The 137,554-nt window shown below is 43.8% G+C and overlaps 3 protein-coding genes and 1 long non-coding RNA gene across 10 annotated transcripts; 2 read left to right on the top strand and 2 right to left on the bottom strand.

Moving 5' to 3' along the window:
* Nucleotides 1–16,026: 16,026 nt before the first annotated feature.
* Nucleotides 16,027–51,501, bottom strand: LOC140470562 (Fc receptor-like protein 2). 5 transcript variants are annotated; one of them, XM_072566639.1, is made up of 16 exons: nucleotides 51,391–51,501; nucleotides 45,765–45,890; nucleotides 41,621–41,738; nucleotides 39,998–40,027; nucleotides 36,194–36,439; nucleotides 34,432–34,689; nucleotides 30,569–30,850; nucleotides 29,548–29,820; nucleotides 26,699–26,983; nucleotides 25,484–25,786; nucleotides 24,561–24,659; nucleotides 23,663–23,693; nucleotides 22,815–22,888; nucleotides 20,700–20,759; nucleotides 18,700–18,734; nucleotides 16,027–16,679 (listed from the first exon to the last, which is right to left on the bottom strand). In XM_072566639.1, the coding sequence occupies exons 3-16, from the start codon at nucleotides 41,649–41,651 to the stop codon at nucleotides 16,560–16,562; spliced, it is 2,127 nt and encodes a 708-aa protein (XP_072422740.1). In that variant the 5' UTR covers nucleotides 41,652–41,738; nucleotides 45,765–45,890; nucleotides 51,391–51,501; the 3' UTR covers nucleotides 16,027–16,559. The 5 variants fall into 5 exon arrangements, 1 of the variants encoding a protein (XP_072422740.1); XR_011956521.1 differs by lacking the exon at nucleotides 16,027–16,679 and having other exon boundaries at nucleotides 18,707–18,734; nucleotides 20,700–21,274; XR_011956522.1 differs by lacking the exon at nucleotides 16,027–16,679 and having other exon boundaries at nucleotides 18,707–18,734; nucleotides 20,700–21,274; nucleotides 45,802–45,890.
* Nucleotides 51,502–63,869: 12,368 nt separating this feature from the next.
* Nucleotides 63,870–90,343, bottom strand: LOC140470647 (uncharacterized). Of its 3 annotated transcripts, none has more exons than XR_011956591.1 (4): nucleotides 90,232–90,343; nucleotides 83,952–84,006; nucleotides 78,225–78,306; nucleotides 63,870–70,780 (listed from the first exon to the last, which is right to left on the bottom strand). It is a non-coding gene; the product is annotated as an uncharacterized lncRNA (long non-coding RNA). The 3 variants fall into 3 exon arrangements; XR_011956590.1 differs by lacking the exon at nucleotides 90,232–90,343 and adding an exon at nucleotides 84,802–84,883; XR_011956589.1 differs by lacking the exon at nucleotides 90,232–90,343 and adding an exon at nucleotides 84,657–84,795.
* A 98-nt stretch (nucleotides 90,344–90,441) lies between these two features.
* On the top strand, nucleotides 90,442–91,785 carry LOC140470935 (histone H1-like). Its single transcript, XM_072566865.1, has one exon. The coding sequence runs from the start codon at nucleotides 90,469–90,471 to the stop codon at nucleotides 91,126–91,128; it is 660 nt and encodes a 219-aa protein (XP_072422966.1). The 5' UTR covers nucleotides 90,442–90,468; the 3' UTR covers nucleotides 91,129–91,785.
* Nucleotides 91,786–92,133: 348 nt separating this feature from the next.
* Nucleotides 92,134–92,544, top strand: LOC140470617 (histone H3). The gene has a single exon (XM_072566664.1). It carries the CDS (start codon nucleotides 92,134–92,136, stop codon nucleotides 92,542–92,544), a length of 411 nt encoding a protein of 136 aa, XP_072422765.1.
* Nucleotides 92,545–137,554: the final 45,010 nt, after the last annotated feature.

Here is a 137,554-nt window from a genome sequence, read left to right as displayed (position 1 = left end):
GATACATTTGCGAAATTTCTAGTGCACGATCACAAAATTCCTGGGAAAACTGATGACAATGTTCTTTGAAGCAACATTGACATCTTTGCCTTTGAGCCATCTAACACAAGATGCGTACGTTGTGCGATTTGGAGACTGACGTTGGATGGGGGTGCACACTGTTAAAAATCATACAACACCAGATTATAGACCAAGAGGTTTATTTGGAAGCATGGTCTGATGAAGGAGTAGCCTCCAAAAGCCAGTGCTTCCAAACAAACCTGTTGGGTTATAACCTTGATTTGTGTGATTTGTAACATTGGACGTTGTGTGAGGTCTATTGCGTGAAATACAGATTTTGTTCACATTGATAATTTGCTCCATCTGAAAGTCTCACCCTTGCTATCGTGTAGTCCAGTTCTTGTTCTTCTTCAATTAAGGAATTGTTTAGATACCAAAGGAAAGTGTAATCTCTTTCAGATCCCCAGGAGCATTTCAGAACAAAGGTTTCACTAAGCATCAGGGGTCTGTCACTTCCGATGCTGCAAGAAGAAAACATAACTTGAAAGATCTGCCAAGCCTTATTAACCCTGATTGCAGCATAAAGGTAGGGGAGTTTTAGTGCATTTGTATGATTTAATTGGAGGTCGTTGACATCACGTTCACCGGGATTATCCTCGTGATTGAGGGGCCATCTTCTCAGCAAACAGAAGTTGGGATTCTACTCACTGGAGTTTAGAAGAATGAGAGGTGATCTACTTGAAACATGTTAGGACTTGACAGGGTCAATGCTATGAGGTCAAATCCAACCATGGCAGGGAGTGGAGTTTGAGATCAGTGAACATACAGCCCAAAAACACCTAAAAATGTAATGGGTTGGAATGTCAAGGCAACAAGTTAATCATCCATTTTAATAAAATGCAAACGATAATGCACAAGGTATGAAGACTGGCCAGGTGGTTGACCGTGAGAGGGAAATGTTAGATTAGAGGTGAATCGGTCAGATGGGCACATCAGTGACACATGGAGTTGAAATCTGGTTAATGGGAGCTGATGCATTTTGGAAAAAGGGTGTACTCAATGAATGGAATGTCATTAGGAAGTTCATGAGCAAAAGAGAGATCTTGGGGTGTTTGTCCATGGATCGCTGAAGGTTTCAGGACAGGTTGATAGGGCAGTTAAGAAGGCATTAGGGACACTTGCCTTTATCAGTGAATGTGGAGGTTATAGAAGTGGTGAGGTAATGGTGGAGCAAGACAGGACTTTGTTCAGGCCACAGCTGGAAGCACTGTGTGCAGTTACATTCTTCGCTCTATAGGAAGGATGTGATTATACTAAAGGGAATGCAGAGGAGATTTACCAGGCTACTGTCTCGGTTAGCACATTTCAGCGATGAAGAGAGGCTGCATAAGCTCAGGAGCGGAGAAGCCTGAGGAGCAATCTGATAGAAATGTGTAAGATTAAGAAGGACATGTATGGGGGGAATAGGAAGCATCTGTTTCCTTTAGTCGCAGGGTCAGTAATAAGGAGGGGAGGCATAACCTTAAAGTTAAAGGCAGGAGGTTCAGGGAGGGATCTGAGGATAGTTTCATCCAGAGCGTGGGAGGGTCTGGAATGCACTACCAGTGAGGATATTGGAGGCAGGATACTGCCTAACCGCTAAAATGTACGCAGTCACCCATTTGTAAAGTCACAACATTCAAGGCTGTGAGCTTAGTGCAGGAAAGTGTGAGTAGTATAGGCAGATCAGTGCAGAGACGATGGGTGAAGGGTCCCTTCTGTACTGTATGTGACCATGACTCGTTGACTCACTCACTAAAGCAAATAAGAAGCTAAATTAACTTGGAAGTGAAAAGCGTTGATTGATTCAGTTCAATAGGAATTCCCTCTCTGTATTGTAACTGGGAACCGTCAGCAAAACGTGGGAGATGGTGAAACTGGTTTGACACTGCTTCCAGAATCAACGGGGCCCTCAGCAACATTTAGGATGAGACAGAGTGTACGATGCAGCCCTGTAAATGACAGAATGTGACACGGTGTAATATGGAAAGGACATGCTCCAATTCAGGATAAGGCCCAGTGTAGGGTGAGGGACAGGGTACGTTGAGGCCCAGTGTAGGGTGAGATACAGTATAGGATGTGCTCCAGTGTATGATGAATCATAGTTTCTTATGACACTCAGTTTGTACTGTGGCCCACTGTAGGATCTCTCCTGATTTGGCATGTGGATCAGTGTAGGATGTTTCTCAGTGTAGAATCTTGTCCAGTTTTGGATGAGGGCCAATTTAGGACGTGACCCAGTTTATAATGCGGCCCAGTTGAGGATGAGACCTAGTTTGAATACTTCAAAGTTTAGGTTGTATCACAGTTTAGAATCAGTTTAGGGTGAGGCCTAATTTATAAGAAGGCCCAGTTTACGATGAGGCCCAGGTCAGGATGTGGGCAATTTAGGACGAGAACCTGTTTTGGATGTAGCAACGTTTACTATTTGTCCCAGTTTAGGGTGGATTCCACTCTAGGACGTCGCCCAGTTTAGGACAAGGGCCAGTTTGAGATGAGGGCCAATTTAGGATGTGGCACAATTTAGGGATGTAGCCCAGTGCAGGATGTGGCCCAGTTTGGGGTGTGTTTCAGTTTGGGACGTAGCCCAGTTTCAAAAGTGGCCAATTTGGATCGTGGAAAGCTAAATGGTGAATCCTAACTTTGGATGGGACCCAATTTAGTGTGAGGCCCAGTTTAGGATCAGGCCCAGTTTGCGATGGGGCTCAGTTTACAATGGGGCCCAGCAATTGGTAAAAGCTCTGAAGAACAGCTTGGTTCCAAAACCAGTCCCCGGATCTGAATGAAGGGTAGAGCAGGGTCGAATGGCCGAGCAGCCAATCTGTTTTGATTTCTTCTGGTCCTGACGGTCAACATTCAAATCTGGGAGCACGAGAATTTATTCCCTTGGGAAAGAGGAATGGAAAGCCTCCATGTATCGCATTGGGACTCAGTAAATGGAACAGCATGCAGAACGATACATTCTGGGTTCTCTCTACAAAAAGGAATTTTGTTCGACACAGAGTTCATGCATCAACACTCAATGTTTACATAGCAATAGTCACCACTTGCAAAGGTTCACTGTGTGAAAGTATGTTCCCAATTTGACACTGGTAAGAGCCTCCATTTTTATTGTCAGCGCTTCTTCAAAAGTAGTTAACATCAACCTTGTAATAGTTATTCTTGTATCAGCCAACCTTGAGAAATCTGCTGTCGTCCCGACACTTCAGAGTGAATTACACTCTTTTTGGATGACACCATCCCTGGGATTAGATATGAGAATCTCTGGGGATTGGCCTGTAGAACAACAATATCAGTCATTTCTAATAAGTAAAACTTCTGGCGAAATCTTTCACTCTTCACCGCAGTGCATGAATTTGCAGTTTCTGCCCAATGCAAAAACTGCTCTTGGCAAATTAATCAGTTTTTCTCCTCGCCAATGACTGTCCGCCATTGACAAGGCACAAGTAAGGAGTGTGAGAGAATATTCCTCATTTGTCTGGATGGGTGTAGCTGCAATGAGATTCCAGAAGCTCGGTGCATTCCAGGGATTAAAACTACATTCACAAAACTCGACTCCCTTACCACCAATGATCGTTAGCAGCAGTGTCACCATCTACAAGATGCTTTGCAGAATTTCACAAAAGATCCTCAAGCAGCATCTTCCAAACCTACAACCACTTCCATCTGTTATGACACGGTAGGCAAATATATGGGAACACCACCTATTCCAAACCACTTACCATCCTGACTTGCAATATATTGGCCATTCCTTCAATGTTACGAAATCTTAGAGTTCCCTCCCAAATGGCATTGAGAATATACCTATAGCATGTGGACTGCAGTGATTCATGAGGGCAGCTCAACATCACCTTTGCAAGGGGGCAACTAAGGACAGGAACAATAAATGATAGGCCCAGCCAATGACGCCCATGTCCAACAGGCAGAAATGAACTTTAATGGGTGTCTATCTCCATCAGGACTGTGCAGGGGTCCATCTTACAGATGCGGTCATGGGCAGATACATCTGCAGCTGGCAGGTTGGTAAGGATGATGTCAGATCATCAAGAGGTTTTCCCTCTTATTGGTGCTAACTCCACATGGAACAGGCCCACGCTAAGAGCAATGTCGTTTAGGACCCGACCAGCTCGATTAGGAGTGCTGCTGCTGAGCCACTCTTGGTGGTGGACAATGAAATCCCCCACCCAGATGAGATCTTGTGCCTTGGCCATCCTCAGTTCTCCCCCAAAGTGTTGTTTGAAATGGAGGATGAGTGATCTATCAGCTGAGGAGGGATGGTATGTGGCAATCAGCAGGAGGTTTCCTTGCCCGTGTTTAACCTGAAGCCATAAGACCGCAAAGCTGTCTGGAGATAATGTTAAAGACTCGCAGGGGAACTCCCTCTGGAGTGTATCCCACTGTACAACCACCTCTGCTGTTTCTGTCCTGCTGGGTAACAAGACATCCAGCGATGGTGATAATTGTGTCTGGAACATTGTCTGTGCACATGATTCAGTGAGTATGATGATGACCTCCCAATTTTGGCACCAGCTCCCAGATGTTAGTGAGGAGGTATTTTCAGTGTTGACAGGGCTGTTTCCGCAATTATCTTTTTTGGTTCCTTCGTTGATACCAGGTGATCCATCCTGTTTCATTTCTTTGTTGAGATTTCATAGCAATAGATACAACTGACTGACTTGCTCGACTATTTCAATGGACAGTTAAGTGTCAACCATGATACAGGGTCACTGGACTCTACATGTTAACGCTGTTCCTCTCTTCCATAGATGCTGCTAGACTGGTTGAATTTCTCCAATAACTTATGTGCTTATAACCAGCAATGTTAACTCTGTCCAGCACTCTCTCTCTCTCTCTCTCTCTCTCTCTCTCTCTCCCTTTCCCTACCCCCACTCCTCACCACCACCTTCCTATGCAGACTGACTAAGATGTTGAATTTTTGCATTCTTGTTTTCCTGTCCTGATTGGTATGAGACGAGAAACCTCTAACACAGTCAGTTTATTTTTTCGGATGCAGCACTGCCAAAAGAATATTGGCAAAGATTCCCAAAGTAGCCGGGATCGCATCAGGATAGGGCGGGGGTGTCAACAACAATGATATTCACGTTCACGATGGTACACATGACAGTTTTCTATGGATTTTGAACGTTTAAAAAGTAACATGTCATTGTAAAATTGGTGTCACTTACAGGTCACATTAAATTCACCAAAGTTTTACCAGACCTTTAGGCTGCTCTCTCTTTACAGAGAGATGATTAGGGGGTCGTTTAACCTGAGGGTCACCACTCCTCAGGCGAGGGGAGAAGTTGAGAAGGACAGTCCTTTAAGGTGACCTCAGCCGGTGTGGGAACTGAAACTAGCGTCTTACAAAGCAGATATCCAAGCTACACCTCCCATCACAACCCTCCATCTGAGGCAAGAATGAGAGCCTACTTGGAGCAGGGGTAATTATGATTCAAATTGCCTTAACGTACACCCCAACCCAACATCATTGAAGTCAAGGACACTGATTGTTTCCAATGATTTATCTTAGGAAGAGTGATTGTGCAGTTTAGACCGATACTCTCTGAAGTAAGAAGGATGAGAAATCATCTAACTCAGAGATATAGGACGCTAAAGGGGGAATTGACAACGGAAACAGAGAAAGGTTGTTGCCTCATGTGGGACAACCTAAAACCAGAGGTCATCGTTTCAGGAGCGGGTGTAGGACAGAGTGAGAACAGAGATGGGGAGGAATGGATTCTCTCAAAGGCGGAGTGTGAATCTGTGGTCATATCACCACCCCCTTCCAAGAGTGTATGGGGGATACTGGGACACTGACTAAATTGTAGGAGGAGAATGAGTTTTAATCAGTGACAGGTTAAAGGAAGCGAGGGGAGGAAAGTGGAGTTGAGGTCGAGATGGGATCATCTGCGATTGTATGGAATGAGAGATCAGTCTCCCAAGGGGCTTAATGCCTCCTGTTTCTAGCCTTTATGTATTTATGACGTACCTTGGAAAACAGCAGAGAATTTCCACACGGTGTGAGTACTGAGGGACAATGAAAGTAGCAGACACAATCAATCCTCAACACTGATGATCCATAGGAACACACAATCCCAGCAGTCTAGAAGCAAGCCATTCGGGCCATCCCACACCAACCCACTGAATTGCATCCTACACAGAACAAACTCCCTTCGCTATCCCTGTAACCATGCATTTCCAATGGATAATCCACCTGATCTGCACATCTTTGGATTATGTGATGAAACCCACTCAGGCACAGGGAAAATGTGCAAATTCCACACAGCCAAGTCTGGGATTGAACTTGGGTCCTTGGAGATGGGAAACAGCAGTGCTAATGACTGAGCCAATGTGCCACCCTCAAACCTGACCTGTCTTTCAATGGCTGACTTGCGGCCTAACTCCACAGACTCACCTTTAGCCCCATCCCATTAATACCTTAGCAAAAGCAATCTCTCTCAGTTTGAAAATTAACATCTGATCCAGCCTCCACTGTGGTTTGTGGGCCAGAGTTCCAAACCTCTCCCTTTCTTTGTGTGTAAGTCATTCAACGTACCGTGTCCCTCCAGATGTGAAACCTTTCTTACTGTTAAAAGAAATGAGAGAGAATTCGTAGTCACGTCTACAAAAGTCCTCATTTTCAGTTGTAAACTCTGTGAGGAGATACCACACTGGTGCGATCATGTGTCATTTGCTTAAAGAGGAATCTGCTGTTTGAAATCTTACAGCCACAAGATTTGGGGCAGGATTTCTATTTGTCAAAGGGATACACCGTTTGTTTTTACCCTGAGTTTGTACGTTTGCGTTAGAAGCACCTCAGCAAGTCTGAAAATGATGCATTCTATTTCTGGACCTCCACAGACTGATGTCCAAATGGAAAGCTGAGACCAGAACTTCAGAATGGAGCCGGTGAGTACTTTACAATGGAGAATAGAAGAGCAAGTGGGAGAGTATAACTGAGATGTGATAGGGAAGCGTCCTGGGGACACTGCTTCTTTGAATGGAGATGTCTGTTCAATCTGCTCAGATGGATAGCTCAGGGCATCACACAATAGACACTTAGGGTCATCCAGCACAGAAACAGACCATTCAGCCCAATTTGTCCATGCCAACCAGGTTTCCCAAATTAAAGTAGCACCACTTGCCTGTAGTTTGTCCCTATCCCTCTAAATCTTTCCAATCCAAGTCCCTGTCCAAATATCTTTTAAATTGTAATTGTACCCATCTCTACCAATTCCCCTGGCAGTTTGTTCCTTATACGTACCAACCTCTGTTTTAAAAAGTAACCTCTCAGGGACCTTTTAACCCTTGGTCTTTTTACCGTAAACTGATGCCCTCTAGTTATTGACAAAGATAATATAGAAATATGGGTGGCAGTACGTGATAAGGAATGTAGATTTTAATATGATAGACTCTGACAGGAAAGAGGGGCCGTTTGAACCATCCAGACTGTACCTACCAACACTAAAGGATGTTGCCAATCACCGGGTAGTGGTAACCAGAACCAAGGAGGGTCACAGTCTAAAGGAGACAGGGTAGCACTGAGATGGGGAGAAATGTCTTCACCAAGGAAGTTGAGAGCCTGTAGAATTCTCTGCCTCAGAAAGCAGTCAGGTCAGAACTTGGAAGTGCTCCCTTTTCTCTCTCTGTCTCTGTCTCTCTCTCTCTCTCTCTCTCTGTTCTGTCACCATCCCTTTCTTTCTCTCAATCTTGCCCCCACAATCTTTCTCTCCCTCAATTCTACACTCATCTATCTCCTCCTCAGTCCTGCCCCATCTCTCCCCCTCTCTATATCCTGCCCCAATCTCTCTCCCCCTCTCCCTCAATCCAGACCCTCTCTCTCTCTCTTTATATCCGTCTCACTCCACAATCCCCCTCACAAACATTTTAACTGCAAGCTCCAACACACACTCCAATTTGAATAATTTAGCTCCTCCTGAAAGCATGACGCTCACATCTCATTAACCCTAGAAATAAACACACAATGTTTCATTTAGCTATAAACCTGTAGCAACCACTTATAGAAAACAAGCATACAAAATACCTTCCCATGCACGATCTAACGGAATCCAAACATAAAGTCAACCTGTCCCTCTCTCTCTCTCTCTCTCTCTGTCTCTCTCTCTCCATCTATCTATCTACCTCGGAGGGCAAGTCCTTCAGGCAGGTAAATAATTTCTCCTTCTGCCTTTCTGAAAAAGGAAATGAATTCGTGTGTGGCTCCATTGAAGAGAGAATGAGGCCACTCAGTCCATCGACCAAGTGGTGATACTTGTAATCAGTGAATATCTTTCCCCCTGAGTGGATTACGATCAGGTATCTCCCCACCTCCCCCTTTTTCCCTAATTTTCTCCCTTTTACTGCGGTGAGTAAATGGAGCTCAGCAAATGTAGAGTCATAGAGCACGGAAACAGGCTCTTCGGCTCAACCCGTCCATGCTGACCAGGTTTCCCAAACTGAACTAGCCCCATTTGCCTGCGATTGGGCCCTATCCTGCTCAACCTGTCCAATCGAATCCAATACAACCCAGTACCAATATCTTTTAAATGTTGTAATTTTAGCTATCGCTATCACTTTATCTGGCAGCTCATTCCAAAAATGTATCATCATGTTTGAGAAAAAGTTACCCCTCAGATTCCTCTTAAATCTGTGCCCTCTGGCTTTGGACTCCCCTCCCCTGGGGAAAAGACTTTGGCTATTCACCCAATCCATGTCCCTCATGATCTTAGAAAGATTTATACATTTATAAGGTTACCCTTCAGCCTTCTACACTCCAGTGTTAGAAAGTCCCAGCCTATCCAACCTCTACCTACAACTCAAATCAAATAGTCCTTGTCAATCTCTTCTGCACATTTTACAGTTTAATAACATCTTTCCTGTCGCATCTCAGGCATTGTTATTTCATTAATTGGAGGACTTCTCACCAGGATCAACCTCTCCAATTGATTCTTCAAAGAGAGTGAATTGCCCCCAGTTTTCCCTCTCCTTTCTCTCACATTAGTAAGCCGGACAAACATGTCTGACGTGTGCACAACCTTTCCAATGGGTACATGACCCTGAAGGGATTGAGCGCCACATCTCCCACCCCAGGAACCAGGGAGACAATCTAAAGTGGGAGATCAGGATCAGGCTTCTGCAGATCGGTCTGCAGCTCTGAATCATCAGCTGTGGGGTTAAAGGGAAATTCTAGCGGTGTCTTTGGAATGACCTTGGGCTAGAGAGAACAGGAAGTGATATTAACCACACAGTTACAAGTCTAATGGACTGCCTGCAACTGATACACAAAGAAAAGGGAAGTAAGCCTCAGCAGCTGATACAGCGAGCTCCTATCTGACAGAAACACATGGCAACAAGGCAAGCGGATTGATGTGGATCAACAGACTCAAAATAAAATTCTCTCTCTCTGCACAAATGTGGCCAGACCTTTTATAAACTATGATATAACTCTGTTTTCTCGCTCCCTCTTTCTCTCCCCCTGTCTCCTCAGAGATGCCACCAGAGCTGCTGAGTTTCTCCAGTGCTCTCTGTGTTGGTTTCAGATCTCGAGAATCCAGCAATATGTTGCTTTTGGAACCTGAAAAAAATGTGTATTCTTTGTATCAGACGCCAGTGGCCCCACTCCTGGTGAAAGTGTGTCTGCTGCTGTTCAAGCAAATCAGAAAGACGGGGGTGACACATTTCAAAATAACCTTGCGTTCCTCTGTCAGAATGGAAACACAGGATTATGTAACTACACCTTATGGGAATGGGGTCCATGCAACTATAGAACTAGGAATAGGCCATTCAGCCCATCGAGTCTGTTCTGCCATTCAAAGAGATTGTGACTGATCTGTTCAACCTCAACGCCACTTTGCCACCTTTCCCCTATAACCCTCGATTCCCTTTTTGATTGAAAACCTCTCTATCTCAGCTTTGAATATCCTGAAAGACCCAGCCTTGACATCCCTCTGTGGTAAAGAATTTCACAGATTCAATCCCTAGAAACAAACAAATTCCTCTTTATCTCTGTCTTCAATGGGCGACCACTTCCTTATTCTTAGATGATATCCCTCTGGTCCCATGCTCTCCCCCACAAGGGGAAACAACCTCTCTCCACATCTCCCCTGTCAAATCCCTTTAAGAACTTTCAATAAGGTCACCTCTCATTTTTCTAAACGCCAGTGAGGACAGGCCCAATCTACCCAACCTCTCCTCATCAGACAGGCCCTCCATACCCCGGATCAACTGAGTGAAACGTCTCTGGACTGCTTCCAATGCCCAGGTCTATCTTTCAGATAGGAATCCCCAAAACAATTCACAGTCTCCTCGCTATGATCTGACTAGTGCCTTGTATAGTTTTTAAACAAAACGTCTGAATCTTTATCCACCTTCCCCTCTGAAATAAAGACTGCTTGGCCTCCCTATGACCAGCTGAACAGTGGTGCTCTTGTTTGTTGATCACTGACAATGCCTTCCCGATCCCTCTGATAAGGACATTCTCAATGGGAGTGTGTCTCAACTTTTTTTATATAAGATTACTTAAAGTGTGGAAACAGGCCCTTCGACCCAACACGTCCACACCATCCCTCTAAAGAGCTACCCACCCAGACCCATTCCCCTACATTTACCCCTTCACCAAACACCACGGGCAATTTAGCATGGCCAATCCACCGAACCTGCACATCTTTGGACTGTGGGAGGAAACCGCAGAGAATGTGCAAACTCCACACAGGCAGTCTGAGGCGGGAATTGAACCTCAGTTCCTGGTGCTCTAAGGCTGCACTGTTAACCTCTGTGTCACTGTGAAGCTGCTCCAGCCTCTGGAATCCAGCCAACACCTGGATCGTAAGAACTAGTCTTCTCAACTGCTTGAGGACCTCAAAGAATCACTAACTTTGCAAAGTGCAGTTGGTGTTTTTGAAGATGTTCCTCATGTACCACAACATCTGACAGCGTTGCAGATTGTCACGGTATGATTTGGGATCTCCAGTGGGCAGATCTTATGTTAATTCTACACAGTGGGCGATATCTTCTCCCTGAGGAACAAGAGCAGTTGTTTCCTCCCCTCTGTAAAATCAGCATTCACCACAAATCTGCATTCGCTTTCCCCTCTTTCTGTCCCTCATCCGTCCCTGCCTCGATTCAATTCTCCTTTTCTATTTATGTTTAAAACAAACATTTGCTCTTCCCTTTTCTGTTGACTTGTTAAAAGCTTTGCTGAGCTGTTCATCACACTCTCTTTGCAACTTATCCATTTGGCTGTTACTTTCGCCCTCTGTTTTCTGTCCTTGGGCAGTTTAACTGTTGACTGTACAACAAGTCAATTTTCACCCTCATTTCCAGTGTTTGTATCTCCAGCTGGCTTGTTTCTGATAAAAGGTGATAAAAGGCGTGGGATGCCTTTGTGAATGAATAGGACATGTGTGAGGGAAGGTGTGTGAGAAAGAGTGGAGTAAGAAACACCACAGACTTCTGAGAGAGGGTGTGTGTGGGTGTGTGTGTGTGTGTGTGTGCGTGTGTGTGTGTGTGTGTGTGTGTGTTTGATTCTGTGGATGTGTGTGAGAGAGAGAGATTGTGGTGCGTGTGTGTGTGTGTGTGTGTGTGTTTGATTCTGTGGATGTGTGTGAGAGAGAGAGATTGTGAGGCAGAGTGTGTATGTGTGTGAGTGAGTGTGTATGAGACAGAGTGTCTGTGTGAGAGTGCACGTGAGATAGAAAGAGTTGATGAGAGGAAGTGTGTGCTTGTGTGTGAGGGTGAGAGGGAGACTGTGGGTGGGAGGAAAGATTGTGTGAGAGTATGTGTCTGAGCGAGAGAGCGTGTGTGTGGGTGAGAAAGAGCTGTGTGCGTGTGTGTGACAGTGTGTGTGTATGGGAGAGAGAGTGTATGCGACAGAGAGAGAGAGACTGTGTGTGCGATACGGAGAGATAGTGGATGAGAGAGAGTCTGTGTGAGTGCGACAGAATGTGGGTGAGAGACAGTGTGTGTGTGAGAGAGCGAGTGTGTAAGAGAATGTGTGAGAGAGTGTGTGAGAGAGTGTGTGAGAGAGTGTGTGTGTGAGAGAGTGTATCTGTGTGAAAGTCAGAGTGTGTGTGAGTGTTTGTGTGAGAGAGAGTGTGTGTGAGACACAGTGTGTGTCCGAGTGAGAGTGTGTGTGTGTGAGACAGAAAGAGAGAGAGAGACAGAGTTTGTGAGAGAGAGAGAGAGTGCGAGAATAGTGAGCAAGTGTCATGCATTTCTTCAGCATGGAAACAGTCCATCTGGGCCAACATATCAGTGGTGCCCAGTTTTCATAATTAAAACTAGTCCCATGTGTTTGTGTTTGATCCGTATCCTTCCATATCAATCCTATCCATGTACCTGCTTAAACGTTTCTGAAATTACAAAACTGTACTCCCTTACTCACTACCTCGGGCAGCCTGTCTCAGACAGTCAACACTCTTTATGTGAAAAATTGCACCACTGGACTCTTTCATTTATCTCCCCTCCCACCTTGCTGAAACCCTTATATACCTGAAGAAGGTTGTAGGTGTGCACTTGTGATGGCAAGGCTATGTGCCAAGTGCTGGGGAAATGGGATTAGACAATAGTGAGGTCGTTACTTTTGACCAGCACAGACGCGATGTGCTGATGGACTTTTATTCTGTGCAGTAGACTGGTACAACTCTCTGCCATTGACTCTTATCTGTCCTCTGGGGCAATTAGGAATTGGGGCAACATCACATGAGCGAATGTAAAAAGTTGTGATTTTTTTAAACATGAATTGAGTTGATGACCACATTCTCGTGGTTACAAAGGATTTGGCCTTTGGAGTGATGGAGAAGGGAAAGCATAGAAGGAGGACCTTCAGCCCAATGCCTCTGTGCTGGACAGTTTGAGTGACAGTTCACTCTTGACTGATCGGTCTCTGCTTTGATTCATTTGGATCAGCTCCTCCCCTTACAGTAACCGGCGTGCTGTGAAATATGTGAGCGACAGCCAGGTTAGGCTGAACTCTAAAGACAGCGTGTGATGTGAGGCAGCTTGGTGTGGAAATGACGGTGGGTAATGTCACCAAATTGCTTTCCAGTCACGGGTTTACCTGGTGGGTGTTGTGGGTGTGTGCACGCCAACCAGTCTGTGGTGTGTGAGGCTACCCAACGGAATTCCCATATTCTCTCCATCACAGCCACAACGCCAAGGTGATGGGGAAGAGGAATGTTGTTTCTGTGTGAAGTTGCCTCACCTGACCACAACAAATTATAGACACATCACAAATAGGTACAGGAATAGCCCCTTTCATCCTGTTCCCCTCCCGTCCCACATTTAACCATTTCGAATCTGGGTCCCTGAGACTGTAAGGCTGCAGTGCTAACCATTGAGCCACGGTTCTGCCCACAAATAGAGGATAGAGGGGGGTGTAGGGGAAACGGGAGTGGGTAGAGCGGGGCTCAACAGTAATGGGAAAGTGATAGAGATGGGGAGAAGAGGAAATGGGAGAGTGAAATAGAGTGGGGTGGGTCAAGGTTCAAATGATGGTTATTGAGGAGAAATGGTGAGGGGAATACAGTTGTGGGAGATTGAGGGGACATGGAGTGGAGAGCGATGGAGTGGGGGGGGTTAGATTGTCCCTCTTCCCTGTTTCCTGTGCACCCCACTCTAGCCCCCTCTCATGTATTCCCTGCCCCGCCATATCTCCGCCCCCTGTTAACCTGGTCCCCACTTTATTTCCCTCCATTGCTCCGGCTGTCCCCCAGCTCTATCACCCATCCCCATGTCCGCATATCAGTCATTCTATACATCTCCCCCTTTTCCCTGCTGCCCACTCTATTCTGCTTCACTGTTTCCCCTGCCCCCTCACTCTATCCACCTTCAATGTTTGCCCTGCCTCCCCATCTATTCCCTCCCCTGTTTCCACTGCCCCACTCTATCCCCCTCTCTTTTCCCCAAACACTCCCACTCAATCCTCCTCCCCATTCCCCCAGCCCTCATTCTATTCCCCCTCCCCGTTTCCTCTGCCTGCCCAACTCGATGCCAATTTTGTGTTTTCCATGCACCTCTCTAACCCCTCCCCTCATTTCCTCTCTCCCCAAACTCTCCATATTCTATCCCCCTTAAGCCCATACAGTTTTGCAGATAGGTCATTTGACCTGAAACATTAACTCTGGTTTCTCTCCAAGGATGCAACCGGACCTGCTGAGCTTTTCAAACAATTGCAGTTTTTATTTCTGAATGACACATTCACAATTCTTTTGGCTTCCATTCTCTGCTAATCACCTCCATCTCATACAAAAAGGTTCCACCAGCTTATCTTTACTTAATAAAGAAAATCTCGCAATATGTTATGTACAGGAATTTTGCTCATTACTGAATACAGAATTATTGTGTACAAAAGCAAAGACCACTAAGGCAGATGCAGTTTAAAATGGATCGACGTGAGGTTAGCCAATTTGCGATCAAGAATAGGAAGGTGGATTATTAGTCCAATGGCGATGGATTGGGAAAAGAGAATTGAGGACTGGAGTTGGGATGTCATGTTTCGGCTGTTCAAGACATTGGCCAGGCCACGTTTACAATTCCGCTTGCCCTGCTGTTATTAAGTTGGGAAGAATCCAGGAAAGTTTCACAAGGATGTTATCAAAGCTCTTGGGTTTTAATAATAAGAGGAGGCTGGAGAGCCTGGGACGATTTTTTTTCCCTGGAAGGTCACCATCAGAGGGGTGGACACTATAGAGGTTTATACAATCATAAGGGGCATACAGAAGGTCAAGGTCTTATCCCAGGGTAGGAAAGTGGAAATGAGGGCATAGATTTTAGATGATAGTAGAGAGAGTTAAAAGAGACCTGAGGGGCATTTTTTCATGCAGTAGTTGTTGCATATATGGAATCAGCGTGTACAGGACAGGTACACGTATAGGAAAAGCTTCGAGAGATATTGGTCAAGTGCAAGAAAATGAGGCTGGTTCCGTTTCGGAAGCCTGGTCAGCATGGATGAGTTAGGCTGAAGTGTTATATGACTCTATGACTCCCCGGCTATATGACTCTATGACTCAATGATTAGGGGCATGCATGCTGTCCTTGCCAGCAATGCCCTACATCCTCTCCCTGAATGAGGGACTGCAGTGTTTAAAACCTGTAACTCAGTCACTGTCTTTGCTCGCTCTAATGCATAAAAATTCATCAATACAGTCCTGCTGTTCCATTGAAAGACAAATGATATCTATTGACCAGAACCTTCCGCCCTCACACTGTCGTTGTCCCTGATGGTGTTTATCAGTTTGTAATCAGGCCTGCACAGCTCCTTTCTTGATGGACAGCAGTTATCAGATCAGTACGAGGGCGGTGTTAAAATATTAACATCTTCAACAAAGCCTGTATTTACATCAGTCAGAGCCCTTATGTGGTGCTGTGGCAGTGTCACTAACTCCGGACTGAGAGGCCAACTTTTCTTTTATTCCTGCGAAGAGGGCATCACTGGAGAGGTCAGTATTTACTGTCTATCCCTAATAGCCCAGAGGGCAGTTACAAATCAATAACATTGCTGTCTGTCAAGAGTCACATGTAGGCCTGACCAGGTAAGGATGGCAGTTTCCTTCCCTAAAGGACATTAGTGAGCCAGATGGGGTTTTACTGACAATTGATTCGCAGTCTCAATCAGTCTTTAAAGTCAAGTATTTTGTTGAACTTAAAATCCACCATCTTTCGTGGTAGGATTGAAACCCAGGTCCCCAGAACATTACTGGGGTCTCTGTATGAGCAGTCCACTGATAACACCACCAGGCCATCGCTTCCCCATTCAAAGTTCAAGTCTGCTGCTCTGGATGTGTCTGATACCCCCACCCCCATCATCGTGGCATTTCCAAAACAACTGGCATCCCATACACTCCCACAATGGTTACAGAATCTCACAAAGCCGGGCCGATGTATCGGTCAGGGGTTTCTGATTGAAGAGAGTTGTCTTCTCTGTGGAGACTCCCTATCAGCCATGCTCCCTCCATCCGGATCTTTAGTGGCTTGCAGCTTAGTGTCCATTCTGTCTATGGGGCCAGAAGGTTCGAGTTCAAGCTGCACACTCCAGGACACGTTCACCCTGAAAAGTAACCAGTAAAACTGCCTGCTTTCTGGCTGAGTGTCTCCCACCTCTCAGAACCGTCTGATAATTTCTGTTCTAAATTATTCAGAATGGGACATTCACGTGATCGTTCATTCATAGAAGGAGACAGATGATGCATTCCTCCCTTTAAACGTGGACGAACTGAAAAGCTTAATCCTCAGATATGTACATGACAGCGAAGGAGAAGCAGGTATTGAATATCCAAAGAAAGCAAGCAGCCAAAATAGTTTGATAAATTCAAAACCCAGCGAGGTCCAGAACAGATTGATTGTCACACTGACGTGAAAGTAGCTTCCCCGGAAGAAAACGAGTGGAGTCAAATTGTGAAACACAGTTTATAACATAAAGTTAAGAAGTTTGTTATCTGTACACAGGAGATACATTGTATCGTTTCACCAGACGGTGTATTGAATCAAACGAACACCCCCCAACCGATCTGTCTTCTTGCTTCTTACTTCCGCGGAATATTCATATAAACGTTTCCGTCCCCTCCGTCTTCTTCCTGCGAGGGCTCGCTGAGGTTCAGTGTGGCGTATGTGATACAATAATCATCAGGGTCAGTCTTCGAATCCTGCAATGGAATGATATTGGAAGGAAATTGGAATCGAGTGGGAGCAAGAAGCTGAAGGGGATGGAGAGGTCCGTTGGAGTACAGGTAACAATGAGTCTCAGAGCAAAATGGGAATCACCAGCAGGCAGTTCAAGGCCTGCAAGTTAGAAATCTGGCGGCAAAGTGATTCGGTCCCTATCTCTGAGACAGGAGGGCAGGGTTCAAGTCCCGCCTGCTCCTGTGGTCTGTGATATGGACATAGAAGCAGGAAGGTGATGTTGGAGTGTGACAGGGCTTTGGTGAGACCATTGTGTGCTGTTCCAATTTTTGCACTATTGCACGGATGTGATATACTGGAGAGGGTGCAGAGGAGATTCATCAAGATGTTGTCTGGCACGGAGCATTTCAGTGATGAAGTGAGGCGGGATAGGCGTGGCTTGCTTTCGTTGGAGCAGAGTAGATGGAGGTGGTTTTGATTTTGTTTTCATTTACTTATGAGACGGCAGCATCGTGGTTGGGCCCAGCGTTTGTTGCCCTGTCTCCAGTTGCTCTCCTGAGCCACTGTGCTCACAACCTCTGAAGGTTAACTCACAATTCACTTAGGGAGGGAATTCCAGCATTTTAAAGCAGCGACACTGAAGGAACGGCTGATGTATTTCCAAAGGACGTTAAGTGACTCAGAGGGGAACACACAAGGGTTGGTCTTCCCGTCTGCTGCCCCTGTCGTTCCAGGTGGAATTGGCTGTGGATTTGGAAGGTGATGTCTCAGGATGTTTTGGTGACTTTCTACAGTACATCTTGTAGAAAGTACACACTGCTGCTACCAATTGAGTGCAAATGACAACGGGCTGACAAGTATTTAACGTCAATATCAGTGATGTTTTAATTATGTACGAAAGGGAATTGGAACATCAACACTAATACTGCCCCAATTTTGAAACTCATTTGTCTCTGAGCATTGGAAGTGGAAAGCGAAACAGCGAGTAATCTCCTCCATTGATCAAGTGTCGCCAGTTATTGTTCATTGTGTTTCAAGGCAGACACAAAGCTGGGAGGGAGGAGGGCTGAGAAGGAGGAGGCAGAGATGCAGCAGTGTGATTTGGACAAGTTGAATGAGTGGACCAATACACGACAGATGCAGTTTATTGTGGATCAGCGTGAGATTCCCCAACTGAGAGCAAAAACAGGATGGTGAATTATTATCAGATAGTGATGGATTGGGAAAGGGTGAGGTGTAATAAGACTGGGTGCCCCTCATACACTAGTCACTGCAAGTGAACATTGCAGAAGCAGCAGGCGGTGAAGTAGGTAAGTGAATGTTGGCCTTCATAGTGAGAGGATTCGAGTCCAGGAGCAGGGATGTCTTGCTGCACTTGCACAGGATGAGACCATATCCTGGAGTACTGTGTGCGCAGTTTGGGGTCTCCTTATCTGAGGAAGAATGTTCTGGCTATGGAGGGACTGCAGGGAAAATTTTCCAATATGATGCCTGGGATGGCAAGACAGACGGATGGAGATAGACTGTATTAATTAGGATAATATTCACAGCAGTTTCGAAGAATGACGGGGAAAGTCGTAGAATTGTAAGAGGACTAAACAGGATAAACACAGGAAGGAGGTTCCTGATAAACAGGAGGGAGTACAGAACCAGGACGTTACAGTCTGAAGGAGATGGAGTAGGACGGAGATGGGGCTTAATGCTTTCACATCGAGAGAGTGGGAGCCTGTGGACTTCTCTGCCACAGAAAGCAGTCTGGGCCAGAACACGGAATGTTGTTCAGGAAGGAGTTGGATAGAGTTCTTAGGGGCTAAAGGGAGAAAATGGGGAAGAGGAGACTGAGGTGGATGATGCTGTTGAACGGGGAGAGTAGGTTGGAAGGACTGAATGATGTACTCATGCCTCTACATTTCATGACATATTCCTCAATTAGTCTGATAATAATCCACAGTTCATGTTTTACACTGTGGATGCAAGGTATAAATCTACCTGCACATTCTGTGGCAATAGCCGTGGTCTATTTAGACATAAAATGTGGCATACCTTCTTCACATCGGAGCAGAAAGCAATACTGTTGCCTGAAAATAAAACAGAAAAAGATGAGAAGGAACTCGTTGTAGGCATTAGCGATTCGATCTGGACCCATTGAGGGCTGATCAACACTAAAGACGGAGCTGCATCTTGTGAAAGTGTAGCTGTGCCTTTGTCAATTAAAAAATACACAGTGCAACAATTTCTGAATTGTGCCCCTCTCAATCAATCCAGACATTTCAGAACATGACATTTGGAAAAATCGGCTCTGTTGAAATCCAGCAATTGGTTTTCTGACCAATAAGAAGGTGTATCAGTTTTTACTGTCAGTGCAACATCTTCGACAGGCCGCCTTAATCTCGTCAGCCTTTGCATCACTTGCTCAGTACTTGTTCATAAAAGACAGGAGTGAACTATTCAGGTTCCATACATTTGGGTTTTAACTGCAGTATGCTGATAGTTCAGTGTGATGCAGCTGGCTGCAGGGCTAGGTTTTGCAATGCATTAAATGCCAACCTTTGCCATAAACATGGTTCCAATTGCCACACCAGCTGAAGTTCCCCTGAGGCACTCTCTTTCTGAACCTCTCCTCTCTCATGACGCACAATGACCGGCAAATTAAGTTCGATGATCCTCCCACTTCTCTCTCCCCCTCTCTCTCTCGCTCTCTGTCTCTCTCTGTGTGTGTGTGTGTGTGTGTGTGTGTGTGTGTGTGTGTGTGTGTGTGTGTGTCTGTCTGTCTGTCTGTCTGTCTGTCTGTCTGTCTCTCGCTGTGGAATGAGAAGACAGGATAATGGCTTGGAAGAACATGGCTTTTACAGCTCATCCCCTGACACGGTGACTAGAATGTGTTCTGAGAGACAGATTTCATAGAACATAGAACATAGAAGAATACAGCGCAGTACAGGCCCTTCGGCCCTCGATGTTGCGCCGATCAAAGCCCACCTAACCTACACTAACCCACTATCCTCCATATACCTATCCAATGCCCGCTTAAATACCCATAAAGAGGGAGAGTCCACTACTGCTACTGGCAGGGCATTCCATGAACTTACGACTCGCTGAGTGAAGAACCTACCCCTAACATCAGTCCTATATCTACCCCCCCTTAATTTAAAGCTATGCCCTCTTGTAATAGCTGACTCCATACGTGGAAAAAGGTTCTCACTGTCAACCCTATCTAACCCCCTAATCATCTTGTACACTATTGTAGATTTCATTGTAGATAAGGCTAATTTCGATTCAAATGTCCCTTATAGGTGTTGAGAAACATCTGCATGATAATTGTAAGCTCAACTTTCTGAACAACAATATGATTGGTGATGCTTTTAGTTTCGCGACTATTTCAAAACATTGAGTGGCAGTGTTTGGCAAATTGGCCTTGAGTATTATGTCACAAAAACGGGACTTGCTTTCTCTCTCTCCACAGATGCTGCCAGACCTGCTGAGTTTCTCCAGAATTGTCCGAATTTGTTTCAGATCTGCATCATCTGCAATTCTTAGATTTATGTGAAAATAATCTGCATCTGCCTCAGAGAAGAATAATGTACGTGTCGCACTGCCATTCTCACCCACAGAATCCCTCTCTCGTTGTTCTGTGAGTTTGTTCTGGATCACTGACAACATGTAAATCATCTCCGAATTCGTTGTCTTTGCCCGATCCGTCGGAGAAAAGGCGAGAGCTGATCAGATTAGAAGTTGTTTCTGATTGGCTGGTTTACTGCCCAATCTTGGTAAATGCTGGAGATTTTTTGGTGCATGCTCCAATCCCTCACAATCCTTTCACTGCAAGCACCAAACTACTGCATTTCCCTGTTTGGAACTGGTCTCTCTCTCTTTCACTCTTTCTCTCTCTCTCTCTCACACACACACACACACACACACACACATCCCCAGCAGCTGGGATCGTGCTATTGTTGGAGTTCCTATGATTCCACCCTCCCCCACCGCCAACACCCACCCCTCCCATCCCATCTCACACGATCGTAGTACTGAAGCTAAGAGATCTTTACCGGGCTCTTTTCTCTTCTTGATGGTGACCTCTGAATAAACCAGATCCGCGGTGGTGTTTTCTACAAAGAAATAAAGTGCCACAAGAAACACACATCAATCCGACAGCTTCACTATAAAGGGCTAAATAATTCATAGATTTAATGGATAGATCGATAACAGAGATTGATAGACAAATATACTTAGACTGAGATAGTTAGGAGTTTGATTAGGAATGGGGTATTAAGGTTAAAGGGAAGAAAGGAGGAGAGTGAGGTTGAGGCACACATTAGCTCCAATTGAGGGGGAGAGGTGTCTCGATAGGCTGAATTGCCGAAATTTGCTCCTATATCTTATGGTCTCGTGATCTTATCTTGATAGGTAGATAGATAATTACGCATAAGAGACATTTCATTAGGAATCATTAAGTTAGCCCAGACATCTCGAAAGACAACTGTAAGGGAAAGGTGCTCCTCTTCATTATCAATTGCTTGGGTGCTCGTGTGTCTGAGGAAACGGATCTTTGCACAAATCGCTCGTTGTGAACAACCTCTGTTGGATTTTTCAACACCAGAGAACTCCGGCCTCAGTTTCCAATCTTACTTGAGATAAAATAAGCGTTAGTAAGTCGAGCAAAACACCCTAATGGAGTTCCAATCACAGAATATTAACAGCAGTAGCCGTTTGGAAAAGAGATTGGTGGAAGATAAAGATCTACAACACAGATCAAAGGCCCATTGAGTGTGTGTCAGACAAAAACAAGCACCTCACTATTTTCTGATCCCACCTCCCCTGCGCTTGAAATGTAGGTTTAGCATCGCAAGTGCACATTTAAATTCTTCTTCAATGAGAATTTCTGCCTCTCCCACCCTTACAGGCAGTACCTTCCAGACTTCTCACCACACTCTGGTATTTCCTCGTATCCCCTTCTGAATGTCCTGCTCCTTACTTCAATCTATGATGGCCAAGGTGATGAAGAAGGCATTTCACATGCATGACTTCATCGGACAGGACATGGAGTACAAGAGTTGCCAATTTATCTTGCAGCTACTTAAAATCCTTGTTAGGCCATAATTGGAGCATTGTGTACTGCTTTGGTCGCCACACTCCCAGTGGACGTGGAAGCTTTAGAGAGAGTGCAGAGAAGGTTCACTAAGACGTTGCCAACTCTCAAGTACATTGGCCAGGAGGAAAGGTTAACACTATGATTGTGTTCACTGGAAAGACGGCTGCTGAGAGGAAACCTGATCGAGGTCCCCCAAAACTTATGAGAGGCAGATAGGGTATTGTCAGAGGCTTTTTTCTCAGGATTGATGTTTTAATTTACAAAGGGGCACAGATTCAAGGTGGTGGTGGTGTTGGGGTGGGGTGGGTGGGGGTAATTTAAGGGAGATGTGCAAGGGAAGCTTTTCATGCAGTGAGTGGTTGGAACCTGAAGAGCATTGCCAGAAGTAATGGTGGAAGCAGGCACGTTTAACAGGTATCTGGGAGGTCACATGAACAGTGAGGGAACAGGGGGATAGAGACCAAATAAAGGCATGAGGTGCATTTTTTTTTAGTTTGGTTACGGCATGATGGTTGGCACAGGCATGGTGGGCCGAAGGGCCTGTTCCTGTCCTGTGTTTTTCTTTTGTTCATTTTTGTCTGTTCATGGGCCCCATTGATCACTCTGTCGAGAGGGAAGGGTTTCTTCCTGTTTACCTTTTCTAAGTTTTTCATCATGTTATACATCTTAAACGAGAAGCAGTTGGCAACTTTGGGGGTTAAAGCGATTGATGGGTGTACGGCGGAGAAAGTGGGGAACCAGGGACTCGGTTGGATGTTCAGCCGTGATCTTATCATACAGGTCAGAGCAGGTTAGCAGAGCCAAATGGCCTTTTTCTAGTTTCTATGGAAACCGAAGGTTGAGTTGGATGGTCAGCCACGATCATAATGAACGGCGGGGCAGGCGAGAAGAGTTGGTTGGTCTACTCCTGTCCACTACTTTCTGCGTTCCCCTTCAGCCACCGCAGCTCCAAGAAAATCTGTCCCACTCGAGCCCATCTGACCGTTTGGATGTTTATCCAGAATTTCTATCAGGTTACAGTGCACTCTGACTGTGTGGGAGTTTTTAATCACACCGATACAATGGCACTCACCAGCAGTGTGTGCTGCTCCAACTACCGCATACTCCAGATTGCTGTCTGCTGGCCCTTCACCAGAAGGTTGGGATCTAGTTCCAGTAGAAAGGGGAAGGAAAGGAAGTCATCATTTAGAACACAAAGCTTTCAACACCATGTTCAACTTCAACAAAACGGCAAATCTGTCACGCAAAATACAAAACCCAACGAGATCTGGTATCCCCCGGTCCCGCGTATCTGGTTTCCATCCCAACATGGCGTTTTCTGAACCCACAAGGAGCTGCCCAGTTCTCCAAGTTGTTTTCACTAATGCCCTTTGGGGAAGGTAATCTGCCATCCTTATTTGGTCAGGGCCTACATGTGACTCCACACCCTGGTTAAATATAACTGCCCTAAGGGGCATTTAGGGATGGACAACAAATGCTGTCCTAGCCAGTGACAGTGTCATCCCCGTGAATAAATAAAAGCTGTCTGGGACCCTTAAGGATCTAAAAATGTGTTGCTGGAAAAGCGCAGTAGGTCAGGCAGCATCCAAGGAACACGAGAATCGACGTTTTGGGCATCTTTCCTGAAGAAGGGCTGATTCCCGAAACATCGATTCTCCTGCTCCTTGGATGCTGCCTGACCTGCTGCGCTTTTCCAGCAACACATTTTCAGCTCTGATCTCCAGCATCTGCAGTCCTCACGTTCTCCTCTGGGACCCTTAAGGAGTATGGTTTCCTGGTTTGTCGATAAGATGCATGTTAAAAGCATGCAGTCATATCCAAGCTCCCTCTATGACATCTTCACTTCTATCGTCTCTCCCTGATTGAGAAGAATCGGGATAAACAATGGAAAATGTAGAAACCGTAGTTTCAGTCACTTACATCCTGGGTTGTGACGCAGTTGACGAATTGTCTGCAGGGAAAGAGAGAATATTCTCAGCATAATTTACAGTAGCTCTGCACTGTCACAGAAAAGGAGCTGCCAAAGTGTTATCTCAGTCATAAACAGGGAATGTACACATCAATAGATGATAATTGTCAAATCTGTCTTAATGCATTAAACAGCGTAATATTAAACAGCTGCATAGCGTTAGGGTGATAGTTGGCATAGGGTGAGGGCTAGGATTATGATAACGTTTAAGGTTAGTGCGAGGTTGAGGGCCACGGTTAGAGTTAAGCTAAGAGTTAGGTTTAAGGTTAGAGTTACAGTTAGGTTTATGGTTTGGATTAAGGTTAAGGTTAGAGTCAGGGTTAGGTTTAGAGTTTGGACTGGGGCAAGAGTTAGGGTTACGATCAGTATTACCTGTATCGTTAGGGTCAATGTTAAGGTTATGATTCAGTTAAGGGTTCGGTTTATGTATCGGGTTAGGTCAGTCTGCCCAGTGGATACTGAATAAATTTAAGGAAGAAAGAAACATTGTTTTAACGAGTCATAGTTTAAAGAGCGTGAAGCAGGAAAGTGAATTGCATTAAATAACAGAGCAAGATCCTGAGGTGCTGAATGGGCTCTTCCTGTTCCCGGCAGTCATGGTCTTACTTCTCTCCTCCTCTCTTAGGTGCTCTGACACAGTGTGGTGGGTTACATTTACCGATCCAGCAGGCTAACTGTGTGAGTGCTCTCCCTCCCTACTGTCAGGAACACTGCCTATTCCAGTTCCCGACCCACCACTTCCTTCCCTCGGCTCCCCCCGTTCAGCTGTAAGGTTACATTGTGGCGGGGCTGGCCGTGTCATGGTGTGAGGATGTGGAACAAGTCCCATTCCCATGGGATGTTACAGACCTGAGGCCCTCCGGTGGATGTAGCAACCCAACACAAGCAGGCCAGCCATCAGCAGAACTGGGAGGAGCGATGCCATGATTTCCTTGGAATAGCTTCGAGCTGGAACCCAAAAACAATATTCAGCTCACGTTCACAAATTCACCAGGAAATTTTATCAATTAGCCCTGCGTGAGGTACACAGTTAACAGCAGACTGACCAACCATCACATATATGTAACTCCCTGCCACTATGGAGGTTTCGAGAGTCTCATTATGTGGGACAATCCGGCCCATTGAACTACCTAACCAATTCCACTTTCCCATACAACACCCAGCCCACACAGCTTTCAATGTTATGACATTTCAAGTGCTGATCCAAGTAATTTGTAAATACCCTGCCAAGCAGCACATTCCAACCCCCACTACCCTTTGGGTAAAACAATCCTCAAATCCCCCTTTAAACCTCCTGTCCTTCACTTTAAAATGACCTCCCCAACCCAGCCCTTGTTACTGACCCTTTAACTATGGGGAACAGCTGCTACCTATTCCCCAGACCCTTCCCCTCACAACCATGCACATCTCTATTGGGTTCCCCTCTCAGCATTTACTGTTCCATAGAAAATATCCCAAGATTATCCAGCATCCCTCTCTTCCTGGCTAAAATCCTCTATCCCAGTAGCATTCTGTTAACTCTCCTCTGCCCACTGCCCTCTCCATGACGCGTAAAATTCCAGATTGTTATTGCATTCAAATTCCACTATCTGGTATTGGCGGGATCCCAGGAATACCACGCATCATCACTTTGGATCAATAGCCTATTATAATACCACCAGCTATCACTTCCCCAAAAGAGATAGTTAACAGTGTCCAATTGCCACAGATTGAATGGAGCGAATGGCCTTTCCCTGTGCTGTGTCTATGTTCGATCCGAGTGTCACTGTTACCTCGCAGTGTGAATTCGATGTAGTCGCTGGTCACATTAAAAATGGTGTTGTTGGTTCCTTTGTTGATTGCTGCACAATGATACCTTCCGACATGGTCTCCCTGGAATGAATGAATGACCAGCTCACCACCATCAGCAGTTACATGGTAGTGTGCACTGCCGTTTCGGAGCAGCGCATTGTCACGGTACCAAAGGAACTGGGGCTCGGTGCCTTCCCTCACCCGACACCAGAGAACAAGGTGATCCCCAGACTGTATTTCAGTTCCGTTAATGAAGGAAATCAGCACAGCATCTGTGACAGGAACTGAGGAGAAAACGCACCGTGATCAAAAAGCATGGAGTTTACCCATTGATTCAGATGGTCAGTGGGAATCAGTTTGACACAATGATTTTAAAAGAGAGTTAGGGGATTAGTTATTTTCAAAAACTAATGTAATGGATGGATATTATTAAATTGGAGTGAATATCGAAGAAATTTACAAGGATGTTGCAAGGATTCAACACTCTGAGTTTTAGGGAGAGGCTGGATAAGCTAAGACCTTTTCCTTTCAAGTGTAGGAGACTGAGGGGAGATCTCAAAAAAGTGTATAAAATTATGAGAGGCATAATTGGGGTGAATGCACTCAGTCTGTTTCCCAGCGCTTTGGAGTCAAGGAATGAGGGCATCAGTTTAAGGTTCGATGGGAAAGAATACAAGGGAAACCTGAAGGACAACTCTTTTATACGCGGGGTGGTACGCATATGGAATGAGCTGCCAGTGCAAGTCGCTGAAGAGGGGACATCAACAACATTTAAAAGTCACTTGGACAAGTGGGATAGATACTGGAACAAGGAGAAGGATATTGGACCACGTGCAGGAACTTTGGGTTGCACTGCTTTTGTTTCCAAAACTGTGCTGCTGGAAAAGCATAGTTGATGTTTCGAACATAAGGTCTTAAAAACATTCCTGATGAAGAACTTATGCCAGAAACGTCGACTTCCCTCCTGCACTAATGCTGCATAACCAGCTGTGCTTTACCTGCACCATCGTTTGACTCTGATCTCCAGCATCTGCAGCTCTCTCTCTCTCTCTCTCTCTCACTTTCTCTCTCTCTGTTGCTTTAGTCTCAGGTGCGGTGTTCAAGGAGGAAGCACCAGCTTTGAGTAGGTCTCAGCAACATTATTCCCTGAGCTGATGGTTCTGTTACTCTTTGGGAGAGATTCCTTGTTAACTCACCTATCACTGTGATCTCTATGTCTTCACTGTGCTGTGGGCCGGTCACCTCATTTCTCACTGAGCAATGGTAAAACCCTTCATCTCTTCTGCTGATAGGCCCAATGTTGTAAACAAGTTCAGTGCTGTTGGAAAGCTCCCAGTACAGTTCCACACTTGAGCTGTTGTAGAATTGGTAATAAATCGGCAGAGAACCTTTGGAGACTGAACAGATTAAGGATCCTGTGTCTCCTTTGATTAGATCCTTTCTGGGTTGAATTGTCAGTTCTGGTTTTGACACTGGAATTCCTGTAATCGTAGACAAATGGTAGATCATTGTATTTGGCGGAGTTACTTGCAAAATCAGTTATGAACATCATCACAGTCACACAAAAACGCATATCCTTTTGTTTTTGTTAATTGGTTGGATGTGGGTGTCACTGGGTAGTCCAGTATTTCTTCTTCATGCCTAATGACACAGAGGGCAGTTGACAGTTGTCCGGCTGCAATCAACCTTTGGAATTGAATTCAGATTCTCCCATCTGTTAAGGTGGGTTTTGAGCCCAGAATATGAGTCGATTCTCTGAATTCTTAGGATATAGAACAGTACACATAGGGACTAGTCCTTCAGCCCACCGTGTCTGCGCATGACTGTGATGTCATTCTATATGAATTCCAACTGAATAAATGTGGTCTGTATCCCTCTACTCCTTAAATAATCAAGTGTCTGTCTCTGTGCCTAGTAAACATTGATTCGTATTTATTTCTACCAACTGCTCTGGCAGTGTGTGCCAGGCACCTCCAACTCTCTGTTTGGAATCATAGAGTCATAGAGATGTAGCGCAGCTTCAGTCCAACTCGTACGTGCCGACCAGGTACCCTAAATTAATCTCGTCCCATTTGCCAGCACTTGACCCTTATGTCTCTAAACCCTTCCAATTCATACACCTTTTAAATGTTGTAATCTTACCAGCTTCCACCACTTCCTCTGGCAGCTCATTCCATAGAAGCACCATCCTTTGTTTGAAACAGTTATTCCTTAGGTCCCTTTTAAATTATCCCCCTCTTACTCTCAACGTATGCCCTCTAGTTTTGGACGCCCCCCCCCCCCCCCCCCCCCCGCCCGCAGAATAAGACTTTGCCTATTTTCCCGAGCCATGCCCCCCGTGATTTTATAAACCACAATAAGGTCACCTCGCAGCCTCCAGTGCTCCAGAGAAATCAAACCCAGATTATTCAGCCTTTCCAGACAGTTCAAATCCTCCAACCCTGGCAACATTCTTGTACTTTTTTTTCCTAAACCTTTTCAAATTTCACAATATCCTTCCTTTCGGAGGGAAACCAGATTTACACACATTATTCCAGAAGTGGTCTTACCTTTGTTCTGTACAGCCGCCACATGACCTCCCAACTCCTGTACAAAATGCTCCAACCAATAAAGGAAAGCATACTAATCACCTTCTTCACTATCTTATCTATGTTCAAATCCACTTTAAGGGAACTGTAAATCTGCACTCCAAGGTCACTTTGTTCAGCAACAGTCCCCAGGACCTTACAATTAAGTGCATAAGTTCTGCCTTGTATTGCCTTTCTAAAATGCAGCACCTCGTTTTTATCTAAATTACACTCCAGCAGCCATCCTCCGCCCATTGCCCCATCTAATCAAGATCCTGTTGTACTCCTAGATAATGTTTACCAGCATATCCCCTTCAAACGGTCCTCCTCTCACACTAAAGCTGTGCGCCCCATCCTAATATTTGACTTTTCCAACCTGGGAGAGAGACAATCTGTCCACAACTCTCATAATTTTGTGTACGTTAGTCAGGTCCCCCTACAACCTCCAGCACCTTCGTGAAAACAATCCAAGTTTGTCCAACCTCTCCTCATAGCTCACATACTCCAATCCAGGCAATATCCAGATAAACCTGCTTTGCACAGGTTTATAGTGTGGGCAACAGATCTACATATATCCTCCAAACATGGTAGAACTAAAATCTTATACAGCTACAATATGACTTGCCAACTTATATACTCATTGCCCTGACTGATGATAGCAAGCATGCCATATGACTTCTTTACCACCTTATCCACTTGTGTTGTCACTTTCAGTGAACTATGGACTTGCACCCCAAGATCCCTCTGTATATCAATGCTCCAAAGGTTCCTGCCATTTACTGCATATTTTCCTCTTGCATTTTACCTCCCAAAAATGCATCATCTCACATTAGTCTGGATTAAAATCCATCTATGATTTCTGTGACTAATTTTCAGGCTGATCTAAATTATTTGACAACCTTTCTCACTGTCCACAGCAACATCAAATTTCATGTCATCTGCAAACCTATTAATTAGACATGGTAAGTGTAGGAAACATGTTATTCATAACCGAGAGACATCCAGGGATCACAGTCTAAAGGAGATGGAGCAGGACTGAGATGGGGATGAATGCCTTCACCAAGAGTGTGGGGAAACTGTGAAATTCTCTGCCACAGAATATGGTTGGAGCCAGAACATTGAATGTGATTCAAGCAGGAGGTGGATAGAATGCTTAGGGTCTGAAGGAAGAGAACAAGAGGACAGGGGCCTGAGATGGAAGATCAGCCACAATCCTAGTGAATGGGCACATCAAACAGGAAGGCCCGAATGGCCTGTTGCAATTTACATGTTTCCATGATTTTCTGGGTAGTGAATCCCACAGGCTCTTCACTCTGTGTGAAGACATTTCTCCCCATTTCAGTCCTAAATGCCAATACCGTGTGCTGTTTGCCTCTAGCTCTGTAATATACGCCTGTGAGATGTGGGGAGTGATGACAAATTGTCTCTATTCTGAACCTTTAACAGTTAAGAAACGGACGATAATAAATGATACTTACGCCTGATGGACAAATGGATCTGGTTACTGCATTTCCACACCTTCCCGTCTGTGACTTCACAATGATAAATACCCGAGTCTGTCGGATGAGCTGACTCAGATATGTAATCACTGTGGTGAGATGGAGACTGGAGAACAACTCCATTTCTGTAAAAACTGTACTGTAAGGAAGCTTGGGAGGGATTCGCTTCAACCCAGCACATCAGTTTGACCCGTTGGCCATCAAAAAGCTGTTCCTCAGGACGCACGGTCAACACAGGGACGGTGTAGACCTCTGGAAAGCAGAAGGACATGTTTCTGTTTCAGCCTGTAGAGTGTCTGGCCTTAGGTACCCTCAGCGATCAGAACGAGAGCAAGAAAATCCAGAGACGGTGTTAGTGCAGGACATTCCTAACAATCCTTCAAGGCCTATCATGGCTGTTAACATCGTGTCAGCTCGAGGTCAGATTTGGTGACGATCGTGATTGCATTTGGAATGAATAAATACAGCCGCAGCAAGAGGCATTGTACCCGATTCTGGAATCCACATTCTAGGAGGGACAGGATGGCGCTGGGAGATGGTGCAGAGGGAGATTTATGATGATATTGCCTTGGAGCTGCAGAGCTTCAGTAATGAAGAGAGATTGGATAGAATGGGATTGTTCTCCTTCGAGCAGAGGAAATTGAGACAAGGGTGAAGGTGATGATGGAGATGTATAAAATGATGAGGGGTGTAGATAGGAGGAAACCTTAACCATTTAGTGCAGGGAGGGGGACATCGATTGAAGGTCATGAGCAGAAGGTTTAGAAGGGATGAGAGGAAACACATTTTCACTCAGATTATCTGGAACTCACTGCCTGTTAGGGTAGGAGAGGTAGAAACCCCCATTGCATTGAAGAGTGTTTCGAAGTGCACTCGTGAGGCCAAGGCTATGGTGCCACATGTTCGGAAAATAGTGATTATAGAATAGCGAGGTGGCTGTTTCTGACTCTATGGGTCGAAGGACCTTTCATTTGAGCTGGGAATAATGACAGATAGTTACGTTTAATGGAAATATGAATGCTGCTGCTCCTCTTCCTCAGATTGTAAACTGTGTTGACCGCTTCACAGGTGTAATTCCCAGAAATGTTGACAGCCGCTGCGTTGATGGTGTACACGCTGCCATGACCAGGCACGGCCTCCAGGGCGGCGCTGTCTCTGTAAAATGAGTAGTGAAGCAGGTCGAAGGGCTGTGCCACCGGGACAGTGCACGTCAGCGTGACCGGGAGGCCCTCGAAGACTTCAGGCGCCGGTTCCACACTCAGCACCGGCTTGGCGAAGCGTTCTGGAATGTAACACACAATTGGGACTCATTAACCTACTGTTATTATCACAGAGCGAAAGGCACAATGGCGATACGGGATGAAGGGTGTGAGCATTCACTGACAAAGGACAGGGGAGAGGGAGAAATTTTATCTTTCTCTTGCTTTCAAAATTCAAAATTCTTTTTTTGTTGGCACTACAGTCAGAGAATCATACAGGACAGAAACAGAGATTTTGGCCTTTCTCGTCCATGCTAACCAGGTTTGCCAAACTGATTTAATCCTATTTGTCTGTATTTGGCCTATGTCCCTCTAAAGCTTTGCTATTCACAAATTTATCCAAACGCCTTTTAAATGCTGTCATTGTATCTGACTCCCCCAGTACTTCCTCTGGCGGCTCAGTCCACACATGCACCACCCTCATGGCCCTCAGGTCCTTTTCAATTTTTTCCCTTCATCTTAAAGTTATGCCTTCTTCTTTTGGACTCCCCTACTCCTTGCTTTAATCACCTTTTCTCTGCCCTGATGACTTTATTGACCTCATTGAGGTTACCGCTCAGTCTCCAATAACCCAGCCTATTCTGCCTCTCCCCATAACTCACAACCCTTTCACTTTCGATTATCCTGGGATGGGTACAACGCAAATACCAACTGTCTGTCCTCTTCGTGTCTCTGTGTGAGCCCGCAATCTCATTCTCTCTCTGTGTGAGCCCGCAATCATCTCATAGAATGTGCCAGTCCAAGAAGTGATGTTGTCAAATGTGATCAATCACTGCCAGGATTATCAAAAGGATGGGGACGGTATGGTTTACACTTCAATTGCACATGGCATATTGGGTCAGCATTGGATGTACTGTGCATTGTATTGGTGTCCTTACTTAAGGAATGATATAAGTTCATCACGAGACGTTCAAGTGGTTTGTAATAGACTGTAAGACTACAAGATATAGGAATAAAAGAAGATCGTTGGCTCATTGAGACTGCTCCAACATTCAATGAATTCATGTCTGATGCGATCATTCTCCAATCCCCTTTCCTGCTTTTTATTCCACATAATCTCTCTTCTTAAAAATCTTCTTTCTCTCTCTCCGCCTTGAATGCATTCTACACCCCAGCCAGATCAGGCCTCTGCGGCAAAGAATTTCACAGATTCACTCCCTTCAGAGAGAAGTTCCACCTCATCTCTATCTTCAATGGGCGATCACCAACCCTGCCCCCTAATATTCTGAGAGTTCCCAGACTCTCCCAAACAAGAGGAAAACATCTCTCTCTGCATTTCCCCTGTGAACTTCCTCGAAGAACCTTCAACAAATCGCTCATTCTTCTAGACTCCACTGAGGACAGGCCCAACCCACTCCACCTTTCCACCATCAAACAGTACCTCCAGAAGAACAGCCTCCAATGCCCAATCTGCAGTCTCCCTGATACGGCGCCCCAAAATATTCACACTATTCCCCTGTAGTCTTTCTAGTGTGTTGTAGAATATGAGCAAACGTCCCCCTCCTCACCCCACCCCGGGTTCATGTTCCATGAGCTCCTCTGTTCTTCCTGCCAAATCGCAAAATCGAACATTTCCCCACATTTTCTTGTATTGGCCAGGTTTGTGCCCATTTCCTTACAATCAATCTGTATCCCATTGCAGACCCTCTGTGTCATACTCGTCACTTGCCTTGTGAACTATTTCTATATCTTCCACAAACTTGGTGCAAGTCCAATCCATTGACCGGCTCAGACCCGGGGGGGGGGGGGGGGGGGTTGGGTGGGGGTGGGGGTGGGGAGAGTGGTTGGATTGCCATTTGAAAAAAAAAGATGGAAAGGCTGTAGACCGTGAAGAACGTAACCTTAGAGAATAAAGTAATCTTCATTAATTGGGCAAACAGTCACATGGAGTGTAATGTGGTTAAGTGACAGGTTAACATGTCTTTTTAATGGAACAATCGAGAGCAGGACTAATAGAGTGAATGGTAGGACCCTGGGTATTCTTGTTGAACAGACAGACTGAGTGTTGGCGGTGCATAGTTCCTTGAAGCTTCTGTTGCAAATAGACAGTGGGAAAGAAGGTTTTTGGCAAGCTTGCCTGCATTCTTCAGGCCATTGAGTACATGATTTGGAACATCATTTTCCGAATGTACGGAGTGTGTTTGACGTCAACTCTGGAGGGCCGCGTGCAATTCTGGTCACCTTATTACTAGGAAGATGTTCCTAAACTGGAAGGTTGACAGAAACAAAATGTGCAACAATGTTACTGAGACCCAAAAGTGAGGCTGGGACTGCTTTCGCTGGAGTGTTGGCGATTCAAAGTTTATAAAATCATGTAATGCTGATGAATAGCCGTGGTCTTTTCCACAGTATCGGTGAGTCTGAAACTTGGAGGGGTTAGGGTTTGATATGCGAGGGGAATGATTTAAAAGGGGTATAAAGAGCAACGTTTTCACACACACGGTGCAGTGTGGATGGAAAGAGCTGCCAGAGAAACAGGTAGGGATAGATATAGCTACAATATTTTTAAAAATGGACAGGTATATAACTGAAAAAGCTTTCGAGGGATTTGCACCCAATGCAATTGGGACTCATTCAGCTTAGGAAAGCTGGTTGGCATGGACAAATTGGGCGGAAAGGCCTGTTTCCATGTTGCATGATTCCATGACTCTATTTAGCAATGATATACTAAGACCATAGACATGAGTCATATTAAAACTTCCCCCAGATTTCACCAGAGACACAGGGTTGTCTTCTGAGGAGAGATTGAGCAGGTCATAACTTAGAGTATGAGATGTTGTTTGGTGTCAAGCTCAGTCGGCTGGATGGCTGGTCTGAGTTGCAGATGGAGTCTATGGTGTGGGTTCAATTCCAACACCAGCTGAGGTGACCACGAAAGATTCTACATCTCCACCTCTCCCCTCTACTGAGGCGTGGTACTCCTCAGATTCGTCCACCACCCAGTTCCCTCTCTCACTGATTAAAGAGTCGGACCATGGTGACTTTACTCATCCGATGTTAAAGGGACGATTAACAAAGGCGATGGGGACAAAATGTTCCCTCATATGGGACAATCTGGTACGAGACGTCATTGCCTCAGTAGAAGATCTGGGGACAGATTCCAAACAGAGATAAGGACGAATGGCTTCTCTCAAAGACTGGTGAGCAGGGTGGAAGGTAATGAGTGTAGAGCGAATGAGCTCGAATTATTTTCTCTGGAACAGACAAAGTTGAAGGGGGTACCTGACAGAGTTGTGTAGGATTATGGACAGGATGAATTGGAAACAGCTTTTCCCCTCAGCTGAAGGGTCAGTAACAAGGAACACATCAGTTCCATGTGAAAGGCAGGAAGTTGAAAGGGGGATTGAGGATTGATTCACCTCCAGGATGGTGGGGGTCTGGAGTGCACCGCCTGGAAAGTTAGTTGAGGCAGGAAAACACAAGCTTTAAAAGGTAAATGGGTGAGCAATTCAAGGGACATAATGTACAAGACAATGCGGAAAAGTGGGTTTGAACAAAGGCCCACCTTTATTATGGATAATTCCGAATGTTTCCTGGTGTTTAAAGTAACAACTGAGACTGGTATGCACATTGTCTATCACAGATTGCAAAATCAAGTACGTACCTATTACCTGAACTTTAACATTTCGTGATTCAGACCAATCAATTTTACAACTGTACCATCCACTGTCATCGGTGCTGTTTACTTTAATGCTATAAGATGATTCACGTCCAGGAAGCCACATGGAATGGATCTTCTTGCCATTTCTATAAAAGTCAAATTCCTTGCTCCACCAATGATCGTATTTGTACCGACAATTCAGTTTTAGTGTTTCTCCTTCCAAAGGTGAAACTGGGACAACATGGAAAGCCACATTTCTATCTAAATCAAAGGTAAAGTTGCATCATTACAGCTCACCATAGGCATTTGTTACATTGGAAACTGCTAACAAAAAAACCGTGATCACTGATAATTTATTGCCCAAGCACATTTTCAAGTATCGGCCAGCCAATCCCCAATATTAAATACAATCCAGTCCAGAGAACTACTATCAGTTTGTTTTCAACTTCCCTGGAGTGTTAAATACAGTCTTGGACCCCTAACCTGAGGAGAGGTCATAAGACCATGATAAACAGAAGCAGGAGTATGCAATTTGGCTATCAAGTCCCCTCCAGTTAAAGCGATCAGGCCATAAGAATATGAACAGAATTAGCTCGCTCATCCTATCGAATCTGCTCCACTATTCATGCGATCATGGTTGATCTGATCTCCACTTTCCTGCCTTTTTGTTCCGTAAACCTCGATTCCCCTCCCAGCTTTAAAATCTGTCTATTTTACCCTCAAATATATTAAATGAACCAGCCTTGACAGCCCTCCGGAATAAAGAACGCCAAAGACTCACTCCCCTCGTAGAGAAGAAATTCCTCTTCATCTCCGTCTTTAATGGGCAATTCCAAACGCCCCCGCCCACCACCACGCCCCGCCCCTGCCGAGCCCCTATTCTAAGATGATGGCCCTCTGATCGATGCCTCACCCACACAAGAGTAAACAACCTCTCTCCAAATATACCCTGTCATGTACCTCTAACAATCTTCAAAGAGGCAGCTTCTGATTCGACTAAACTTCAGTGAGTGCAGGCCCAACCTAGTCAAACGCTCCTCGTGAGAAATTACTAACTCCTATGTGAGGTACCAAACTTAACATCAGTAACTGACTGAGCAAAATTAAAGTTTCAGCATTAAATCATGTTGAAACATTTGCATTAGGTTGAAAATTGGTTTGGAGGTCAAGGAAATGGTACAGTTTTGGTCGCCACACTATCAGAAGGATGTGGAGGCTTTGGAGAGGCAATTGAACTTGTTTATCAAGGTAGTGCCTGGTTCGGAGGGTATTAGCTAAGAGGAGATATTGCACAAATTCAGTTTGTTATTGCTTGAATGTCAGAAGGAAAAGGATGACCTGATTGAAGTTTATAAAATTATGAGCTGTATGGATTGAAATGAATGCCAGAGCCTTTTTCCCAGGGTAGGAACGTCAATTACTCAGAGACATAGGTTAAAGAAAAAAAAAGATGATTCTAAGAAGATGTAAGGAGTACCTTCTTTTCCAAAGAGGGTGGTAAATACCTGAAATTTACTGCCAGAGGATGTGGTGGAAGCAGATACAATAGCAATATTTAAGGGGCGTTTGGCAGATAAATGACCAGGTAGAAAATAGAGGGACATGGACAGCCGAGAGGGAAAGGGTTTCAGTTTAGATAGGCATCATGTTGCATCACAGTCTTGTTAGGCTGAAAGGACTGTCCTGTTCTGTATATTCTTTGAAAACTGTGCAGTCCATTTCCATGCAATCTTTAAAATGCAAATGAAAGTCAAATTTCACTTACCCGTGACGACAACTTCAACAGTTTCACTCTTTTTCCATGAGTTGGATATCGCACAGTGATAAGACCCACCAGTTTCATTGTTCGCGACTGTTTCAAAAATATTACCCCATCGAGAAGTGAAAGACCGTCCGTTTTTGGACCAAATAACAGCCCGTTCTCTTTCTGTCCCACATTGAAATTTTAAAGTCTCTCCTTCTTTTACAAATCCATTTGTGGGATATACATTAAGCACGGGCCTTCTGAAAGCTGAAGAGAGAGAGAGAGAGAAGCAGAAAGGTTCAGGATCAAATCATTGCATCATGTTGACCTCTCACTACTATAAACACAGTGTGCAGTTCAGCCTCAGTTTCCCAGGATAGAGAGTTCAAGTTGAAGTTGTCTATTGACCAAAGGGTAAAGTCCAGACAAAAAATTCTGAACTCGATGAATTTTGTTGGCACCTAACCATTGATTGCTTGACGCATCATCTCTGCAGCGCCAACCATTTAGTCAACATCTTTATTTTTCAAAGGGCCAATTGTTGACAGGCAATAGTTGATTTACTGTTCGGAAGAGTTAACTGCACAGATTATGTTTAGCTTTATTAGAACCAGTTGATTACAATGTAAAAACATTTTTGCAATGCTCAATGCTTCGATCAAATCTCAACTCAACCTGTGCAGCGCAAATGAGAAAGTTCACTATATTATCTTCCTGAATTTTCCAGAAAAGAAAACCCTATCCGCTGCAAAGCTTTACTTAATTAACAAGGCAATGGTTATCTTCAATAAGAGATACTGTTTTCCCCTTGATAGTTAATGGTGCTACCCTCACTGAATAATCATCACAATAAATATCCTGCAAGTTACCATTGAGAGAAATCTAACAATCGTGCTTTGTTTTTCAACTGTGTTACTATCCCTGAACTGCCTCACGATCAACATGCTGGGGGTTACTCTTTTTAAAATTCATTTTCTTTTAATTCATTCACTAGATTAGGGAGTCGCCGGCTAGGCCTGCATTTATTACCAACTCCGAATTGCCCATAGGGCAGTTAAGAGTCAACCATATTGCTGTGGGTCTGCAGTGACATATAGACTAGACCAGGCAATGATGGCAGTTTCCTTCCCTTAAGGACATTAGTGAGTCAAATGGGTTTTTCCAAGATTTGGAGATGCCAATGTTGGACTGGGGCGTACAAAGTTAAAAATCACACAATACCAGGTTATAGTCCGACAGGTTTCATTGGAAGCATACTAGCTTTCAGATTGTCACCTGATGAAGGAGCATCGCTCAGAAAGCTAGAGTGCTTCCAATTAAACCTGTTGGACTATAACCTGGTGCTGTGGGGTTTTTCCAACAAATGATAGACATTTATTGAATTCAAATTCCACCACCTGCTGTGGGGGATTTGAACCCGGGTCCCCAGTACATTGTCTGACGCTTTGATTTAAGAGTCCGGTGATAACGACTCTGGGTCATTGCCACCCCTTCTGAGAGAAAGCAATGTCCTCTACAGAGAGGCAATTTAACTATCGCCTCTTCATATTCAGTGACACCACCACTGAATCTCCTCACTATCAACACCTTGGGGGTTACTATTAACAAGAAACTCAGCTGGACTCACCATGCCAATATCATAGTGACAAGAGAAGGTAAGCGGCTGGGAATACTGCAGCAACTAACTTACCTCCTGACTTTGCCAAGGCCTGTCCACTATCGACAAGGCACAAGTCAGGAGTGTTATGGAATGCTCCCCACTTGGTTGAATGAGTGCAGCTCCAAAAAACAGCACAACACCATCCAGCTACATTGCAGCCCCCACTTAATTGGTACCACATCCTCAAACATTCACTTCCTCAAATATCAATGCTCAGTACCAGCAGTGTGTACCTTCTACAAGTAGCACAACAGAAATTCACTAGAGATGCTCAGACAACACCTCCAAAACTCAGTAGCACCTCTCTCAGAAGGATAAGAGCAGTCAATCATTAGGAACACGGCCACCTTCACGTTACCCTCAAAGGCGCTCAGCATCCCAACTTGGAAATGTAACGGCCATTCTTCAGTGTCACTGGTTCAGAATCCTGGAATTCCCTCCCCAAGGGTATTGTGGGTGTTTCTACAGCACTTGACGAAATGGCTCAAGAAGACAGCTCAAGCCCCACATTCTCAAAGAGAGCAACTGGGAATTTTGTCAACAAATACTGGGTTCCGTCAGTGATGCCCATATCCCACCAGTGAATTAAATTTCACGTTCCATGTGCCTGCCCATTTCGCCTGCCCGTATCCTTCTGTTTTCCTCCCTCACTTTCCTCCTTGTTTTGTTACCTTTCCACACGTCCGACCACCTATTATGGAACTGAGGAGCAGAACTGAAGTTAATGTCCATTTATATTTATCATAACAGTTATCACAGCTAGTTCTGATCTGTACGAGGCACCATTTAATGCTGATTCCTGTCAAAAAGAGACAGAATTGTACATTTGGCATATTGTTGTTTACAAATATATTGTGTCGATGCTTACTGCCATTAACTGCCAGTGTCATTATCTTGAATTTTGCTGGCGAATTTGTAATGTGCCTTTAATCTTTAGCTTCCCAAACTTTTTTAAAAGGAAACTAATGCATCAATTTAATTAAAACATTCACTTTACTCTCTCGCTTATCTTACCCATCAGTTTGTCCATCATTGAAACTGCCTTCCTAGTCGTATTTAAGACCTGAAGAGCATAAGAATAGGATTAGGCCATTCAGACCCTTGATACTGCTCTGAAATCCAATTGGATCGTGGCTGATCTGACCTCCCTCACATACAGTTTCTTGCCTGAACCCTATAATCGTTGATTCCCTTCCCCTCCCTCCACCCCACCCCACCAACTAATCAAGAATCTATGTCAGCCTTAAATATACACAAGGACTGTACAACTCAAAGCAGTTGCCTGTGGCAAGAATTTCCAAAGACTTCCACACCTGTGAGAGAAGATATTCCTCCTGATCTCAGTCTTCAATTGTTGCCCCTTTACTGCGAGACTGTGTTCTCTTTTACTTGACAGTCCCATGAGGGGGGAACATCCTCTCAGCATTGACCCTGCCAAGCTCTATAGGTTTCAATGAGATCACCTCATTCTTTAAACGTCAGTGAGTAGAGCCCTAACCTGTTTAGACATTGCTCAAAAAGACAATCTCTCCTTCCCAGAGATCATCCGAGTGAACCTTCTCTCGATTGCCTCCAATGAAAATGGTGCACTTCCTTAAACGAGGCAGTAAAAGTTCTCAGTGCTCAAGGTGTGGTCTCCCCAGCAACATGTACGTTTGCAGAAAGACTTCCCTACTCTTTAGTAATAATAGCCAAATTTCCCTCCCCACTGTGTGCTAGTTTTCTGTGTTTCATACAGAGCTTACCCACCCCCAAGTCCCTTTATGCTGCAGCTTTGTGCATTTTTTCTCCATTTAAGTAGTACTCTGTTCTGTTCTCCCTTCTAAATTGAATGGAAACTTATGTTTCCCAAACAACCTGTTCCAAATCTCATGCTCATTTGAAGAGTTGTGGTGGAGTTAAACTTTGATGCAGATTTACTGAATATACTCTGTCCAATGTGACTAAGTCATTGGCCCTCTATTTAACTATTGGTACATTCACGCGGGATAAGAGTTGAACATGATTCCAGTGTCTGGCCGTACAGAGGATATCCCTAACTCTGGACAGAAAAACAGGGATTAAATCACAATTGGTTCATATTTAAAAGGTCACTGAAAAGATGTGCACAGCACGACTTCAGATTTCCAAATGATTATCCAAAAAAAACCTTGCAGTTCCCTTACCTTGGGTGATCCGACAGAGAGCAAGATTCACTGGAAAACATAAGGGAATTGAAATGCAAATGTAATTATTTCTGTAAGTGTCCTGGAAACGACAAAGCATAGACAATGTCAAAGCAATTGAAGTGGAGAAGCAGCAGAGAAACAACACCAGTCCTGTCTGTAACTCAATAGTAACTGTTAAATGTTCACTCCCATTGAAGTGGACACAGAAATATGAATTTATATCAACTGTATGAGCACCCATTGGTTTCTTCATCCTTGTTGCATTCGAATTGCAAATTTTGATTTGTATCTTTCTGTCTTTTATTTATACCCTCGTTTTCTCTTCCTGCTTTCTCTCTGCTTAGCTTCCCACTTCATTTGCAATTGTTTTACACAAGTAAGAGTCTCTGGAAATTTAAATTTCTTGTAAAATAAAGTACGTTTGGGAAAATGATTACAAAAGGAATAAAGTCATATGATTGCGCGTTTCTTGCCTCTGTGTGATTCTTAGAAACCCCGAAAGTCAGCCAAGTCTCACCAATGATCACACTGAGACTGCTAGCTCAGCGACGAAAGGCTACTGTTACAATGAAGCATCTCTGCATCTAAAATTACTTCACAAGAGAGCAAGAATCATCTCCAATCTAAATTCAGAGCCAGAGAGGTCTACAGTACAGAAAAAGGCTTATCAGCTCATCGAATCTGTGCCAGTCTAAAACAAATACCTCGCTATTCTCGAATTCCATTTAAACACCACTTGGCCCCTAGCCTTGGTATCCCAAATTGACATCTAAATGCTTCGGCAATGTAAAGAGAGTTTCTGCCTCTCCACCCTTTACAGACAAGGACTTCCAGATTCCCCACCACACTCTGGGTGAAAATGTTTACCCTCACATCCCCTTCTAAACCTCCAGGCATTTGTTTCCATCTGTCCCATCCATGTCATTAATCCCTCCATCAAGGGGGAAATTTACCTCATGTCTATTCTCTCTAGGCAACTTCATCATTTTATACATCTCAATCATGTCCTACCCCATCCCCTCTCTCAAACTCCTCGGCTCTAAGGAAAACAACCACAGTCTCTTGAAGTTCCCTACATCTTTGAAATTCTCCAGTCCCCAAAGCAACATCCTCGTTCATCTCCTAATTTGGATGAAAGGTTTTGACATACCCATTCACTGCTCAGTGATATATCTCACCTCTATATTGTTGCTGATTGCCCTTCCCTTTGCTGGATTCTGAAATTCTACTGATCCGCCCATGACTTAACATTTTTAGGTCGATTGCACGTGTGGCGTGGACAATTTGGACCGAAGGGTCTCTTTCTGTGCTGTACATCTCTACGACTCTATGCGTGTAACTTGTATCCTTTCCGAGAAGATCAAATAATATTGTCCGAAGCGGGAACAAAGGATACGATGAAACGATTTTTCTTCTCTCTCTTTCCCAAAATGTTATCGTTCATGTTGCCAACTTGTTTCATTCCAGAATTTAGCCAAGTTTGATTTTTTTTTCATGTTGGCCACAGTTATTAGATCTGAGAAGGAAGTTTAGGGTTATCTACTGTAGAATTCAATCTCACGTGACCGGGGCACCGCGCAGGTTTGTCATGGTTAAGGTCCATTAGTAACACACACTTACAGAGGATCAGAAGCACGGAGGTCAGCGTCATTTTCAACGCGGTTTTCTAGCACAGCAGTTTCCAACTCAGTGTGACCTGATGCTCGCTACATCTATGCATTCTCTCTCTCACATTTACCTGTAACAGAAGACGATGCGTTTAGAAACAGCAAAAGTGGCTGCTCTCTCCATACGCTGCTCGCACATGATTAGTTCTACGCACAGTGGGACAAAGCTGCTCCTTCAGCAAGGTTATGCTGTGAATTCCAAGAGGCATGGCACTCCATCACTAAACACATCGACTTAGATCCCATCGACCTTTCCTTGAAAAAAAAAGAACTGGAAATGACATCAATACCTTAAGAAAGCAAAACCTATCAAGAGAGATGCGGGACATGCCACCAGCTCTTTACCAGGGACTCACACTGAGGATGTTACCTCGTCATGGTGACAAAACTATTGAAAACAAACCTTCCAGCTCCGCGAGCTAACGTACATACTTAAAGTTATGCTGTCCTTAGTTGGTTTTTATATCCGAGGGGTTATAAAAAACACAGGTTTCGAAAAGTCTGTGTTTTGAAGGGTTTTAGGACCAATTTGATAATAGCTAACAGATACTGTCTCAGGCAGAGGATTTTCAAACTTAAAACATACTTGTACAGTCAAAGGTGAGTGTCCGGATCTCCCAGTTCATCTCTCCTCTGGTTTGGTTTGGGTTTTAGCAGAAATGTAGAAAAAAAGATGCTGGTCCCAAAGAAGCAGGTCAGGACTGCGACTCTCTCTCTATGACTTCTCTCCTGTAAGGCCCTGTGTTTGTTTTTAACTTTTGTGCCAAGGGGTGTTCGTGGGGACAGTATCATTAAGTTGCGATAATCAGTTGGGTTTTCGGGTGGGTTAGGTTATTCTGTATTCTGTTCTGTTTTGCTTGTGTTTCATTCAGTAATCTTGTCATTTGTTTTAAACAAAGTGGGTTTGTTTAAAATAAACAATACTGCTGGAAATTCCACGTGACACCTGCTTAAAACAGCTAGCAACGTTCGGGTCTTGGCTACACTCTTGAAATGTTTTGAGGGGTCTGGCCTGGTTCATAATAACAGGAACAGCAGTAGGCCATTTAGCCCATCGAGCCTATTCCACCAGTCAATAGTTGATCTGCAACCTAACTCCAAATACCTGACTTTGGCCACTATCTTCTTCATAACGTTGCTGAACAAACATTGATCCAACTCGGATTGAAAACTACCAACTGATTCAGCATCCACTGCAGTTTGTGGAAGAGAGTTCCATACCTCTCCCACGCTTTGTGGATGGATGTTCTTCCGAACATCTCTCTTTAACAGTCCGGTCCTAATCCTCAGACAATGCCCTCACCCTTTCTGGAATCCCCAACCAGTGGAAATAGCTTCTCTCCTTCCACCCTGTTTTTTCCTGTCAATATCTTCGATCAGATCACCCCTTAATCGTCTAAATTCTGGGGAAAACAGGCACAATTTAACCCCTAAAGTCCAGGTTCCACTCTTGCTAACCCACGTTGTACTCCCTCCGAGGCCAATCTGTCCTTCCTAGCACGGGGTTCGGGAGAGTACTGTTCACGTTAGAAAAGAAGAACAAAAATCGCTGGGGAAACACAGCAGATCTGACAGCATCTATTGGGAGGGAGACAAAGAGACAGAGTTAATATTCCACTTTATAAACACGGGGAGTATTGTAGAAACTCAACAGGTCTGGCAGCATCTGTGTAGAGAGACAGAGAAACCGCTATGGGCCAAATGGGTTCAGTTTGGGAAATTTAGTTGGGATGGACGAGTTGGGACGAGTCCGCTCTGGAGGACTCTAAAAGTCAAGTCTATAAGTAACTGTTCAGGATCAGACTCTGATGTGATCACTGGGAATTTTGAAGCAGATTGAGGCACAATGTTAAGGTGTCCTGAACCCGTTCTTTTGCCAAGAGTCTTTGCTGCTTACAGAACCAGAGAGAAACTGCAGCCTAGTTCGGTCTGACCACCGTCTCCGAGATAGAGAGAGAAAGAGAGAGAGAAGGGTGGGAGGGGGGGTTGGGAAGAGAGATACAGGAGACTTCCCCGATTCATGCTGATCATATGCACCCCCATCCTAACCCAATCCCTCCATGAACAGGGAACACCACAACAACCACATCAGTCTTTGGAATGAGCTTTATCAGAGTTGAACAGCCAGCACAGAGGCTGAATACACTCTGCAGCTGTCATGACGACGACGATGCATTGTCAGACCACCTTCTACCGTTAAACCAGCAACAGCTATGACTAAAATAGAAATCACTGGAGAAAGTGCAAGCAAAAACGTCGTGCAGCCTACTAAGACTGAGTGACTCTCTATTCCCTCATCGTAATATCCACCATTTTATATCTCTATTTCGCTTTCACCACAATTAACAGTCCCTTTATCCTTTGCAGCAGCAGTGATCTTTTCCATTCACCCCTCCCTTTCAAGTTGTGAAGAAGGGTCACTGGATTCGAAATGTTAACTCTGTTTCGCTCTGAGTTTCTCCAGCACTTTCTATATTTATAACGAGTGACATAGAACATATAACAGTACAGCACAGGAAAAGGCCCTATTGCCCTCGATGTTGTGTTAAACGGAACATCAAACGAAACTGGTCCCTTCGCCTTGTTCTTGGTCTGTTTCCTTCCATTCCTTTACTAAAACCTATGAAAATAATACCCACAGCTCTACCCTCATTGATCACCTTCGTCACCTCCTTGTAAAATTCAATCAATTTGGTAAGGCATGAGCTGCCCTGCACAAAGCCATGCTTTTCCAAATGTGCACAAATCCTATTGTGGAGAAATTCTCTCCAATAGCTTCCCAACGACTGAGGTGAATGTCACTAATCTGTGGTTTCCTGCATTATCCCTATTTTCCTTCTTGAACAAAGGAACAACATTAGCTTCTTGCCAGTCTTCCAGGACCTCTCCATTGGCGAGTGCGGCTACATAGATCTAAGCCAAGGCCCCAGAAAATTCCCTCTCTTGCCTCTCTCAATAACCTGGGTAGATAACATCGGGCCTTGGGGTAGATACCATAGAGCCCTTCGGACTTATCCACCTTAATGCTCTTTAAGAGACCCACTTCCTTCTTGATCTCAACATGCTGTAGCATATTTTGTATGCGCCATGCAAATCTCACTATCCTCCATATCCTTTTCCTGGGTGAATACCAATGCTCATTTAGGATCTCACCCACATTTCTACCTCTAAACACAAGTTCACTCCTTTTTCCTTGACTGGTCTTACCTTCTCCCTCCTTATCCTCTGTTCAAACTGAGACCTGCTGAGTTTCCCCAGCACTTTCTTTGTTTATAATCTGTCACTTGAACACTGTTTTCCCTTTTTCTCTCCCTCACTTCTGTTTTTGTTTATTATATTGCTCATTCTCTCACTCGCAATTCAGAAAATAACATTGTGACAACAACAATTTGCATTCAGCTATTTTTGGACATATAGTCAAAAAGTATTGATCTGATTTTTCCAAATCTATTCTGTGCCACTGACCCATCTGATTTTATTTTACAGCACAGAGCATTTTCAATTATAAGTGGTCAGACAATCAGTGCTGACACGGCACCAGGAATGTGACAATTGGAATTGAAGTATTCATTAACACAAAAACTGTGAGGGATGCTGGAGATCTGAAACAAAAACAGAAAGTGCTGGAAAAACTCAGCAAGTCTGGCAGCAGCTATGGAGAGAGAAAAGGAGAGTTAACGTTCCAGGCATAGACAGTGCGAGAAAAACTCAGCAGGTCTGGCAGCATTTGTTAGTAGAGACAGAACAGAATTAACGTTCCAGATTATGAACACAGAAAGTACTGGAGAAACTTAGCAAGTCTGGCAGCATTTGTGAATAAAGAGCTAACATGACAGGTTGTGCACACAAAAAGTACTGGAGAACTTCAATGGGTCTGTCTGCTTGTGTGAATAGAGACAGAACAGAGTTAACATTCCAGGTTACAAACACAGAAATCATAGCTGTTGTGTGTGACCAACCTTCTGCATCCAATTTAAGGACGGTGAACAGTTCTGTATAGTTCTGCAGATGCAGAAACACTGATCCCCTGGGTAACTGAAGCATACCTTCCTCACTCTTACATTCAAATCCCGTCACACGGAACCAGAAATTCCTACCAGCTTTTCTGATTGCTTGCTGCAGCTTCACACCAACCTTCCATCCTTACAGAACCAACTGCCTGGAATGTGCTGATTTCCCGACTGGCTGTCTCTCTGAGAGTTAAGTGTTTTTGTTGTTTGATTCTGAAAGAGAAAAAGGAACTACAGTGACAGAAGGAACAGCTGCGTCGTTTTTTTTTTTGATACTGTTTCCACTCAATGTTCCAGTCAGTCCCCGCTCCCTGGGGGCCACTGAAAACAGCACGGGCGGTGGAACCAATGTGAGCAGAGGTCTATTTGGGGCAAGAGGTTTCCATTCTGAAATGTCATGTTCAGTGGAGCTCAGCGAGTGAGAGGGGGATTGTTGAGGTGAAATTGTGTGTCTGAACGAAACGGTAACTGAAAGTGCCAACTGATGGGTACTCATGTACAGGATACATTACAGACTGGGGGCTTGGCTGCTTCTCCTATCTGGTATAAGAGTGGAAGGTAAGGCAGGAACACAGGTCTGCTGTAGTTCCTTGTTCAGGAGATTAGACAAAACAACCCTCAATGGATATTGGCAACTAAGTGCAATAGCATTAACAACACCTCTGCTTAGAATAGAAAGAAACTTATTAGATTAATGGAGGGAAACTTCAGAGTGATTCAGTGCAGAGGGATTTGGATGTCCTTGTGCATGAATAGCGTAAAGATAGTGAAATTACTCCATGAGACTACTTTCCCATCACCAAGTCCCCCTTCATTTACATGTATATAGTACATCACACTGACAAATCTGGCTCAGAAACCATTCCTACAATGAACAGAACCCCTGCCACCCCTGTTTATATCTGTCAGTCAGGGTTCCCAGATCGGATCAGGTTAGAAGCACCAATCAGGGAACTTAGGTTCTATGAGGTTTGCCTGGCTGACCTCATTCCAAACATTACATCCCACTTTCCCTCAGTGCTGGTACACAGATCTGTTCTTTTTCCCATAGTATATCCTTGGGCGTTTTTGCATCAGGTCCAGTCCTTCCAACTCTGCCTTGAATACTGGTGGCTTTTACAGGACCGTAGCCTGCCTCTTGCTCACGGTGTTGGAAGAAAGTCATCATCTTCCTCAGTCAGTAATGGTGTTGAGGCTGTGACGTGTGCCGTGTCCATCTCATTCTGAGAGGTTTCTGCGAGGGTAGCAGAGGGGGAGAACACACAGGTTCTGACAGCCTTGCTGGATGGTCTGAGGTGGTGGGGTATGTTCTGCTCCTGCCCAGTTTGTGAGATTGTAGCTTTCATGTGGTCCATGTGTTTGTTCAGAATTGCATCTTCGACCCAAAATTTGTATGCCATTGGACGGACTTCATACCGTCAGGTCTCTTACCCATGTAGAGCCATCCCCATGGTTTCAAGACTCAGCTTCGTCCATTGAAGTAAACTGTCTCTCCAACTTGGAGGAGCCTTAGGTACAGCACTGAGTGTACCTCATGTCGTTTCACCCTCTCTCTTAGGTCTGGGGAGATCAGGTTTTACCTGGTTTGGAGACTTCTCCCCATTAGCAACTTAGCATTAGAGCTGTCCCTGTAGTTGTGTGAGGAATGGTCCTATAACTGAGCATGAACCAGGACAGGTTGGTATCGAGTGAAGCTGTAAGCTGTTTCTTTAAGAAGAAAGTGAGGACTTCAGATGCTGGAGATCAAAGTCAAAACAACATGTGGCACTTGAAAAGCACAGCAGATCAGGCAGCGTCTGAGAAGCAGAGGAGTCAATGTTTCAGTCATTCCTCATTAAGGGCATAAGCCCTAAGCTTCAACTCTCCTGCTTTGCTTTTCCAGCACCACACTTTTTGATGATGTTTCTTTCAGCCTTCCTTCCTTTGCTCCTTCTGCCAGACTACTGGATGATGGATCTTATGGAGCTATACTTCCATGCCAAATGCTTTGTGTCTTTAGGAAATTGTAGTGACTGAACAAAGAGCCAGGTGAGATCCCAGATTGGGAGCCTTAACTTTGACCAATTAGGGTGCTCTGGCTGACAGATCCACGCAGGAGTGGACTCTCATTTTAGCATACTTCTGGGAATCCTTACCCAATTACAATTGCAGATATGCATAGCTCATGTCCAGATTCGTGAAGAACAGCATCCCGCCAGACTTGAGTATTGATTCTCTATTTGAGGGATTGGGTAGTTATCCAGCTGCCAAAAGCAGTAAGTTATCTGAAATTCCCACGAAGGTAAACTAACCTGTTATGCCTCATAACTGGTATGACCAGTGCTGCCCATTCCACAAACTGGACAGGTTTGATGACTCCTTCACTTTCCAGCCTCCGGAAATCTACCTCTATTTTTTGTGCATAAAACTAACGGCATTGGCAGAATTATGGAATTGTTTCTTGGCCTCTTTGATCGCACCAGGGAGCAGGGTTTGGTTCCACCCTCAGCCAACTGTCTGTGGAGTTTGCATATTCGCCCCATGGTTTCCTCCTGATGTTCCGATTTCCTCCCACAGTCCAAGGGTATACAGGTTAGATTGAATGGCCAAGCCTAATTGCCTTGTACGAGGATTAACCCTGGGAATGCAGGGTTACAGCATGGATCTGGATGGGATACTCTTCGGAAGGTCGGTGTGTACTCGATGGGCCAAATGGTCTTTATTCTGACAGTGGGGATTCTATCCTATAAGCTTGCTGAAACACTTGCCAATATTTAATTAGGACTTTACCCCGGCAGTCGTTTTCCAGACGGAAAATGTTGAGCTAATCAATGTCAATGTTTCTCAAACAATTTCACCGTCAAGCTTGAGTCGGAGGCTTTTAATACAGTCAGTGCGAAAGGAATCAGCTGTTTCTCATAAGAGACCAGAACCTAACTTGCACCCTTAATTGGTAGGAAGTAAAAGCAACTTAACTGTTCCAAATCAGCTCTCGGTGCACTTTCCTGGATGGGCACCATCCTGGATACCAACAATGAGCTCTCTTACTGGGCAAGACGGCTGTCTTTTGTCCACATACAAACAGAAACTACAATCACCTGTTGGCCTGCATGAGTACAATTTTTAAACACGAACCATTCACTATCCACCAGCAACCACATTAGTATGGCTCCACAATCCATCCTTGCCAATTCATGTGCCTCTTAAATTATATATTCCTTTATTTAGATTCGGGATCCTACCCTCTAGTTCAACTACGTGGCTCTTCATCTTCATGGCGAATGGTGTCACATTATGGTCACTCTTCTCCAAAGGATCTTTGCACAACAAGACTTAATGTTTCATTGCAAAGTATCCCGTCCAGATGAGGCTGTTGTCCAGTTGGTTCTTCAAGGTTAAAGAACTATCCCTTTTCACTCTTCAAGACAGTGGCTTACCAACACTTTCTCAAGGGCAACTGGGAACAGGCAATAAATACTGGCCAGCCAGTCACACCCACATCCCTCAAATCAATTTTAAAAATACACATATACATACTCACGAAAACATTCCATCATTTTGTTTTGTCAATGACTATGTCACTTAAAGTCACCCAAGATTGCAGTTGCACGGTTATTACAAGAATCTCTGATGGCTTGCTGCATATCTGATTTCGCTTGTAGGAAGGGTAATGGAACGGTAATCCACTATTACAAGCGGATTTAAGTACAGAACAGTTAAGTTTTGTTTCAAATGCATCGGACTTTGGTTAGGTTGCATCTGCAGGTGTGTGTGCAGTTTGGGTCTCCTTATGTCAGGAAAGATGCTATTTCCATGTAGAGAGAGAGCCATGAAGATTCAACAAACTTGCTCCTGGGATGGGGCCAACATCCTATGAAGAGCCAGTGGGCAAACCTGGGCCTGCATTGTCTTGGCATTCCACGGATGAGCGATGATATCATTGGAAATAAAGTAACACAATTCTTAAAGAGGCATGTTACCTTTGGTTTGAATATTTGCTGGTTGGGGGAGACGAGAACTGGGCAGGATTTTAAAGTAAGGGTGACTTCAAAGATGAGGGTTTATTTTGTTTTGCTCATTAGATTGTAATCTTTTAGAATTCTCTACCTGCAGGGTCCTCGGGTCACTCCATCACTGTGTATGTTTAAGGTAGATGCTGATAAATTTCTCATCACCAATCTTCAAGTAGGTTATGGGATGGAGTGTGTAAAATGCATTGTAGTGCTCGATCAGCCATTTTCGTATTCAATGGGACAGCAGGTAGATGGGGGTGAATCTCCCACTCCTGTTATTACATTCCTCTGTTGTGAAAGCAACGGATCTGGTTGCTTTTCTCTTCGGAGTACACTCAAGTACTTGCCTTCCCCAACAATGAAATGCTGTTCGGAAATGCACAATTTATACACTTGTTGACTCAAAAACGTATTCTCTGATGAATGCAGTGGATATGAAAATGTAGTTGTAGTGTTATACAGATAGACAGCATGGAAACAGACCCTGAAGTCGAATTTGCCTCTGCCAACAGATATCCTAAATCAACCTAGTCCCCTTTGCCCGTACTTGGCCCATATTGCTGGCACCATTCTTATTCACATTCCCATATAGATGCCTTTTAAATGTTGCAAATGTAACAGCCTCCACCACTTTCTCTGGCAGCTTATTCTTTGCATTGCACCATCCTTTTTATGAAAAAAGTTGCACCTTAAGTCCCTTTTAAATTTTTCTTCTCTTACCCTAAACCTATGCCCCAAACTACCACCATCCCGGGGAAAAGATTTTGTCTATTTACCATGTCCATACCATGATCTTATAACCTCCATAAGATCACCCCTCAGCCACTGACGTTTCAGAACAAACAGCCCCAGCCTACTCAGCCTCTTCCTACAGCTCAAAGCCTCTAATCCTGGCCATATCCTTGTAAATCCTTTCTCAACCCTTTCAAACTTCACAACATCCTTCCTGTCGGAGAGAGACCAGATTGCATGCAATATTGCGAAAGTATGAGATTCTACTCCATCTGTACTTTCTCTCAGGGAAGGATTGAAGATTATCAACAATTGAATCAAGCTTCATCAAAGAAAGTATTTCCAGTAAATAAATCTGACACATATGTGTTTCTGTAAATGACAGCTTCACCCCATTTTAATTTAACTTGAGGACTGGAAAAGCAGCGTTAGCAACTTTGCTTATTTCTCATATATTACAAGTAAGCTCGAGTCTAACGGTAGAAATATGAAGAAAGGTAGATAGATAGATAGATAGATAGATAGATAGATAGATAGATAGATAGATAGATAGATAGATAGATAGATACATCGATATGACATTTGATGCATAAATTTTTAACATTGTTTTTCATAATAGAGTACATATCTATCAAAATTGCACGATTTCATTCGGACTGTTACTGCTGAGCCCGGTTTAATGTGCATGTCTTCCTTTCTTACTTTCATATAACTACCCATCGTTTAAAAAAAATAATGAAATGAAAGGATTTATTGTCGAACATCATGCTGCAAATAGAATTAACCCAGAGATGTTAAAGAAGTTAGAAACAAGATTAAATCACAAACGCTAAATCTTCACCCTTGGTGAAAAAGTAACGCACTAATTCGACAACTCAATTGAAATAACTTTCAAGTAACACACTAAAATTCTGCACCATCTGACAATACTTCCCGCTAAATTTGGGTCAGAATTCAGACACATATAAATCATTTTCCGAGTTACTTACACCCATTGTTTTCATGGAAGGGAAAATCGGGCTTCTGCTTGCATATAACTCCTTGTGTCAAGAAGGGAAAGGTGTGATTCTTCCCAGAAACGAAACAGTCCTGAAGCTAGCAGTATCTCCAAGTGTCTCTCTCACCCTAGTACGTGAACCACTCTGACAAACTCTGCAAGAATCTGTATACTACTTCCTATCTAATTATCTATTCAACTAATTACGCAGCCAGTGGCGTTTGTTTTTCAAGATGTGTGAAAGCAGTGTTGCAATTGCAACAAAATAAGGACTGAAAACATGCACCCGAACAAAACTCTATTGCTGTTTAAGATGGATGGAAATCAATTCTTCTTGGAATTGTATCTCATTCCGGAGTGTGCAGGAGACAGAACCGTGTCTGGAAACATTTCTTTATATAAAAAAAGTGGTGGACACCGTGCAACATTGCACATACGTCATCCCTGACCGAGGAAATGTCGCATTGGAAGCAACATCTCAGCATCTATGGAATACCAACGATTAAGCGATAGCCTTGTTGCAATTGTCTCTTGCCTTTAGCTGAGAGAAAACAGATAAGATTAAAATCCACCAGCACGTGTTCCAAGGTTTAACCTCATGCGTACTACTGAGAGATAAAGACGTTAGCTTTGTCTGACAGTGAGAATCAGGAGACATGCACACACATCAGCAATGCCTACTGTCACCGCCCCTAGCGTTCACAGCGCAGAATCACAGATTGGAACAGTGCTATCAGATCAAAAAGCAGGGAAAAATTATTTTATGGTCAAATAGGTGATGCCCTCAATCCTGCACCTTGGATAATGGTTCGTTTCTTTCCTCTCTTGAATTTATCTACATTCATGTGCCGATTAATTAAATAATCTGGGCCAAATACCCGCTAGTAGATGGTATTAAGTTCTGGAAATGGTTGAGGCGGGTACATTGACAACATTTAGAAGGTATTTGGACAATTACATGGATTGCAAAGGTTTGGAAGGATACGGACCTAGTGCAGGGAAATGGGGTTAGAGTGGCTGGACATCTTGGTCAACGTGGAGCACATTGAACTGAAGGGCCTGTCTCCATGCTGTAGGACCCTATGGCCGAAACAATCTTTCAGGTGAAGCAGCATTTCAACTGCACCTCCTCTAATATCCTGTATTGAACTCGCTGCACCCAATGTGGACTAATCTACATTGGCGAAACCAAACAATGACAAGATGGACACTTTACAGAACATCTCCAGTGTGTGCACAAACAGGACCCCAACATTTTTGGCGGCCAGTCATTTTAACACAGGTCACATGTCCATGTGTTCTTCCTCGGCATGTTGCAGTGTTCCAGTGAATCACAGTGCAAACTGAAGGAATAACGTCTCATCTTCAGACTAGCACTCTACAATGGTTTGGAATTAATGTTGAATTGTGAACCCATTCCCTCCCGTTCTCTTAGCTAGTTACATTCTGTTATAATGCCATCTCTCCCCTCCCACCCCCTCACGCTGCCTCCCCACCCCCACCCACCCCCCTCACCCCGCCATTTCAATGAGGATTTTCTGTCCTTTCAAGTCTGGCAGGAGTGTTATGGACCAGTCCAGTCTCCTAAACACATTAGAAAAGTTAGCCCAGACTCTTACTTAGCTAAATGTTTTAAGCAGGTGTATGGCAGATACTCCAAGAGTGTTTGAGCTGATCAAACCTCTTAGCTTTTAAACAAAACAGAATTTATTAACAAGATTATTGAATGAAACACAAGGTTTCCCAATTTAATGATACTATTCCAAATAGTTGCAACAATTTCCATAAATACTCCTTGGCACAAATGGTAAAATCAAACACAGGTTCTCCGGGGAGAGATGTCAGACCGAGGGAGGTTCAGCATGGACCTGTTTTTTTGGATGCAGCAGCTTCACAATGACTGCTTGCTAAAACCAAACCAAACCAGAGCAAAACTGAGCTGGGAGAACTGACCGCTCTCCTTTCATTGTACAAGTATTCTTATTTAAAGACTTGAAAGTCTTTTTCATGAGGCAGTATCTGTTAGCTTGAATCAAATTGACCCTAAAACCCTTCAAACCTAGACTTACCTGGAATCGCTGCTTTTGAAACATCTCTGAAAAAAAATGCCAAGGACAGCATCATCAAATGAGACATACCATTCCTGATGAAGAGCTTATGCTCAAAACGTTGACTCTCCTGCTCGTCAGATGCTGCCTGAACTGCTGTGTGTCTCTACCACCACACTCTTCAACGTACCATTGTTCAGCCATTTTCACATTTGAATCACTTAATCTGAACTACAAACGTATATTCTCCAACAGCACTCTATACCCCCATAGTGTCCCCTTCCAAACCATAATATAAATGCTGACCCCGCCACACATCTCCAGCTCTGATGAACAGTCATCTAGATTCCAAGCATTAGCTTTCTCTCTCTCTCCATGGATGCTGCCTGACCCAATGTGATTTCCAGCATTGGCTGTTTTCAGTAAGAAATATTGTGCTAACATTCTTTCTCTGTGTGTGTATGCGGAAGAGAGAGAGAGAGAAAGACAGAGAAAGAAGATGATCAACCTCAATTCAGATACTTTAGCATTCTCTGCACACTCCCACATATACACACACGTACATGCACACACATACAAACATACACGCACATGCATGCACACACACACACATGTGTACACACACACATGTGCTCACATAGACACATGCTCACACACAAAAAGTTGATAGAATTCATTTTGGAACGCCATACTTCTAGGAATTCTCGTGCATGTCTCTGGCCTGGCCTTGGATGGATGAGTTGTCCCAGTCGAAGTGGTGTCCTCCCTCATCTGTATCTTAGGATACTAGTGAGAGTGGATCATGTGGTTTTGTAGCTAGTTGATGTTCATGTATCCAATCAACAAACACATTGACTTGGATCCCATTGACCACCCACTGAGAGAAAGAATAGGAAATGACATCACCAGAGTAAATGATGTCTCCATAGGAAATTACAGCACCAACCCAAGGAAACTCAGACAAAATTGAAAGTGGGCTACACGACCAGTGCTTCATCCAGAGGCTCAGTGAAGATGTTACCTAGTATGGTGACGAACTGTCTGAAAACAAACCTTCAAGCTCAGCGAGCAAACCTACATCCAAAACCTCAACCCGAGGTATGAATCTTCTCAAAACCAGTTAAATTTTAAGTTCACAATTATATTAATTCAAAACTTTTTAAAATGGATTTTGTTCATTTTTGTTGTAGGGACGGCAGGGTGCCGCACTGGTTTCACTGCTGCCTCACAGCGCCAGAGACGCTGGTTCAATTCCCGCCTCTGGCAACTGTCTGTGTGGAGTTTCCACGTTCTCCCCGTGTCTGGGTGTGGGTTTCCTCCGGATGCTCCGGTTTCCTCCCACAGTCCAAAGATGTGCAGGTTAGGTGAATTGGACATGCTAAATTGCCCGTAGTGTTAGGTGCATTAGTCAGGGGTGAGTGTAGTGGAATGGGTCTGGGTGGGTTGCTCTTCAGAGGGCCGGTGTGGACTTGTTGGGCCGAAGGGCCTGATTCCACACTGTAGGGAATCTAATCTAATCTCATAAGGAGTCGATAGGTAGAGAGAGGTTTTCCGACATTACCAGATTCACAACAGGATGGTCCAATTTCCTTCCATTCCAGTTAATCGTTTTTCTCCCATTGTTAGCTTCACAGACCCGAATGGAAGTAGTTGAAAACATAACGGCAATTTACTCCTGTCCTACATCGCAGTTGTTAACTGAACTTGATTGTTGTCACAGAGTCCTATAGCAGAGACAAGCCCTTTGGCTCAAACTAGTCTATGCCGTCCACAATGTCCGGCCATGCTAACTCATTTCCCTGCACTTCGCCCATATCCTTCTGTGCTTTCCTATCCTTATCTTGTGTTGACAATGCGGCATCGACTGTCCTCTGTCTGAAACGGTAAATCAGATATGTAAGACAAATTTCTGAGAGAAACAGATATAATGTGAATTAGAACCATAATTTTCAATCGTCAGGTCGAGAAACTGGAGAGAAGATATGTGTGTGTGTCTGTGTGTGCGTGAGAGAGAGAGAGAGAAAGAGGGGAGATTCAGCGAGAGAGAGAGTCTGTGAGAGAGAGACAGGGAGCGAGGGAGAGAGTTAAACAAACAGGGAAAGGCAGAGAAAGGGGAATGAGACAGTGTGAGATGGGCCATCGTACGAACCATAGCATGAATTTACTGAGTAACAGGAGATGGTGCAATATCTGTGATGGTCAGACTGAATTTCGAAATGTAAGATGTTTTTATTGCTTATGAGTTTGAAGCAATCTTGAATTTCACAGGCTGAATATTTTTAGAAACAAATCAAACCTGATACAAATGAACCACAAAACAGACCGGGTGGGCTTAATGGCACTGACATTTGTTGTCTGATACTACATTTCAATGGATATCAAAAAAAAAACGCATGACTCTGACGTATCAGGTCCCCACACAGCACAAAGTAGAGAATCGGACCACTGAGATGATGCATGAGCAAGTTCTACTAAGGAGAGAGTATATTCTGTTGTTTTCTGAAGTTTACTGTCAGGCTCTTTAGATATTTGAGGGCACTATTCAACTCCGCCCTGAATTTACTCTGAGTTCCAGTATAAATAAATGGCTTGATACAAGAACTCAAGAGCTGAAGCATGATTCCGATTTCTTCCAGAATAAAGTTTGATTCGCTGGAATTGTTTCCGGAAAAATAACTGACTCTAGCAAACCTGACGTACAGGAAAGTTATGAGAACCCAAATCCATAAGAGTATGAAGTACCCTGAGATGGCGAAGAGTAAAACAATAGACTTTCTGCGGTTCTCCATCTCAGGGTCACCTTTACCTCTATTGCTCTGGATCCGGGGTCTCCTTCGAGCTTTACTGGCCGCGAGAATGTGTCTGACAGTCCGAGCATTGAGCAGCAGAATCAGCGTGAATGTGAGACAAGGCGTTAAAATACGAAGAGCCCTGTCATATGCTACCCGAGCTGATGACGTGTAAAATATTATTTTTACGCTGCAAAACCAGGGTGTATTGTTAATTATGTACAAAGGCTCATTAATGAGATACAGGAAAGAACATATAAAACAGCACACTATGAAAACCACTCTAATTCCATCTGCCGCCGTTTTCTCTGTGCAATACGCCTCTTTCATCTTCTGGCAACAAATAGCTATAAATCGATCAAAAGTGAAAGCCACTGTTAGCCAGGCGGAGCTGCCTAATGCTACAATGTTCAAGACAGCAGGGAAACTGCATAACGGTGGAACAGAAAGGAAACTGGCCGGGAAGTAAATATCATAAATCCTGTTTAATATCACGGCGGCAAAAATGACAAGAAGATCGGATACTGTCAACGACATCAGGTACCGACTGACACATCTAGAGAGACCGCATCTTCTTTGGGACAGAACCGTAATGACCACCATGTTAGCTGTAACATACACACATGGGTGAGCATACAGAAAACGAGGGAAAGTGTATCTGTGTGGTTTGTTGGGGGTAGGACTGGTGGGGATGGGAGGTCAGGAGGAGTGCTGGTTGGGATAGCAAAGAAAAACCTACCTATTCAAAAGGCAATCAGATTTTATGTAGTTTTCTTAAGCTCAATCTCCAATACCTGATTTGAATACTAACACTTTCCTTGTCTGTACGGTTTCTTTGCTGGCAATATGCATGCTCATTTATCATTGGCATGCCGATATGAGTTATTGGTTGGTGACGATTCCGCACGGCAGATTCGCCGCCGATGATTAGCCACTGCCAGTTCTCCACCAGCGTTTCTCCACTGGGGTTTGACCTCTGGAGATTATTGGCCACCGGAAATATATATATATGTCCTAATTGTTTTCCCGCCCACCTGTCCTTTCATACTTCTCAGTCCCTTTTATTTATACAACTACATATTGATAAAAAAGAGGTAAAATAAATAACATGTAATTGGTTTATATATAAAAATGATTTGCAAGCTTTAACCACAAAAAGGAAACATATTTTAAAAATCTTTATAATGGCAGTAAAATCTCACATTAATATTAAACAATGAAATTTTAGTTCATTTGATAGTTATGCGCTATTCCCCTAAGATATTCCAAACAATCTTTTCACCATTTCAAACACGCAGACATATGTTGAACGCTACTTATTTGGTAGAAGTATATACAATATTGGATGAACCGCATCAAGTCTTTTTGCTAAAATGTTTGAAATGGTGAAGAGATTGTTTGGAATATCTTACACGAATAGTGCTTAACTATCAAATGAACTAAAATTTCATTATTTAATATTAATTGGAAAAACGCTACCACCAATATTCAAAATATTGGACTTATTTGCTGGTGAATCATCTTCAGTGGCCAATGGGCGGTGGCTAAGCGTCATTGGTGGTCAAAGGGCAGTGGCTAATCTTCGGCAGCGAATCTGCCGTGGCGAATGGTCCCATCCCGGAGTTTGTTAACATGAAACTTAATAAGAATGGTGAACATACCGTATTTTTTTAAAAATGAAGACTCCAATTCCTTTTCCATTGCATTCTGCAAAGGGGCTGAAACACCCTGCTCCCTGTCCGGAAGGCAAAATGATTAGCTTATGAACATGTGGCAATGAACCTGTTCTAAAATATATTCAGAGGTTAAAAAAAAGCTGCAGATATTGCAATGCAAGGTAGACAAGCAGGAGGCTGGAAGAACACTGCAGGCCAGACAGCATCAGACGGTGGAGAAGTCGACGTTCGGTTGAAACCTTTCTTCAGAACCATCCTGAAGAAGGGTTACACCCGAAACCTTGACTTCTTCACACGGAAATGTATTCAAACAGACAAAGAAGAATGGGTTGTTAGCCTTCTGTAAAAGTTGGTTGTCACGATTGATAACTCTCCATGATTATTCGTGGAGCACACTTGAGAAGTCACGTACTCGGTGCAGAGTTGAACCACAAGAGGTGGCAGAATTTGAAGTCTGAATCGTAGAAGGTAATTTCCTCATCTACGGACTAGCAGCAGAAACACTGCCACTAAACATGATAATATCGCTTTAAAAAGGTTATACTTTAAATTTAATGGAGCAACATATAAATGAAATAATTTCAAATAGGGAGATACTTTCAAAACAACCGTTGACACATAACTAACAGTGGATCTTCACTGTGACAAATTCCTCATTCTAAATGGGCAATAAACAATTAAACAATTAAAAAAAAGATATTCTGGCAATTCATAAGCATATGTACAATTTGTGGAATTCAATGTAGATCGAAAAGACTAGCTGATACCATTAATGTGAACACCTTAGTTTTGTGAATAAACCGTGCACAGAAGAGTTGACGTCATACTTTTAAAGTGAGAACATGGAACACTAAGAAGAAGAAAAAATAAACTGGAAACTTACACATTTAAAGCAGTAAAAAACTGATACAGTAAAAATAGGAAGTATGTCAACTCAAAGACGAGTACGTGGCTGGTTTTCTTTTAACAGATAAGCTGTCGCTTTAAAATGAAACAAACATATATAGCAGTGAGTCAGTAAAACCGTGGTTAACTCAAACAGTGCCCAACTTCTTTGATTTACCTGGAACTCCAATCGCTGCAAACATAGAATAGTAAATAGCAGACACAAGGCCCTTTGGTATTCCATGCATTTCTTCAGAAATGTGAGCTCCGCAGTTCATGGAAATAATCCAACATATATAGTTAATGCCAAACACAAGGATTCTAACTGAAACAAACATATTTATGAAGTTGCTGACAATCTCATGTTTATTGTTTTGAAAAATTGTATTTGGCTTTTAAAAAGTCACACATGCATTTACGACGGAGGCCCATAGACCATCGCATGACATCACATAGGCTTCATTAATATTTCTGATACAAGAACAAAAAATGAAGGAGCCCCATTGGTTCAACTGGTATTTGTTCGATAGAAATTATTGACACAAGGGCCTTCCTGCCGAGTTAAGTGGTTTGAGAATAATCCATAACTGACCTGACATCCGAAACGCTGTGTGCGCCCTCATTCAGGGATGTCCATGAACAGAGCTCTATTCCCGCAATGTGACGTTAAATGTCGATGAAGACACACAAGGAGAGGCACAACACAGCTGCCGAGAAGTTGTGATGTCCCTGAGCAAGTAATCCAAACCCTTGACTTGATGATACTGTACTGGTATGTGTCTAAACACCATCATAGAAGTAGTGAAATTTGAATTCAATAAAAATCCAAAGTTGAAAGCCAGCAGAATGTTGATTTTTAAAATTAATCTCATTCACTCATGTATTTCCAGGAAAGATTTTTTTTTGCTGCTCTGAACATTGATTTTTACACGCAATAAGATGTAACCGAGGTTTGCTTCCGTAACTCCCACGGCTTCATCGACCATCAGATGAAATGTTAATTCATAACCTATACTTCTTGTTCACCTCCAAGGAAACGCTAGAACGAAAAGAGTCGTTGTCTCTGGTTTGTTACCCGTGCCATGTGATAGAGAGTCGAGGAATAGGGAGAGAGAAGAGTTAAATGCGTGGCTACAGGGATGGTGCAGGAGGGAGGGATTCCGGTTTCTGGACAACTGGGGTTCTTTCTGGGGAAGGTGGGACCTCTATAAACAGGATGGTCTACACCTGAACCTGAGGGGCACCAGTATCCTTGGCGGGAGGTTTGCTAGTACTCTTTGGGAGGGTTTAAACTAACTCTGCAGGGGCATGGGAACCTGGACTGTAGCTTTAGGGTACAGGACCTTGAGTGTAGGGAGGTTAGGAACATGGCATCGATCTCGGAAGGAGGGTGCCTGTAAACAGGAAGGTGGCTTGAAGTGTGTATACTTCAATGCCAGAAGTATAAGAAATAAGGTAGGTGAGCTTGCAGCATGGGTTGGTACCTGGGACTTCGATATTGTGGCCATTAAAGAGACGTGGGTAGAATGGGGACAGGAATGGCTGTTGCAGGTTCCAGGGTTTAAATGTTTTAGTAGGGTCAGAGATGGGGGTAAAAAAGGGGGAGGTGTGGCATTGCTTGTCAAGGATAGTATTACAGCAGTAGAAAGGGTGATGGAGGAAGACTTGCCATCTGAGGTAGTGTGGGCGGAGGTTAGAAATAGGAAAGGTGAGGTCACCCTGTTAGGAGTTTTCTACAGGCATCCTAATAGTCCGAGAGAAGTAGAGGAAAGTATTGCGAGGATGATTCAGGAGAAGAGTGAAAGTAGCAGGGTGGTTGTTATGGGGGACTTTAACTTCCCTGATATTGACTGGGAAAGCTATAGCTCGAGTTCGTTAGATGGGTCGGTGTTTTGTCCAATGTGTGCAGCAGGGTTTCCTGACACAATATGTAGACAGGCAAACAAGAGGTGAGGCTATACTGGATTTGGTTCTGGGTAATGAACCAGGCTAGGTGTTAGACTTGGAGGTAGGTGAGCACTTCGGGGGCAGTGACCACAACGCGGTGACTTTTACTCTAGTGATGGAAAGGGATAAGTGTTCACTGCAGGGCAACAGTTATAGCTGGGGACAGGGAAATTATGATGCGTGGATTGGAAAAATAGGCTTCAAGGGAAGAACACAAATGATATGTGGAGCCTGTTCAAGGAGCAGCTAATGGGTGTCCTTGATAAGCATGAACCAGTCAGGCAGGGAGTAAAGGGTCTTGTGAGGGAGCCGTGGTTTAATAAGGAATTGGAATCCCTGTGTAAAGATGAGGCATAAAGGTTCAGTTGGGGCGATTGAAAGTTATAAGGTAGCCAGGAAGGATCTAAAGAGAGAGCTAAGAGCAGCGAGAAGGGGTCATGAAAAGTCCTTAGTTGGTAGGATTAGGGAAAACCCAAAGGCTTTCTATAGGTATGTCAGGAATAAAAGGATGACTAGGGTAGGTATCGGTCCAGTCAAGGAGAGTAGTGGGAAGTTGTGTGTGGAGGTGGAGGAGATTGGTGAGACACTAAATCAATACTTTTCGTCAGTATTCACTCAGGAACAGGACACTGTTGCTGATGTGAATATTGAGTCACAAATGATTAGAATGGATGGCCTTGAGGTACGTAGGGAAGAGGTCTGGGGAATACTGGAAAGGATGAAAATAGATAAGTCCCCTGGGCCTGATGGCATTTATCCTAGGATCCTCTGGGAAGCTAGGGAGGAGATAGCGGAGCCATTGGCCTTGATTTTTATGTCGTCGTTGTCTACGGGAATAGTGCCAGAAGACTGGACGATAGCGAATGTGGTCCCCTTGTTCAAGAAGGGGAGCAGGGATAGCCCGAGTAACTATAGGCCAATGAGTCTCACTTCTGTTGTGGGCAAAGTCTTAGACAGAATTGTAAGGGATAGGATTTATGAACATCTGGATAGGAATAATGTGATCAAGGGTAGTCAGCATGGTTTTGTGAAGGGCAGGTCGTGCCTCACAAACCTTATTGAATTCTTTGAGAAGGTGACCAAGGAAGTGGACGAGGGTAAAGCAGTAGATGTGGTGTATATGGATTTTAGCAAGGCGTTCGATAAGTTACCCCATGGCAGGCTAATGTCAAAACTACGGAGGTATGGCATTGAGGGTGCATTAGAGGTTTTGATTAGGAATTGGCTGGCTGGAAGGAGACAGAGGGTAGTAGTTGATGGTATAGGTTCACCTTGGAGTGCAGTTACTAGCGGTGTTCCACAAGGATCTGCTTTGGACCATTGCTGTTTGTCATTTTTATAAATGACCTGGAGGAGGGGCTTGAAGGCTGGGTGAGCAAGTTTGCGGATGACACGAAAGTCGGTGGAGTTGTGGACAGCGAAGAAGGATGTGGCAGGTTACAGCGGGATACAGATAAGTTGCAGAGCTGGGCAGTAAGGTGGCAAATGGAATTCAATGTAGCTAAGTGTGAAGTCATTCACTTTGGTAGGAGTAACAAGAAGATGGACTACTGGGCTAATGGTAGACTACTTGGTAGTGTGGATGAGCAGATGGATCTTGGTGTCCATGTACACAGATCTTTGAAAGTTGCCACCCAGGTAAATAGTGCTGTGAAGAAGGCATATGATGTACTGGGCTTCATTGGAAGAGGAATTGAGTTCCGGAGTCCTGAGGTCATGTTGCAGTTGTATAAGACTCTGGTGCGGCCTCGTCTGGAGTATTGTGTGCAGTTTTGGTCGCCATACTATAGGAAGGATGTGGAGGCATTGGAACGAGTGCAGAGGAGGTTTACCAGGATGTTGCCTGGTATGATAGGAAGATCGTATGAGGAAAGGCTGAGGCACTTGGGACTTTTCTCATTGGAGAAAAGAAGGTTTAGGGGAGATTTGATAGAGGTGTACAAGATGATTAGGGGTTTAGATAGGGTTGACAGTGAGAACCTTTTTCTGCATATGGAGTCAGCTGTTACTAGGGGACACAGCTTTAAATTAAGGGGTGGTAGGTAGAGGACAGATGTTAGGAGTAGATTTTTTACTCAGCGGGTTGAGAGTTCATGGAATGCCCTGCCAGTAGCAGTGGTGGACTCTCCCTCTTTATGGTCATTCAAGCGGGCATTGGACAAGCATATGGAGGTTATTGGGCTAGTGTAGGTTAGGTAGGCTTCGGTCGGCGCAACATCGAGGGCCGAAGGGCCTGTACTGCGCTGTATTTTTCTATGTTCTATGTACTATGAATAGCGTCAAATCAGAATATCCAATCAACAACATGGGTTTTGTCTTCTTTGTTTGAAAACTGTTTCTCACAGTTCCCAGCACTATAACGATGACATAATTTCAAGACTGTCTCATTAATAGCAAAGATCTATGTAGCACCGATAGCTGTGAAAGGTGCAATGCCCTCGTGCCAACTTCTGGTTCTTTCTTCCTCGATTATCATTGCTTACAAAGTAATAGTGTAATACCAGTTTGTCAGCGAGTGGTACACCCTTCCCTGCCACCATCTCCACCAATATTCAAATCATTCATTCCACAAATGCTAATCGAATAACTACACTATTCTTTCAAAAAATCATTGGAAAGCAAATACTTGCATAACATTGCACTACGTTAATGTCAACTACATTCGATAAAAGAGTTTGTTGAATTTGCAGAGAAAAATGATGGGCTTTGAGTTTAATTGCTTTCAAAGAAATACCTTTTGGGAGGCAACATGAAAATCCGGAATCTGCATGCTACCATCAGTGCTTTTTGGCACTGACGGTAAGAACAAATTCAGATTATTAAGCTAGTTGTTTTCTTGGTTCAGTTATTGTTTTTTCCTCCATTGTTTAATGAAATTGTGGGTTCTCAATTTAATTACTCATCAAAACGACACATAGCCCTGTTGTAAATTGTTGTGACAGAAATGCTCAGTTGGAATATAAGCCTGTTCAGAAAAAGGTATGAGCCATATCATTCACTTATGTTATGGGTCAGACCAGAACTCGCCAAAACATTTCAAGAAAGTAGCTTAGGGCCTAACTTTGCCTGTTGTTTTAAGTCGGTGTAGAGTGGGTGTTCCAGGAATGATGCAGCTGGCCAAACCACTTAGTTTTAAATGAATCAGAATTTATTTGGACACTTATGGAAAGAAATACATACACAAGAAAACAGAATATAGACTAACTCAACTATTTAAAAACTCAACAGACTATCCCAATTCATTGAAGCTGTTCCAAATTCCTGCAACAATCCCATATGCACAATTTCGCAAGAACGTTTAAAACATGCACAGGGTATTACAGGGAAGTGAGATGTCAAAGCAATTCAGCATGGAACACCTTCTTCCATGTAGCAGTTTCTTTTGGATTCAAAGCTAACAAGTGACCAACAGTTCTGAACAGATTGCTAATGAAAAATCAAAGCAATCCAAATCAGGGAAAAGCTGAGCTAGAAGAACTGGTGACTCAACATTCATTGTTTGTTTTGAAGAAGTAACAAAGAAGATTGATGAGGGCACAGCAGTAGATGTGATCTATATGGACTTCAGGAAGGTTTTGGACAAGGTTCCCCATGGGAGACTGAATACAGGGAGAACAAACCATTTGGATACAGAACTGGCTCCAAGGTAGAAGACAGTGGTGGTGGAGGGTTGTTTTTCAGACTGGAAGCCTGTGACCAGTGGAGTGCCACAAGGATCGGGGTTGGGCTCTCTATTTTTTGTCAATTACATAAATGATTTGGATGTGAGCATAAGAGGTACAGTTAGTAAGTTTGCAGCTGACACCAAATTGGAGGTGTAGTGGATAGCGAAGAGGGTTACCTCAGATTACAACAAGATCTGGACCAGATGGACCAGTGGGCTGAGAAGTGGCAGATGGAGTTTAATTCAGATAAATGTGAGGTGCTGCATTTTGGGAAAGCAAATCTTAGCAGGATATATACACTTAATGGTAAGATCCTAGGGAGTGTTGCTGAACAAAGAGACCTTGGAGTGCAGGTTCACAGCTCCTTGAAAGTGGAGTCGCAGGTAGATAGGATAGTGAAGAAGGCGTTTGGTATGCTTTCCTTTATTGGCCAGAGAATTGAGTATAGGAGTTGGGAGGTCATGTTGCATCTGTACAGGACATTGGTTAGGCCACTGTTGGAATATTGCATGCAATTCTGGTCTCCTTCCTATTGGAAAGATGTTGTGAAACTTGAAAGGGTTCAGAAAAGATTTACAAGGATGTTGCCAGGGTTGGAGGATCTGAGCTACAGGGAGAGGCTGAACAGGCTGGGCTGTTTACCCTGGAGCGTTGGAGGCTGAGGGGTGACCTTATATAGGTTTATAAAGTTATGAGGGGCATGGATAGGATAAATAGACAAAGTCTTTTCCCTGGGGTCGGGGAGTCCAGAGATAGAGGGCATAGGTTTAGGGTGAGAGGGGAAAGATATAAACGAGACCTAAGAGGCAACAGTTTCACGCAGAGGGTGGTACATGTATGGAATGAGCTGCCAGAGGATGTGGTGGGGGCTGGTACAATTGCAACATTTAAGAGGCATTTGGATGGGTATATGAATAGGAAGGGTTTGGAGGGATATGGGCCGGGTGCTGGCAGGTGGGACGAGATTGGGTTGGGATATCTGGTCTGCATGGATGGGTTGAACCGAAGGGTCTGTTTCCATGCTGTACATCTCTATGATTCTATGACTGAAAGTAGACAATCCCAGACATTTCAGAATTTATGCATTTACGATCCCTCTTAAAAAAAAGGACAACGTAAAATTGTTAACAAAGCAGCATGGTCACACTGAGAACATAGAGCATTGAACATGCCCGATAAAAGAGTAATTGCTCCAACTTGTCATCAAAGCCGAGCAACTTTAGTTTTGAAAACAAAAACAGATTTCCAAAAGAAGACGACATTCCAAACATTTCATAAAATGAGCGTATAAAGAATGGTACAAAAGTGTAACATAATGGATTATGGCTAATGTCTGTTCCAATTAAAGAATTTCTCTATATTATAAAGAAAAAGCTCCACGTCATTGGATATTATCACACAGTTTCCAGGGGAAATAAAAGTTCAACTGGCTCGAGGAAGTGAACATTACGCATCAAGAAAAAGGAAAATATGTGCGCATTAGAATAACTTACAGACGTGGAGTCCACATGAACAAACAAATAAGGATCCGTTGTCATTTTATTTGACATGATAGGTGCCCTGTTGTCATCTTACTGTAATTTGTTATAAAGATTTTCCTGCTACCAATACACAGAACAAGCATTCAAAACGTTACATAGTGGACATGGGGATTTACACATAAGTATTAAAATTTGTTATTCCCCTCTGAAATACGAACATGAATGCTCTATAATCAAGGCAACCTGCCATCCTTACGTCTTCTGTGTACAATGATTGCTGACTAATGTCTATCCTTGGAAGGTAAATATTCGCATGAAAAGGCTTAGGGTGGCACTGAGTCAATGGGCTAAATTTAACAGCGACGCCGATATACCAGGGGGAGGTGAGGATAAACAGTTAGAGGGAAAGTTAATAAGAAAATGTCCATCATCACAGAAATCGTGCTTTGTGTTTTATTTTAATCAGAAACAGCTCATTCGGAGGTAGTGACGTAAATTATTTAACAGCCATTTCAATACTTAATTAATTGTGGATTAGAAACAATAAATGTAAAATATCCGACTAAAATGTGCTAAGGATACTAATTTTGTTGAATGTTCAGAAGCAATTAGTCCCTTCCATGACGGTATTCCCGTGAATCCAGTTTACATCATTTTACGTCCCACTTCAATGAAGTTTGATGACACACAATTACCTAGTCCACTTCATTTTTCCAAATGGGTAATCTGAATGGGCAACTGAAACCGCCTTTAACACTTCGCAATATATCCTGCAAGATTGTCATGTTTTCTAACCTAAGGACAAGATTGTGTATTGGGTTGAAAATCTGGAGTGAGCCCAAGGGCATATGTCCGTGCGTTTTTCTCTCTGAAAGAGACAGATGAGATGGGAGATTGCGACTTGGTCTTGGATTGCGTCAGTGTGGTGAGACATTGGATTTAATTATCGTGGGAGAGACTGCATGTTGATCTGGAGTGTACTGCTTTTGTCTCCAATAGATACATTAAAACAAACTGTTAATTTGTGGGCTGTGGGTCTCGCTGGTCTGCAGTTCCCACTTTCACGGTAATGACTAACAGTCATTGGATGTCAATCCATCAGGATCGCAACAATTTTCGGCTCTGATTCTGTGAGACGGAGCAAAGCATGTTGCTTCCTGTTTCAATACGTTTGCAGCATCATTGGGCTGGATGAGAGAGCCTAATGTTGCAGGGCACTGAGAGTGGAGCCTGAAACAGTTATATGGCCTGGAAATAGGAATTCACGCCGGGCAGGGCCTGTACACGCGTCTGTGCGTGGCTGAAGCTACTGCCATGGAGAAACCCGAGGAATCCCAGCCCATGGACAAACCGTGGAAGTGTGGCAACTTGCTTGTTCAGTCTGCACTGGAGACTTATGGGTGCAATCACACTAGGGAAAGGCAGTTCTCCTGCACCGAATGTGGGAAGGGCTTTACCCAAGCCCCCAAGCCTCCCACTTGCTTTCCCACGAGCAGGTCCACACTGGGACTGGTGGTCCATCTGCCCCGTGAGCGGGAAGGGCTTTACCCAAGCCTGCTACCCGCTGTCACACCAGCAGGTCCACACTGGGACTGGGTTTGCCTGCCTTGCAACTTGTAGAGGTACCAACAGGGGCACCAGGCCTCCCAGCAATCAGATTCCACCGGTGTCACTGCTGTGGGTCTCTCCAAGGACTGAAACTCCTGCCCATTCACACAGTGGGTGCAGTGCGAGAGTTGGTGGGCATTTCTTTTTGTTTTCTGCAGGACCCCACAGTGCGCAGGGGTGGCACAGTGACTCAGTCGTTGGCACTGCTGTCTCACAGCGCCAGGGACTCGGGCTCGATTCCACCCTCGGGCTGGATGTCTGTGTGTAGTTTGCATGTTCTCCCTTTGTGTCTGTGAGGCCTTTGTTTGAGTGCTCTGGTTTTCTCCCACAGTCCAAAAATATACCGGTTAGGGTGAATTGGTCAAGCGAAGTTGCCCACAGTGTTCAGGGATGTGCACATGTGGTGCATCATTCAGGAGTAAATGTAGGGTAATAGGATAGGAGAATTGGTCTGGGTGGGTTAATCTTCAGACAGATAGTGTGGACTTGTTGGTCTGAAGGGCCTATTTTCACAATTATTCTGTGCACTTTGCTTCCATTTGGCGCTGCTGCTCAGGACTGCATGTTCTAACTGAAACGATCTGCAGAAACTTGAGACCACAAGACTATAAGAGCAGAAGTTAGGACATTTGGCCCATAGAATCTGCTCGGCCACAATTGGAGACAAAAAGAGAACTGCAGATGTAGGAATCCAAAGTAGGCAGGTGGGAGGCTGAGAGAACACAGCAAGCCAGGCAGCACCAGCAGGTGGAGAAGTCAGAGTTTGCAGTATTAACCCTTTTTCAGCACTGAAGAAGGGTTCTACCCGAAACATTGACTTCTCCATTAGCAAAGCTTTCCCACGATGATGCCAGGGATTGCAGTGTTTGAGCTAGAGGGAGAGGTTGAATAGGTTGGGACTTTTTTTCACTGGAACGTCAGATGCTGAGGGTTGACCTTGTGGAGGTTTATAAATTCATGAGGGGCATGTTTAGGGTAAATAGACAAGGGGAGGAGGTGACCAGAACTAGAGAGCATAGGCTTCTGGTGAGAGGGATGAGATTTTAAAGAGACTTAGGGTGCAACATTTTCACACAAAGGGTGGTGCATGTATGGAATAAGCTGCCAGAGGAAGTGGTGGACACTGGTGTAATCAGAACATTTAAAAGACATCTGGATGGGTTTATGAATAGGAAGAGTTGGTAGGGATATGGCCAATTGCTGGCAAATGGAACTAAATTAGGTTAAAATGTCTGGTTGGGATTGATGAGTTGGACCAACTCTGTTTCATTGCTGTTCATCTCCCTGACTCTATGACCCTATCACCATTCAATCATAGCTGATAAATCTCTCCACACCACTCTCCTGCTTTTTCCTTGTAACCTTTGATCAGCAATCAAGAACCTATCCACCTCCATCTTCAATATACTCAATGTGTCTTGCCTTGTCCAGGGCTGGCAGCTGGTTGATTGTTGGCCTTTTGCCCAAAACGTTGATTTTCCTGCACCTCAGATGCTGCCTGACCTGTTGTGTGTTTCCAGTACCACTCTAATCTTGACTCTAATCTCTGGCATCTGCAGGACCCAGCTCTGCTTGTTGATTTAGTAAGTCAAAAGAAAAGTATTTTTAAGCAGACAGCCATAGAGAATGTTAATTATCTTTTTAAACAAAGAGAGGAAAACCACTGCTGACCACTGCAGACTTTGGAAGCTTTGAAAACCAGCTGTTTGACTCCAGTATTTTTCTATCCAGTTAAAGAATTCTTGTCACTTTCTGGGAATGAATCCCAGGCTGTAAGAAATAGGTGAATACTTCATGGCGTCCATTCACATTCTGCAATGACTATGGGGTTTGTTATAGATCTATGTGCCTGCAAACAACTCATCATCCAAGGATTGCCCAAAGGCATGGCAATCCACTGTTAGAAACTGTTTCATTGCATAGGTAATTCTCTGTTTTTATTTTCTCTTTTCATTTGCCCTTCAAGTCTCTGCCTATGAGACAGTGGGGGACATGATCAAAAGGCTGAGATCATTGCTATGAATTTGGTTATCTTGGTTAACCTTGCCCTAGTAAAGTTACAGTATTTACAATTGTTAGTTTTTGTTCAAATTGCAATTTTTGCATGCGCTATCTGTTCTTCATCAAGTCTGGTTCGGAATAGTAGAGAAATTTTGAGGGATATTGTATGTTTTAATTTTACTGTGTTGTAAATCCGGTGATAGTGACACTCGTTCGTGTTGGCTTGCTTCCCCTTGGTTGTAATGCCTTTCACCCCAACCACTCACTGTGGTAGTGACACTCAGCACATGCTGAGGTTTCTCATGGATTTTCAGTAAAGACTTGAAAGGGAAAATGTTGACCAGGTCAGAATATACGGTGCTAACAGCAAAACGCCAAGGAGACATGTGACAAAGCAAAAGTTTGACAATGTGAGACAAATAAGGAACTTCGACAGTAATGAGGAGGTCACAAGTCAGTGTTCAAGATAGTAACAAAGTATGTTACTGCCCCTGTAACAGTGTTATGTTGTCCTTGTTTTGTTTTTTTTTTCAAAAGGATTTGTAAAGGCAGTGGTGCCGAAGTAGTGAATAGACACAGCCTGACTCAACAACCAGGGGAAGCCTTGCTTTTTTTTAAATAGTTGTACAATGAAAAGCGAGTAGCCAGTTCTCTCAGCTCAGGTTTTATTTCAGTTTGATTTAATATTACTAGAATAAAAAAAAAGCTGAGGATCTAGAGAAGCAGCTACAATGAAACAAAGTTCTATACTCTAACAGACGTATTCTTGATTGACTACTCTCTGAAACTATCAATACTGACCAGAATGTGCAGGTTAGGGTGAATTGGCCATGCTAAATTACCCATAGTGCCCAAGGATGTATTGGTTGTACTAAAGAATACATGTGCGGGTTAGTGTGGTTTGCCATGCTAAATTACTGATAGTTTCCAGGGATTTGTTGGTTAGGTGCATGAGTCAGAGATAAATGCAGAGGGGTAGGGGAATGCATTTGGGTGGGTTACCCTCCGGAGGGTCAGTGGGCACTCGTTAGGCCAAGTGACCTGCTTCCATATTGTAGGAATTCTCTGAAAGGAAGGGATGTTTTTCAAACTGTGCTCTCCTCCTGTAACACTGCAGGGCAACGCAGGCGCAGTGCGGACCAGCCAGCCAGCCGTCCAGAACATGCACAGTGTGGGTTCCGCCGTTGACCTCCCCTGACCCTCGCCCCATTTTGACGTCAAAACGCGGAAGTGGTTTTGTCAGTTTCAGAATGAATCGCCCTCCTCTGGGCAAATCCTTGACCTGGGAGGCAGAGAGAGAGAAGGGGTCAATCTCTTCAGTTGCAGCAACTGGAGTGAACACAGGGCGAGAGCAGACGTTGCAAACTCAGGTATGTGTGTTAATTACCCGGATGAGGAGAGCCAGAAAGACAGAAATTGGGTAGGGGGAGGGGGAAGAGATCTTTTCTGTTTTTACTTTTAAAATGCACATGGTTCCTGTAACTAAATACAACTTATTCGATAGGAATAAGTTGATTAGGAATAGTCAATATGATTTTGTGAAGTGCCTCAAAAACCTTATTGAGTTCTTTGTGAAGGTGACCAAACAGATGGATGAGGGTAAAGCAGTTGATGTGGTGTATATGGATTTCAGTAAAGTGCTTGATTAGGTGCTTTCAGTAAGGTTCCCAATGGCAGGCTACTGCACAAAATATGGAGGCATGGGATTGAGGGTGACTTAGCGGTTTGGTTCAGAAATTGGCTAGCTGAAAGAAGACAGAGGGTGGTAGTTGATGGGAAATGTTCATCCTGGAGTTCAGTTACTCGTGGTGTACCGCAAGGATCTATTTTAGGTCCACTGCTGACCTGGGTGAGAGCGCAGCAGGATGGGTTAGTAAATTTGTGGATGACACTAAGGTCAGTGGAGTTGTGGACGGTGCCAAAGGACATTGCAGATTAGAGGGACGGGGATAAGCTGCAGAACTGGGCTGAGAGGTGGCAAATGGAATTTCATGTGGAAAAGTGTGAGATGATTCACTTTGGAAGGAACAACAGGAATAAAGAGTACTGGGCTAATGGTAAGGTTCTTGGCAATGTAGATGAGCAGAGAGACATCTGTGTACATGTGCGTAGATCCCTGAAAGTTGCCACCCAGATTGAGAGGGTTGTTAAGAAGGCATACGATGTGTTGGCTTTTATTGGGAGAGGGATTGAGTTTTGGAACCATGAGGTCATGCTGCAGCTCTACAAAACTCTGGTGTGGCCACACTTGGAAAATTGCATCCACTTCTAGTCACCACATCACAGGAAGGATGTGGAAGCTTTGGAAAGGGTTCAGAGGTGATTTACTGGGATGTCGCCTGGTCTGGAGGGAATGTCTTATGAGGAAAGGCTGAAGGACATCTGGCTCCATTAGAGAGAAGAAGGTTGAGAGGTGACTTAAAAGAGACACATAAAATAATCAGAGGGTTAGATAGTGTGGACAGTGAGAGCCTTATTCCTCTGATGGTGATGGCTGGCAAAAGGGGACATCACTTTAAATTGAGGGATGATAAATATAAGACAAATGTCAGAGTAGTTTCTTTACTCGGAGTAGTAGTAGAGGCATGGTATGTTCTGCCTGCAACTGTAGTGGACTCACCAACTTTACGGGCATTTAAATGGTCATTGGATAGACATATGGATGAAAGTGGAATAGTATACTGTGCTGCCATGTTTATGTTCTATTATCTCACTAAATCTTTCCTACTCCATCGTTTCAAATTACGATTATGTGATCACATTGATTATTTGAGAAAATGGTATTGAGTTTTCTTGTATTTAATATCAGACTTCATAGGGATAGAGGGCTACTTGTAGAAAATGTAAGTTAATTTGAAACAATGGCACAGGAAGCCTTTGTGATGAAGATAGAGTCATAAAGAAAATCTGTTCCTGCAAGTTGGAGAAATGGAGAATAACATTGTACTAAAGGTGGGGATGGCAGCTCCTCTACCACCATGACACATTGATGGAAATGGGATGCTGTCTGAGTGGGAGTAGAATTGTTAGCTGGATGTTTCTGACTGCTGCAGACCACAATGACTCTATGTGAGAGTGATATTCACCTCGAGTGGATCATTTCCTGTTGCCTGCAGTGTATATGGAACTCCATATCTGTTAGTCCCTGCTCTGCAGTTATGATGTTTGTATTTTGAATGAATTCTGAATCAGTCAGTTGCTGTGTGCATGTGCAGTAATTATTTTCCACTGTCAGGAACAACATTAGAAATTCCTGGAGAAACTCAGTTCTGAATAATAGTCACTGGCCCCAATACATTAACTCTACTTTCTATCAATGGATTAGTGGTGCTGGAAGAGCACAGCAGTTCAGGCAGCATCCAATGAGCAGCGAAATCAACGTTTCGGGCAAAAGCCCATCATCAACTTCACCAACACATTCCACCCTGACCTTAAATTTACCTGGACTGTCTCTGACACCTCGCTCCCCTTCCTGGACCTCTCCATCTCCATTAGTGACGACCGACTTGACACTGACATTTTTTACAAACCCACTGACTCCCATAGCTACCTGGATTACACCTCTTCCCACCCTATCTCTTGCAAAAATGCCATCCCGTATTCCCAATTTCTCCGCCTCCGCCGTATCTGCTCCCAGGAGGACCAGTTCCACCACAGGACACACCAGATGGCCTCCTTCTTTAGAGACCGCAATTTCCCTTCCCACGTGGTTAAAGATGCCCTCCAACGCATCTCGTCCACATCCCGCACCTCCGCCCTCAGACCCCACCCCTCCAACCGTAACAAGCACAGAACGCCCCTGGTGCTCACCTTCCACCCTACAAACCTTCGCATCAACCAAATCATCCAACGACATTTCCGCCACCTCCAAAAAGACCCCACCACCAGGGATATATTTCCCTCCCCAACCCTTTCCGCCTTCCGCAAAGACCGTTCCCTCCGTGACTACCTGGTCAGGTCCACACCCCCCTACGGCCCACCCTCCCATTCTGGCACTTTCCCCTGCCACCGCAGGAACTGTAAAACCTGTGCCCACACCTCCTCCCTCACCTCTATCCAAGGCCCTAAAGGAGCCTTCCACATCCATCAAAGTTTCACCTGCACATCCACCAATATCATTTATTGTATCCGTTGCTCCCGATGTGGTCTCCTCTACATTGGGGAGACTGGGCGCCTCCTAGCAGAGCGCTTTAGGGAACATCTCCGAGACACCCGCACCAATCAACCAAACCGCCCCGTGGCCCAACATTTCAACTCCCCCTCCCACTCTGCCGAGGATATGGAGGTCCTGGGCCTCCTTCACCGCCGCTCCCTCACCACCAGACGCCTGGAGGAAGAACGCCTCATCTTCCGCCTTGGAACACTTCAATCCCAGGGCATCAATGTGGACTTCAACAGCTTTCTCATTTCCCCTTCCCCCACCTCATCCTAGTTTCAAACTTCCAGCTCAGTTACTGTCTCCTTGACTTGTCCGACCTGCCTATCTTCTTTTCCACCTATCCACTCCACCCTCTCCTCCTTGACCTATCACCTATATCTCCTCCCCCACTCACCCATTGTACTCTATGCTACTCTCTCCCCACCCCCACCCTCCTCTAGCTTATCTCTCCATGCTTCAGGCTCACTGCCTTTATTCCTGATGAAGGACTTTTGCCCGAAACGTTGATTTCGCTGCTCGTTGGATGCTGCCTGAACTGCTGTGCTCTTCCAGCACCACTAATCCAGTATTTGGTTTTCAGCATCTGCAGTCATTGTTTTTACCTTTTCTATCAATGGATGCTGCCAGACGTGCTGAATGTTTCCAGCAATTTCTACATTTGTTTCCAGCCCCTCGTATGTTCAGCTTGATTTGTCAGGCTTTGGCACACAATGGGTGTTTGGAATTCACATTATTTAATTGCCATGTCTCTGTATGTGACAAAAATTCATTAAAGGTTTAACTCTGTCCTGCCCAATCACTAATAAACTTAATAACACTGTTTCATCCTGTAAATTGGTGACTTTTGTCTGGTTTCCTTCTATCTCTGTATTTAACATCCATGTTATATATGGTTTTTGAAATGACGTTAAGGTCTGATTTTCTTTTCCATCTTGATTTTAACTTTAAAAATGTCATATTAAATGTAGATTTAACACCTTTCCCAGGCATCTAGTTCAGATAAGAATTCAGTCTAAACCCCTTGAAAAATGGTGTAAAATATCAATGGGCTTGACAATATTAGACAAGAACTTTCAAAAGCTGATTGGCAGCAGATACTCGCAGGTAGAGTGATGGCTGGAAAACAGGAAACCTTCAAAAATGAGATAACAAGGGTCCAGAGACAGTCTGTTCCTGTTTGGGTGACCGGAAAGTCTGGAAGTGTAGGGAATGCTGGATGATGGAGAAATTGAGGTTTTGGTGAAGAGAAAGAAGGAAACATGTGTCAGGTATAGACAGCAAAGATCGAGTGAATCCTTAGAAGAGGAAAAGTTAGTAGGAGTATACTTGAGAGGGAAATCAGGAGGGCAAAAAGGGGGCATGAAATAGTTTTGGCAAATAGTTTTAAGGAGATTCCCAAGGGATTTTATGAATACATGAAGGACAAAAGGGTAACTGGGGAGAGATTAGGGCCCCTCAAAGATCAGCAAGGTGGCCTTTGTGTGGAGACACAGAAGATGGGGGAAGATACCAAATGAGAATTTTGAATCAGTGTTTACTGTGGAGAAAGACGCAGAAGATATACAATGGGGGGAAATAGATGGTGAAATCTTAAAAGGTCCATCTTACAAAAGTAGTATTACTGGATGTCTTGAAAGACATAAAGGTGGATAATTCCCCAGGACCTGATCAGGCGTACTGTCGAACTCTGTGGGAGGTTACGGAAGTGTTTGGCATGTCCCTTGTCGAGATATTTGTATCATCAATAGTCACAGGTGAGACATCGGAAGACTAGAGGTTGGCTAACGTGGTGCTACTATTTAAGTAAGGTGATAAGGAAAAGCCAGGGAACTATAGGCTGGTGAGCCTGCCATTGGTGTTGGCCAAAATATTGGAGGGAATCTTGAGAGATGGAACTTACACGTATTTCGACAGTCAAGGTCTGATTCGGGACAGTGAACATGGTTTTGTGCAAGGGAAACCAGGATACAAAAACTTGATTGGGTTTTTTGAAGAAGTAACGAAGAGGATTTCCCCATGGGAGACTGGTTAGCAAAGTTAGATCTCATGGAATATAGGGAGAACTAGCCATTTGGAAACAGAACTGGCTCGAAGGTAGAAGACAGAGGGTGGTAGTGGAGGAATGTGACCAGTGGACTGTCACAAGGATCGGTGCTGTATCCACTATTTTTTGTCATTTGTATAAATGATTTGGACTTGAGCAGAGGAGGTATAATAAGTAAGTGTGCAGATGACACCAAAATTGGAAGTGTAGTGGACAACGAAGGGGGTTACCTCAGATTACAATGGGATCTTGATCAGATGGGCCAATGGACTGAGGAGTGGCAGATGGAGTTTAATTCGGATAAATGTGAGGTGCTGTATTTTGGGAAAGCACACCTCAGCAGGACTTATACACTTAATGGTACGGTGCGAGGGAGTTTTGCTGAACATAGAGACCTTGGAGTGCAGGTACATAGTTCCTTCAAAGTAGAGTCGCAGCTGGATAGGATAGTAAAGTCGGCGTTTGGTATGCTTTCCTTTATTGATCAGAATATTGGAGTGCATGTTGAGGCCATACTGGACATTGGTTAGGCCACTTTTGGAATATTTCGTACAATTCTGGTCTCCTTCCTATCAGGAGGATGTTGTGAAACTTGAAAGGAGTCAGAAAAGATTTACAAGGATGTTGCCAGGGTTGGAGGATTTGAGCTAGAAGGAAAGGTTGAATAGGCTGGGGCTGTTTTCCCTGCAGCATCGGAGGCTGAGGGATGAACTTATCGAGGGTTATAAAGTCATGAGGGGCATGGATAGGATAAATAGACCAGGTATGTTCTCTGGGATGGGGAAGTCCAGAACTCGAGGGCATAGGTTTACGGTGAGATGGAAAAGAAACAAAAAGACCCAAGTGGCAAGTTTTTCATGTAGAGGGTGGTACATAAATGGAATGAACTGACAGAAGAAGTCGTGGAGGCTGGTACAATTGCAACTTTTAAAAAGCACCTGAATGCATATATAAATAGGAAGGGTTTGGAGGGATATGGGCCGGGTGCTGGCAGGTGGAACTAGATTGGGTTGGTTTATCTGGTCTGCATGGACCAATTGGACTGAAGGGTCTGTTTCTGTGCTGTACATCTCTTTTACTCTATTGATTGATGAGGGTAGAGCAGTGGACGTGATCTATAAGGACATCAGCAAGACGCTTGACAGGTTTCCTCATTGTGAAGTGGTTAGCAAGGTTAGATCACATGAAAATCACAGAGAACTAGCAATTTGGACACAAAATTGACTTGAACGTGGAAGACAGAGGGTGATGGCAGAGGGTTACCTTTCAGACTGGAGACCTGTGATCAGTCGTGAGCCACAAGGATCGGTGCTGGGTTCACTGCTTTTCGTCATTTATATCAATGATTTGAATGTGAACATAAAAGGTTTGCAGATGACACCAAAATTGGCGGTGTAGTGGACAGCAAAGAAGATTCCCACCGAGTACAAAAGGATCATGATCAGAGGGGCCAATGGGCTGAGCAGAGGCAGGTAGAGTTTAATTCAGATAAATTTGAGGTGCTGCATTTTGGAAAGGCAAATCAAGGCAGGAGTTATATACTTAATGGTAAGGTCCTGGGCAGTATTAATAAACAGAGACCATAGAGTGCAGGTTCATCGTTCCTTGAAAGTGGAGTCGCTGGTCGATAGGATAATGAAGGAGACATTGAGTATGCTGTTTTTTATTGGTCCGAGCATAGAGTTTCAGGGTTCAGATGACATGTTGCAGCTGTACAGGTAATTGGTTCAGCCACTTTTGGAATATTGTATGCAATTCTGGTCTCTTTCCTATCGGAAGGATGTTGTGAAACATGAAACATTCAGAAAAGATTTACAAGATTGTTTCCAGGGTGGGAGTGTTTGAGCGAAAGAGACAGGCTGAAGATGCTGGAGCTGTTTTCTCTGGAGTGTTAGAGGCTGAGGGGGTGACCTTATAGTATTTTATAACCTTTATAAAACCAGGAAGATCATGGATAGACTAAATAAACAAGGCATTTTCCCTGAGGTGGGAGAGTCCAGATCTAGAGGGCACAGGTTTCAGGTGAGAGGGGAAAGGTTTAAAAGGCACCTAAGGGGCAACGTTTTCATGTTGAAGGGTGTGTGTGTGTGTGTGTGTGTGTGTGTGTGTGTGTGTGTGTGTGTGTGTGTAATGAGTTGCTCGATGAAGTGGTCGAGGCTGGAACAATTCCAACATTTAAAAGGCATGTGGATGCGACATGAATAGGACCAACTTAGAGGGATATGGGCCAAGTGCTAGCAAAAGGCACTAGTGATGGGACGTGATTAGTTTCAAACGTCTGGTTGGCATAGATGGGTCTGACCGAATGGTCTGTTTCTATGCTCAACATCTCTATACCTCTATGGCTGTGACTTATAACAATTATTGGCAAATGGGGTGATGTACGTAAAGAATGGAGAGAGAAAGAAAAAAATTAATTCCTCTGAGGGAGTTGACTCTTAATTTGAAAATTTCTCTCTGGAAATTGAGTCAATGTCTGTAACTGTGGAAAGGATGTTCTTCAGTCTGACTGCAGTAACATACCTGCTGTTTGTTAGAAGGAACTGATCACACTTGGCTTTGTATCGAGGACATATTACACTGTCTTGGTCGTTCAAGTAATTGTCTGGAGGGAGAGAGAAGAGACATCATCTGTAAATCAACATTAAGTCAATGGAATAATTTAATAATCATTTGGCTGTTCTTCCTTCAAGACAGCAATTCCAACAGGACCACAGGCTAATTCTATTATTGGCCTGAGCTGCTCTTTGGTGACTGTATCAAAAAAATCTGTCCTAATTCACTGAGAACCAGATACTAACCAACATCTCTACAAATGGGATAATCTAATGCAAGTGCATTAGATTAGTCTGGATATGAAAGTTTCCTTATCTATCCAGAGCTGTCAGTTCCTGCTCAGTGAATGTGTGAAGACAATTATCAAGATGAACCTATTAAATGCAGTTCTGTGAATATCTGAGTGCAATTATCAAACTGTAATTATCAATCCATATAATCTGTGCAAATATGCGAGTGAATAGTTATCAATCTGTCCCTGTCACTCTCTGGTAAATATATTTACATTTTCTCACCACAGAGACACATAGAGACAGACTGATAACTACACTCATACATTCACATAGCATAAACCAACAGGTCCAGATTGGGAACTGAACTCGTGTATACACATAGAGCAAACTGCCAGGGACTGGTTCATAAATACATTTCACACATTTTAAATAAATACGATCAATCCCTGTGCATTTGTCTGATGTGGATATGTGAGTTTAGTTATCTATATGTACCTGTCAGTTTCTGTCCTGCTAACGTGTGTGTTTGCTTGACCAAACTGTCCCTAATAGTTTCTCCTGTGTGTCTGAGAATGTAGTTATCAACCTGAACGTGTAAGTTTCAGCTATGAGAACGTGTCAGTTTCTGCTGTATGAATATTAAATGCAGTCATCAATTTGAACCAATCAGTTTAATCTGTGAAAATGCTGATATTCACCTCTACCTGTTAGTTGAAGCGATATCAGTAAGTGAGTGCAATTATCAAACAGTCCCGGTCAGGCTTTGCTATTTGGCCCCAAAGTGTCATTGTCAATCTGTTACTACTATGTCAATATGACAGTGTAGATACTAATGGGTCCCTGTCAGTTTCTTTCCTGTCAATATGTGAAGACAGTTATTGATCAGTACCCATCAGCTTCTCCTCTGTGAATGTGGGTGTATTAATCAAACTGTAGCTGTCAGTTTCCGTGATGTGAATGTGGGAGTACAGTTATCATTCTCTACCTGTCAGTTTCCTCTTTGTCAAAGTGAGTGCAACTGTCAATCTGTATCTTTCAGACTCTGCTGTGTAAATACATAAATATAGTTGTCAATCTATAGCTGTCAGTTTCTGCTTGGTGAATATGTTTGTGTAATTGTCAATCCTTCCAGTTTCTACGATGTGAATGTGTGAACTGAGTTTTCATCTGTCACTATCAGTCTCTGCTTTGTGAATGTGAGAGTTTAATTATCAATCTTTCCCCGTCAGGCTCTAATGTCAATGTTTGAGTGTGTTTATTCATCTTTTCCTGTCAGTTTGTGTGACTGTAGTTATCAACCTGTACCTCTCAGATTCTGCTATATGAATATGTGAGTGCAGTTATCCATTTGATTTGATCGGATTTATTATTGTCACATGCACTGAGATACAATGGAAAGTATTGTTGTGTGTGCTTTACAGGCAGATAATATCACACAAAATTCATCAGGGTAATAGAACCAAATCCGCAATATAGTTTTAAAGCTGCAAAGAGAGAGAGGTTAACGTTAAAATTTGAGCCAGGTTAGAGTAGTGTTGGAAAAGAACAGCAGGTCAGGCAGCATCTGAGGGGCAGGAAAATCGACGTTTCAGGCAAAAGCCTTTCATCAGGAATGTCTGAAACGTCAATTTTCCTGCTCCTCGGATGCTGCCTGACCTGCTGTGCTTTTCCAGCACCACTCTAATCTGGATACTAATCTCCAGCATCTGCAGTACCCACTTTTGCCTTAAATTTTGAGCAGTACATTCAAAAGTCTGATGTCAGCAGAGAAGCTGTTCTTGAGTTTGATTAGATTACTTACAGTGTGGAAACAGGCCCTTCGGCCCAACAAGTCCACACTGCCCCGCAAAAAGCGCAACCCACCCATACCCCTACATCTACCCCTACCTAACACTACGGGCAATTTAGCATGGCCAATTCACCTGACCTGCACATCTTTGGACTGTGGGAGGAAACCGGAGCACCCGGAGGAAACCCACGCAGACACGGGGAGAATGTGCAAACTCCACATTCAGTCGCCTGAGGCGGGAAATGAACCCGGGTCCCTGGCGCTGTGAGGCAACAGTGCTAACCACTGTGCCACCGTATTCAAACTTCTGTATTTTCTGGTGGTAGGTAAGAAAACATTAGTTTTTAGACAGAAGATAGGCTGGGTGGAAGGGTGAAGAGTAAAAGATAGATGGAAATAGAGTCAACAGAAAGAGAAGAACAGTCGGACAGACAAAGGAGTGGGGTGACATGGTGGCAGTGGTTGGCACGACTGTCTCACAGTATTGGGGACCCAGGTTCAATTCCCACCCCGGGCAATTGTCTGTGTGGAGTTTGCACATTCTCCCCGTGTCTGTGTGGGTTTCGTCCGGGTGCTCCAGTTTCCCCCCCACAGTCCAAAAATGTGGTTAGATGAATTGGCCATGCTAAATTGCCCTTGGTGTTAGGTGAAAGGGTAAATGTAGGGGAATGGGCCTGGGTGGGTTGTTCTTCGGAGGGTCGGTGTGGACTTGTTGGGCCGAGGGGCCTGTTTCCACAATGCAACTAATCCAATCTGCCAGACTAAGTGGGTGAAAAGCTTATTAATAGGGTCTGTTGGTGGCTAACAATTGGTGGTGTATAATAGCAGATTAAATGTTAACAAGGCAACTAAAAGGGAGAGTTTTTGGGTTTTTGGGTAATGACCTGGGAGAGCTCAAGCCCTGTAGTTATTGAACCCAATATTGAGTCCAGAAGGCTGTCGAGATCCCAAGCAGAAAATGAGGTGCTGTTCTTCCAGCTTGTACTGAGCTTGGCTGCAGCACTGCAGCAAGTCTGAGACAGAGATCTTGGCCAGGGAACAGGGTGGTGTGTTGAAGTGGCAGGCAACTCTTCCACAGGCAACAGTGGAAGCTCAGGGTCTTTTTGTCTGGACAGAATGTAGGTGCTCTGCACTGTGGACACCCAATCTACACTCAGTTTCCTTAACATAGAGGAGACCACATTGTGTGCATTTTCCTGGCCACCATCAGTTCTGAGGACCGGTCACTAGACCTGAAACACTGCCAGACCTGTCAATTTTCCGCTAATTTTTGTTTTGTTATCAATCTCTGCCTGTCAGTTTCTTCTCCTTTAATATGTGAAAGTCGTTATAAAAGTGCACACGTCAATTTGTGAGATTTGAAATTGGGAGCATAATCAATCTATTCCTGTCAGTTTCTGCTTTATGAATATGAGAATATAGCTATCAATTTTTCTCTGAAATTTACTGCCAACTACATGTGAGTTATTTACCAACCTGTCCGTCACATTCTGCTCTGTGCAAATGAGAGTGCAGTTATTAATTTGTATCTATCAGCTTCTTGTTCATAAATATGCAAATTCATTTATCATACTGTCAGGTACCTGTACCTGTCAGGTTTTGCTGTGCGAATGTGTTAGTCTAGTTATCAACCTGTACCTGTCATATGTGTGTGCGCGTGATTATTGTTCTCTCCCTTTTAGTTGCCGCAATGTGAATATTGTGAGAGCAGATATCAATCAATGTCTGTCAGCTTTGGTTGTGTCCATATGAGAGTTTAGGACTTGATGTATACATGTCAATTTTTGCTGTGTCCATGTAAGAATTTAGGAACTGATCTATATATGCCAGTTTCTGCTGTGTGACTGGGAGAGTGAAGTTCTCAATGAGTTCCAGTCACGTTCAACTCTTATATATCAAAGTTGCGCAATTCTCTGGCAGCCAATAATATTCTAAGAGTCTACAGATGTCCATGAATCTATTGTTGATTGCCAGAAAAACTCATCTGGTTCAGTAATGTCCTTGAATGAAGGAAACTGCCATCCTTCCCTTGTCTGTCCTGCATGTGACTCCAGACCCACATCAATGAGGCTGCATGGGTAGTTAGGGATGGTCAATAAAGGCTGGCCGAGTCAGTGATGCCCCCATCCCATGAATGAATGAGAAAAAAAAATATATGACTGAGACTCAATCTGATAATAGTGTTTAGGGTGTTGAGATTGGGCCTGAATCTCTTATACATTTTGTGATTTATGACTCAATCACAGAATTGGCACAACCATTCAGCCTGTTGTCTCTGCACTGGGACATTCTATTCTTTATCTGTTCTCCATACTAGTTTCCACTAATTGTTGGGATTCTAATCTTCATTCATTCACTCACTGTCAGTGTCTCGGTATAAATGCCAATTTGTGATTAGTTCTGCAGTTATTAGCCTTTGAATACCTATAGTGCCAGTTTTGCTCTATGTGCAACAGTGACAAGTTGAGTATATGGATGCCATTCTCTACATTCAGTTGTGTTTTTACAGCAGGGTGTAGGATAAACCCATTCAATATTTGATAAACCTGGGTGATTGAGGGATTAAAGTTGGTTCAATACTTATCTTTGCCAAGAATCTGAATTTTTATTGTATTCAATCTCAGTTTTCTTTTTACATTTTGTGTGTGCAGTAGTTTTTGGCAGTTGCTGCTGGGCACTGCAATAATGTAATATCTAATATGAACATCTTCTGAAGTGATTAATAATGTGGACAGTCAATTTATAACTGTCCATATCTGGAAGTAGTTGTGGGACTAAATTGCATTTTTTTTCTCCCTTTTACCATTAACTGGCTGAGTGAGAGTGAGTTTTCTGTTGTGCTGCCAATCTGTATCACTTTAAAGAGTGGTACTGGTCGAGATCACACCAACATTGTCTGTATGTCTTTGTGTGATTCCAGTTCTGATACACTTTATGATGTAGTTTTAAGGTCTTACCAATCAGTGTTTCATACATTAAAAAAATATGGAAATGCTTCTGCGTTACTGAGGCCCTCAACCAGAATGGGAGTATGCATAAAGTGTGTTTACATCAACACTAGGCTGAGAGTGAGAATGAGAGAGACTGAGACAGACACAGATGTGTATATACAAATGTGAATGAGCATTAAGCATCCTCTCTAGAAGCATCCTCTTTAGATAAGGCTTGACCAAGAGGTTCATTTGAAATTTACATTGTTTGATTATTGTCTTTGTACAGGACAACTGTTTATCAAAAGAATAATTTTGTCCTGCTTAGTTACTCATAAATGTCCAACATTGCTTCTATATCTGCACTCAAATATACACTTCATATATATATTTGTGATAACCATGTAATGCCATGATCGGTTTGTGCTAATTGATTGTAACTTTCAAAATGCCAAATCTACATATGAATTTAATGTAGCTCATAAATGTATATTTACTATAAGCATACAGTCTAACCTGCTTCTAATCTTATGAATGATAATTGGCTTTGAGTAATGGAATTTACTGTCACTGAGGTGGTAAACACTGAGAACAGGGCAAAATAATATAGATTTATATATCGTCAGTTGTGTTTAACTCTTGGATTGAATGTGTACTTCTGGAAATGGAGTTGAATGTGTGTCTGACTCAATCCACTCTGACTGTGAAAAGGACCTTCTCCTCTCTGACAGTGGTAACATACCTGCTGGGTGTGAGAAGCAGTTGGTTCCCCTTGGATTGATCCATCAAATATTTGCCTGGAGAAAGACAAAAGAGAGAGCTTCTGTAAATCACTAGCAGCTGAGTAGGAAGACATCAAATTATAAATACAATATTCAGGTCATGATCATTATAATTCTTTGTTTTTGAACAGGGCAAGGTGAACAGTGAGGATCCTGGTTCCACTCGAGCCCTGGGCTTCTTCCAGACTTTTTCTGTTCCCAAATTCTAAAACATTTCACTTAGATAAAATAAACTCACCAACTTATGGACATCTCCACAAATGGAATGATTACACAGTTCAATGTCCAGCTCCCAATACATTAACTGTTGAAAAACAAATACTGGGCACGATTTCACGTACTTGGGAGACATTTATCCGGTGCCTGCTATATTTATCCTAGACAGGATTATCACATTTGTTTCTACTGTCCTTTATTTCAATGTCTCTTCGCAACAAACAGCGTGAAACAGAAGCCAAACAATGAATTCCCATCAGTGTTTAGGGGATTATAAACCCCAAGAATATCCCACAGCAGCTTCTTCCCGCTCTGTCCCCCTCAGCAGGCCCACACACAGCCCGAGAAAGGCCTCTCTCTTCCCCCCAGCCCGCTCACTCCAAGTTCCGGGACCAGTTCCTGCTCCGCTCGGCCTCTTACAAACAGCCCCCGGTTCTCCCTGAACTCACCCCGAATCAATCCCGGTCTCGGAGCCCCCTCTCTGTCCCAGGCTCCCATCCCGATGTGCTGCTGGAAGGAGCCTGCTGTTCCCTCCCTTCCCTGGGCGCTGATCTCTCCATTACGGTCTGTTTCAAACAAACCTCTTGTACTCACTGAGTAAATGCTCCCCAATGGCAGCGCTGGGGGAGGGCCTCACGCATGCGCTCCTCGACCCAGGAACAACCAGCATTGGGGGAGGCGAGCGTGCGATGAGGCATTGCGCATGCGATGTTTTCCCAAAAATTCCCAGAAACAAACTGTGGGGGAAAGAGCAGGGAAGGTTTCAAGCTGGGACATTGTCCCTTTATGAAGCTCCATTGGACCCCATTCCCGGGTCATGTTAATAACTCCTCCCTCCGGCTCTCTCACAATCTGATCAGGGGGCGGAGCATCTGGCGGCCACTCGGCCCATCCCCTGTGCTTCCCCCATTCAATAACATCACGTCTGATCTTATGTTAACTGTGGTATGTAATCCTGCTGACCCTCATCCACAAATATTAACTACTTGCCCAAAGTAACATACAGAGAGATGGAATAAGTGGAACATTCCTACGAAGGCAGAAAATAACTGATGGAGAGAGTCTTGAATCACAGTGTCAGTGCTTATTTCTGGGTCAGGAGACCTGTGGAAAAGTCAGACCAGGTGTGCAACAACACCCCTGGGACTCGATTTATTTTGTCGTGGATGACAGATTTCAGTGTCAGGTATGCTGCAGACAGAAACCTTGTGATGTATTTATGCCACAACGAGAGACCCCAGCTGTTTTTGTTTATTCACTCCTGGAACGTGGATGTCGCCGACTGAGCCTACCATTTATTCTCCATCCCTTTGAGAAGGGGGTGGTGAGCTACCTTCAGGAACAGCTGTTGTCCATGTGCTGCCCACAATGTCATGAACAGGGAGTTCCAGGGTCTTGATCCAGTGACAGTGAAAGAAATCGGTTTTATTTCCAAGTCAGCAGGGTGAGTGCCCGAGAGGGGAACTTGTCCGACATGAAGGCGGTGTTCTCTGACATCAGCTGCCTTTATCGTTTTAGATGGAAGTGGTCGCGATTTCGAAGGTCCTCCTTTTACAAATTACAAAACTCGAATCTCTTTGTCAGCGGCACAGACAGACGTCTCTCTGGCCGATAGCGTGAAATCAGAATAGTGTGTTGTCTCCCTGGTGTCAGGATCAAGGATATCACGGCGAGAGTGCAGGATATTCACATTGGACCGAACTACACAGGAAGGGAAAGGGATGAGATTCCGAAGGAAGAATAAGGAAGAGAGGCAAGAATTTAGAAAGGAGGTCCGCTCCGGTAGTAATATCTAGATTACTCCCGCTGCGACAAGCGACCAAGGGTAGGAATAGGATGATAGAGCAGAGGAATGCCCAACTCAGGAGCTGGTGCAGGGGAGAGGTGTTCAAATTTTTGGATCATTGGAGTCTCTTCTGGGGAAGACGTGACTTGTAGAAAAAGGATGGAATCCACCTGAAATGAAAGGGTTCTACTATATTGGCAGGGACATTTCCTTGAGCTACTGGGGAGGGGTTAAACTAGTAAGGTGTGGGTATGGGGTGAGGTCAATGGGAACCAGGGAGATAGTGAACAAAGATATCAATCTGATGCTGGTAGTCGGTAAGTCAAACACCGGCAGACAGATAGAAGAGAATGAGGTTGGATTGATAACTGCATTTATTTCAATGCAAGAGGCCTAACAGGGAAGGAGGATGAACTCAGGACATGGTTAGGAAAATGGGATTGGTCTTGGGATATCATAGCAATTACAGAGACATGGTTTGGGGATGACACAACTGGCAGCTTAATGTTTCAGGAATTAAATGTTATAGGAAGGATGGGGGGAGGGGTCAGCAAGAGGAAATGGGGAGTGACATGTTTGGTAAGAGATAAGATCACACCTTTACAGGGGAGGATAATCCTGGGCTTATGTCCATGGAAATTATTTGGATGGGGAAATGAGAAATAAGAAAGGGTTTGATCACCTTATTGGGATTGGACTGTAGACATCCCAACAGTCAGCAGGAAATTGAGAAACAAATTTGTCAGGAGATCTTAGATCTGCAGGAATAATGGTGTGGTTATGGTGAGGGATTTTAACATTCCAAACATAGATTATGGCTGCCATATTGTTCATGGTTTAGACAGAAAGGAATTTCTTAAGTGTGTACAAGAAAAGTTTCTAATTCAGTATGTGAAATGCATCTTCTAGACAAGGTGCAAATCTTGACCTTCTCTTGTGATATAATGATGTGTCAGTTGGGGAGCACTTTGGGGTCAACGACCATAATTTAATTAGTTTTAAAACTCTGATGGAAAAGGATAGACCAGATCTGAAAGTTAAATTTCTAATTTGGAGGAAGGCCAATTTTGAGAGTATTGTGCAAAAACTTTCAAAAGTTGACTGAGGGCAGATGTTCACAGGCAAAGTGATGATGAAAAATGGAAAGCCTTCAAAAATGAGAGAATGAGGATACAGAGACAGTATGTTCCTGTTCGGGTGAAAGGCATGACTGGTAGGTGTAGGAAGTGCTGCATGAGAAAAGAAGTTGAGGTTTTGGTCCAAATAAGAAGGAAGTATATATTAGTTAAATACAGGAGAGGTTGAGTGAATCCTTCGAAGAGTATAAAGGCAGTAGGGATATACTTAAGGAGGAAAGGAGGAGGGCAAAAAAGGGACATAACATACCTTTGGCAAATAGTGTGAAGGAGAATTCAAATACATTTTATAAATACATGAAGGTCAAAAGGGTAACCAGGGAAAGAAGAGGGCCCAGCAAAGATTAGCAAGGCAGCCTATGTGTGGAAGAAAAGGAAAAGTGGGAGTTACTAAGTGAGTACTTACTGAGGAGAATGAAATGGAAGATATAGAACATGGGGAAACAGATAGTGACATCTTAAAAAATGTCCATAATACAGAGGAGGTGCTGCTGAATGATTTTATACAGAAAAGGTGGATAAAGCACAGCACCCGATCAGGTGGACCTGGAACATGGTGATAAGCTAGGGAAGTGATTGTTGGGCCTCTTGCTGAGATATTTGTATCATCCATAGTCACAGGTGAAGTGCAAAAAGACTGGAGGCTGGCTAATGTGGTGCCACTATTTAAGAAAGTTGGCAAGGAAAAGTCAGGGAACTATTGAACAGTGAGCAAAACATCAACAGTAGGCAAACAGTTGAGGGGATTGTGAGAGACAGGATTACATCCTTTTGAAAGGCCAGGATTGATTAGTGATAGTCAACATGGCTTTCTGCAGTGGGAAGTCATGTATCACTAACTCAACTGAGTTTTTTTGAATTGGTAAGGAAGAGGACTGAGGGGGGCAAAGTGGTGGATGTGATCTAAATGGCCTTCAGTAAGGCGTTTGACGAAGCTCCCCATGGGAAATTGATTAGCAAGATTGGATCACATGGAATACAGGGATTTTGACTGGATCACATGGAATACAGGGTAGCTATTTGGATACAGAACTTGTTTGAAGGTAGAAGACAGAGGGTGGTGGTGGAGGGATGCTTCTCAGACTGGAGGCCTGTGACAAGTGATGTGCTACAAGGATCACTGCTGAGTCCACTGCCTTTCATCATTTATATAAATGATTTTAGTTAATAAATGACAGAACACCAGGTTATATTCCAACAGGTTCATTTAGAAATACAAACTTTCAGACTGCTGCTCCTCCATCAGGTGTTTGTATTTAGAAAGCTTGTACTTCCAAATAAACCTGTTGGACTATAACCTGGTGTTGTGTCATTTTTAACTTTGCACACCCCAGTCCAGCACCAACACCTCCACATTATGATGAATGATTTGGGTGTCAGGTTCCAGTTATTGTTAGTAAGTTTGCAGATTACACAAAAATTGTAGGTGTACTAAACAACAAAGAAGGCTACATCAGAATACAGCAGGATCTCAAACAGATGGGCCACTGGACCAAGGAGTGGCATATTGAGTTGAATTTAAATTAATATGAGGTGCTGCAATTTGGAAAGGCAAATCAGCGCAGGACCTACACACTTAATATTAATGTCCTGTGGAGTGTTGCTGAACAAACATACGTTGGAATGCAGGTTTGTTGTTGCTTGAAAGTGGAGTTATAGTTAGATAGAATAGCAAAGAAGGCATTTATATGTTTTCCTTTACTAGTCAGAGCTTTGAGTATGTGACTTAAGAGAACATGTTATGGGTGTACAGAACATTGGTAATGCCACTTTTGGAATATTATGTGCAATTCTGATCTCTCTCCTATAAAAATAATGTTGTGAAACTTGAAATGACTATTTAAGATAGTTTTTGGTCCAAAGAAAAGGCCTACAATTTGGGAATATAGTGAGACGGGAAGGCTGCAAACAGATGCAGATTCAGCAAATGACTGTGTAAAGGGATTTAACTAACAAAGAACAAATGAAGAAAAGAGTAATGTTGTGGAAACCATTTTAAAAACTGCTAAAACACTAATAAATGTGTAAAGAGAGAAATGAACATAAATAGGTTGGCAAAGAGGACCACATGCCACTTACAATATTCAAGAGGGGAGTTCAAAATGGGGAACGAAAGTGTCTCAAAAATCGCAAACACACTATTGTTCTCTGTTCACAAATGTTCACACAACTAACACAGCAGTGGTATTGGTGAGTTTAGGGAGAGGGAAGAACTGAACCAAATCAGTATTATTGGATGTTGGGACAGTGGATAGGATTGAAGGTTGGGAAACACCAGGCCTTGATCATCTACGTCCCAGACTATTTAATGTAGTGGGCTGAGTAATATTGGGTGCAGGGATGGACATGTTCCAAGATTCTACAACCTCTGCAATAATTTACACAGATCGGGGGCTAGCTAGTGTAAGCAATCCCATCGAAAAGGGAGGTCGATATAAAATTGTGAACTATAGGCCAGTCAGCCTCAGGGGAAAAAAAAATCACAATTAAAGCTTCAATTGTGAAGCATTTGACAAAACAGTATTCAGGATCTGCTAGAATCAGCATGGACATGAAGGCCCTGTTCCAGTGCACACTGTTCTGTCTTCTAAGCTTGACAAACCGACTGGCCGTCTTTGAGGATGTAAACATAGAGCTGATGAGAGTGTAACAGTTACTGAGGAGAACAACTACAACTAACTCCCTGGACACCGCAGCAAAAGCTGAAAGGAGGAGACATTCTATCCTTCCACACTTACATTTGGGTGATATTTCTGGCGTGTGACTGTGTGGATGTGAATACTGTGTCAGAGAGACTGTAGGAAAAGGGCGGACGGTTAGTCGAACGTAACTGTGTTCGTGTGTCCGCGAATATTATGATATTTCTGGGTTTCTCTTCTGAAAATCAAAAGCATTTTCAATTCAACTTATTCCCCGGCTCCCCCACTAGACCCCAAAGGTAAAATTTAAGACAATGTATTTGCTGATTTCAAGATTTTAGTCTAAAAGTACCGACAATGTCAGCGCTCAGCTCAAAAAGCTCGATCTGTGCGGCATCAAAAGCGTTTTATTCGACAGCGGAGCCATCTATTCAAGTGAAAACTTTTCAGTCGCAAACCTTACCGTGTCAGGGTGAGGAGCGATCGAGCCTGGCTCTCTGGAGATGCGGAATTTCAGAGGAATCGGAGAGTTTAGGCCGTTAGAGAAACACAGAGAAGCAGCAGGAACAGGGAGCTGACGGCAGGTTGTCCCTGCGCCGTCCGCTCGCTGCCTTGAAGTTGCTCAGTGCCGCCGCCAGCAGCTTCATTGCTGACCCGATTGAGACTGACTCAGAGAGAGATTCAGCGCAGAGTTCTCAACATGAGCGACAGTGCAGCCGCCGAAACGGCTCCTCCAGCCTCCGCTCCCACCAAAGAAAAGGCTCCCAAGAAGAAGGCGGCGGCTCCCAGGAAAAAAACACCCGGTCCCGGGTTGGGAGAGCTGATTCTGAAGGTTGTCGGGGATATCAAGGATCGCAAAGGGGCGTCTCTGTCCGCTGTAAAGAAGGGGCTGGAGAGAAGCGGGATCGATGTGGGAAAGCGAAATGCACAGATCAAGATGAGTATCAGGAGGTGCCTGGCGAACGGCTCCCTTGTTCTGGTCAAGGGCCAGGGCGTCTCCGGCTCCTTCAAACTCCCAAAGAATCCAGTCAAGGCAAAAGCGGGAAAGAAGGCGGGAACATCAGCGGCCGCCAAGAAACCGGCCGTGAAGAAATCACCGGCCAAGAAGGTGACAGCAAAGAAATCCCAGGCCAAGAAAGCGACAGGCAAGAAATCCCAGGCCAAGAAATCCCCAGCCAAGAAAGCGAGCGGCAAGAAGACGGCATCGCCAAAGAAAGCGGTGAGCAAAGCAGCGCCAAAGAAACGGACCCCCGTGAAGAATGTGAAAAAGACCAAGGGCCCTAAAGCCCCCAAACCCATCAGCAAATCGGCTAAAGGCAAGGCCAAGCCCAAAGCGACCAAGACAGCAGCAAAGAAATGAACCAGTCAGTGTAACATATAACCATCTGAACCCAAAGGCTCTTATCAGAGCCACCCACATCTCTCAGGAAAGAGCTGAGCCCAGATCCAATGTTCCCCGTCCCCTCCCTTAGATATTTGAGTGATCTGAATCACTCAAATACACACACGCGCCATGGTTCACGAAAGCGGAGACCTGTGAATGGGGAAGGTATCATAAAGGGAGGGTTTATTGATCCTCCATCTGGTTATTTCACTTCGCGACTTAGAACCCTACCGAGTCACGAATGGGACGCATTGTGGTATTTTTATTTCATTGACACGTTCAGGAATGTAACTTTGTTCAGTTTTGATTCTGAGACCCTGCGGATGTTTTCATGGCGTGTTCCTTCCATCTGGCTGTTACAGACAGTTCAGGCAGCAATTCCACATTGTCTTCGGGCTAATTACAATCTGGGGGTAATAAAAAATAACAGATAAAGTGAGATTCTGTCCTTTTATCGGTGTACACTGCATTAGCTTTTAAGATGTTTAAATTGGCGGGGTTGTTTCGATTGCTTCACGGCGGGTAAACGTTCGGTTGTTCAGTTTGTCTGGGCTGTCTTAAACCCCAGCCTTTCCTCCTGCCTGTAACGGACAGATCAGACAATGATCCCGCCTCCTGTACCCGCTGACTGCTAACGAGGTTTTAAAAAGTTGCTATAAAATAGTAAATTTTATCTTAGTTGCAGACGGATGGTGTTTTTGAGTTTTAATGGTTACTTTAATCTCAAGGTTTGTGAGGGTGAATTCGGCGGGTATTTTCAAACTGACCAACTGTCATTTCACGTTACCCAATCAGCCTCCAACAATTCTTTTCCTGCCCTTTTCTGTTCCTTCCGGAGCTGTTTCGCTGTGGGTTGAGGGACAGGGCTGTATCCAATCCCAGCTCTAGGGCGGGCTCTCCGTTCCCTTAAACAGGCAGCACCGCAGCAGCCTCAGCATTGACAGCAGCAGCCTGTGTGTGTGTTACAGAGAGTTGGAGAGAATGGCCCGAACCAAGCAGACAGCGCGCAAATCCACCGGAGGGAAAGCTCCCCGCAAGCAGCTGGCGACCAAAGCGGCCCGCAAGAGCGCTCCGGCCACGGGCGGAGTGAAGAAGCCTCATCGCTACAGGCCCGGCACGGTGGCTCTGCGGGAGATCCGCCGCTACCAGAAATCCACCGAGCTGCTGATCCGCAAACTGCCCTTCCAGCGGCTGGTGCGAGAGATCGCTCAGGACTTCAAGACCGACCTGCGCTTCCAGAGCTCGGCGGTGATGGCCCTGCAGGAGGCCAGCGAGGCTTACCTGGTGGGACTGTTTGAGGACACCAACCTGTGCGCCATCCACGCCAAGCGGGTCACCATCATGCCCAAAGACATCCAGCTGGCCCGCCGGATCCGCGGGGAGCGCGCCTAAACGGAGCCTGGCCGGCCCTGCACATTCACCCCGAGAGAGAGAGAAACACAACGGCTCTTTTCAGAGCCACTAAACCATCCAGAGAGAGCGGGAAACGATCGCAGTCGTTGAAACGTCGCTTTGAACAATATTAAACAGTGATACATTTCAGGGGAGTTAGTTGAAGACACAGATCGCCCAAGCGGCAGTGATTAGAATATACGCTGCTGTGAATGTTATGTAACTTTCACATGCTTCATAATAGTAGTTCAGTATTAATTCCGGATTAAATCCTCTGTCTCCCTTGGTGTTCCCACCAGCTGTAACTATATGATCATTGCTGAGGAAGCTGGCGGGAAAACATGGCGCCAAATCATCAACCGTTTTCTTTCAAATGTGAAAATCCTGCCGAAATGTAGATCAGAGAAGGGAAAACAATGCATTCGTATTTAGTCATTAATTTACAATTTTTCTTTCGGGGAATGAGTCTAGAAGCTATTTGAAGGATTCGAGATTGTCTTCAGAGGGAATGAACACTCTCATTCAGCCCTGTGAGGATTTCATGAACGTTCTTCGCCGTGAGCGCATTAATAACGAACCTTTAGGTATTATTTTAATATCGTGCTCCCTTATTGCAAAAGCTCCACATTAACTATTCCAGTCTGGCGACTGTTCTGGTTTGATCTTGGTTCGTTTTGAAAGCTTCTAACCGAAGTAGAAAGCCTCATTTACACTATTCTGCAACACAACAGAACCCGCGTGGAGTTTTGGAAATTAAAAAAGAATGTGTAATGTTTCTACCCGTGGGTCTGTAAGAAAGGGAGCACTTGTTTTGTTTCCCAGTGGTGACACTCAGGGTTCACACCCTAACCGGGGCTTGTCGCTCCCGGAATAATCAAACATTAGACAGTAACTTGAGCAAATAACAGCAAACGGAAAGAAAATATATTCACTAGTGTTTAATATGCTCCCGAGAGTCAGGGAGAAGAGAGGGCACATTCTCTACTCTTGATGCCAGCGCCAAATCATCAACACCTTTCCTTCCGATTTGAAAAGCCCGCCATTTCACAAATAAAGGAGTATGTTATACATAGAAAAATGATGTATAAAAAAGGAGAATGTTGTTCAGAGGGGAATTCATCAATACTTGTTAATTAGGTTATAAATATATACTTCAAACAATCTCTCTCGCTCATTCATTTGCCTAACTGCATCCATATCTTTCTTTTTTTTTTCTTTTCTGGACCTATAGAACTGGCAGAAACAAAAACAAGCGCCAAGAACTGCAATCTGCAATTAATCTGTTCATTTCACATTTCGAAAACACTCCGATATGCTGATCAAACATTACAGAACGTTCTTCCGGCTGAGCTCATTAATCGTCTTTAGACAATACTTAAATGTCGCCCTTTTTGCACTAGTTCTGACATCAGCAAAAGCTCCACATTTGCCATCCCAGTCCTGCAGCTGCTCTGGTTTGATCTCCGTTCGTTTTGCTAATCTCTCACCGACATCAGGAAGCCTCAGTTACTGTAATCTGAAATCGGAGAAAACAGCGCCAGAGACCCAGGTTCGACTCTATTAGGCATGCAGTTAACGTTCACAGACCTCCATTGCCATTCCCGTTTTCCTAACATCCACTGTGTTCTTCCTTTAAATCGATTGCACATCAGGCAATTGCAGCTGACATTGCTCGGGAAGGGAGGTGATTCTAACTGGTCCACAGTATCACTCTGCTTCTAAATATCAAATAATATGTCATCATGTTTACTGTAAATGTTAACCATTAACAGGCCTTGGCAGTGAAAGCATTGATTCCTTGTCACTGGATTACTAGCGAGTCATATCACCGTGGAGAGTGCCTGGTTCGGCATTTTATTCTCCCATCCTTCTGTACATGATCTCTTTAGCTCTATCGCACTTTCTGGACTGGTTAACCTTGCACCGGGGGTGGGGATTTTTATTGCCTCATGGATATTACGGGAGACAGATTGCCCAAAGGCCCGCCAATATATTCTTGGCGATTTAAACAATTAAAGGATCTGTGTTCTGAATTGGGGTTGGTCGACGTTTGGAGGCAAATTCACCCTACTGGCAGGAACTTCACATTCTTTCAGAACCCACATAAATGCAATATCAGGATTAATATTTTTCGTACATCAGCAGCACATCTCGACTCGGTGGCATCATGTTTAATTGGCGGTATCACTATTTCCGATCACACCCCAGTGTATTAAATGGGTAAGAGTAAGATACTGTGGTAGGCTTGAGGGACTGGCGACTGGACTCCATCATCCTCGAGAATAATAAGATTAGTTAATTCTGTTCGACTGAGTTCAGAGCTATTTTAGGTACTAATTCAGGATTGGCCTGAGGCGCATCCATTGTTTGGGAAACAGCTGAAGCCTCAGCTGAGGGGCTGGCTATTTCCTATTCAGCCAGTAAGAAGCGACAGATGGGTGAACAGCAACGCTTGCTGGAGACTCCAGTGGCTGAAAACTCATATTTTTGCAGGTCCTCGCTGGTTAAATTGCAGAAGATCGCAGTGCTTCAATCTGCATTGAATTCCATGTTCACACAGACGGACAAGTGGGAGTTTACCTTTCCGAGTCAAAGGCTGTTTGAGCATGGGAGAAGCCGGGAAAGGACCTTGCATATCTTGCTTGGAAATACAGTGCTCCCAGGCAATTACCTCGATCAGAGAGGACACTGGAAATTTGACTCTGAATTATACAAATCCGAAAGCTGTGACATTAGGCGAGTTAGAATAGACTCTTTTTCAAAAAGAAATTGGACCTTTTGGGAGTGACCCCTGAACAACTGTCTTACCTCAAAGCCCCATTATCAGAGCAAGACGTGCAGGAGGCTGTGAGGCAGCTGCAGAATGGAAAGGCGCCGGATCCTAATGGGCTCACCAATGAGCTCGGCAAGGAATTTATAAGTACATTGTCAGAGTCGAGGGTTGGTATTTATAATGACTTACATAGCCCTGGCCTCCTCCTACCATCACGATGAGAGGTGAACATCTCTCTCGTTCTTAAAAAAGAAGACTCTGGAGGATTGTACTTCCGATAGACCCATTTCACTCCTCAATGTCAACTTAAAACTCCTCACCAAGACTCTGGCATTTAGACTAGAAACTGTACCGCCCTCCATCATGATGGAGGACCAGCCAGGGTTTATAAATGATCGCATAGCGACAGAGAATGTCAGGAGATTACTTCGCAAAAACCTGTAGGAATCTGTAAAATGTGGTCTGTGACATGAGATTTATGTGACATGAGAATCACATGAGAAAACTGACCTAATGTTTGGAAAAAAGAACACCCTATGCTGTATGCATCTTCAAGCAGCACGAAAAAATTCCTAGCTATTGAGTGGCGAGTTGGTAATTAGGAGGGATGACTACTTGTTAAACCCCTTTTTTTAAAGGTATTGCTTCTTTAAAATCAGTTTCATATTTTACCACCAACGCTAAACATGCGAGATATCGAGAAGTCTTGACATGGTAGTCAGAGCGGGTTCCTTGCAATTTCGGCTCATCACTTGCTCTGAACCGCCTCCATGTTGAATACCAGACATCACATCTCAAGGCATGGGCGACATGCACTCCAAATCCATGGACATTGGCATCTAATATGCCAGCCTTGAAGAACCCTCTGATCCATTTACAGCTTGGGGATTCACTTCAGTGCTGCACTATGAACTATGACTGCAATGCTGCAGCAAGGTCACTGTTCACTACGGGGCATGAACACAGCGCATGCACTGGTCGGATGTGCACCTTCGACCTGCTGTTATCACGGTCACTGATTCGGAGCTCACCTGCCTTGCGTTGCATTGCCTTTCTGAGCTGGAATTGGTAGGCTCACAGTACTGATGTTTGATGTACTGTTTAGTGTAGATACAGCACCAAGAAGATTTTCATGGTTGTAAGCAGGGCGTCCTGCTTTGAGGGCAGAGCCAGACATCAGTCCAGCGGCTTCGACATTATCAGTCAGCTGGTTGGGGCAGTCGGAGTTAGCATGCCCTCCATGTACGTGCTGAGGAGGTGAATGTTGGGCAGGCACCATCTGTTTTGGCTCAGTCTGCACTACCGTGGACCGCTGCCCTCCTGGAATTAATGAGATGCAGGAATGAAAGCACACAGCTAATGTTGACGCAGGTATTGAGATGGTCCTGAGTCGGTAACACAAAGGACATGCAGGGTTTATGTTCTCAGGAGTGAAAACAAATTCAGCCCTGATATTTTCAAATTATTTTAAATTCTTATCATTATTGTTTTAACATAATCCAATCCGAGCCCCACCTGTATTATGTTTTCAACGTGTAATTGTCAACATTGCTTCTGATGCGCAATAATAAATGCTGACTATGGCTTTCGATAACTACTCCCGGTCAACCGTCCCCAGTGGTACAAAAACGAATTTACTCACCACAGAGAAGTGATTTGTACTCAGATAAGGTGCTTGAATCTGCGAGTTTTTGGGCCGTTTTGTCGGGTACTTTCGGACATTTGTAAATCAATTCTATTTAATTTTGTTCTTTGGCAAATGCTCAAAGTCCAATGGCATATCTTTAATGATTGTGTTTACTCAGATAATGGGAAAAATATCCCAAAAAAACTGACCATGCAACAAACCAGATTGCCTGGAAAACAGTTGAAAATTCTACCATGATCTTCATCTTGTTCGAGTATATGATTTAAATGGGCATAGTTCACACTAATCATTTCACCAAATACTCACAAATGACATTTAAACTCAATGATTTATTCTGTCTCATCATGTTGCTCCTTTCTTTCGTTATTCTCCCCTTGTTTTCACTGGTAAATGAACAGCTTTCTTTGAAGAACAAACAGAGATTTTATCTCTGAATTGTTAACCGTGCCACATGGATGTGAGGCAAGGAATCGGGAGAGAGAGCAGTTGAACATCTGGCAACACTGCTGGAACAGAGCGTGCAATTCTGGTCCACTTCCAATCGGAAAGATGTGAAACTTGAAAGCGTTCATAAAAGATGGACAAGGATGTTGGCATGGTTGGAGGATTTGAGCTACAGGGAGAGGCTGAACAGGCTGGTGCTGTTTTCCCTGGAGAATCGAAAGCTGAGGGATGACTTGATAAAGGTTTACAAAATTATGAGGGGCATGAATACCGTAAATCGGCAAAGTCTTTTCCCTGGGTTCCGGAAGTCCAGAACGAGAGGGCATTGGTTTAGGGTGACAGGGGAGAGATATAAAAGAAACATGCGGGGCAACGTTTTCACAATGAGGGTGGTACGTTCATGGAATGAGCTGCCAGAAGAAGTGGTGAAAGATGTTACAATTGCAACAATTAGGAGGCATTTGGATGGGTATCTGAAATGGAAGGGATTGGAGGGATATGGACCGGGTGATGGCAGGTGTGACTAGATTGGGTTGGGATATCTGTTCGGCATGGACGGGTTGAATCGAAGAGCCTGTTTCCATACTGTACATCTCTATCATTCTATGGCTTCGTCCAGCAGCCTGACAATGTTAATTAAGCATCTGAGCCGACATTTGAGCGCCTACATTTTTCACAAAACCACACCAGCATGAAAATTCCAGAGGCCACCCCTTCAAATCCATAGTAATATTGATAATCTCTTGTTTGCACAGCAGAGATTCAATCGCAAATGCAAAATGTTCTCTTTGGCAGAGTGTTCTCGACAGGTGAGTGTCAGAAAATCCGGCAGTGATTCTTGTTGGATCCACATGATACACAATTTTCCAGCGAATATAGTATCTCAAATTAAACGTACACCAGTACACGTTCTTTTCATATGCATATTTATTTTGTCTTCAGTTTAAAAAAGATCGTAATGCAGTTGATATTGTTTATTTCAGACTTTCAAGAGGTCCCAAAATTGAAGGTTGTGATTAATGATTTGCATAGCGGATATGAAATTGGCTAAGTAATAATATTGGCTATTACACTGAGGGGAAATATAGAATGGAGTACCTAATATATTGATATTAATATCAGTGTTATTTTTAACATATACTATCGAACTGGACATGGGTCTGTGGAGAGGACTTTACACTTTAGAAATGACATCAAAATTGGAATCGGAACAGATATCAAGAGTCCATATACAGGCTGGAGTAATGAGCACAACCATAGCAAATCATATTCATTCGATTAAATTACAAATTTGCCAGGAAACTAAAGAGAGGCAAGACAAACAAAATGAAACAATTTTGAAAAGGATGCTGAAACAGAGACAGGGTACTTCATCACTAATCTTAGATAGCGCAGGACAAGCAAATTCGACTGATGATTAAAGATAAATAAGGTCCTTGCCTTCAAGAAGAGATGTAGCCCTTGATGTGGATCTGTAAGTGTTGTACCAGGGTGGATAAAATCAGAAGTCCCACGACATCAGTTTATAGTCCAACAGTTTTAATTATAAGCATGAGTTTCCAGAACGCTGCTCCTTCATCACCTGACTTCACCTGCTGAAGGAGCAGAGCTCGGAAAGTTTGTGTTTTAAAATAAATCTGTTGGGTGTCGTGGGACTTCTGACTTCAATAAGAGATAATCCAGTAGAAGGTGGGTGGTTACTTATGTGCGATTTAAATTCGTGATTAGGGTTCAGCTAGTGCATTGTATCAGTCCTGGGGATTAAAGTTTCGGAAGGATGTCAAACCCTTGGTGAGGAGGTAAAGGTAATTTACCGTAATGCAACCAAATGCCGAAAAACGTTTGGATTGTTTTTAATGCTTCGCAAACTTTGTTTTAATCGTCACTTCACGAAACAGTGCTCTCAATAAATCGAAAAATATGACCTCCCTCACATACTGGAAGTTTACTTCATTATCGCGGTCCGTGTGACATCTGAGTAGTCAGTTGATGTTACGAGTTAGAAAGCTCTCCGCAAATATGTTGTATTTACAGTAATGTTGCATTATTGTTTATGTGACTTATGCTGAAAATAAACTACAACAATGATGTGCATACCCCTTGTAGTAGGTTCCTATTAGTGAGTGTCCTTTTTTGCATTGATTATGTGGAACTCCTGATCAACAGGAATATTTGATCAAGCAGTACACTGCTGGTCCCACCGGTGCCAGTTAAGATAATGTTTGTTTGTATCATGTTAACAGAGATTTAATAGAGGTGTTCATATTTAACAAGCGTTTTGGTAGTGCAAATAGGGAACAATAATGTTTACTTGGTCACGAAGGTCTGCAATCAGTGAATAAAATTAAAGTATTTGGCCAAAACATCCAGGCTGAAATCAGACTTTTCATAGCACAATGAGTTGTTCGGTCGTGGAATACACTACCTGAACGATTGAACAAAGTAAATTCAGAAGAACTATCAAAAAGTAACTGGAGATATATCAATCCTTGAAAAGAGAAAGAAAATCAATTGTAGTGTGATGCTCAAAGAGAAGGGGCATGGGACCAATTACACAGCTCTTTCAGTGTAGTTATCAAGAGACACAAAATCCTAAATACCATCAAATTAGTAACCAAGCCGTCGATATTCGAATCTAAATTATGCCTCCAAATAATTACACATCTGGACGCAGCACCATTCCCTGTGGAACACCGCCTCCAGTCCGAAAAACAACCATCCTCCATCAAACCCCGTCTCCTGTCTTTAAGTCGCATTAGTATCCGATTGGCAAGCTTTACCTGAGTAGTATGTGCTCGAACTTTACTCACTAGTCTACCATGTGGAACCTTGTCAAAGGCTTTATTAAACTGTAAGTAAATCATTTCTACTCTTCTGGCATCATCAATCTTCTTGATTAATTCATCAAGAGCTCCAAACGTGATTTTACTTGCAGAAAACCATATTGAAGATTCCGAATCGTTCTTTGCCTCTCCAAGTGCTATTCTTCAGAATCACCTCCAACAACTTCGCCACTTCCAAAGTCAGACTGAATGGTCTGCCGTAATCGAGTTTCTCCCTTTCTCCGCTAGCTGCTTCTGATATCCTTCCTTGAACAATGCCTGTCATTCGTCACCTTACGCATGCTTATAGAATACACGAATGTTTCTGCAAGGGGTCCTGCAATTTTCTCAATTTATTCAACTTCATATTTTCTAAGACCTCCAACACTTCCTTTCCTGTAAGGTGCTCTTGGAACATCAATACTTATTTCCCTGAGTTCTCTCGCCTCATAAGTTCAACTCAAACATCACCCAGGTTTCCCAAACTGGTTCTACCTGTTTGCCTTTGTTCAAAAACTGTCTCAAACCTTCCTATTCTTGTATCTGTCCAAATACCTTTTGCATGTTGTAATTTTACATGCATCTACCACTTGCTCTGGCAGGTCATTCCACATAACATCCCACACTTCGTTTGAAAAGGTTGCTCCTTGATTAACGTTGGATCGTTGAATGCTGCCTGAACTGCTGTGCTCTTCCAGCACCACTAATCCAGAATTTGGTTTTCAGCATCTGCAGTCATTGTTTTTACCATCTCTCCCGTGCACTATTGGCAATTTAGCATGGTCAATTCACCTAACCTGGGAGGAAACTGGAGCACCCAGGGGGGACGCGGGGAGTATTGGGTAAACATTCACCCAATAGCTTTTTAATCCCCTACCAAAGGCAAAATATATTTGCTATTCACCTTACCTGCACCCCACATGATTTTATAAACGGCTATGTAGTAACCCTTCGACCTCCTAAACTCCAGTGAAAATAGTTCCGGCCTGTCCAGTCGCTCTTCAGAAATCAAATACTCCAGTTTTGGGAACATTCCGAATGTCCGTGTAGAATAAGGCCATGCAGAGCTGAAAGGCAATTCGGCCACAAAGAAGCATCACCTCGTCTCCGTTTCTTTGGCTGTTTGTGAAATAGATTAAAAGGAACTGTCAGCTTCATGCATGGTAAAAAAAACACTGGTGTGAAGTATTCATTCAAATAACTTCTCCTTTCTCCTGAGTTTCATCACAAAGATGAACTCTTTGATCATCTTTGTTCCCAATTTTCACTCCAGCAGGAACTACAATGTGGAGATGCCGGTGTTGGACTGGCGTGGAAAATAACTAAAAATCATACGCACCAGGGAATAGTCCAACAGGTTGATTTGTAAGTACAAGCCTTGGGAACGCTGCACCTTCGTCACGTAGCTCGTGGGGCAGGATCAGAGGGCATTGAATTCATCGTAACAGATCAAACTCATACTACAGCTGCTATTTATTGAACAAAAGTATTCTGAGATTAGACTACCTACAGCACGGGAACAGGCCCTTCGACCCAAGCAGTCCACACCAACACTCTGAAGAGGAACCTACCTAGACCCATGATGAAGGGCTTTTGCCCGAAACGTCGATTTCGCTGCTCGTTGGATGCTGCCTGAACTGCTGTGCTCTTCCAGCACCACTAATCCAGTATTTGGTTTTCAGCATCTGCAGTCATTGTTTTTACCATCTCTCCCGTGCACTATTGGCAATTTAGCATGGTCAATTCACCTAACCTGGGAGGAAACTGGAGCACCCAGGGGGGACACGGGGAGTATGTGCAAACTCCACCCAGTCGCCCGATACTGGAATTGAATCTGGGAACCCTGGTGCTGTGAGGTACGAGTGCTAACCCCTACGACGCCGTGCCGCCCGTTTCTTATCAAAATAAGCAAGTTGCTGTATAAGTATGTGGATAACTGATTTTAATCTTTTGCCATATCCAGAAGAGATGATGGTTCTTTTCCGTGTGTGAAATTGCTTGTGCACAGGGACATCCGTGATCATCTGCAGCCAGCCCCACAGTGAGAGCACCTGAGTAGTTTCCTGTCAGCGAGAACAATTGATGGCACATAGCTCCACAGAACTTTCATATCATATCCTGTAGTCAGGTACTTAGAAGCTCTTCCGACAATGCCCGTGTGTCCACGACTATTCTCATCAATATGGAAATCAGTTGTAATTGACATAAGGCAGGAAAGTTATGTTGATCCGATCAGCCATGATCTCTTTTTATTGTGCAAGATGTGATGGGCTGAATCGCTTATTTCTGCTTCGCTGCCTGATGTCCTGCATGCACCACCTTAGCGCAGACTCTCACATGTCGTGGGTTCCTTTTAGCACAGCCCGTCCATTTTCAACGACTCATTCCCGATTATCAGCATCTCTGTCTCCCTGATATTGCTACCATGCATCCATTTTCGACCCAAGGCTTCTACTCTCTGTTGGTCCGCGCGAACGGCCTTTTCTATTCTCCCACCACCAACAACCCATATTCAGCTTATCTCACACATTTAATTGACCTCGCCTCAGCCTTTCAGTTCCTCTTTCCGGTGCGTTGCCCCACAAGTAATTGTCCAGCGTCCTCTTGGAAGTAACTCAACTTTTGTTGAAACCATTTTATGTGGCGGTGATCTCCACCTCCCAATCATACTGAGGAAAGGCCTTTTTCCTTGTTTCCCTGTTGGATGAATGAGGGACTCTATGATGATCATAGCCATTCATTTACTATCTTGCTCTCAGAAAGAACATTATCTCCAGGTCTACAAGGTCTAACATGGTAGACTGGGCATATAAGAAAAGCTCACATAATCAATGCACACGCTGAAACTTGCATCCAATATCGAATTGATGGCAGGAAGCAATGAGTGTTTGTTTCTCTGGCAGGATGGCTGTTTACAGTGGGATTATCCTGGCCTCAATCCTGGATCCTTCAATCCTGAATTATATCCTTGTCACAGATGAGATATTAGGACATGAATAGGAATATTTAAGGCGATACAGAAGATAGGTGAATGTTTGATACTCAGATTGAAAGCTGCAGAGTTAAATTAACTAGTCAGGACATGACAAGAAGGTGCAGGATTAGACAGTTCGAACTATCGAACGCGTTACAGCTTCCAATAAATTTATCAATGATCTTACTGCGAAATACTCTGTACTTGGACCTTTTCAATATCGCAGCCTACACTGCTGTCTCGCTGAACTCATACGACCTTTTGAGATCAGAAATTTCTCATCCCAGTCTTCAAACAATTCTTAAACAGTGTTTCCCTGTTGGTGATTTCCCCACCAGAAAAGACATCCTCTCAGCTGCCAACCTGTGAGATCACAACCAATATTTTTAATGTTTTTTTTTAATGAGATAAACATCATTTCCCACTGGATACAAACCAAAATCTTCCCCGGTATAATAGTCCTTCTGAGCCACATTTGAATAGTTCCCAATGCAATTATATCAGTCCTTCAGGAAGGAGGAGTAAAATGTTGTTTGGACTGTGACAGGAAAAACGCATTGGTAATCCATTGCAATCAATCACCCCATCACACCACCAGTGGCAAAATCTGTACAGATTACCAAAACAGCGAATTAATGTCTAACTGAACTACTTTGCAGAACAAAGAAGGTTGCAACCAGGCTTCTTTAATAAAATTTCGAAATAAGTTATTGATTATAAATGCAAACTGTATTTTAAAAGAGTGGCATGCTCTGGTTAACATCTGAGCTGTAATCTGGAAAAAGAACTATTCTCTCTGAAAGACACGCACAGAAGGCAACTTATTTTGTGCATATTAGAAAATTAAGGGGTTTCATTGATAGCCAGTTAGACAATCAAAAACATCATAGAGTAACCTTAATCAGATGGGGAAATACGCTGAAGATTATCAAAAGCAAATCAAAATAGTGAAATGTGTGATACGGATCTTTGGAAAGTCAAAACGAGACAGGCGTTATACAATAAATGGTAAGGTCCTGAGGAGTGGTGTGGAATGAGGGACCGAGTAGCCAAAGTGCATTGTTTTTGAAGGTGGAGGCACAGGCAGACAGTACGGCGAAGAAGGCATTTCGCATGCTGGTCTTTAGTGTTCTAGGCACTAATTACAGGAGTTTGGGCATTATGTCACAATTGTATAAGTCATTGGTGAGGCTTCTGTTGGAATCACCTGCACAGGTTTTGTCACCCTTTTATAGGAAACACGGATAAACTTGAAAGATTGCACAGAAGATTTACGAGGATGCTGCTCGGACTTGGAGACCTGAGATAAAGCGAGGTATTCGCCAGGAAAGGGCTTTATACCATGAAATGCAGCAGAATGAGGGGTGACCATCTGAGATACATAACGTCATGAGGGCATTGATAGGATGAATGCAGGCAGTCTTTTTCCTGGGGATGGGGAATTGAGCATTAGAAGACAAAGATTTAAAGTGAGATGGAAAAGATTTAAGGGGGACCTAAGGGGGAATTCCTTCATGCAGGAAATGGTGCACAATTGGAATGGGCTGCCAGATAAAGTAGTTGTCGCAGAAACATTAGTCACATGAAGAAAAAACATTTGGATAAAGTGTTTACAGACATGAATAAACTGTCGTCAATTGGAATGAGCGGACTGGGCAACATAGTCAGCCTGGGCCAGTTTGGGCCAAAGGTTCTGTTTCCATGCAACGTCATTCTTTCACTCTACAACAACATAAAGGAAGCTGCAGATTTTCCTATTAAAGGTAAAGCGCCACGAATCTGAAAAAGACAGAGCAGAATTTTACTGCTGACAGACATACGATGGAAGATCTTTGTTTCAGATTGACGTCAAGCTGGATCAAATGTTTGGGACATGAGAACAGTTCAGCTCGACGGAGACTTTAAATCAGTCAGAAATACTGATAATAAAATCTTCAAAGATTGAAATAACTTCATATGAGAGAAAAGAGAGAGAGACTTTCACCTTCTGATGTTTCCTTCCTTAATGTTTGCAAAGCTAGGAAAAACAGATCAAGATTACAAAAGATTACAACGAAACCCATCTGTTCTTAAAAATCCTCACAGTTTGCAGAAAAGCCACGGTTTTCAGGAATTAATACCTAAAATTCTCAGCATTTAGAAGCAGACCACAGCAAACATTAATTCTGTCCTAATTTTCCCAATGTATAACTAAAACCCCTTTGCATTCCAGAATGTGTCCATACTGTTCTTTATTTTCCTAATGTTTTCCTCTCCACTAGATGACAGTCAAAACGTGTGCTACTGAAAAAAGCCTAACTGGTCAGCCAGCATCCGAAGAGCAAAACAATCAACATTTCGAGCATAGTATTCATTGCATTTTTGATGAAGAGCTAATGTTCGAAAAGTTAGTTATTTTATTCTGGCATACTGCCCAACCGGTTGTGTTTTTCACGCAGCACACTTATTGATGTTATTGGCTGAATCTTGTAGACAAAACACAGAAGGCTAATGGAATGGTGCCATCAAATATTAAAATGAAAAGCGATAGTTTGCTAGTTATTATCAAGCAGTGGGACAAGGGAAGTAAGGAACTCTTGCTGTGATTGTTCAAGTAACATGGTCACCATGAATCAAATCAAAAAGGCTAACTTCTGAATGTGACAATTTACAGAGATTGCAGGAGAGGAGAGAGAAACAGAAGAGACACACTGACCAAAGGATAGACAGCAACACAAAATTTTGGATTTCTGAAATGTATCCATTCAGGTCAGTCTTTTTTTAATTTTCTTGCTGAAAATTGGATGAAAAAGGAATTGAATATTCAAATCTGGCATGAATGATGTTTTGTTCATCATATCCAGAACAGAAATGCAACACAAATGCCAAGCACATGTTTGCTGTATCATTGACCAATGAAGTTGATGCTGATGGCTCACATTTTAATTGGATTCATCAATAATAGAACGATTCAACAGGAACACAGTTCTGTCGTATGTGCAGGGCATCATTGTGCAAGCACATTATCAGGCTTCCACTAGGACACAACCAATAGATGCTGGAAAGAAAAATCGGAGTTAACATTTTGTGTCCAGTGATCCTTTCTCAGCATTGATGGTACCCAGGAGAATGTTGGTCTATAGGCACAGGAGAGGTGGCTGTGTAGTCATTAGGAGTGATCGAGAGGTGGGAATAGAGCTCCATGACAGAGACTAACAGTTGGACAAAGAAATTGACAATGATCTGATTGGAGGATGAATAACTGTTCATGGAGACCGTTAATCACTAACCATAGGTAGTGTATAACGGCTGGCTATGTTACAAATCGGCCGGGTGGTTAGGATAGAGGGCTAGGACTTGGTAGATTTCAGGCGCTAAAATTATTGAAGTTGATATGGAGTCTGGAGGACTGCGGGGTCCTCAAGCAGAAAATCAGGTGTTGTTTTTTTCAGCATGCTCCAACTTCGCTGGAATACTGCAGTAAGCCTGCGACACTGATGTTGACGAGGGAACAGGGTTCTGTGCTAAAGGAGTAGTCAACTTAAGCTCAGGGATATTTTTGGAGCTATAACGTGGATGTTCTGCAAAACAGTCATCCAGTCTACACTTCATTTCCAAGATAGTTGAGCTCACATTGCGAGTAGTTAATGCAGTAGACCAGATTGTGCGAAGTCAAGCGAATGTGTAGCTTCACTTTGAAGCGTCTTTGGGCACTTCCATACTAAGGAGGGATGAAAAATGGAAAAGTGAGGAAAAGCAAGCAGCACAAACGCAGCATAACTCAGGAGATGCTGTAAATAATGAGGGTAAGAAAGCAACCATAAAGGCGATTTACCTGAATGTTCGTGCTTTCCGGAGCAAGGCTGGGTATGTATGGCATCAATCATCACGAATGAATATGATTTCGTAGCCATTATGGAGCTATGGTGACAGGATAATCAGACTGGGAAATAAATATCCAGGCTATCCGTCTCCATATTTTAAGACCACACTGGGGAGGCAGTAAACAAAAAAAAGCCAGTAAAAAAGGTACAACAGTTATCATGTGGGATATTAATCTGATCGATGTGACCAGCTCTGTCAGGGTAGCCTTAAGGCAGACAGTGTTGAGTGCATCCACGATAGTTACCTTGAATCGTGTGGAGTGAAACAGGCCAGCAAAGGGCGTGGCCACATGAGATTTAGTAATGGGTAATAAACCCGGCAAAGTGTTACTTTTGGAGGTAGGTGAGACTTTAGTGATAGTTAACAAAATTCAGTTATGTTTCCTTTAACGATGCAAAGAGATAGGTAAACACTGGAGGGCAAGCATTACCTTTGAGAGAAAGCCAATTACGATGCGATTAGATAAAATTAAGCATGCACAGTTTGGGAACGGAAGTGGCACGAAACAGGCACAATGCAAATGTGGCGCTTATTCAAGGAACAGCTTCGTTGATAAGTATATACCAGTCGTGCTGTTGATAAGTATATACCAGACAGACAGGAAGGAAGTTGTCAAGTGCAGGAGTCGTGATTACTAAGGAAGTTGAATTTCTTTTTAAGGTGAAGAAAAAGGCTTATGTTAGGATGAGATGTTAAGGCGCAGTTAGGGCGATTGAGAGTTATAAAGCAACAGGAAAGACCTTAAGAGAGACCGAAAACGACCAGGAGGGGACCTGAGATTTTGCTGGCAGCAAGGATAAGGGAAAACCCCAAAGCTTTCTACAGGTATATAAGCGGTAAATAAATGATTGGAGCAAAATATGGCCACTGATGGATAGTCGTGGAGTGGAGTCAGACTGATAGGGGAAGCGCTAAAGCAATACCTTTAATCAGTATTCGCAATGGAAAAACAAAATGTTGTCGAGGAGAATACCAAGAAGCAGGCTACTGGACAAGATGGGATTGAAGTTCACAAAGACAAGGTGTTAGAAATTCTGGGAAACGTGAAAATAGATAAATTCCCTTGGCCGAATGACATTTATGCTAGGATTCTCTGAGAAGCCAGGAAGGAGATTGCCGAGCCTTGGCTTTGATCTTTATGTCGTCATGGTCTACAGAAATAGTACCAGAACGCTACAGGATAGCAAATGTTATTCCCTAATTCAAGAAGGGGAGTAGAGACAACCCTGGTAATTATAGACCATTGAACATTATGTCGGTTGTGTGCAAAGTCGGTTGGAAAATGTTATAAGAGATAAAATTCATAATCATCTCGATAATGATAAGCTGATTAGGGAAAGTCAACATGGATTTGTGAAGGGTAAGTCATCCCGCACAAACATCATTGAATTCCTTGAGTGGATGGATAAACAGATGGATGAGGGTAAAGCCGTCTATGTGGTGCATATGAATGTCAGTAAGCCGTTTGATAAATTTCGCCATGGTAGGCTACTGCATAAAACACTAAGGTATGGGATTGAGGGCAATTTCGTGTTTTGGATCAGAAATTAGCACCTGAAAGACGACAGAGGGAGCTACTTGATGGGAAAAGTTCATCCTGGAATTCTGTTGCTAGTGGTGTACTGCAAGGATCTGTTTTGGGTTCACTGCTGTTTGTCATTTTTTTTCTCCACGACTTGGATGAGGTTGTAGAAGAATGAGTTCGTAAACCTGTGGACGACACTAAGATCGGTACATTTGTGGACAGTGCTGAAGGATGTTGGGGGCAACATAGGGATACAGATACGGTGCGGAGCTGGGCAATTGCAACTTAATGTACAAAAGAGTGCGATGGAACATGAGATAAAACTAGCACAGAATATAAGCGTCGATAGCAGAATTTTTCATCAAAATATAGATTGAAAAAGTGGCGAAAGTAAAATTTGGTTCTTTGGAGGATGATAAGGGCCATTTACTTCTGGGATATGAGGAAGCAGACGAAACAATAAACAGGCATTTGCATTGATATTCACAGTGGAGGACATTAATAAAATGCCAGTAACTGACAAAGAGACATATGTAGGTGACGACGTGGAAGTAATCATTATTGCAGAAGAGCTAATTTTGGATATTTGGAGCTAATTGAGCTAAGGCTGGATAATTCTATTGCCCCCAATGGAATGCATCGCAGGGTACTAAAAGAGGTGGTAGGTCAAAAAGAAGTGAATTGGCAGAAATTTTCCAAAATCGTTGGTCTCTGGGACAGTCCCATCAGACTGCAAATCAACAAATGTGATGCCACTGCTTAAAAAGTCATGCAGACAAAAGATGAGAAATGATAAACCAGTTCGCTTGATCTCTGTCGTGGGGCAGTTTCTTTGGTCTATTATCAAGGACGGAATAGCAGGGACACTTGATAGAAATTGGCCAGACAGATGCAGAATGGGTTCATGAATGGCAGGCCATCCCTGCAAAGCCTTTTGGAATTCTATCATGACATTATGATCTTGGTGTACAACGGGGCCCAGCGGATGTGTGTTCCTAGATTTCCAAAAGGCCCTCGACATGGTGGATGCATGCTGTGATGCTAAAGTATTAGCATAATTTGAGGATTGATTGACCAACAGGAAGCAAGGAGTGAAGATAAATGAGTTCTATTCTGTTGGCAATTGATGGTATGTCTCGTGGATTAGTGTTGAGACCGCAATTACGTGCGATTTATATCGATGATTTGGAGTTGGGAACCATGTGCAGCGTGTCAAGGTTTGCAGTTGACGCGAAGATGAGTAGCAGAGAAAAGTGTGCAGAGGACTGAGAAACTTTGCAGAAGAACGTAGAAATATTAAAAGAGTGGGCAATGATCGGGCAGATGGAAGACAATGTTAATAAATGTGAAATAACAGATTTTGGTAGATGTAATATTTAAAAAGCTATGAGGTGAAAGGAAACAGTTGCAGCATGCTGCTGTGCAGAGCGACGTGGGTATGCTTGTGCATTAATCACGGAAGTTTGATCTTCAATGAAATACAATTTTGTCTTCGATTGCTGAATGGACTGATTTTAAAAGCTTAGAGGTTATGTTGCACCTGTACAAGATTCTGGTGAGACTACCCCTGCGGTACTGTGTGCAGTTTTAGTATCCTTACTTGACAAAGGATATACTGGAATGGAAGCGGAGCAGAGGAGTTTGACGAGTTGATTCCGGGTTTGAGGGGGTTGGCTCATGACAGGAGACTGAGTAGATGTCGATTGGGATTATGTTCAAAATACACAAGATTGAGTGCCGATCTTATAGAAACATTTTTTTAAAAATGAAGGAATTGTATCGGATAGAAGTAGAGAGGGTGTTTCAACTAGCGAGTGAAACTAGGACAGGAGGGCACCGTCAAAAGATTAGAGGGAGCTGATTTAGCACTGAATTGATAAGGAATTTCTTCTACCAGAGGGTTGTTAATCTATGAAACTGTTTGCCCAGTGAAGGAATTGCTGCTACTTCAGTCAATATATTTGAAGTTAGTTTGAACAATAAAGAAATTAAGGAATATGTTGAGAGGGTGGGTAAGTGGATGTCTGTCCATGGAAAGATCAGCCATGAACTTGTTGAATGACGGAGCAGGAACGAAGGACCGGACGGCCTACTCTTGCTACTAGTTCTCAGGTTCTATGAATGTATTTATCACATGTTCAGTGATTCTGTGGAAAGACTCCTTTGGGCTGTGGATGGAGGTGTTGGGAGTGAAGGCACAATGCACCACAGTGTCCCGGAGGGAATGGTTCCTGAGGAAGGCGGACAAACGTGGAGATGGGAATATATGTTTGGTGCGGGTATTTGACTTGAGGTGGTGGACTTAGTTAAATACTTTGTTGATCACCTGGAGCACCACAGCGCATAAGGCCCCGGACCAATTTCTGTAAAATAGAATGACAGTGGATAGTTGTTTGATGACAGACATTTACAATATGTACCAAAAATGCTGTTTAAGTGCTGTAAAAGTCCCAATGTCTTTGGGAATCTACCTTCACTAACCATATAACACTGTGGCCACAAGAGCAAGTCATAGTCAGGAATCTTCTTGACTCCCAAAAGCCTGCCTATCACATAGCCGGCGATTACACACCAACTATGATTAGTCACCAGCTGTCTCAATTAACAGCTATTTACTCTCCTAGCCAGATCGTTGTTCACTACTTTGTCCGACTTTCTTCTCTCTCTTTGTGTTCTTTCCCGACCTACTGTTTACTCCTTTACAGTACAGAAATAAGGACATAATGGGATAGTTCCTACTAACCTGAATGTGGGCAAAGTTAAAGAAAGAATGAATAGCAGAAACACAGCAGATTAGGCAGCATCTGAGTAGCAAGACATTTAAATCACAAACTTCTTGAAGGTTCCTGACTGCAGTTACAACAATGCGGAAAAGCTCAACACAATCCAGAAGAGAGCAGTTGAGTTGATCAGCAGCACACGACTGACACAACGTCGACAAACATCCATGCCCTCCACCACCAAACAGTCAAACCATATAGTCTGTACCATCCAATGATGCACTGCAGATATTCATTAATGCTCCTTAAACAGTACCTTTCAAACTCACAACTCCTCCCATTTAAAAGGAAAAGGGCAGTTCACAGACAATAAAGCCCTACAAGCCACTTACCATCCTAATCTGGAAATATATTTCCGTTCCTCCAGTATCACTGAGTTGAAATTGTGGATTTCAGTCCCCTATAATTTGACTCTACCGACATCACATGGTAATGATGGTTCAAGAAAGTTGCTCATCATCTTGTCCAGTCAAATTAGGAATGAACAATGAATGCTGACTTGTTCTGCAATACCCACATCCGATGAAGAATGAAAATTATATGCACTGGTGTTTTAAGAAGTTCTCTGTCACTGAACTATTTTGGTTTTTATTTGAGGTGTATTAAAGATGAGGATTTGCTTTCGGGGAAGTGAAACCAAGCAACACATCAGAATTTGATGGAGTTCCTATGTTCATTGCAGCATGAACCTCGCTGGCCTTTGAAATTGAAAGGAAAAAGCTATATTAATAGTGGAGTGAAACTCCATTGCACACATTCAGGCTAGTAGAAACTGTCCCATTATGTCCCTTATTTCTGTTTTGTAAAGGAGTAAATAGTAGGTCAGGAAAGAACACAAAGAGAGAGAAGATAGGTGGACAAAGGAGTGAACAACGATCTGGCTAGGAGAGTGAATAGCTGTTTCTGGACGACCGAAACATAACTGGAGGGACGCAGGAGAGAAACTGTAGAAAGGTGGCTGCAGTGGAAATGATTCAGTTACTTGTCTGTCCGGAAAACTCAGTGCAACCACAGTGGGGAAAATCCATTCAACTGTTCTGAGGGTGGAAATGGTTTTCTAACGTGCTGATACACCAGTGACTTCATACAGAGGAGAAACCATTTAATTGTCCAGAGAATGGCCGATGCTTTAAAAGTTCTCATGAACTGCTGTATCAATACATTCACACCGATGAGAAACTATTCAAGAGTTCTCACTGAGGGAGTGGTTTCAGGCCGTCATTTGATCTCAGTTTTCATCTGTGAACTCACTGGAGAGAGGCTGTTCACCTGTTCTAACAGTGGGAAATAATTCATTCAGTCATTCAGTCTACTGAGACACCAGCGAGTTCACACAGTGGAAAGACCATTCGTCTGCTGTGTGTTTTATTTAAAGTAATTAATTGATTCCAGCAACGTGCTGAAATACAGGCGAGTTCATACTGGAGAGAGACCAGTCACCTGCTCTGAATGTGGGGAAAGAATCTCACACTTCTGTGTGGGAAATGCTTTACAAGTTCCCAGGAACTGAGGTCCCATCAACATGTTCACGCTGATGAGAAAAATAATCTTGTGTTCTCACTGTAGGACTGTGTTCCCACAGTGCATCAACACAATTTAGCGACTTTATCTCTTTTTAAAGGGACGACACTTCACAAGGTCTACATTTGCATGTGAAGAACATTCAGAAATGCTGAATGCGTTAACATATTTTTTTAACTACAAATTCAGATTAATAATGAAGAAAAGGATCAATAGCAAGGCAGTAAATGGATGTCGAACAGTCTCCTCTAATTGCGGAGAAATCAGGGGAAAAATCTGTGAATTTGATGTGATTGATACCCGAACAATTAAACGCCATATCAATTAAAGAGATAAAACACATCCAATGAAATAAACCCCTGCTGACACAAAGAACACAGTTCAGTTCTGGATGCAATAACAGCAGAGAACGATCACATGCGACCTCATTGATTCACTAACATCGTCTTACCAGACCGGAGGGGCTGCTCGCTTCATTCGACAAAGAAGGGACTCATGGTGATTTAGCCAGGGCACTACAAGCCCTCATGTCAGGGAAGAGTTAGTGGAGGAGAACCTCTGAAGTAACCTCAAACCAGTGATGAGAATTACAACCACGCTGCTAGCATCACACTGCTTCATAAGATAACAAGCCAGCCAACTGAGCGAACCCGATTCCATCTAACTGGGCTGTCACATGTGCGAATGAGTTATTGATTAGATTAGATTACATTACAGCGTGGAAACAGGCCCTTCGGCCCAACAAGTCCACACCGACACGTCGAAGCACAACCCACACATGTACGTACCCCTTAACTAACACTACGGGCAATTTAGCATGGCCAATTCACCTGACCTGCACATCTTTGGCCTGTGGAAGGAAACTGGAGCACCCGGGGGAAACCCACGCAGACACGGGGAGAACGTGCAAACTCCACACAGTCAGTCGCCTGAGGCGGGAATTGAACCCGGGTCCCAGGCGCTGTGAGGTAGCAGTGCTAACCACTGTGCCACCGTGCCGCCCACATGGTTTGCTAGTTACCCACAGTGAAGGTGAACTGCTTCTCCACACAATGTGGCACGTGGATCATTGTTTAACACTGCTGCCGCAGAGCATGAGGGACTGGCTTCGATTCAAGCCTCGAAAGCCTGTCTGTGTGGAGTTTGCACATTCTCCACGTGTCTGCGTGAGTTTCTTCCAGATCCTCAAATTTCCTCCCACGATCCAAAACGGTGGGCAGGTTGGGTGAATTGGCTGTGATAAACTCCCATACCGTAGGTTGTTAGTTGGGGTAAATATAAGGTAGGCTAATTGGTCTGAGTGCTCTTGGAGGGTTGATGTGGACTAATTGGGCCAAAGGGCCTTTTTCTGAACTGTAGGGATTCTAATGTGTTTTTCTGGTGTTTTATCAAATCATTGCTACTCTTGAAGCTCATTTCAAAGTCAGAGCATTAAAAGTTTCTCTCATTTATGGGAACAAGCTCTATCTGCTGAGATTGGAGGACTGAGTGCTTCCCTTCTCACGCAAAGAGCAGGTAAATATTTCTCGCTCGAGTGAATAGAGATGACCAGGTGAATCCCTTCCCACATACAATCTCTACCGTGTGGCCACTATTCTGTATCTGAAGCTTTGCTGATTTAATACATTTCTTCTCATATACAGAGCTGGTGATTCGTGTCTCTCCAGTGTCAAGTCGACCGGGTGACATTAGGCGGGACTATGAAGTTTATCCCTTTCCTAACCGACCAGATAAAGCTTCTCTCCCTGTGATGACGGCGTTTGCGTGACATTAGGTTGGATACCCGAGTGAATAAATTCCCATCCATGGTACGGCTGAATGGCTTGTCCCCATGTGAACAGGTTGATGTTGAATTCGAATTTGAGAACTTTGCAGATCATGAAGTTTTTTTTTAACAGTGTAGGAAAAGCCTAGCAACCCTGCCTGCACACAACATGGCCAAACAGAACACAGAAAATAAAGCCTGTCCAAGCCATGCAACAAGCACCCAAAATGCCTCAGCATTGACCAAACAAACTGTGAAGGGATACCGGACATGACCACAGTCATTCGCAGACCAGGGAATACACTTCCCAAGACAAACTAACAATAAGCTTTCTGCACACGATTAAACACGGCTGTCTTGTACCCCAGAGATAACAAAGCCACACGAAGCTCAGGTGAAATGGAGAGGCACCAAAAAACCTTGCTCATCACTAGAGAGCAGCAATGGTAGTACCTTCTTGCCAAGAAAAGGGACATTCTCACATACCCACGAGGAGAGCTGGGATCTCCTGTTCCGATTATAGAACTGATTGATGCTGCCAGATGCTTGATTTTGTCTACATTCAGGACATTCTTCTGATAACTGCCTTGCTATTATCACCATCATAACTTGATTACTTGGCTATCAAGACCATTGCATCTTCATTACTTTTAACTAGCATCATTGTCGTATATTCCTATAAAACCTGGCTTGATCACCATCTCGGGGAAGAGAGTTTCAGCGACCTGGACAGACCGTCAATTCTGTTTCAGCCTGGTCAATTTCTCTCATGCGAGTTTGCTGCACTAATAAATTACTTAGTAATTTCACTTTGATCTGTGTTTCGTGATCTCAGCTTTGTTGGGCTAATTTCTCGAACAGTTTGGCATAGTTTCGACAAGTCCTAAACTCCACAGGAAAGGGAAATTTGATCTAAATTTTTCCCGATTCCGACCTGGGGACTAGCCCTGGCCCAGTGGGTCGGATCTAAAGCAAAAGTCTGGACGACTGTGGAGGTTAGGCACAATTCTAATCCATCTACTGCGGCAAATCAGCGTTGAGAAACCACGGACTCGGCATGATAAGGTAGACGGGTAAGCTGTGAAATCGGTCAACTAAAATTTTACCCACAGTGCCATTATCCATCAGATAGTGTTTGATTACAGTGCGGTCAGCGATCACACGCTCAACTATCCTTTATCGCTTGATCAGTCAATCACTCACTGCCTGCGTGTTCTGTGAACACTCCATCTGTTTTTACTTGAATGCCAAAGTGCAGTACTTAGCACTCAACCCCGGATGTCGAGTAAGCAATGGTGCAGGGAAATACGCACTCTATTGGGAAGTGCTTTCTGTGGGAGTTGGGCAACCCCAACCACGTGGTGAGATTGGCCCAGGTCCGAAGCTGAACAAGACGACGTTTAGGAGACGTGCAAATAAGTGAACTTCAAAATAGTAGTCGGTTATGCTCTTGTTAAACTTGGTTCACCGGTAGGTACCGTTCCTAAAGAGACAGGGGACTGGTGTTACTTTATCCCCTTGACAGGAGACCTTCGCACATGGCCCAAAAGAATTTGGCCAGATGGGGGGTCCTTCAAATTGGATAAGAATGATTAATGTACCACGGTCATTATGGGAGATGTGCGGTAACCCCTGCTGAGACACTGTCTACATGCTGCAGTGTCTTGTAAACTTTCAACACGTTGACCAGAAGCATCAGGCCATTAATACGAAGGAACGCTGCAATAGTAACCGACAGTGGCGACCCCAATGACTCCAGAAACGGCGACGTCACCCGCCGCCCCACAGTCCCCGAAATTTCCCATAGTAGTTCCAGAGCCAGGCCCTTTGCTGAATGGAGTAGCTGCATTATTTTTTTTTCCGCGAGAAGACTGTGGGAAGCAATAGTCGCTGGGCAGTATGAATCAACACAACTGCCCAACACAAATGATAACACCAGACGCAGACGTAGCGTGAGTTCTGCCCTAAAGTATCAGGGTACCAGCTGCCAGTTTCCCCGCATCATGATTGGGTTCACTACCCTCGATAAGTCCTGGACCCATGCAGAGGACCGGGCCATGCTACAAGATGCCCAGACCCGTTGAAGTGACTGCTCCCATTCTACAATTTGCTCCTGCAAATTTCCTCCACATACAAAAGTCTGCCCCAAGATGTGCAGACCATTTTGCAGCTTGCGCATGTGTCCAATGGGGCGACCATTAGCCATGTTATTGACTTCCCCATCCAACCCTGGGACACCGTTGCCGACGGGGAATAATGGCTGCAGAGCACCGTGAAGGATGTAATAAACGCCAGTGCAAGACAACACGCCGATTTAGTCCTGTTACCCGGTGTCTGCAGAGTGCAGACGAGCCCTTGCCCGATGCCATTGCCCGCTGTATGGAGGTCTGGGACTCCTCAGCGCGCATTCCATTAACAGACAACGAAAAGCTTGCTGGGCTGACCCTACATTTGCTCAGATTTTCACATTGCACAATCTCACTTTGGTAAACGACGAGCTGCGTGGATACTTTAAGTGCACTTAGTAAATTGGAGGGGAATGCGCTATTCACCACGCCAAAACAGATGGGGACATTCCCTCGGATCATGCAAACAGATCACCACCAGGCCAGTGCCGCAAACTATGTCAATTGCCACACTTTAAAGCAAGCTGGAAGAACAACGCATCATCTTCTATTTGCGGACCCTGCAGCCCTCTGGCCTCAATATCAAATTCAATAATTTTGGGTCCTGAACTCTCCCACGTCCTAGTGTCCGGTTGTTTATGATTTACAGCATCTTTTGGTTTTAATTTACTGTGAGTTGATAAGCCAGTTCAAGTAGCCTCCACAATTTGTCCATATGCCCTAGCAGTCCGCAGTAACTCAATTTCTCTACCAGCCTCTGCTGTCTCTCCCACTTCCTGAGGCCCCCTCACAGCAACACTGCGCCTGCACAGCACAAGGTCATGTGTTAGCCGGCTGGACCTACCCCCCTCCCCATTCAGTCCCATTGGCTGGAGATCACGCCAACACTCCCATTGGTCTGAAGATGCCGTCAATCAGTCGTGCCCCATTGTGACGTGAATGGTGTTCTCCGCCCAGGAGTGTGGGAGGCTGAGGGGTGTCCTCATAGAGATTTATAAAATCATGATGGTCATGGATAGGATAAGTAGACAAGATCTTTTCTCTGGGGTGGGCGAGTCCAGAACTAGAGGGCATAGGTTTAAAATGCGAGCTGAAAGATTTAAAAGGGACCCAAGGGGTAATAGTTTTCACACGGAGGGTGGTGGAGGCTGGAACAATTACATCATTTGCAAGGCATCGGGATGGGTATATGAATAGGAAGGGTAGAGAGGGATATGGGCCAAGTGCTGGAAAACGGGATAGATTAGGTGAGGATATCTGGTCGGCATGGACGAGTTTGACTGAACAGTCTGTTTCCATGCTGTACATCTCTGTGTCTCTATGGCTCTGCCCTGGGATGAGCTTCAGCAATCACAGTCAATGGGGCAGTATAACAGAGCACAGGGGCTGAGTGCAATTCAGCCTATTGGTGCTGTACTCTTTTACCTCTGGAGATGCTACAAATCTGTCCCAACTTCCCTCCCATTTGCCCATAGGCCTCCAAATCCTTCCTTAAAAAGTTACATTACAAATCTGTTTTGTCAATAACTGCTGAATCTGCATCCAGCTGTCGATCAAACTGTTCCAGATACTCAGAACTTACTCAGTAAAATAATCTTCACATTTTAACTCTGCATTATTTGACAATTACCTGAAAATAGCTACTAAAATTGTGAAAAAGTAAATAATTTGTCTCTGTAAATTAAATATCCTGGAAACAAATCTGCTCCTGGTCGAGCAGGGATGGCAGTGCAGAGTGAGCCATGTTCTTCCTGCATGGTGTTTGAGGTCTGGGACGCCATTAGTGTCGCATCCACGTACATCCACAGGACGTGCACCCAACTCTCGCTCCTCCAATACCATGTTAGGGAACTGGAGCGGGAGCTGTATGATCTTCGAATCATTCGGGAGGCAGAAGCTGTGATAGATAGGAATTACAAGGAAATAGTTAATCCTGAGTAAGATGAAAGCTGGGTGACTGTTCGGAAGGAGTAAAAAAAAGCCAATGGAGGGATCCCCTGTGTTCGTTCTCCTGAAAAAAACATGTATATCGTTTTAGATAGCATTGAGGAGGATGAATTACCAGGGGCAAGCAGTGGGGCCCAGGCCTCTGGCACACAGCCAGTCCCTGTTGCACAGAAGCGAAGGAGGGAAAGTAGGAGAGTGTTAGTCATTGAGGACTCAATAGTCAAAGGCTCTGATAGAAGGTTTGTTGGGAACGAAAGAGACTCGCGTTTGATGTGTTGCCTCCCAGGTGCCAGGGTCCGTGATATCTCGAATCGTATCTTTGGGGTCCTGAAGAGAGAGGGTGACCAGCCTCAAGTCGTTGTCCATGTAATTACCAATGACATAGGTAGAAAGTGGGATAGGGATGTAAAGGAGGGGTTCAGGGAGCTAGGGTGGGAGATGTGAGCTAGATTAAACAGAGTGGTCTGTGGTTTGTTACCCGTGCCACGTGATAGCGATGCAATGAATAGGGAGAGATATCAGCGGAACACTTGGCTGCAAGGAAGGTGCAGGAGGGAGGGTTTCAGGTTTTAGGACAATTGGGGCTCATTCAGGGGCGGGAGGGATTTGTACAAACAGGACGGTTTCACTTGAACCAGAGGGGATAGAATATGCTGGGTGAGAAATTTGCTGGTGCAATTCGGGTGGGTTTAAACGAGGTCAGCAGGGGGGATGGGAACCGTAGGTGTAGTTGTAGTGCAGAGGAGGAAGAGACTAGGATGGACGTGACAGAATTTCAGGGTCACAGGAATGTGCTGGCAGGCAGCAAACTGGTTTGAAGTGTGTCTACGTCAATGCCAGAAGTATCTGAAATGAGGTAGGTGAGCTTGCAGTATGGATAGGTACCTGAGACTTCAATGCTGCGGCCATTTCGGAGACATGGATAGAGCAGGCTGAGGAATGGATGTTGCAGGTTCCAGGGTTTAGATGTTTCATTAAAGATAGTCAAGGCGGTAAAAGAGGAGGAGGTTTGGCCTTGTTAGTCAAATATAATGTGATGGTGGCTGAGAGAATTATTGATGAGCACTCGTCTCGTGAGGTAGTTTGGACTGATGTTAGAAACAGGAGGGGAGAGGTCACAATGCTTGGAGTTTTTTTATAGGCATCTCCGCAGAGTTCCAGGGAGGTGGAAGAGAGGATGAGCAAAATTATTCTGTGTACGAGTGAAAGGAACAGGGTTGTCATTATGTTGGACTTTAACTTCCCCAACACTAACTGGAAATGTTATACCTCTAGTCCGTCGGATGGATCAGGTTTTGTCTAATCTGTACAGAATGGTTTCCTGACACAGTATGTCGAAGGGCCAACAAGAGGGGAGGCCCACGAGATCAAGTGCTTGGTAATGAACCAGGCCAGTGTTTGATTTAGTTGTAAGTGAGCACTTTGGAGAGACTGACCATAATTCAGTTACGTTTAGTTTAGCGATGGAAAAGCTGAGGTATATGCCACAGGTCAAGAGTTATTGATGGGGCAAGGGCAATTATAATGCGATTAGGCAAGAATTAGAATGGAGGAGCAAAATGTGGGGGATGCAGACAATCGAAATGTGGAGCTGGTTTAAGGAACAGATATTTCGTGTCCGTGATGGGTATGTCTCTGTCAGGCAGGGAGGAAGTGATAAGTTAAGTGAACCGTGGTTTACTACAGAAATTGCATCTCTTGTTAAGAAGAAGAAGGAGGCTTATGTGTTGATGAGGCAAAATGGTACAGATGAGGCGATAGAGATTTGCAGATCAGTTTGGATGGATTTTAAAAAATAGTTAAGAAGAGCAATGAGAGGACACGAGCAGTCTTCATCAAATACAATAAAGGAGCACTCTAAAGCTTTCTATAGGCATGTGAGGAATAAAAGGATGATTATGGAAGGAATAGGGCCAATCAAAGACAGAAATGGGAAGTTGAGTGTGGACCCTGTGGAGATCGTAGAGGTGCTAAGCGAACATTTCTCATCGGTTTTCACTCAAGAAAAGGAGGAGAAGAATGGTGCACGACATATTAGACGAGAAAGGATCGAGGTTAGTTATGCACATGTGTTATCAAGTCTAGAAGGAGTGAAAGTAGACAAGTCCCCTGGACAGCATGCGATTCATCCGATGATTATCTGGGAAGCTAGGGAGAAGATAGCAGAGCCCTTGGCTTTGTTACTTAAGTATTCATTGTCTACAGGTTTAGTATCTGAAGACTGGAGGATTGCAAATGTTGTGCCCTTGTTGAAGAAGGTCAGCAGAGAGGACCCTGATAATTATAGAACAGTGAGACTTACTTCTGTTGTCGGAAAGGTTTTGGAAAGGATTATAAGATACAAGATTTTTAATCATCTCGCAAGCAACAATTTGATTTCAGATAGTCAACATGGTTTCGTCAAGGGGCAGGTCGTCTCTCACAAACCTCATTGAGTTTTTTGAGAAGCTGACCAAGCATGTCGATGAGAATAGGGCTTTTGACGCGGTATACATGGACTTCAGTAAAGCCTTTAATAAAGTTCCACATGGCAGGCTGTTGGAGAAAGTGCAGAGGCATGGAATTGAGGGTGATTTAGCAGTTTGGATTAGAAAGTGGCTTTCTGAAAGAAGGTAGCGAGTGGTGTTTGATGGAAAATATTCATTCTGCAGTCCAGTTACTAGTGGTGTGCCACAAGGATCTGTTTTGGGACCACTGCTGTTTGTCATTTTCATAAATGACTTCGACACAGGCATAGTTGGATGGATTAGTAAATTTGCAGATGACACTAAAGTCGGTGGAGTAGTGGACAGTTTGAAAGAATGTTACAGTTTGCAGGGGAATTTGGATAAACTGCAGGATTGGGCTGAGAGGTGGCAAATGGAGTTCAATGCTGCTAAATGTGAGGTTATGCACTTTGGGAAGAATAACAGGAAGGCAGAGTACTGGATCTGATGCTTAATAGTGTGGATGTGCAGAGAGATCTTGGAGTCCATTGATCCATTGGATGTGCATTGGTCCCTGAACATTGCCACCCAGGTGTATAGTGCTGTTAAGAAGGCGTAAGCTTTCATTTGTAGCGGGATTATGTTCTGGAACCGCAATATCCTGCTGCAAATATGCAAAATGCTGGTGTGGCGACTCTTGGAATGTTGTGCACAGTTCTGGTCGCCCCATTACAGGAAGGATGTGGAAGTATCGGACAAGGTGCTGAGGAGATTTACCAGGATGTTTCCAGGTCTGGAGGGAAGGTCTTATGTTGAAAGGCTGAGAGACTTGACTGTGTTCTCATTAGCAAGAAGAAAGCTAAGGGGGGATTTGATAGAGACACACAAGATAATCAGACGATTAGATAGGGTAGACATTGAAATACTTTTGCCTAGAACGATGAAGTCAGCTTGTATGAGAGGGCGTAATTACAAATTGAGGGGTGATGGATTTAAGACAGATCTCAGAGGCAGGTTCTTTATGCAGAGAGTGGTAAAGGCATGAAATGTCATACCTGATAATGTAGTCAACTCAGCCACATTAGGGGGATTTAAACAATCCTTAGACAAGCACACGGATGATTTTGGTATAGTGTAGGGGACGAGCTGAGAATAGCTCACAGGTCAGCACAACATCGAGGGTCGAAGGGCCTGTTCTGCTCTGTATTGGTCTATGTTCTATTTTCTATGTTCAAAATCACAGCGTAATATTCTCAGTTCCAAGGAGAATTATCTGAACTTCTGCTAACTTTGCTTACAAGAGTATCTTAATTTTAATTTATTAGTGTCATTGAGATGTACAGCACAGAAACAGACCCTTCGGTCCAACATGCCTATACCGACTACATATCCTGAATTAATCTCATTCCATTTGCCAGCACTTGGCTCATATCCTTCTGAACCTTTCCTAATCACATACCCAAGTATGCCCTTTAAATGTTGTAATTGTACCAGCCCCCACATTTTCTCTGGCAACTCATTCCATACACATACCACGTTCAGTTTGAAGACATTGCCCCTTCGATCTCTTTTAAATCTTTTCCATCACACCTTAAGCCTGTGCCATTTGGTTTTGGAATCACTTAATCTGGTAATAGGACCTTGGCTGTTCACCCTATCCATGCCCCTAACGATTCGATTAACTACTAAGGTCATCTCTCAGCCTCCGATGCTCCAAAGGAAACAGCCTCAGCCTATTCAGCCTCTTCCTATAGCTCAAACCCTGGACCCTGACAACGCCTTTGCACATCTTTTCTGAACCTTTTGAAGTTTCACAATATTACTCCTTTAGCAGAGAGACCAGGACTGAAAGCAGAATTCCAGATGTGGCCGAATCAATCTGCTGAAGAGCCACCAAATTGGTCAGAACAGCTGTAATTTCATCCCCTGTCCCACAGAGCAACGTGAAGACGCAACTCCATCCTGAGCTGGGGATTTGCATATTTTAAGCTGGTCAGTGCGTCCAATACCGTTTCAGTCCCTATGTGAAACTACTCAAGAACCTCTCAGTTCCTCTTCCTGCATTCTGTACCTATATCTTACCACGAAAGGATTGTACCCCAGCTGAATGTTCAAAGTAATTCACTCAGTTATTCCATCGGCTGATATAACTGTACTTTCACACTGGAGGGAGCTCATTCAGGTATTTTAACTGGAAAACGCTGTTTTCAGCTTTTGTGCCGATAAACCATTTAGCTCTGATAACCACTGGCACATTGTTACAATGAGAAAGGGTTACAGTGTTGCCTGCCTGAAAATCAGTCAATTGATTTCACGTCCTGCGGAGACAGATTTCAGATTCGATACAGTTCATCATTTCCACGATAGAAATGCGGCACGTGACCGATGTATTTATTGAGCTAAGACGTTGATGCCTATGGCTCACGTTTCAATGGGATCCAACCACAAGAGAACTTTTCCACATGAACGGAGTTCTGTCTTCTGTGCAGCGGATCATTGTGTAGGCACAATCTCATGCATTCACCAGGCCGTGCGCACTGAACATAGAACATAGAACATAGAACAATACAGCACAGAACAGGCCCTTCGGCCCACGATGTTGTGCCGAACTTCTATCCTAGATTAAGCACCCATCCATGTACCTATCCAAATGCCGCTTAAAGGTCGCCAATGATTCTGACTCTACCACTCCCACGGGCAGCGCATTCCATGCCCCCATCACTCTCTGGGTAAAGAACCCACCCCTGACATCTCCCCTATACCTTCCACCCTTCACCTTAAATTTATGTCCCCTTGTAACACTCTGTTGTACCCGGGGGAAAAGTTTCTGACTGTCTACTCTATCTATTCCTCTGATCATCTTATAAACCTCTATCAAGGCACCCCTCATCCTTCGCCGTTCCAACGAGAAAAGGCCGAGAACTCTCAACCTATCCTCGTACGACCTATTCTCCATTCCAGGCAACATCCGGTAAATCTTCTCTGCACCCTCTCCAAAGCTTCCACATCTTTCCTAAAGTGAGGCGACCAGAACTGCACACAGTACTCCAAATGTGGCCTAACCAAAGTCCTGTACAGCTGCAACATCACTTCACGACTCACTGCCTTTCTTCCTCGATCATTCACAGTATCAGACTCTAACCAGAGCAAATGCAGAAGGTGATGGAAAACCTTAGCAGGTCTGGCAGCATCTGAGAAGTGAAATGAGAGTTAACATTTCGAGTTCAGTGAACCTTCCTCAGAAGTGATGGTACCTAGAAAATGTTGGCCTCGGTGCAGAAAATGGGTTGGTGTGGTTGGGCATAAGAAGTAAACGATATGTGGGTATATAACTCATAGAGAGAGAAAAAAAGTCGGCAAAGCAACGGACAACGATCTGGCTGGAGGGTGAATAGCTTTTATTGCAGACTCTCAGTCACTAACTCCGGGGAGTGTGCAATGGCTGGCGATGTGATAACAAGGCCTGGTGTGTGGGGTAGGGGGCTAGCAGATAGAGGATATCAGGCCCTAAAATTATTGACTTGATATGGAGTACGGAGGGCTGTAGAATCCCTAAATGGAAAATGAGGTGTTGATATTCAAACATGTGCTGAACTTCACTGGAACACTGCAATAAGTATGAGACAGAAATGTTGGCCAAAGAGCAGCGTGGGGTGTTAAAGGGTCAGAGAAGTGGAAGCTTAGGGTCTGTCTTGAAAACAGAACAGAACTGTTCTGTAAAGGGCGCGTCTCGTCCACATTTCGTTTCCAAAGCATTGGAGAACATCGAGCAAGCAGTGAACGAAGTAGACTGGATTGTGCGAAGGGCAGGGAAAGTGTTGCTTCACCTGCAAGGTGTGTTTGGGCCTTTGGATACGGAGAAGGGAGGACTTAAATAGACAGGTGATGAAAAACAAGAAGCAAAAAGCAGGGAAAGCTCTGGTGATATTATTTGTGACGTTGGAAATCATGAGGGTAAGAAAGCTATCAAAAAGCCAATTCACTAAAATGCAGGTACCATTCGTAACAAGGTTGGAGAGTTAACAGTACAAATCATCACAAATTAATATGATTTAGTCGCCATTACGGAGACGTGATTACAGGATGGTCACAACTGGGAGGTAGATATCCAGGGATATGAGACTATTCAGAAGGACAGACAGGAGAGTAAGGAAAGTGGTATCGCTTTGATATTCAAGGACGACATAGGAGCAGTGTTGCAGAATGGTGATTTCCATGCAGAATGAGTTTGAATTCGTTTGGGTGGAAATTATAAATTCTAAAAATAAAAATTCACTGATAGGCATAGTCTAAAGGCCACTAAATAATATCACATTGGGGCCAGCCATAAACAAAGAAATAAGTAATGCCTGTCCAAAATGGGCCAGCTATTTTCATTGGGAATTTCAATCGAAATGTCGATAAGTCGAACTAGCTAGGGCAGGGTAGCCTTGAGGAGGAATTTGTTAAGTGTATCCGTGATAGTTTCCTTAAATAGAATGTAATGGAGAGACGAGGGAGCACGCTATCTGAGACCTGGTCCACTGTAGTGAAATAGGAATAATTAATGACTTCATAGTTAGGGATCCTCTTGGAAGAAGTGATCATAGTATGGTTAACTGTAGAATACAGGTGGAGAATGTGAAGACAAAAAAACAATAGCAGGGTCCTGCGCATGTACAGGGAGGCCGACAATAGAATGTGGAGGAGCTGGCTAATGTAGACTGGAAACAAACAAAAAAAATTATGGGGGGGCAGCTGATGAGCAGCAGAGGACTTTCAAATAAATTTGTCGAAGTTCTCAGCCAAAGTATATTCCAGCGAAAAGGAAGGACTGTAAGAAAAGTGGTAATCTGCCCTGGGTGTCTCAGGAAATCAGGGAGGCTGTCACATTGAAAGAAAAGACATACAATGTGGTCAAAAACTGCATGAAACTGGAAGATTGGGAAAGTTTTAAAGGTCAAAAGAAAGGTACAAAAAGAGACTTAAAGAACTGTAAGAAAGAACAGGAGAAAATAAAACTAGCACAGTACATGAAAACAGATAGCAGATGTTTCTATAAAAATATAAAACGAAGAACAGTGGCTAAAGTAAACGTTGGCCCTTCAGAGGATAAGAAGGGGCATTCGGTTATGGGGTTTGATGGATTGACCGAGGCGCTAAACAGGTATTTTGTATCGTTCTTCATTGTGGAGGACATTAATAACATGCCAGTAATTGTCAAAGAGACGAAGGTCGGTGAGGATCTGGAAACAAACATTATTATGATGAGGCTAGCGTTGGGGAAGTTAATGGAACTAAGGGTAGACAAGTCTCCTGGCCCTGATGGAATCCATCCGAGTGTGCTAAAAGAGATGGCGGGGGAAATAACAGGTGCATTGTCGGTAATTTTCCAAATTTGCGGGTCTCTGGTGCATTTTCAGCAGATTGTAAAACAGTCAATGTGGCGCCACTGTTTAAAAAAGAAGGTAAACAAAAGATGGGGAATTATATTCAAGTGGGCTTAACCTCTGTAGGGGGGAAGATGCTTGAGTCTATTATCAAGGAAGGTATAGCAGGGAATCTCGATAGAAATTGGATTGATGCAACATGGGTTCATGAAGGGCAAGTAATGCTTTTACATTATTCAATGACGACATTACGACCATGGTGGACAACAGGGACCCAGTGGTGTGGCGTACCTCGATTTCCAAAAAGCCTTCAACAAGGTGTCACACAAGTGACTGATGCATAACGTAAGGATGCATGGTGTTCGGGATAGAATATTAGATGGATCAAGATTAGTTGAATTGTTAACAGGCAACAAGTGTGGGGATTAATAAGTGTTATTCCGGCTGACAATCAGTGACCCATGGTGTGCCTCAGCGATCGGTATTGGGACTGCAATTGTTCAGATAAATTGTAGCTGGGGACCACCTGTAGCATATCAACGTTTACAGATGACACTAAGATGAATGGCCCAGCAAAGTGTGCAGAGGACTGTGAAACATTGTAGATGAATACATTGAGAGAGTGGGCACATGTCTGGCAGATGGAATACAATGCTAATAAATGTGATGTCATGCATTTTGCTAGGAGCAACAGTAAAAAGGATTATTACTTGTATGGTAAAGAGTTGCAGCGTGTTGCTAGGCAGAGGGGGCTGGTTGCCCTGGATGCAGAGGAGGTTCACTAGGTTGCTTCTGGAGTTCAGGAGGTTGGCTTTTGAGGAAAGACGAAGTAGATTGCGGTTATATTAATTGGAATTCAGAAAAAATGCGGGGAGAGCTTATCGAAACATATAACATTTTGAAGGAAAACGATGAGATAAAAGTAGAAAGGATGTTTCTAGTAGCGGGTGAAACTAGGGCAAGAGGGTATAGCCTCAAGCTTACAGGGAGCATATTCAGCACTGAATTGAGAAGGAACCTTTTCACCCAGAGTATTGTTAATCTCTGGATTTTATTTGCTCAGTGAAATAGTTGACACTACTTCAGGAAAGTTTTTAAAGCTAAGATCGATTTTTTTGAACAGTAAAGGAAGGAAACGATATAGTAAGGGGTCGGGTAAGTGGATCTGAGTCCATGGAAAGATCAGCTATGATCTTATTGAATGGTGAAGCAGGATCAAAGAGCCGGATGGCTCCTCGTTCTGATCTGCTATGTATATATGCATGGAGCACATCTTCAGCGATTGTAGGGAAAGATTCCATGGGACTGTCGGGTGGAGGTGTTTGGAGTGAAGGCAGAATGCATCAGTGTGCCCCGGAGGGAATGGTCCCTGCGGATGGCGAACAAGGGAGGGTAGTGGAATTTGTATATGGTGATGACATTTTGCTGGAGCGGGTGGAAATGAGAAAAAGTATTTCGATGATCTCTTGAAGCACCATACTCCATAAAGCTACAGACTAAGTTCTGCAAATTGGGATGAGAGTGAATAGGTGTTTGAAGGCTGACATTGCTGAGTTGGGCCAAAAGGCCTCTTTCAGTGCTGTAAACGGCCCAGTCTCTGTGAGAAACTAACTGCACCAGCCATATAAACATTGTGACCGCAAAATCAGATCAGAATCGGGGAGTTCTACAACAAGTAACACACTTCGTTATTTCCTGAAGCCTGTCTATTACATAGATTGCCAATACAAACTCCCCATAGTTAGTCAATAATAGTCTCCATTAACAGCTCGACACTCTCCCAGCCAGATCGTCATCCATTCTTTTGTCCAACTGTTCATCTCTTTCTTTGTGTTCTTTCCCCACCTGTATCATTTGTTTTCTTTACAAGACAGAAGTAAGAAATATGATGGGATACTCCCTGCTTCCCTGGATAAGTGCAGTGTTGAGAAATCATGGCACAGAAGAAGCACAGCAGATAAGGCAGCATACGAGCTGCAAGAGATTTCAGTCATGACCTTCTTGAGGACTCCTGAGTGCAGTTCCAACAATACTGAAAAGTTCAACACCATCCGGAACAGAGCAGCTGAATTGATCAGCACCACATGACTGACACAACACCGACAAAGATTGACTTCCTCCACCTCCAAACATTTAGACATGCAGTCTGTATTATCCACAAGATGCGCTGCATAAATTCCCCAGAACTCCTTCAACAGTACCTTTCAAACTCACAACCACTTCCATCTAAAAGGAAAGGGCAACAGGTTGATAGGAAAAACTTACAAAGCAGTCACCATCATGACCTGGAAATATTTTGCCATTCCACCAGTGGCACTGGGTCAAAATTCTGGATTTCTCTTCTTTATATTTTGAGTCTAGCAACAGTACATGGACAACTTTGGTTCAAGAGGGCAGCTAATCGTCACCATGTCCTGTAAATTTAGGAACGGGCAATAACTGCTGATCTTGCCTGGAATATTCACATTTGACTCAGAATGAAAATTTCTGCATCGGTGTTTTTTTTTAAAGTTCTCTTTTACTGAGCTATTTCTGTTTAAATTGCAGGAGTATTAATGGTGATGATTTGCAATTGGGGCTCTGAAGCGATGCAGCACATCAGAATCTAATGGAGTAGCTCTGTTTGATGCAGACTGAAACTCATCAACCTTTGAAAATGAAAGGAGAAAGCAACATTCACTGGTGAGCGAAACCATTCCCGTGGTCTCTCTGTGAGCGGGGCTTCAGCCAATAATCTGGCTTTTCAAGGCATAAATGGCGGGACAGTGGGGAGGAAATGTCGAAATGTGGTGACTGTGGAAAGGACACAATTACTCATCTGCCCTGAAAAACTATTCGCCTGCTCTGAGTGTGGGAAAGGATTTGCTCAGTTGTCTAACCTGCTGATAGACCAATCGTTTCACAGTGAGAAGAGACCATTTAATTGCCCAGAGTGCGGGAAATTCTTTAAATGTTCTCAGGAACTGATGCATCATCAATATGTTCAGACCGTTGAGAAACAATTCAAGTTTTCTCTCAGTGGGATTGCGGTAAGATCTAACTATACAACTGCGAACTCACTGCAGAGAGGCTGTTCACCTGCTGTCAGTGGGGGAAAGGATTCAGTCAGTCATTCAGTCTGCAGAGACACCAGCGAGTTCACACATAGGAAAGACCATTCATCTGCTGTGAGTGGGAGGAAATTATTTGAATACATTTCTACACACAGTGCAGGTGAACGGCCTTTCCCTACAATGTGCTTGTTGGTGTTTCCTCAAATCATTGCGACTCATTCCCACAGTCAGAGCATTGAAATGTTCTCTCATTAATGTGAACAAAACCATAGCTGCTGAGATTGGAGAACCAAGTGAACCCCCTCGCACACAAGGAGTAAGTTAAATGTGTGAATGTGCTGGTGCTCACTATGTACAGATGACTAAGTGAATCCCTTCCGACACTCAGTGCAGGCATCCAGTCTCTTTCCAGTATGGACGCGCTCGTGCATTTGAAGCTTTGCTGATTTAATAAATCCCTTCTCACATACAAAACAGATGTTTGATCTTTCTCCAGTGTCAACTCAACGGTTGACATTAGGTTGAACTGTGAAGTTTATCCCTTCCAAGCAGAGCAGACAAAGATTTTCTCCCACTGATGAAGACGTTTCTGTGACGTTAGGTTCGATCCCCAAGAGAATACCTTCCCAGAAATGGAACAGCTGAATGACTTCTCCCCCATGAGAACAGGTTGATGTTAAATTAAGACCATTTAACTTAAGACCTTTACATATCTGAATTTTTGTTCCCACAGTCAGGGGAAAGGTCTCGTCAATGTAAACCAACTGGTGTTACATGAAGCTGGATGACAGAGTCAATCCCTTAACACACATGGAGCAGGTGAACAGTCACTACCAGAATGCCTGTGTTGATGAGTCTCCAGCCAGTCGAGAAATTTGAAATTCTTCTCACAATCCAGATATTTCCATGGTGCTGATCTCCTCACATATCTCAAAATTGGGCGATCTGTGGAATCTTTTCCAGTAAATGCAATATATTTATAGCTTCTCTGTGGATTTTTTTCTAGAATGTAAACTGGATAATATTAAATAATTTCTGCTGTCAGTTCAGGGGCACGTGTGTGTGTGTGTGTGTGTGTGTGTGTGTGTCTGTCTGTCTGTCTGTCTGTGTTGGTGCTTTACCAATCACAATGTTGTTTGAAATTTTTGCTCCCAGGCATATCACATAATCATGATCCCTTTATGTCCAAATTAATTTAGTGACTTTGTTGGATCATAATATCATGTTTGATTTGACTCACTCACCTGCACTACATCAAATAATGAGGATTTAACACGATGTGATAGTTTATTGTTATTCCTTCCAGTCACGTAGAAATAAGGTTTTCTTCACTGCATTACCCCAAGCTAAGTGCAGTTAGTTTATCCCACTTGTATGCGTGACCGAGCTCACAAATATCACTCAGAATCTTTTATGGTCCTGCTTGCTTGTATTCTTCATGCTTCCTCTTACACACTGTATTCCCTTCCCTGTTTTGATCACTCCAACTCCCCCACAATCCCTTTCTCTCTTTCATCCCTGAGAGGCCGAGTCTTTTCTCAGTCCAGATCCCTCCTTGATGCATATTTTTTAAAGAGTTGCGAAGAACATGAAAATTACATCACAGGAACGGGCCCACGGTGTTGTGTTGAACATGAATCCAAACTTAAGTAATCCCTTCTGCATGCGCCTGTTCAATTTCCCTCCATTCCTTACATAGTCATGTGCTTATCTTAAAGCCACTTCTAAGCCCCTATCACGTCGTCGCAACAGTCAACTCTGATGGCATGATTCAGTCTCCTACCACAATCTGTGAAAAAACCGTGCCCCTCACATCTTCATTTTCTTCCCTCTGAAGAACCCTCCCTTGAGTGAACTGCACAGCACTCCCGATCTCTGTAACATTCTCCAAACACTCAAACCCTCCCTGTCGTTGTCACTTCCTTAAGTCACTCCAACATCCCCGATTATTGTACCCTCCTCCAATCATTCCAAAACGTCCTATCACTGTCACCTCCTTCAATCACTGCAGCACACCCTATTCCTATCACTTTCCCCACTCAATCCATTCCTCACTATCACTGTTAACTCCTCCAATCGCTCCATCCCTCCTTATCTCTGTAACTTCCCCAGTCACTCCATCACTCCCTATCTCTGTGGCATCCCCAGTCACTCCGTCCCTCCATATCACCGTAACCTCCTTCAGTCGCTCGAACCTTCCCTATCTCTGAAACCTTCCCCAGTCACTCCAACCCTCTGTATCTCCGTAAGCTCACCAAACCACTCCATCCACAACCTCCAGCCATGGTGGGCTGAAGAACCTATTGCTTTGCTGTACTGTTCGATTTCCTAACTTCCCAGCATCCACCCTGGCAGAGCAGTTCAGAAACTTGGTTGTTTCGTTCGATTTCTGTCCCATTTTTTTGAAATGCCAATGGTTCAAATTCAATCTACTCCACCTCTTCCTTTAGAAAATCCCATCATCTCCAGGACCAGCCCAGTGAACCGTCTTTAGCCTGCCTCCAATGCAAGAATACATTTCCTTCGTGCACTCATTCTGTTCAGAATATTCTAGGTGTGGTCTGACTGGTACGTTGCATCGTTTATGCAAGTTCTCCCTATATTTAGAGCCCATTCTTTTTATCATAAATGGCAGCCTTCTCTATTACTTGCTGACTCTGGAAACTACCTTTATTCAGTTTGATACGCAAAGATTCCCTAAACTCTTTGTGCAGTCAGTCTGAAACCAAACGGCGTTAGCCTGACAGTAAGTCGGGAACTTGCTGGAGTGTATTATAAAGGATATGACAATAAAAGATAACTGGACACTTAGAAACAATTAGAGACGTATGGTTCTATAGAAGTAGAATATTTTTAAATCTGTTGGATTCTATATTTTGGTGTGAGCATAAATTACAGAATAGATAAGGGTGGAGGATATTTGAAATTTCAGAAGCGTGTTGACAAGTCTCAACAGGGGTAAAATATAACGAGGAAGAGAATAGTGCCCCTGAAAGGTAAATGAGGCTCTCTATGTGGAATCACTATTGATCGGGGATATCCGAAAACAAAAATTTTACATTAGGATTTACTATGGAGAAAGACATGGAGGCTCGACAACTTGGGAAAATGCATAGTGATGTCTTCAACAGAGTTTACATTGGAGAACAGGAGGTGTTGGATGTATGAAAATGTAAAAAAGTTGATAAAACCTTGGGCCAAGATCAGACTGATCCCAGCGCCTTGTGAGAATTCAAGGATGAAATTGCAGGGCCCCTCGCAGAGGTATTTGTGTCTTTGACAGCCACTACAGACCAGTGAGTCTGATGGCTGCGCTGGGAAAGTTGTTGGAGGGGATTCTGAGAAAAAGGATCATCATGCCTTTGTAAAGGCAACAAATGATTACCGATAATCAGCATGGCTTTGTGCATGGAAAATGATGGATGAGTGTTTATGGAGGTAGGCAAATAATAGATCAAGGTAGAGCAGGAGATGATATTTCCATAGGCTTAGCAAAACCATTGACAAGTTTCTGCATGGCAGACTGGTTAACAAGTTTGGATCACACATAACCAGGGAGTACTCACCTACTAGATACAAAATGGGATTGACGGTAGGAGACAGAGCGTATTCATTGCTGCTGCTCAAACTGCAGACCAACCGTGTGCCATTGGGTTCGGTGCTGGGTCACTGTTGTGGTTCATTTATATAAACAGTTTGATTGATAATACAGGAGTCATGATTAGCAAGTTTGTGAGTGACACTGAAATTTGTGATACAGTGGACAGTGAGGAGGGTTATCTAAGCGTACAATGGAATCAACAATACTGCTGGACCAGTGAATTTAGGAATAGCATTTGGAGAAATGCACGATGTTGCATTCTGGTAAAGCAGGTCACACTGAACTTGTACAGTTAATGTTGGACCCCTGGGTAGTGTTGCCAATCGGATACCCAGGGATGCAGTTGCAAAGTTCTTTGAAAGTGGCATCACAGGTCGACAGGCTGGTGAAGCAGGCGTTTGGGATGCTTGCCCTCATTGGGCAGAGCATTGAGAGTAGGAGTTGGGATTTCATGTTCTGTCTGTACAGGACAATAGTGAGGCCACTATAAAAGCATTGTTGATTATGTGAAAAACTCAACTGATGCACTTATGCCCTTTAGGGAAGGACATCTGACATTCTTGTGCGGTTTGGCTCATATGTGACTCCAGACCCACAGCAATATGGCTGATTCTGAGCTACTCTCTATGGTAATTAGCAGTGGGGCAAAGAATGCTGGCCCTATCAGTGACATCCTCATCCCATGAATGAAATAAATAAAAATGCATATGCCACACCCTATCTCTGCAAACACCTCCAGCTGCGGCAATTCTTACTGGCATTGTAACATTCTTCAGGCCCTTGCCACACACTGTTACACACTCACCACCTCCAGCACCATCGGCCCTCCTTGTTCCTATTATCTCATTAAACCCTGACAATGTTTCCTCTTCCGACTGCACTCCTCCTGCTAAAAGACCCCTAGTGATCCCTGTAACAAATACCTCATTATTTCAAAAGTATTGTTCGGCTTTCTTTATTCTTCCAAGCATCGTTTAATCAAATCTGGTAACTCCTGGGAATTAGCGGGCCCAGACTTTCCAAAATGGGGGAGGAGCATTGGGAAGGTATCGAGTACTTCGACCCTTGCTGCAGGGAAAAATAGGAATCCAGGAGAAAACAGCACAAGGAGCGCGCTGCCACACCAACGCTTCATCCACCCCTTCCCACGGCCATCTTCTGCCCCAAGTGCAACAGAGTCTGTGGAAGGTCACATCAGTCTATACAGCTACATACAGACTCCCACGCAGAGTGGGGGAGAGTGAGTCTCGTCTGTGACCCACTGCCAATGATTACATGATTAGATAGGCACATTGAGTCCCCTCACAATTATCATAGCGCTCATGTTACAAATTCCAATAATTCCCCATTAATGCAGTGTCTAACAATGTGATGTTGTAAAGGGGGCTTTACACAGTCCTTTCAGTTCTGTAGTTTGATCCATATTACCCAGAATTTGGATTCATACTCCCTCATAACCTGAGGTCACATATTTTCTTGGTAGGCCCAATGTTATCCCGAACAATGAGAGTTCCCTATCCCACCTCCTGATCTACCTGACTTTCCACAATATAGTGTAGCTGTGAACATTAATGCCCCACCCGTTTTCACACTGTTACCATGTCTCCGTGATGATGATTAGATGGAAATCACAAGGCACACATTGCACATCCTTTGTGCATTCAAATTAAGAAACAATAACTTACTTTTTTACAATAAATTCCTGTCGCAAATCTACTTGCTGATGTACAATTTCAGTTAAAGTCAGTCACGTTTGTTGGTTTTTGTTTATCCTCAGCCACAGCCCCATGTTTCAATATTTAAATCGTTCTCTATGGACTTGGGAATTTCCTTTCCGCTGAGCACTGTCCCTTCTCTTCTGTGTCAGTTTAGAGCACTCTGTATCAAGCTGGTCATATGATTGACCAGGGCACTGGTCCCAGCACTGTACCACCCATTACACTAGCTCACTCCTCCCTGAGTACTGGTAGCAGTGCTCACTGAATCAGCACCACTTCTTCTGACACCATTGTGTGATCCTGATACCTTCCAACACTCTAGTGATATCACTCTGTATCTCTCCATGTGGTTTCCCTCACTGTTTGGTTCTAATTGCTGCCTTTATTAGTGCTTCTCGCTCTTACAGCTACTCCAGATCCAACAGGATCTTCACTCCAAAGGGACATAACAACACAGGCCAGGGATGATGAAAGGGATTTTCGAGATCTCTGCTGGACTCAGTGCTTCTGCACATGAGTGTTCTTCACTGCATCAGTCTAATTTCCCATTCTGTTTATTTCTCTTTCTCCTGCGGGTAATCAGGATGTTCCTGACTCAGTCGAATTCCTAACCCCTGTCTCATCCATAACCACATAAAAGACGGTTGGTCAGCCAGATCGAGATGGAGAAGGGGATCTGGAGCCTTCCGTAAATCCTGCAGCCGGAAAGGTAATTTACAGTGAACAGCACAGGGATGAGTTAGTGGACTTTAATTCAGACCCTGAGGATATGATGTAGAAATACTGCTGGGTAAGGAAAAGCTACATTATAGGCTTCATTCCGCCAACTTATGAAGGTCCTGCTCTCGCCCTGCTGTCCTGGGCCTCACTGAGACAGCACAAGGGATCCCATGCGTCAATCCTGGTTCATGCTTTATTAGTGGTCTTTGCAGTATTCTCCAGTCTCGATAATCCTTCCTCTGTTTGGAATTTCCTCTAGTCCACACAATGCTCTCTGTCTCTATCAGGTTCTCTAATCCCTAACACCCCAATCCCTAAACTTCTCCAGTCGATACCATATTGCCTCATCCCTGTAAACCCAGACAGTCCTGTCTATCCTTGTAAGCTCCGGCTACCAATGCCGCCCTCCAAGTCAATGAATTTGCCGTTCACATCTCCATTTGTCCCTATCCTGGTAAACCTCTCCCCCTCCTACAACTCTTCCTTATCTGTCAAACATTTTTCACTCCATTGGGCTGTCCCGATCAGTGTAATCCCTTCCAGCTCTGAAATACCTCCCTGTCTTTGTAGCTCTGTCAGGTTCCAAACTGAGAATCTGTCGGCGTAATCTCTCAAGCAACTCCTGACGTTAGAAACCTCCTCCACCTCTTAACGTCCTCCATGTCTCTGGATTCCATCCAGTTATACCGTCCCTACCATGTAATTTAGTCTCTGTTATCCTGATGACAACGATAAACTCTTCCTCTCGAGCACACACTCAATCTCTGTAAATTCTGCTGGTCCAGACTACCCTACCTATGGATGCTATCCCCTTCAGTCACAACAAATATTTACACCTTTAATGTCCTCCCCATATGACTGCATCATTTGTTTCCGTTACCTTCATGAGCTGCCGTAATTCTCACTGTGACTCACACCATGTCCCATCCCGACATCCCTCCGTTTCTCTGAGAAGTCCTCCTTATTCTTAAAACCCTCCTTATCTATGTCACCTGCTCCAGCCTCCACAACTCTCCTTATCTCTGGAAAAACTTTCCTTTCAGAGCTGAGACAATAACCTGAAACTCTCCTGATCTTTCTAACTCCCTTTCGTTGTGAAACTCTCCCCACCTCTGTAGCATACTATCCAACAGTGTCAAAAGCCCACACTATCTTTGTATGCTCATCCCATCCCTACAACTGTCCCTGTCTTTGTAACATTATCCTGAACCTTCAAACCTCCTGATTGCTGAACCCTGTTCAAGCATTGCAATCCTTCTACTTCTGTTACTTTCCCCTGCTCTTAGAAATCTCCATGTCTGTAAGATCCCCTGCAGCCCTGCATCCCTCCTATTCTCGAATCACCAATTGCATCCACAACCCTCCCTGCAGCTTTTTTTTTGCTTCCAGTCCCTTCACCACCTTCTACAACTGCAATCTCCCCATTTGCCAAGGCTATGCCAGTTCCTACAATATCTATCAGAATCTGAAGCCTTGGGATATGTTGATGGGCAGAGAGACCTGGGAGTTCAGGTTGATTGTACCTTGAAGTTTGCATCACATGTGGACAGAGTGGTCAAGAAGACGTATAGCATGCTTGCCTTCAGCAGACGGAGTATTGAGTATAAGAGCTGACAAGTTATATTAAAATTGTATAAGGCATTGGTTCCGCCGCATTTAGAATACTATATACAGTTCTTGTCGCCACATTAACAAAAGGATGTGGACGCTTTGGAGAGGGTGCAGAGAAGGTTTACGAGGGTGTGATAGCTATGAACAGAGGTTAAGTAGGTTATGCTTGTTTTGATTAGAAAAAAAGGAGATTGAGGGGGGACCTGATTGCGTTTACAAAATCATGAAGGGTATCAAAAGGGTGGAAAGGGATCAGCTTTTTCCCAGGCTGAAGGATTCAATAATGAGAAGTCACGCTTTCAAGGTGAGAGGTGAAACGGTTA

This window comes from Chiloscyllium punctatum, chromosome 52 (assembly GCF_047496795.1).
Source record: "Chiloscyllium punctatum isolate Juve2018m chromosome 52, sChiPun1.3, whole genome shotgun sequence".
In the NCBI taxonomy this organism is placed as follows: Eukaryota; Metazoa; Chordata; class Chondrichthyes; order Orectolobiformes; family Hemiscylliidae; genus Chiloscyllium; species Chiloscyllium punctatum.
The sequence above is the reverse complement of the archived record's forward strand: the minus strand, read 5'-3'. Positions and strand labels throughout refer to the sequence as shown.

Excerpts from the sequence above, each read along its gene's own strand:
- LOC140470562 (XM_072566639.1), bottom strand. The coding sequence starts at position 41,651 with ATGACGCTGACCTCCGTGCTTCTGATCCTCT. Across the intron at positions 29,821-30,568 it reads CATTCATATTTCCATTAAAC|AGGTCTACACCGTCCCTGTG; the intron begins GTAACTATCTGT and ends TCTGCTTTCCAG. Across the intron at positions 23,694-24,560 it reads CATCCACCGGAGGGCCTCAG|ACAATTCGTCAACTGCGTCA; the intron begins GTCTGTAACATC and ends CTTTCCCTGCAG.
- LOC140470617 (XM_072566664.1), top strand. The coding sequence starts at position 92,134 with ATGGCCCGAACCAAGCAGACAGCGCGCAAATCCACCGGAGGGAAAGCT.
- LOC140470935 (XM_072566865.1), top strand. The coding sequence starts at position 90,469 with ATGAGCGACAGTGCAGCCGCCGAAACGGCTCCTCCAGCCTCCGCTCCC.